This window comes from Cibotium barometz, chromosome 21 (assembly GCF_041138505.1).
Source record: "Cibotium barometz isolate CiBa-2024 chromosome 21, ASM4113850v1, whole genome shotgun sequence".
In the NCBI taxonomy this organism is placed as follows: Eukaryota; Viridiplantae; Streptophyta; class Polypodiopsida; order Cyatheales; family Cibotiaceae; genus Cibotium; species Cibotium barometz.
In genome coordinates this window covers 23,930,124-24,046,314 of record NC_141066.1, presented here as the reverse complement: position 1 = coordinate 24,046,314, position 116,191 = coordinate 23,930,124, and the positions used below count along the sequence as shown (strand labels likewise).

Below are 116,191 nucleotides of genomic sequence, written 5' to 3'. Positions count from 1 at the left end.
TTAGTCCATGACCAAGCAAGTTAAGGACATATGTAGGTACACATACATCATGTAAAGGGAAGGAAAAGTTAGATGGTGATTCTAGTGGCTCTAAGTAGAGCCTTGATGGGGAGCTATCATTCCATTAGTGGTAGTTACTCTTGGTGCAAGGAGAACCAGGGCTGTTTTGAGGACACCTCATAATGATCTAGGTGTACATAGGTCTACGAGGGTTAGATATCTTGTTGATAGGTCGATATATGATGGATATATAGCCCACCATTATGCTTACATGGTTAAAATAATATGGGAGTTGGAGACCACTTGTTTTGAGCAAGCACTTGGAAATTAAAAATGGGAAGATGCCATGAATAAGGAGATGGCAGCATTGGATATAAATGCAACATGGAAGTTAGTGCCTTTGCTTAAGGAAAAGAAGGCAATTGGATGTAAGTGGGTATATAAGGTCAAGTATAACTCAAATGGATTGGTGAGAGCACCTAGGTATAAGGCAATATTGTTCGCTAAGGGTTATGTGCAGGCCTATGACATTAACTATGAGGAGACATTTAGCTCGGTTGTGAGAATAACAACCGTGAGAGATGTCATTGGCTATGGTTGTAGCAAAGGGTTGGGCTTTACATCAGATGGATGTAAAAAATGCATTCTTGCATGGTGTCATTTGCAAGAAAAATTATATATAATACAACCACTATGTTATGAGATTGATGCATACCCAGATTTTGTGTGTAGGTTACGTAAAGCCTTGTATGGCTTGAAGCAAGCACCCAGAACATGGTCAAAAAGATAAGGGAGTATCTTGTTACCATTAGATTTCAGATGTCTAATGTAGATTTTCCACTTTATTTGAAAAAGACAGATAGAGGGATCATGCTATTAGTCATTCATGTGGATGATTTGATTATCATTAGTGATAATGAGGCTAAGATAATGATGTCAGGATGCTTTTGAAGTAGAATTTTGAGACGAAGGATTTGGGTGAGCTACGATATTTCTTGGGTATAGAGGTGGTGAGATCACCTCATGGCATTTTGTTACAAAGGCAGTATGGTTTAGACATGTTCTCTAAGTATGGTATGATAGGTTGTAATCCTATTTCAGTGACATTGAAGTAGAACGCAAAGCTTTTTGTAGATATAGGTGAGCTTTTGGAGGACCCCACTATGTACAATTGCATAGTGGGTAGCTTGATCTACATAACCATTAGTAGACCAGATTTTGAGCTATGTTGTTAGACTTGTGAGTCAGTTTATACAGGCCCCTAGGAAGCCACACTTGGATGTGGCCAGAGAGATTCTCAGGTACATAAAGTTTATAGTTGATTATGGTCTTTTCTATGAGGATGACACATAGATATAAGTACATGGGTATACAGATGTTGATTAGGCTGGTAGTGTCACATATAGGCGATCTACTAGCGCCTTTATGTTTTCTTTTGGGAGTGTTATTGTGAGCTGGAGCTGCAAGAAACAGTTACATTATCGAGTATAGAGGTAGAGTACAGGGGTATTGCTATGGCAACTTATGAGGTAGCTTAGTTTCAGAAGCTACTTGTTGGTGATATGGGTGAGCCCATATATGAGATAGGGTCTTTATCATTTATTATGACAATGTGAGTAGCATACATCTGGATAGTAGCCCAGTATATCATGCTAGGACAAGCACATTAAGGTGCATTATCACTTTGTGAGGGAGAAGGCTCTAGTAGGTGATGTAGATTTGGTATATGTCAGCATAGAGGAATAGGTGGCTAACATCATCTCATGAAGGCATTGGGCATAGAGATCTCTCTCTCTCTCTCTCTCTCTCTCTCTCCCCTTTCCCCACCCGCTGCTGATTCTCTCTCTTTGCTGCCTTCTCTCTATGTTCACCTCCCCCTTTCCCCACCCGCCCTCTATGTTCGCCCTCCCTTGCTGATTCTCTCTCTTCGCTGCCTTTCTCTCTTTGTTTGCCCCCCCTTTCCCACCCTGCTGATTCTCTCTCTTCACTGCCTTTCTCTCTTTGTTTGCCTCCCCCTTTCCCTACCCGCCCTACTGATTCTCTCTCTTCGCTACCTTTCTCTCTCTATTTGCCTCCCCCTCCCCCACCGTCCCTTGCTCGGGCCCCCAAGGCAGCAACATAATCCTATCTGCTGCCACTTGCCTCCCCACTTGCAGTAGTAGCTGGCCATCTTTGGGGGCCACCAGCTGATGACCAAAATCAGTACTAGACTAGAAGGGGGACCTCTTTAGTCCAACATGGATAGCTCGCTGTGGGGCAACAAGGACTAGAGGTGAGAAGGAGAGGAAATACAACTCGATTGGGGCGAGCACACAGAAGATCGGTGACCCCCATATCAAAACATGCTTGACCACCATGAGAGAAGTATGCAAAATGTAGGATACGGACATTGAGCATCTACAAAAGAAGCTCGGGGAGAACAAGGATAGTGATAACCTTCGACGTGAGTTACGTGCCTCCATGCAAGAAGACATGGATAGGTGGAAGGTAGATGATGCAGGTCTATTCAAGGAGACATTTAGAGGGAGAGACTTGGTCTTATACACAAAGACACATCTATGCCAGGGGAGTCGCCTTCCAGAGGTGAGAGGATATAGATGGGAGTTTGTTCACTGCCCACACCCACGCACGGTAGGGGGTACCCGGGGGACGGGTGGATTTACTATACAGGGAGGAGCTTCAACATTTGATACAGGTGGTTGGACGGGATGAGGCCGCACGGTTTTTGTGGGTGAGGATCTAGACAGAGAGGGCCCGATACATATACCTTGTAGTGTGCTACTTTGCACCTTCCAATTCTAAATATGCCACTCATGGAAAGTCCCCGTACCTACCCCTTTATGATGACATTATGACGTTTTCCAGTCTTCTCGGCTGGAGACTTCAATGCCCACACTGCAGGTGCATAGGTACCCTTCTTTGAGAGAGATAATCCCATGTACTAGGAGATTGACATGGTGGGTACGGATCTAGAGGAGCGGACATCATAGGATACAGCAACCCACACAGACTATGGAGAGCATCTCTTAGCACTCGGCGGGGCTCATAGGCTAGCCATTTATAATGGCCTAGCTAGATGGCCTAGATCCAACTCCTTCACCTCCTACCCCTTAGAACATGGAGCCAGTATAATGGACTATCTAATGGAATCCCTCTCTCTGATCCCATTCATTCCAGAGTTTACCATCTCACCTTGCCCCATCAGTGTTGTAGCCGACCATGAATACCTAGCCTTCTCCCTCACATGCGATACACCATCCAACCACCTACTTTGCCCCATCACCGTCCGAGATACCACTTCACCAGAGAGACCTCTTCCATCTATTCTGATCGCGTCTACTACATCTACACCAATAGTGACAGAGACTCTATTCTAGACAGTGACATACTGGCAAAATCTATGGGAGCTTCCACTTGATAGATACCCCCAGCTAGCCCTAGAGTCCTCGAGAGACAGTTGACACTTGAGGGAGCTACAGAGTGCTGGTATGCACAGGTAGGCACTTGGTTTGGCATGCACGCTATGCAGATGGAGACACTTCCCCCGTTCTAGTACACCATAGAGGCCCCATCATTCTCTCTCAGCCGCACAGAGCAGAGCAGGGTTATCAGGAAGGACATTGTCAGACTGGATACTCAGAGGACATGGAGTTTACCTAGTCGTCCCCACTGGGGACGAAGATGGCCTTCTACAAAGATCACCTCCTATGCCTGACAGAGGATGGGTTCATCATCTGCTCACGCTACATGGACACACACCTATCCTTTGGGGTGAGATGTGCGATCGGCCAGATCCACACCTCATCCCACCAGTTGAGAGTGGAGACTGCTAGATATGGGCCTAGGGCGGTCGCACCAGAGGACATGATATGTCAGCTCTGTCGTCACACAGAGCCCGAGATAGAGGATCATTACATATGCCAATGCCTTGTATACTATGAGATTCAGGGGAGGTTCCACTGTCTCTTTCGACCTGGGTTTGGACCACTTTCTAGGATCATGGACTTCTCGGATCAGAGATGCCTAGGGCTTTTTCTTCTAGAGCTCTGTAGAGGCAGAGGGAGTCCTTAGTGAGATCGAAATTAGCTGTACTTGCTCGAGGACCAGCACATAGAGCTCTCACCGACTTCTTCCATACGAGCACTCCGAGGGCTGATCCACCCATCCTACTCAGACCACAGGCTAGTGCAGGAGCTCGGTCGAGAGGTGTGACACTCAACAGAGCCACTGAGTTATGCAAAGCTTGACGCCCTAGACCCCATGGCCCTCGCCCCCACGGCCACGCCACCACACAGGAGGATCCGGGCCATCATCACCCATCATCGCAGGACCTTCTCCCGCCAGCTCAATTTTACCACCTTGAGCACCATGTCACAGCGGCCCATGAGGGATGTATTAGGGTGATATGAGAGCTCTCTACTCATGTACCTAGATCTTATTTTATAGTTCTAGATTTTTGTTATCTTTCTTTATTACTATTTTGTACCTAGGATGATATACCTCATGGATATGATGTAACCTTTTGGTCTCATAGGTCATTTTGGACTTTTGAAGATGTACAAATTTCTCTCTCTCTCTCTCTCTCTCTCTCTCTCTCTCTCTCTCTCTCTCTCTCTCGTAATAGAAGATATATTACCAAAATTACTTTACAAATGGCCACATGGCCACCATGTCATGTACTAGCTTTCCCTCACAAAGTTACTCTGAACCATAGGTGTAGTTCGGAGTACCCTCATCCAATATATAGCCATGTCATTCTCCACCAAATGAGCTAACTGCAAGGAAGATACTTGCCACAATAGTAGCCCTTTTATACAACCTATGTGAGCTATAATACCAACTTTTGCATCAAATATGAAGGCATTCCAAGTTAACCTGATATGCCACAAACTTGTCCACTTGAAAAAATGAAAGAAAATTGAGTGTTTTGGGTTATCTAGCCCATTCGAAATCTTGCCAAAAGTCTAGTCTTTAACCTTTATGGGTTTATTTGTCAAATGGAGTCCATATGCGAGAAAGGAAATCCCACACCTTCTTTGCCTTGGTCTCCCAATGGTAGGCCTCCAACTAGCATGTGTCATTGGAACACCTTCCCTTGATACAAAATCTTAGATCACCAACCCTATAAGATTACTTCCTTCCACCAGGCCCTACTCTTCTTGATGTTCCATACCCTATTAGCCTTCTCAATGATCCAACACTTATCTTCCACCATCATATGGTACACTTGATTTATTGTATGTTGGATAATGTCTTCAGGCTTTCTATCCCCATAAGTGTACATATCCACGTGGAACCCAAAAATATTGATGAATTTTTGAAAAGACAATAAGCGGCGTGGTCTCTACATAGCAACAAAGCATCCAAAATTCTCACTAGTCCCAATCGAGCCATTCTATTGAATTTTGGCCGCTCAACAAGTTTGTCAAGCCACTCTAGAAGTCGTGAAGTAGCCAACACCTCACTTTTTCCATAGAATTCAACTGTAACCCATTGATCTGAAGGCTTCCATTTAGTGTATTCAAACATCTCCTTCCATGAGATCATCAAATGAGAAAGGAGAGGTAAAGCCACCACTTGAACCTGTTGGGAACCATTCACTACATCCCACCATGTACCATCAATCTTGGTATTACCATGCAAAAGTGCGACCTCCTCTATGAGGGCCTTAGCCATTACCACGATACATACGTATCTTGCAATAAAGGCCATCTCCTAGCAACCATATGTAATCTGACATCTAATAGGGTTTCCCCTTCACTCCTATTTGTAGTAACACGTCTGCCGCCCTGGGTTATTTCCTACTTTTTTCCATAGCATAAATTGAATTGTTTGTTGTATCTAATGCAAATCTTTGCCCGTCCAATGTTGGGCCGACCATCTGCTCTCCGCTTGGAAGTGTAAGCCCTACAAATTCACCATCCTCTGCTAGCTTATATATTTGAGATAAGATTGGATGTGTAACAATTGCAAACAAGAGAGGGCTAAGTGGGCATCCTTGCTTGACCGGTCTCGTCAAATGAATGGGCTCAGACACCCCACCATTAATCATAAGCCTAGCCACTGCATGTTGGCTAAAAGTATAAATCAAAAAAGACATGCGAGGGCCAAATCCCATAGCTTGCATAAGCTGTGAAAGAAAAGACCAACTAACGGGATCATAAGCCTTTTCAATATCTAGTTGAATCATAACCACCTCTTTCTTCGAAGCCCTTACATAATCAATTCCAATTTATACATTCAGTATATTATGCAAAATATTTTAACCTTTAATCAATCCATATTTCCTTGGATGAATCAAAGAAGGAAGAAAGCACACTGCAACATGTTGGCCACCAAGACCTTTGCAAATATCTTATACATGACCCCCATCAATGTGATTGGTCTCCATTGACGTAGATTAACTGGGGATGGAACTTTAGGAAGTAAACATACAAGCCCAATCTTCCAACTCAGAGGCATTATAACTGTATTCCACACCTCCTAAAAAATAGAAGCAAGAGGGGCCTTCAACTCATCAACATACTTCGTGAAAAGCTCATTGGGGAGCTCATTCCATCCCGTACTTATTCCTTTAGGAAAATGCTTCAACATAGCTTCCACCTCATCCTAAGAAGCATCTCTTTCCAATTCATTTGCAGAAATATCTGATACCTAGTGTGACAAACCAAGTGAAACAAAGAGACTCTAGCTATAATGACATCAGGAGATATGACCTCCTACGGACCCAGCAAATGGCGATAAAAGTTCATACACACATCTAGAACATAAGTAGGATCAGTAATCAATGCTCCTTGCCTATCTTGTGTCCTGACAATATTCTCTCGTGCATGTGCATGATTTTACTACAAATGAGCAAATAACGTATGTGACTTCTGATAATTAGAATCCATTAGGACATCCATTCGAGCCATAAGCTTATATCTCACATATTGATTCTCATGCAATGTTGCAACCTGATGGGGAAACCAATCATAGCTATCTCAATGTCAAGGCAAGAACCGTCCTCTTGAACCACTTGGTTCTAGGTTCTGCAACTTCTCCCTAAAATATGATGTATTATGAATCCCATACTGGTGAGCAAGCTTTTGAATATTGAACATATAACACTTCCAAGCTGACACCCGAACAGAGATTACATGGCCTCGAAAGTTTTGTAACACTTGCAACATAAACTGATGGAAAACAGTATGCTCCAAGAAAGTCTGGTTAACCTAAAGAGGAGTCTTTCCCAATAATGGCCTATAAGCATCCACAGAATGGTTATGCATCTCCAATACCAAAGGAAAACGATATGACAAAATATGATTATATTCCACTTGCATGTACAATATCTCTGGCAGAAACAAATCATGTTAGCAAATATACATTTGGTCCAGATGAGCTCTTGTATACCCACGTACTGTTGAGAGGCATATGTAAATCCTCTCTCATGTGGGTGTAGCCATAACTACATATCTTGCTTAAAAACTTGATTGGCAAACACATTCCAGCTAAGCCTCTCCAGCTCATCCATAATAGAGTGAGGTGTAGAAGCATGCTCTGACAATTCACATACATTAAAATCGCCCAACACAAAGCCAGGCTTAGCATTGCACAAACACAATAAATCATCCCATAACATACGACATTGTGCAACACCATTAGGCACATATAGCCCCATAAGCAATAATGTTTCATCCATAAACTCCACTTCCGCAACAATGAACCACCCCCGGACATCCTGCATAACTAATGATGGCTTAAACTGAGATTTCATTGCAATTATGACCCCTAATTGTGTATTGGGGTGCCCACTATAAAACACACGAAATTCCTTGTAATCATATACTTGTCCAACCATGGAATGTTGTTTATGCTCCACAGCACAAAACATGTCCCATCGACCTTTAAAACTCAGTATGCCACATGCGATAGTTCTTGGATGCTGAACACGCACCTTTTACATTCCAAAGAGCAATCTTCATAATCCATCAAAATAGAAAGCCAATCAATGAGAGGTACCACTATCGGCCTCTCTTTCCTTAAAATATTTCACAGGATCCTCAATGCCTTCTCTCTCCATTTGTTCCCATACTCTTGCAGCAAAACATCCACTTGCTCCTTCTCACCTAAAGTACGGGCATCACCAGGTGATGTGTCTTGTCTCCACTTGACATCTGAATACTTCTTGTCCACTTGACATCTGAATACTTCTTGTCCCATGCTGAGACCATAGCCCCTTTTTTATCAAATAGAAGAGGAAAATTTACGTGATTTTCTTTTGTAACTCGAGGTCTTAGATTATATCGAGAGTGTGATACCTTGCGTTGGTTATCTTTCTCTCAAGTCCATCATGTGGCACCAAGATGAAATGGTGAAGAGGCACCATGATCAACACCCACATTTTGATTACCACTAGAAGTGGTTGTCTGGCAAGCACCTTTCTTCGCCATCGCAAGAAGCCAAGGTCTATCTTCTGTATCTACCAAAACTTGTTTTCCTTTATATCTGCTAAAACTCATTTACCTTTATCTACCATTTTCTCACTTTGTTTTGCTACTTGTTTTCCCTTCTCTATCTTTTGTATCCTTATGAGTCGAACCTTGGGACACATTCGGTTGTGGTGGCTGAGCATTCACCTCCTCTGGACACTCTGAAATGAAGTGACCCATCTCCCCACAATGAAAGCAATGGCATGCAAACAATCCCCACTTTAATTCAGAATACAAATGGTCAAATCCATCCACGCATAACCTTAATTGTCGTGGTTGGGGATTCCCAGTATCCCACAGCATGCAAACCCTTGTTTTTATTCTTAGACGACATTCTAGGCTCCACCAACATCTCCCCAATAGTACGCATGGCCAACAGTAATAATTCCCACATAGCTGATGGAAAGTCTACAAACACTAGCCAAATAGGGCATGCCTGCGTAACATATCTCTATACTCTGCCATAGGGCGCCAGGGTACAACATGCACCAACTGTCCATCAATAAATAACGAGACTTTCTGTGAACTAAATCTCGAATTTCTTTGGATGAGAATAGGACCTCATAGAATCCTTTAGGATCGTCAAAAATATTCTCCACAAAATTACCATCTAATAAATCATGTAACCAATGTGTAATCATGTTGAAGAATGGAATTCGTCTAGTAAAAAAGAAAATTGCAGCCTTGTTATGAAAGGATTCCACTTGTGCCACAAATTGCCATGTTTCCACTTGGGCATCTACTACCACTTCCTCAATTGGAACCTTGGTAGCCCTAACATGATTTTCCATCACATATGGCTGTAGAATCTGATTAGCTTATGCAATTTGAAAGTCAAATGCCACCTCATGGTTCTCTTCTTGAGGTGCATCAAGAAGCAAGGTATCCTGAAGCATCCGACGAGACCAGCCTTCTTCTCTCCATATTCATCTCCAATTAATTTCTGCCTTTAGCCTAATCTTTAAACTGAGGCTCTGGCCGTCCACCCTCAAACTTCTCTGCATCTTTTGTTGAGACATATCTATGATTCCCTTACTCATCTTTTGTGCCTTTACAAAATCCATATCTATGATTCCCTTACTCATTTCCACTGCTCAACACCGAAAATTAATGCTTCCACCAGAAGAAGGAGAAGAGTTATGTTTCAGCCTTGCAAACAAAGAGGAGAAGATCCACTCCCCAGATGGAAAATCTATCTGTACGAATGGCTTTGAAAGGGGGGTGAAATCCCAGCACAATTAATGGAACCGCTTCAGGCTCACCCACATAGAAATTAGGACAAACACAAAAACTATACAGTTGAAAATCTGCGTGCAACCACAATTGGGAATTCTCCACTGCCCGGATGGAAAATCTGTCTACACGAATGGCTCCAAAAGGGGGATAAAATGCTAGCACAACTAGTGGAACCGCTTCAGTCTCACCCATAGAGAAATTAGGATAAACATAAACATTATGCCAGTTGAAAATCTGCACGCGACTATGATCGCAAATTCTCCACTACCCAAATGGAAAATTTATCTACACAAATGGCTCTGAAAGAGGGGTAAAACCCCAGCTCGATTGATGGAACCGCTTCAGGATCATCTACATAGAAATTAGGGCAAACACAAACACTGTGTAGGAGGCTGAAAATCTGTGCGTGACCGCAATCACCTCTGTCTCTCTCTCTCCTAACTTCTTCTTCTTTAAATCTCTCTCTCTCTCTCTCTCTCTCTCTCTCTCTCTCTCTCTCTCTCTCTCTCTCTCTCTCTCTCTCTCTCTCTCTCGACTATGTAGACTTACTGCCTGACGGTGTCATGAAAGCCTGTGCTTAAATTGCCCAAGTAGCATCACCTTCTTTTTATATCATAAGCTATCAAGCTCCAGTGTGACTACAAAAATCAGTTCAGAGAGTGAAATGTCATGGAAGAAGACAATCACTTAATCTATAACATAATATTGAAGTATAGAGAAAATGCATGACACTTACTTTTGATGGTATGCCATTATAATGACCTACACTCGATCTAAATCTACATGTGAAAACCATGGACATACATCCATGAAAGAAGTCTCCTTTGAAACAAGAACCAAGGAGACGAGTAGATATACATGATTTTGCATGTCCCATGGGAGATTCGATACAATCAGGCTACTAATAGAAGAGATAACATTAAATTACTTAGTTGGGAAAAAAAACACCTTACAATTAAGACGAAGAAAAGGACGTAGAAAATCTGAGAGAACAACTATAATAACTCTATTATTGGCCTCCTTGAGCTCATTGGAAGACGGACATCAAATCTAGGTGACAAATACCTAAGTGCTCTAACATTGGATTCTTGAATTTCTCTTGCAACACAGCTTCATGAACCAACCTTGTCTGAATGACTGAATGCAAATCCTCATTTTGCATCCTTTTGGTGTTGAGGCGTGTGTCATGAGAATGCGAGACCTCTATGACATCTGTTATCTTAACCTTTCTCTTCAAAGGAGGCACTGCAAGTATACTTTGCATTCTTGTGTTGGTAAGCTGCACCGGCTTAAGTGTCTTGTCATATCTAAACTTGAGAAACCAAAGGGAGTTCAATGTGACTCTATGTGACTCTATGGGCATGTGCAGTAAGAACTTGACTATCTTGAAAAAATGATAAAATCTTTGCAAAACCTCTTGCAAACACCCCATGGTGGGGCAGAGGCCTACCACCGTATACTGATGTTATATCTTTAGCAAATCAATCTTACTACATATTGGAATGGCAACTTTGGAACTACACTATGCATGTGTCTTTGCACCCTTCTTCTAAGATCCTAGAGAACGCATCTATGCTGTCGATACCTCTGAGTTTTCATTGTCTACAATCTCGACATGCTTTTTCTAGAGGCCACCTTCTGGCCAATTTGAGGATCATTTGAAATTGATCTCCTTGCGGTCTTCTTTGTACGTGCCATCTGATAGAATAGCATGGCAACAAGATGCTAAGTCTTTAACTAATATTGAGAATAAGGAGAAAGATAAATTTCCATACGAGAAATCAGCACAACGTGATGAGACGCCTCCTACACAATCAAGGTACCATCCTCTCATTGTGATGATTTCTCCGAGGAAAGATCCTAAAAAGTAGCTCTAAGAAAGATCTAGATAAATTCTCATATGAGAAATCAACACAATGCGAGGAAGTGCCTCATCCAGAATGAAATGTGTAATCCTTGTATTGTGGTGATTTCTCTAAAGACAACCTTCTTTCCTCCATTTACATAGAATAATCTAATAATGAGAGGCATGAGTCACTACAACGCGATGAGATAACTCCAATGGAATCATAGCACCCTCATCGTGTTGTATTGATTCATGTCTTTACCATTAAGGCATGAATTACAAAAACACGAGGAGCCAACACTAATGGAATCAAAGCACCCCCATCTCATTATATTGATTAGTGCGTATACCATTAAGGTATGAATTAGTACAATGCAAGGAGACAACTCCAATGGATTCATAACACCCTCATCGCATTGTATTGATTTGTGCCTTTACCATTATGACATAAATTACAAAAATGCAAGGAGCCAACTCTATGGAATCAAAGCACCCTCCTCGCATTGTATTGATTGGTGCATATACCATTAAGGTATTAATCAGTACAACACGAGGAGACAAATCTAATGAAATCATAGCACCCTCATCGCGTTGTATTGATTTGTGCATATACCATTTAGGTATGAATCACTACAACGCAAGGAGGCTACACCATCGAAAACGTGAGAACCTATTTGCATTGTATTGACTTGTGAAAGGATCACAAAAATGCGAGAAGGGCCTTCACAAGAGTTTGAAAGACTCTTCTCCACATTGTAGTGATAACCTCATCAAGATAAAAGTTTCAACAATCAGATAAAACTCACCTGAGAATGACACATGCAAATAAGGGGATGTCATTGTTTTAGAGTTGAGGAGGATACAAGGAAACTTGAAAGGATAGTAAAAAAACAAACAGACTCTCGGTATAAGATCAAAGAGGGAAGGCTAATAACTGAGGACACGTGGACATTAAATAGAAAGACCCATATGATTACAGCCAATGCATGTTTGACACTTGGCATCCACACGTATATGTATTAAATAGACGTGGCATCCACACATGTGAATAAGAACATGTGATGGCCGCCAATGCATGAATGCCACGTGTCAAGGTCATTTGTTAAAGGGGTCACACATTCACTCGCACATTCTCGTGCAATTAATTTCATCATTCAATTGTCGAGTCCAATTCGTTTCGTTCTACAAATCATTACCATAACCAATTTCATTTTGAGGTATGTCATCTATGCGTTACATAAAGACCACTACAAATCAACACAATGCAATATGAGGTCTCATTTTCCAAAGCTGACTCCTTATCGCGTTGTGATAATCTTTTTTTATTTTAGGTTTATAAATGGTTCCCCTCTCATATTGAAGCATATTCTTGTGATAGATATTATTCCATTTGGAAATCATGATAACACAGTATTTGTTCTCATATCAGAAATATTCCAAACCCATATCACGATGTATTGATGTTTTTTCTTTAAATGTCTACATGTAAATCACCACAACATGTAAATGTCTACATGTAAATCACCACAACATGTATTGATGTTTTTTCTTTAAATGTCTACATGTAAATCACCACAACATGATATGTTGTCTCACAAACCAACTTCGACCCCATATTGCATTGTGATGTTTTATTTTTGTGGGTTAGGTAAACAGTGTTCCTCACATGTTTGAAGCATATTATTGTAATGGAGATGTATTTATATGGAAATCACTACAACGTGATATAAGAGCTCAGACTCTGACCAAGGCATCATATCGTGTTGTAGTGATCTATTACAGACGTGTTCCTACTCGTAGTCACAGCTCCCCTAGCTTGCAGGTGAATATGCTAGAGATTGAGATCAAGCCAGATTTCCCTATTGTGGAAATCTAAGATGAGAAATTGTTTGACGTTCTCTACACATTTCACCAGCATCACCAACATCCTGAGATTTCATAGATGTTTAATTGCAATTTCTCCATTGAAGACTTGATGATGTCTGCCCACTTGTATGTTGAAGACCAAATGTAATACGTGCATGTCAATGATATTATGTACTCTACATCCAAAAGATAATGTTTAATGCATGCATATTAATGATATTATGTACTCTATATCTAAAAGATAGAAGTTAAATAGGGATATCTTAAAGGTGCCAGGGAAGAAGAAGAAGAAATAAAGTAAGTGCACTCTTCACACAAAAGCAAATGTCGTCTAGTTAACTACCACTATGGCTTTATTTGCTACCTCCATATGCTGCTTGAGGATGACCAAGTTGCCAATAAAGAAGGTGATAGAAGACCAGAAGAAAATATAAGCAAGGAAGTGCCTACAAGAGAAGAGAATGAAGTTAAAGAGATTGCAAAGGAGATCAACTTGGCTACAGAGAGGGAGTTAAGTAGGCGATTCCTTGAGAAGAGATGACACCCAGTTGGTCATAGGTGGTGACGAGGAGGCGTCTAAGATAGAGGATCTGACACCACTCCTCCCTACATTTTAGATCGTTGATCTTGAATATGTTTTAACTGCAGATATTCAAGAGCTATTTGACACTATTGTCTTGCCCCATCATTGCACAGAATCTAGAGGAAGATGAAAATTTTGTTGATTCAAATTTAGATTAATATATGTTGCTAGATTCAAATGTCAAGGACAATGAGTTTAAATCTATATTGTCAAGACATTAGCTATGATGTACAAGGATGTAGTTTATTATCAAGCCAACCTTCCCACTAAAGAGGAATTTCAAGCTATTCAGCAAAGATTAAATATTTCTCATATGGGAAGGGAAGAGGAGTCCTCATCTGTCTAGGAGATGAATGCAACGATCAACATATGGATAGATGAATTACTTGTTAATGACAAAAATTAGAAGATATGTTTATAGTAATAATCATTAATCATGTTGTATTCCTCAATACATTTGTTTTGTTAGCTTATGTGGCACATTGTGTGTAACATCCTAGTGGTGTTTGAGGATGATTTTCTCGAGTGTGCTGCTGGCAAACGAGTGAGAGGGCTTGGAAAGACTCAAGACTGGGAGAATACGTCAACCGATTGAGATTTCCACAAGTTGTTATATTCCACAAAAAAATCTCAAATGATAATGTAGAACTCCCTCTTTTTTCCATTAAAACATTATCTAGATGAATGCAGACAAAATGATGCTTTTGGAAAAACAGTTAGTGGTGCGGATCTTTGCGAAAGGCCCCAGAGTGTATCACTTAGAAGTAAATATTACCTAGTCTATACTGCATATGGATTGAAACACGGGATTAGGGATCCCAAGATGCTTTAGTGATTATGGAAAAAGGGAGCTTCTCAGATTTAGAAGACCGAGGGTTTCTCCAATTTTACAATTGCAAGATGTTGCAGAGCCATTTGCAAAAAGGGCAAGGCTTCATGCACCGATGATGGTATTTTATAGGATCAATAGAATCCTATCTCTTGTAATCATGTAATCTTTCATGTAATCACTTCTGAAGCTAAAATGTCAATTAAGGATCTATTGGTATCCAAATCTTTCCATGTCTTTGTTTTGTGCCTCACCATTCTACATGATTAAGACTTGTATTGGATCTCCTCCATATATCTTTCTTTCTTTCTTTATTCAATAGTCTCACTACTTAACTAATTTCATATACTTTGAACTACTCCTTCTTTATGTCTTGGTGTACACTGTGTCATGTATGTCCACTAATGTAGTTCCTCTAAACTATTAGCCTCCACCATGTCTTGTATGTTTGAAATACCAGGAGCATGCTTGATTATGTGTTTTCTCCATTCCTTGGGTTGACCATATTGATAAACTACCATATTGCTTTGCAAACCAAGGATTATGATTGTAGATAATGTGCTGCAAAATGAAAAACATGTATGACTTAGCATATTGCTCGACATACATTTTAAAAACAAGTTTAGTGCATAATCAATCTGATACCATGTAGTGGGTGACGTGGTGTTGATATATCCATGCATCAATCATGGATGTCTTGAACTTGTGTAGTGTTGTTTGAAAGGTCTCATGGTCCTTCTTCATCCACACTTTCTTGTCACAAAACTTAAATATAATGTCTAAACATCTCCACACATTGGCTTTACGTGTTCTTGCTTGACCATTGTCTGCATGGTCTACTACTACATTGTGAACACACTTCCATTGTGTGTGTGTATGGTTTGCAATAATTGGTGTCTTCTTCTTCTACGCCCATGCTTTAACACCTCCAATGGAAGGTTATCCTCAGGTGTCTGTGGAGATAGAACCTTCTTGCTTTAACACCTCCAATGGAAGGTTTCTTAGGTACATCCTTCCCATCCTTATACTTTTTTTCATCTTGTTCAATCTTTACATGTCCACCATGCAAACCAATATCTTATAGAATTTTCTCTAATGGTTTGATTGATTTAACCTTTGTTGTATTGGGTTATAAAAGGTCCATGCAAAACATATGTACAAAAACAAGAGTTTTTCACTGAGTCTATAGAGAGAATACATTGTACAAATGTGGACTCTTGACAATGGAATGCCAAGAACTTGCTTGAAGTTTGGGTCTTTTAAGTGCCTTCTTCCAATACCTTTTATCTAACACTTTTGCACGACACATACAATATAGGCAGACTTTTTGAATTGGCACCCTTTGACACATTGTACATACATATAAAAGTTTTGAGATACCAATCCACCTTATATTGTCCCAGGCCTTCCACATTAAAGATTTTACCATTTCTCTGCTCGCTGATGATCTCGGCTATAGATATCTTATGAAAGAGCCAATGTAGAATATCAAAAACCTCTGAGTCCACCTGCAACATAAAAAGAAACATGAGTATGCCACATGTAGTGCTTGCATTAGCTAATTCATTTACACAAGCTAATCTCTACTAAATTTTACGTTAAAGGATCCCAAAGATAATATATTATTTTTGGATTGAACACTAAACCACTTGGTATCATCCTTCTTAATAGATGGATCAAGTGCCCTGTTCATCAATGTGATGGTAACCCTTTCTAATTTCTTCTCCTTCACTATTTGACACTCATCAAGATTTATCACAAATTTGAGGACACCCTGACACTCTTCAGGAGTAGCTTCAAATAGTTGAACATCATATGATTGTAGGGCCTCCAAGTTGTAGAAAATATTGTTATATCTATTGGTGGTGAAGACCACATCTCCTTTTAGTGTAGCATGTGTGTCTTCAATATGAAACGGGGTTCACAATGACTGCAACACCTCTTCATTTACTTGTTTATGCATCATGATTACTGAAGTAGGCTTTGGTAGTAATGATGCCTTCATATGAGAATGCTTCATCTTTTCTTACGAAGTCTTATAGATGGCTGAGTACCCTTTGTATGATATACTCGCCTCATTAAGTATTTCCTGGATGTCCTTTAGATTAAGTTGATTCTCTTCGATGAAATCTTCTATCTGCCTTTGTGACATCTTCTTATACTTCTTCTCCTTCATCATTGCTTCTGCACATTACCGATCTAAAAAAGAAGACTTAAATGTGCACTAGAAGGTTCTATCATTGATTCTTTGTCAGGATACAATAGTGATTTGACATCAAATTAAAATGCAAAAACTGATACACATGATCATTTGCAATACTAATTAAAGTTTATAAAACTATTACAGTAACAACTATCAATCAATATATAGAAAATAGCTTACTTGATTGCATGTATTTATTTTTTTATGCCACCACTTCCTAGCTTCATCTCCTGAATATCTTTGAGTTTTTTTTTGTCGCTTGCAGAGACCTAAGGAGGTCTTCTTCACTCTCCACTCTTCTATTTATTTTTCAGGCCCTAAAATGGTTTCCTTATTGAGTAACTACTGCACACATTGCTCCATGGTCTGTCTCAATTGAATGTTCTCCCTCTCAAACAAATCTCTTTCTAACTTAAAATCATTACTTGATGCTTCTAAATGATGTGCATAACCCAAGAGCCCATTATAGTCATCTCCAAGAAAGTTAAGCAGAGTTGTCATATTTCTAAATGGAGGTGTGGAGTTTGTAAAGGGGTCTTTGGGATAAAGCCTTCCATCATTCCACAAGTCTAAATTTTTATACCCTTGCATCCTTAACATATCTTTGGAAGTAGTAGACAGTGTATTGGGTTTTATTTCTCTTACTAAGGGGTTTATATTCACATTATTCGAGCTCGATGTGCAAGTTGATGTGCAAGTGGTAAGTGTCCCTCCTCTCTTTGCTCCTCCTCGCTCTTGATCTTCTCTGTGAACCTCCTTGCTCATGATCCTCTGCCATCCTCTTGAGCTTCTTTGTGCACCTCCTTGCTCTAGATCTCCTAATATAGCACAAAATGGAAAGGGAGCTTCCTCTATATCGGGCCTCATAGAAAAAAATCGAAAGGTGCCAAAACAGTAAAATGCAAAAGCATACGGGGGGTTGAACTACTTTTGAAACAAAATTAATTCATTTTTTGAGAGAATTTAAGATAGGAGCCGTCAAAAACTAATCAAATCATTAATGCCCCTCATTCTTCACATACATGAACAGAATATGGGATTGAAAACTTCAAGAGTTGTCAGTATTTTATATTTTGTATGTGTGTATAAGAATAGGAAAATGTCTTTTATATCTTAAGAAAGTGGAGAGAAAATACGTTAAAATGAATTTCACCTTAATTTTTAGAGTTTTTGGATCATCTCTCTTTAAGCTAAGTTGCCATACTCCCAGGCAGGCCAGAAATGCCGTGCGCGAGCATCTTTGGCAAGGGGCGAGGCCAACCAAGCAGCGTTAATAATTAAAAATTTTCCTGGCAATGGTTCCCATGCAAGGCAAGGTTTCAGGTTATTTTCCTACTATCGTGGCGTGACCATTTTGACATCGGCAACCCCTTTGTGAGCTTTGTTCCCACGCACCCCTCTTCTCTAGCAACACACAGGTTTATTTCAAAGGCTTGTGTGCAGTGGTGTGTCTTTTGTTTTGCAAGCATGAGTCCGCCTTGCGCCAGCAAGGATGATAAGTTGACTGGTGATAACTATGCTCATTGGAAGTTACTTATGCAGGTATGGTTCATTCACAAGGGGCTATGGGAACTCGTTAAGGGCACTGAGAAGCAGTCGGAACGTCCTCTTCTAGCCAGCACTCGTAGATGGACTCAAGCCAAAGATGATGAGTTTCAGGAGGAACTCGAGGGTTGGAATGATCGCGATGCCAAGGCGCTTTCGGCGATTGTGTTTTGTCTTTCCCTCGAGATATCTCTGGCTATGCAAACACTGTCCAACGCCCACACCGTCTGGTCTAGATTGGAGCATCTCTATGCTAGGGATTCATCAATGCGGGCCGTCACTCTTCAAGGTCAGTTATACAATCTTCAGTTTCCAACCGGTGGATCTATGCATGGTTTCTTAATGAAGGCCAAGGGTATTCATGACCAGCTACTGGCAATGAATGCTGCTTTGACCTCTTCCCAGCTTGCACCGCTGATCCTTACAAAGCTGCCTCCTGAGTATGATATGGTTGCCAGAGCCCTAAGATCCCAGATCTCCAAGGACAAGCTTGATTTTGAAAATTTGAGTTCTCTTCTTTTGGAAGAAGAGATGATTCTTATCTCGCAAGACAAGTTGCGAAATCATTCTATTCATTCCGGTGATCAGGCTCTTGCGAGTGTCAACACAAAAAGAAGAAAGCTCGATCCCGCTGTTTCTCTTGTGGGGTAAGAAAGGTCATTTGTCTAGGGACTGTCCCCAGAACAAGGACAAATCCTCGCAGGCGAAAGACAAGCTTCCTAAAAAGAACAAGGATTCAAAGAGGGATTTAGATACTGATTCTGGGATACTCATTTGGCCGCCACATGGTGGCTAAGGCAGTTCCCACCAACGAGGCTTTCTAGTCTTACTGACTCCTTCCACGTGCTCCAGCCAGAGAGGGCTTGTGGAAGGGAGGAGGGTTGATTGCAGATCTCACATTTGTTGAAATTTGGCAGGTAAGGCATGTTCTATGGTACCGGGGCTATGGATGTGCACTATCCAAAGCTTGGTTTAGCAGGAGCTATTAGCTGAGATGTGTCTCCAGCTGATTGTTCATGGTTACGAGATATGGGATAATGGACAAAGCTTCTTCTTCGACTCATAATTCTATATCTACTTTGGTGATTTCTTTGTTGATCATGGTGGTCTACAGTTTTTTGGGGACTCAGGTTGACTGATGCTCACTCTGAGGTGATTCCACTATTCGCGGGTGTTGGAGGGTCATCTTTAGCAACTCACTTCTTCATTTTTTTGTTCACTGTGAGCTGTAGAGAGGGTGTTAGAAATGTGCATCTCTCATGTGAATAGCCTCTTACAGTTGGATAAGTGTTATTTCATTTATTCTATTAGGAGTCGGCCAATTCCATTGGGAGGTATATAAGTATACCTTAATCATCTTTGTAACTCAGCTCATTTTGCTTTAATCAAAAGCCGCTTTGCCTATCAATCTCTCTCTCTCTCTCTCTCTCTCTCTCTCTCTCTCTCTCTCTCTCTCTCTCTCTCTCTCTCTCTCTCTCTCTCTCTCTCTCTCTCTCTCTCTCCTTTTCTCATGTATGCTTCCGCGTTCAAAGTCTCACACCTTGCTATCTCCATTGGCAGACCTTAAGAAATTCTTAATTCATGTGCACTTTTCTTTACATAAAATTTGACATAAAAAACCTTTTAGGCATGGATTTTGGAAAAGAGGGTTATGGCAATTCCATGATTTAAATAATAACGGGTTAAGTAATTCAACTTGGGACCCTTAACAAATAAATTATGGATATGTGGACCTAGTATGTAGGCGTTTACGTTTGTTATCCCTAATCGTTTTTGGATAAGGTGGATAAAAAAGACACGTAGGGTAATGGTCTCACTTTTGATTAAGATTACTTCTCAAGTTAAGAAACTTAGGACTCATAGATCAATGAGAAAAATATCTTAGTTTATTGAAAGAATTTGGGATTGATTCTAGTGTATACTTCTCAAGTTAAGGAACTGACTCATAGATCAAGAGAAAATTATCTTAGTTTATTGAAAGAATTTGGGATTGATTCTAGTGTATACGATCGATGACTCATTAGTCTTGGAAGAACTAGTGAGGACTTGCATGACTTGGGAAGGAACCTTGTCTAAAATCCTGAAGCGGAATTGAGAGCAATAACCATGTGAAGCATGGCTAAGATTCATCTAAAAAGACTGAGTTGCTTGATCTAGCTTGCAATAGATTACTTGCCTTTGTTTTGTTAATTGTTGGATGCATACACTTAGGCATATTTCTTGGTTTATGAATGGTTTTGTGGTGGTGAGACGTGATGTTGTGGCATAGTAGTGGCCTATGATAGCACCACACAAGTTGGATATAGTTTGCGTGGATATATCATCCATGGGGTGTTTCATACGAGGATAGACGATCTATGTCTACATATTGCATTATGTAGGCTACAAGGCCCGACTTTAAAAGAAAATGATTAACAATTATACGTTTTGTAAACATGCCCATAGTGAAACCCTACCAAGTTTCACTAAACTTTTGGTTGTACTACAGTTTCTGGACAATTTCTAAGCTAATATATATATATATATATATATATAATTATTATTGATCCAAAAAACCCTACCAATTTATTCCATTTTGAAATACGACACCATTGCAAACTTATTCAACTTGCGAAATATATATAAAAGAAATTTATAATATGTAGATGATTTGTAGCAAAATTTGCAGTATGTGCTAAAATTCTAGTCCATTTGGAAGGCTTAGATATAGTGATGTAAGTCTTGTCTTTATACAAAAAAGAACGTGCTTCACTTGTACGTTATATATACATTCCCATAATGAGAAAAGCACTTGTTTTTTTTGTGTGAGCATAATGTATGCATCCCCCATCTGGGCTCCAGGACTATCAGCGAGCGGATTGCAAGGTTTAGAGCGCCCACAGATACTTATGTTCTCACGGATGATTCATAGTAAAACCTCGACGCCACATGAGATAGTTTTGGTAGAGTTTGCGTCTTCGCCCATGCTAGCGGATGCACTCTTTCAGATGGTGACATTTATTCAGCGGGTTAGGCACATGCCCCCAGATAGATTACGGAGACACACCCTAGAGTCATTAGAGCGAGTAGCAGCATCAAGGTGACAATCATGGTATGCAGAGGTTTTACAGTGGTTTTCACATGGGATGAGTATGGATAGGCTCCCTCCGTTTCAGTATGATGAGGACCATCCGACCATGAGACTCTCCCGTGTGGAGAGGAACCGATTGATACGTCAGGATTTGATACAGCTATACACACGTCATACATGGATTGATCCTCCACAGCCTCTTCCTGTGAATAGGCAGCACTACCATGATCATACATGGATTGATCCTCCACAGCCTCTTCCTGTGAATAGGTAGCACTACCACGATCATTTCTTACATCTCACAGAGGATGGGTTTGTGCAGAGACCGGGGTACATGGATGTATATATGTCTCATGCCATGCGCACTACTATTGGGCAGCCTCTTCAGGCATCTTCACACACTCTAGAGATAGAGGCAGGGAGAGCTATAGCAGCCCCGAGGGAGACACGTATCTGCAGATTGTGCCACATAGAGGTGGAGACAGAGGAGCAGTATGTTTGCCATTGCCGAGTATACTATGAGATTCGAGGGAGATACCACTATGTCTTCAAGGAGGGATTTGGTCCACTTAGCAGAGTTATGCAGTTTCATGATCAGAGATGCTTAGGGGGATTTTTGATGGAGTTACATCATAGAGAGCGGCTACTGTAGCAGCTCCCACAGTAGAGGGATACATCATCTCAGATAGGGATCACTACCTTCTTCCAGGCAGCCACTTAGTTGTGGGACATCCTCCACAGCTCCGGTCCAAACCCGGGTCACTCAGAGACGCACTATCTCTACATCTACTAGTAGTAGAGGAGTGACATCAGCCCGAGCGAGAGAGCTACGATCCCAGGAGACACCCCCGTCCACCTGGCCCCCCCAGGTCGACACAAATTGATGAGATCTTGAGAGAAGACATAGCAGAGAGGACAAAGCCCAGATTGATCTAGCACAGATTGGGAGTTATGTTGCCCCTAACCCGATGTATGACATCCTACACCCAGTCATTGGCATCGGTTGGAGAGCTAGTTGCTTTATTGGATGTATTTACCCCTCCTCCCTCCCACCCACCCACAGTAGTTAACCAGAGCCCTGTATGTGATTTATCTGCACATTATAGAGCACTTTGTACTTTTTTTTTTCTTTTGTATCCATTTGATGTCCATTGAGACATGATGATGATGTACACAGGTTTTGTCTCATAGGCCATTTTTTGGCCTTTAGAAGACGTTAATAAAATCTCTCTCTCTCTCTCTCTCTCTCTCTCTCTCTCTCTCTCTCTCTCTCTCTCTCTCTCTCTCTCTCTCTCTCTCTCTCTCTCTCTTCAGGGTGTATGGGTTGCAAGAGGATCTATAAGGGGGGTTAATAGAGAAGGTTAGTGGTGGGAGAATGTTGAGAGGTGAAAAGAGGCTCCATCAATAAATGAGCATGCTAAAAACTTTTGCTAGCCTTCCAACAAGTAGAGTTTTATCCATTTCCTCAAGTGAGCAACACCACTTCACCTTTCATGGAATTTCTTAGTGACTTCCCTTTAGAATTTTCTAGGGGTTTCCAACAAGTATCAAGTAGAGTTCTATCCATTCCCTCAAAGTGAGCAACACCACCTCTCATGGGCAAAGTACCATCTTCATCTCACTTCTAATAAGAGTATTTGGCACATCTATAGTGTATGGATGTAGAAATTTTACGTGGGGCTCCTATGAGAACCCAGCTACATTTACTGATGGAGTCCCTTTAATGTTTTTACTCATTTTCATGGTGTGTGAACATGACCTAATTGTCAAATTTTGGGTTAAACCCCCCATCACTTGATACAATCCTTGAGCTATCAATGTGGTACACCACTTGTTAGATTTTGTTTAGACAAATCATCACAAGTGGGAGAGTGCTTAATATTCCTATATGGTTCAATTCTGCCACATTATCAGCGTTATGTACTATGTATATATACACTTATATACATAGTATGCTTTAGTAAGTACTATACAACCTTCTATACACTTATATATTACACTTCACAATTATGAATGCACACATAAGAGTATATAGCTCATCCACTTTGGAGGTGTGTTTTGAATGTGAAACTTTAAAATAATTTTTTTTGCACATATAGGTTAACCAGAATCATTGATACGATTCCTATAGAAAGTTCAAAGTAATACAAGTATTACACATTAATAATAAGTACTATGTAGCCTTCTATACACTTATATATTACACTTCAAAATTATGAATGCACACATAGAGTATATAACTCATCCGCTTTGGAGGTGTGTGTGTTTTGAATGTAAAAATTTAAAAGAAAATTTTTACACAGATAGGGTAACGATAATCATTGATATGCTTCTTATAGAAAGTTCAAAGTAATACTGATTTTAAACCTTTTATACCATTTTGAAGCTTTTTGACAATATAGTACCTACACATTGATCAAGGTGTTACATGTTGGGCATTCTTTATTATGCAAATAGTTCTTACACTAAACTACATAGCCTTACACCTTACTATGCTTATTGTGTTTCTATGAGACTAGAAGAATTATTTTGCAAATTTTGAAGTCTAGATTTTCACCCCAATATCAAATTCAAAAAGTATGATAGGATATGGATTTATAGGAAGCATGACTTATGTAGTTTTTAATTCCATATGCATGAATGTGTAGGCAACATGACCCCTCATTAAGGGGTTTTCTCTTAAATCTTTCATCCCTTTGGGTATCCACGAAGACGTGTCCTTTTGGTTGCATATGGATATGTAAGGGTCCCTAAATGGTTGTTGAGCTTTCCACACTTTTGCATGCTTGATGGACACTTTTAGGAGAACTGTCTTCTCAAAATGCTTGATGGGCACTTTTTTTTTACGAACTATTGAACTTGGCCTTGCCTTTTTAGATGATATATCATCTCTTATAAATGTGAGAGTGTGAGATAATATGGTATTTCTCTTGTGAACTACGTATGCACTTATTCATGCATGCATGTGTGTGTGTGTGTGTGTGTGTGTGTGTGTGTGTGTGTGTGTGTGTGTGTGTGTGTGAGAGAGAGAGAGAGAGAGAGAGAGAGAGAGAGAGAGAGAGAGAGAGAGAGAGATATACATTAAACTATTAATATTATCCATAAATGCAATATATCAAAGTAAAGTATCAATTGTTCAATGTAATTTGTTGACATGTGAACATACAATCAAACTTAAAGTGAATATTAACATATTTTGTTGACATATTAACATACTTACATTCAGGTTAAAAGTGAATAATCTATTTTTCAATGATTGACCTTATTACATTTGATGTTATAGTATCATTAAATGTTTGTTAATATTGTTATATTATGATCTTCTAGATAAAATAAAATTATTATTATAGATATAATATTTATTTTTAAATTATATTTTTAGTTATTACTAATTATCAATCATGCTTTCTAACAAATTACAAAGAAATTATATTATTGATCAAGATTAATAACATAATATCAATTACACATAAGAACAAAGGGCTCTCTCTCTCTCTCTCTCTCTTCTCTCTCTCTCTCTCTCTCTCTCTCTCTCTCTCTCTCTCCATAATGGTTTGAGGAGGTGGCCAATGAATCAAGGTAAGACGAGTGATGAGTGTTAGGCTTACTTAAGATGATGGTGTGTAGTTGGATCATGGGGCTTGGGATGTTGAAGAATTTTAGGTGCTCTAATTCTCACTAAGGGTGCGGTAACCATTCCATGAGAGAGCTCTCGTGTTACGACTCTCCTTTTCTAGGCTGACTACTATTGATGGCCATGATCCACACCCCTTTCAAGGTTGATGCATTCTTTCATTGTATCTATCGGTGTCACATAAAACTTGGAAGATGTAGGTTAGATCCAATGAAAAAACTTTGCTTCAAAACAATTGACAGTCGTGGATTGTCTCTCTCTATGTGCTAAACTGGGAAAATGTTATGGAAATATGCATTAAAGCTTATTACATTAAAGCTTTTATATAAAAGCTTTAAAGCTTTTCCATTAAGGTTCTAAGCTATAAAGTTGTAAAGCTTTAGAAAGCTTTACAAGCTATAAACTCAAAGCTTTTAGAAAGCTTTAAATCTCTACTTTTCTTCAGCAAACATTTGTTTAAAATAATAATAATAATAATATTTTTGATAATTAGCTTTAAAAAAAAGAGGATAGAGAAGGGCCATACCACTTAAGCACAAGCTTCAAGCGAATTCTTGGAAGACGGTATCTAGCCAACTATTGGACAATGACTTCAACAACTAGTTTTTCGTCTTCATTTATTTGCATTATTAAATTGCAATGGCTACTTTACCCACACCACCCACGGTACAAGAACAAATCTTAGCACTTTAAGAACAAATTGCTATTGAACGAGAACTCCTATGTAAATTAGAGCGTCAAGTCAAGCGTGCCAAACACAAATGTGATTCTTCCAATTCTTCTGACTCAGATAAGGAGGAAAGTGATTCTTCCAATTCTTCTGACTCAGATAAGGAGGAAAGTGATCATGTTAGACGCACTGTTGAACCTACCTTGCGTGCTAAAATTTCTAGGAAAGACTCATGAATCAGCTAAAAGGAATTCACTTTTCAAAATTATGATGGCAAGAAGGATGCTCAAGTTCTTATTGCATGGATTATCCAACTAGATGATTATTTCTCTGGCAAAAGTTCCCAGAAAAGGATAAAATGAAATGTGCTTGTAATCACTTGATCTCGAAAGTTCTGCCTTATGGTGGAATGTGATTAAACAAGGTGAACATACACCTTCAACATCCAAACACTCTTAAAGAAACATTTCCTACCCTCACAATACAAAGCTAAGACTCGACAAAGAAAATATATCAACTTATGTGGACAGGTTTTGGCAAACTTTATTACAAATGCAGGTAATCGAGAAGGTCTTGGCAAACTTTATTACAAATGCAGGTAATCGAGAAGGTTTGCACCAAGGATCAAAGAAGAAAGTTCATAGCAAGTTTGAAACCTATAATTCGATCTGAGGTGAATCCCTTGCATCTATTGGTGTTTTTGTTGATGATGATGATAAGGTGGAAGTATGTCTACGTGGTCTCGGGCCACAATACGTTTCAACCACATTTTCTTAGCTCAACTATTTCTCTAGCCTTGAATTGTGAAAAGAAAAATGATTTTCCTAAGAAAACAACAATGACTCCCCAAACCTTGGCATTAACATATTTGAACCCTAAAGCCTCTCCAAAATTATTTGACACATCTCTTAATGACCATAACATAGGTATTAACACTAAGATAGATGACTCATAAAAAGCCAATAAACATGATTCCAAGAAGTGTTAGAGGTATGAACGAAATTGGACACATCGCATCAAATTATCCACGGAAGTCAAAGTTTATTTCATTAGGACTCAATATGATCGATGAAGATGAAGAAAAAGAATACCAAGACGACTACTCAGACTCTTGAGGGTAACATATTTATTGCATTTGATTATTTAACACTTTTTTGGTAAAATCAAGGAGAGTTTTTATGCATCAAAAGTAGAACTTCTTGAAGGAACTGGCCCTTCCATCTTGAATTATACTTTATGAATTTTTAAATATATATTAGTCTTGTGGTATGGGACACGAGATTAATCCTGTGTGTGAAGGATTCCAATGCATACTTATCTCTACATCTGTGTGGGATAATTTTTGGTGGTATGGGACACTAGAATTTATTACACATAGAATTTCTTGATATAATGTATTTTATTATAAATTAGGGAACATACTTGAATTTATATAGTATATGACAATTGATCTCCTTTGCTCGCATAAGCAAACAAGCATCTGAGGTCAGTTGCTTATCCAAGCAGGAGGGACGTTACATAATGTCCACCCTTTAGTTGTACGGGGATGCCCGGACACTAGTGTGCCATCCTAGTGAATTGGTATCGTGGGTGGTGGTATTGGCATAGCTTGAGACCATGCTTGACGGGTGTATGTTGTTAAAGTGTAACAAGTAGTGCCATGCTTGACAACTATATTGGATCAAGTGAAACAAGTGGACTATGCTTGACAATTGCACACAGTTAAAGTGAAACAAGTGGACTATGCTTGACAATTGCACACGGTTAAAGTGAAACAAGTGGACTATGCTTGACAATTGCACACGGTTAAAGTGAAACAAGTGGTTTATGCAACTGATGTGCCATGCTCATTGGAGTGTAACAAGTGGTAACTCACACCATGCTAGATGAGTTACATAATGATACTCTCATCATAGTGAAACAAGTGGTGAATATATGTTGTGTTTGTGCCTATCAATGTATCATATTGGGATTAATTGTACAGATGGCAATTAATTGGAATATGTTTATGGAAATAGGTGATGAGCAATGTGTGTGTGTGTGTCACACATAAGGGATCTTGTCTATATCACATTATTTTGTATTATTTATTTGTGATCTGATGATGGTGTGAGGATCACCAATTTAGGTGTCGCACGAGATTTTGTTGTTGTAGCATTTTCTTTTACACAACTGAGGACAGTTGCTTCCTCAAATGGGAGGAGACTATTACAGGTATATATTTTATCATATTTTTAATCGAAGAAAAATATGCTTGATTTAATGTGTGCAGGAATCGGCTTAATGGAATGTGCATAAGATTATTATATGTGAAAATGTGCACAGAGTTATTTCATGTGTAAAGGCCCATTAGGGTTTTTATATGTACAAACCTTAGGGATTTTGATATGGTTAAAAATATGTAAAGAAATACCCCAAAAGTGGGAAAAGCAAGCCCAATTTGTACGCTCAACTATTGTTAGCTCCTTGGGCTATTTTTATGAATACAATTCTCTAAATACTCATGTCGTGGAAGTGAAGCTACACGACATGGGGGGGAGATTGCACCCAATCTTGTCTTGATGGTGATGTCATTCTATTTCTCTTGCCTTATGTTATATTATGTTATTTGATTTCAATTTAATTCAAGTCTTTGTTTGAATTTTTGATGTTTTTTTTAGTTTTTAATTATTACTTCAAGAAGTATAAAAATGCAATCATTCACAAAAATCCACTCCCACCCCATTAGGATTTCCCAATACCCTACTAACCTTTTTATTCACTAACTAACACTTATTATTCCTTCCGGAGGAACAAAGACCATTGAACGTCACTTAACATCTAAACCATCAACAAAGAATGCCAATTCTCTCCACACAACAGTCTGCAAACGCGATCACTCACGAGGACGTGATCGACATCAGGAAGGGGGAAATGTTAACTCATTCCTAGGGGTAACAAGGTCTACCGCCATTATCTTACATCAAGGAGTCAAGGTAGATACACCAAAAGGTCATACATTCAAGATATGAAGCAATGGTGTCCAAATCGTCAACTTGGATGGGTGCCTGTAATGGTACGGTGGAATACGTAAGGCGATTCTCGCTTCAAGAGCGTGTGGTAGCAAGTTAGGATGAAGTCCCAAGTGATGTAATTTATGGATATATTATGAGAGTAGTCATTGTAATAGCATTAGGCCTCTTATGAGCCTAAAGTGCCTAGCCGACCACAGTTTAGGTGAGTGTGAACACTTATGGCCATGTATATAAGTGAATATCTCTCAAGGATACTCTCCCATAGCACGATGTCAGAATTTGAACGCGGAAGCATACACGAGAGAGAGAGAGAGAGAGAGAGAGAGAGAGAGAATTGATAGCTAAAGCGGCTTTTGATTAAAGGAAAATGAGTTGAGTTACAAAGGAAGGTATACTTATATACCTCCCAATGGAATTGGCCGACTCCAATAGAATAAATGAAATAACACTTATCCAACTGTAAGAGGCTATTCAAGTGAGTGATGCACATTTCTAACATAAGGTGTTGAAGTCCCATGCATGAGGTGCTAGGTTCAAAACCTATTGGCTGTTGACGATGGCACAAAAAAAGCACACATGCAAATGAGCACAAAGATCCCAAAAAAAAAATTTCTTGAGGTCTTGTCTTATTACTATGGCCAGTATAATGATCTTTATATTTTCTTGGACTAACCGTTTTCCCTTCAATTTCAAGTGTTATCTTCTAAGCATTTACACTAAAGAATATATTTTTTTCTAAATCTATGAAAGTATAAACCTTGAGAAAAAAAAACCATGCCCTCTTCTTTTTCTCTCTCGAGCATTTTGGCCTAAATTCAAGAGCTATAAATTTTCCAAATATCTAATTCCTAATCCTAATTTGCCTTATAATCTAAGGGTCATTATTAAGGGTTTGTGACCACAATAAAATCTCTTCTAAAACCTTAGGCATACTGAAGTCTTCGTACTTTCGTACTCTATACCTCAAAAGTATGGGGAGTGAATGACGAGAAAAATCCTCTTTGCATAGGTGAAGGGAGGGTAGGCTGAAAATAGAAACTTGATATTAACTAGATTATGCATGGGGAAGTTTCATAAATGAACTAGATTTTCTTTGAATTCTAAAAAGCACGCACATGCATACAATCCACACCCACATTTTATCCTTTTTAACCCATTTAAATTAATATAAATTTTGAACAATTAGACCTTTACACACAACCTTCACAAAGAAATTATTAATTTTTACAAGAGCACACATGTGCACACTACTCCAAGTTAATGTCCAAGGGTTTGAGGTATCCATTAGCCATAAAATTTTGAGAGAGGATCTCTCTAAGAATTTATAATTTTTCCACCTACAAAATTTGCATTATGCCATTACTAATTAAATTTTATCCACTAAAAATATGCAAAATTTCTACTAGTCGAAGTTGTGGTCTAGATCTAAATTCCATCCTTTCCACTGTTTTTCCAAATGTTTGTTAGATGAATTTCTTAGAGATTAAATGACCCTAGTCTAATTCAAAATGCCTATTTTCTTGATTTTTGCCCAATTTTCAGCTTTGTTAATAATTCCCATCACAAATAACAATTTTAAAAATAGGGGCCTAAGATCAAATCGAAACCTGATCATATATATAAATTCATTTCTTAAAAAGAAAATTTTTCTAATTCATCACTTCATCATATATATATATACATTCATTTCTTAAAAAGAAAATTTTTCTAATTGATCACTTCATTGAAATCACACGCTCTCTCTATACATTCTCTTTTATATTTGGGGTACCCTTGGGGAGGGACCTTACCTATATCTTTTTTAATCTCTATTCAATTGCAAGAATCAAACACCCAAACATTGAACAAGCTTTACGTGTAAAAGTGGTAAAGGCAGAGGAATTTGCTTACCCTTCAAGAATTTAATTGTTTGCATAAAAGTCCTCTCTATGAGCTCTATGAGATAAACAATCATGCTCGCCATAAAGGTCTGCAATTTTCATTGAACCATGCACTAATCTAACATATCAAGATAACAATGTTCTGCAAAACCTTACAGCATATAAGGCCCGCAATAATGACCCCCAGAATGACCTATTTTCGCCATGCCAAATTCTCTTAAGTGAAGTACACAACCAGAGTGTTTTCTAGTAGGGAGCCTAGTCCCAGCGATGAAACAAAGTTAAAATGATACTGATATATGTGGGATGTTGAGACCTTTGTGCTCAAGGCCATCCATGCCAGCTTTGTAGATGATACCATTTGAATGCCATTACAAAGATAGACAAAGGTTTGACTCTTCTAGACGCTCACTCCTCTAATACCAGCTAACAAAAACGATTTGTGTCAGAGCAAGAACAATCTAATGCCCCACTCAAAATGTTGGTCATCGTTTTGAATCACAAGATCTAATGAGATCTCCATTCCATTGGCTATAAGTACTACTCATGATATCACTAGCGATGTCTCACATCCAGAATACAGCCAAGAAGTCCTGATGCTCTCAAAACTTGTATGCAGCAAACATTAGAAATTTGTCTTTATCAAAGGACCACACTTGCACCAAAGTCTGGAGGCATTGGCAGCAAGTCCAACGGCAACAGTGTTCCCACAGAGGCCAGATCATCAATGTCAAGCTCATGCTCTCTTTGAGAATGGCCTGTCACACCATGCTGTAACGCTAAAATAGGACCAAAATTCAAAGAAGTTAAATCATCTAGCAAGTAATCATCTTCACTTGGCCCCTCTCTTGGTGGGGGTATCTCAACCCAGAGTGGCATATTGAGGTTCTGAAACAAAGACACAGCTGATACATCAGATCCAATTGCTGAATGAGCTCGGTTTTCTGCAGACTCCAAATCTTCTAACTGATCCAAGGGTCCATGTGTTAAAGCTCCTGTTTCAGATGATTGTCTGGATAGAGAGTTTGATATTGCAGGTTGTTGAGGTGAATGTCCATGCACAGGCTGAGCAGTCAGGTCAATGATTGAATCTTGAGTAAGTGACTCTCCAGGTAAACATGGTTGTTGGATCTCTTCTTTCGTGTTGGCTTTGATATTGATGGGGCTTGCTTCCATATCACTGGGCATCCCAAATGAGTACCCACGAGAGGTAGCATCGAGTATAGACCTTCTTGCTTTTCTCACAGTGGGACGACCTGAGAATGACCTTGCAGACCTTAGCTTTTTGCCAGGAGTCATCTCCCTTTGATTATACTTTACTTTGTCCACTCTGCACGATTGTTGAACTTCTCACAGTGAGTCTGCGCAATGGTCTTGAAAGCTGAATGATTAAAAAGAAAAAAAGTACCTCTCTCTGATGGTTCTGAAAGCTTCTTTCGTTGCATATGGCAACCCAGTCAAGGGATCAACATACCTAATGACACAGTAGACACTGGCTCACCTACTTGGCACTTAAAGACTAGCACATAAATCAATACATATAGAGATTACAAAACTGATAAGCATATCAAATCCCCTCTAAACACTGTCATAATCATATTTAGAATAATACACAGACAACCCACCGACATCCAAAAACGCTTATGGCATATAACAAGGCTGTACTTGAATGCAAGTTACCCCAAAGCTATGCAAATGTCAAGCTTGCTTACTTGGCAGGCAACCCTGTCACTACGCACACCAGCGGTCGCTTGGAGCCTGAAAAGAGCCCATTTTTAAAATTTAAGCTGCACACAAAATAGCAGGGCAAGCGACAGACTGCGTTAAAGTGAAACAATACAGTTCTTACTAGGCTTGGCCTGCCCAAACAACTCTTCCGAGTCTGCAACAGGTCCCATGAACTCCACAAAGTTCTTGCCTACAACAAGACAATGTCAGCATGTGTCAATATTTTGGTTCCCTACATTCTTCTCAAGGTCTAAATACTGACCATCTTTTGAATAAAATCTTATCTGTGGACCGCTGTAGACTGTCTTGTGAACAATAGCCTTTTGTTTGACCTCTTCTTCGCGCGCTAGCATTCTCTCCAAATTTTGGCGATTTAATATCTCTGGAATGAAAAAGACAAACCAGCATATAAGGTATCATTTAAATTGCTCTTTTACATAAAATCAAAGACATGACAACACCTTAAAATAGTTAGCTCCAAAAATGCCATTTGGAATGTTCTGAATGAAGTTTACACCCTAACCATTATCACTGTTCACAGAACATTACAAAAAGAGTTTGCAAACCTGTGAGAGCATGGAACCATGATGCACTAAACTCCAGGTCCTCACAATATATCTCCTCATAGCACTAGGCAAACTGAAGCAATATGCACCAATATCCCTTCCACTGGCACTTCCCCTCTCCATCCCCTTCTAGATGTCCCTGTCTAAGATGGCGCTTGGACGGGTGGGTAAAAACATGTTAACCGGCGAAGTGGTTAACAAACGCTATTTTTGATGGGACACTAGTTTTAATGGCACGCTTTTATTAGGTTGGACACAGGTAAAAAGAGGACATGAGCATGCTTTGTAGCAAATTAGTAATGATTTAGCCTGTTTTTTAGCTGTTTTCGCATCTACAGTAGCCCAACAGCATATGTGCCCTGCCTGTACAGTCCATACAACATCCGTACAGCTCCGTGTAGAGTCCATGCAGCCAGTACTAGTGCCCATACAGCCCTTAAGTGCTGTTGTACACACTGTTTCAGCCCATACTGGCTGATTTTCTGTTTTTAACCAAGCACATACTTCTGTGGCACCACTAAGCAACCCCAAGGCTCAAAAAGATTGGCACACCCACACTCACCCACATGTGCACCCACACATACACACACACAGCTGAATTGCTCATATTCAAATGCAGATTGCACTTGCGAGATTTCCCATGTATTCACATACAGGAATTTGTGGGTATTCATGGAGTATTTTAGTTTTCTCAATTCTCCACTAGAGTCACCATCCAAATAAAAGTGACCTAGTGACAGATCATGCACAAAAGGTTGATCTACGTTTTCCTTCTCTTTGCATGTCCTTAATCTGCTTGATCGTAGACTAACACTAGATCCACTACTAGAGGACTCTCCAGGTCCACTAACCACCTGTGATAGCTATCCTACATATGGGACAACATCATTACTTCTTACATCTTCATCTTCAATTGCCTTCACCCGTGCATACCAGCTACTCATCTTATCAAAGACAACATCTTTGCTTACTTGCATCTCGAGTGGTAGGGTTTTGCATCTATGATCTTTCTCCTCCGAAACATAACTAGAAAAGATGCATGCGCTGATGCCACGACTTTCTAGACAATACATCACATTCCTGCAATGGTGCAACCAAGAAATTCTCATGATCAAGGTACCCCTGTATATATATGTGCAACTTCCAATGATAAAAAGGTCACTTGCACTTGCTATCCCACAAAAGCAACTGTCAAAACCCACAATCTCTCCAAGAGGGAAATCTACAAAACAGCCATGAAAAGCAAGACAAAGCAACAAACCCTAACCCTAGAAGGCAAAGCGGAAGAAACATATCTAGGTGCGGGCATACTCGCCACCCAACCAAGACAGCCGTGGGCGAGGCTCACAATCTTGGCCGTCCCCACCGAGCCACGAGCTAGAGCGTCATGCCCTCGTGAGTGCCTTGCCATCATCCTCATCTGGTGTCATCTACCACTCGGGGTTGTGCCGCAAGGACCATGGCCTCCTACGCGATGGTGCTCCCGCTCCACGCGCTCTGCACTCCTATGCTCCATCTATCAGTGTGCGCCTAACTGGTACCTCTCTCCCCAATAAATAGGGAAGGAACGCCCAAAAAGCACACGCTATCAATAGCGGACCAAAAAGCACATGTCCGTCCACAACATATCACACTCTAGCTCGCCAATCTGCTTGCCCCTAGTATGCACATGACATACTCCCCTTCCTCAAAAGAGCTCACTCTTGAGCTCAAGAAAACGAACTCAAAGAGAAGTTGTCACATTCGCAACACTAGAGAAACACCCTCTATTGGTCGAAACCAATAGTCTCAAGGATAATCCGACTAAGAGATAGACCTGCTCAAGGAACATGACATAAGCGTCAATTCCTAGTCACAAAAGACGAATCATCTGGGTAACTTAAAGCTGACAATGCTACCCGTACCAGAGGTAAGCAACCAATGTTCTAAAGAGTTATCCTGAAACCAAAGGTATAATCCATTTGACTACCATGCTTTCATCTGGTCTAGAAAAGAAAAAACACAAAACTGGAAAAACCTAGAACCTACTACTGAAGCATGAACCAAGTGGAACACAACAGTAGTCTCTTCCCAAATAAGGAAAGAACCGATCTTCTAGAAAAGATCATCAATCTGTACTTCGTCACCTCGGAAGTCTGACTTCCCAAATAGACCTCGGAAAGTCTTGAGTACCTTGGACATGAAAGGAACAACTGTTCCAACACACCTCGTTATGACACAAGCCAGCATCTATCATAGCTGTCTATATCAAAAGTAAAGTATCTATCCCTCAAAAATGTTGAGATAGCCTTGTGTTAGTAGGCGCAGAGTCTGAATGAAGTCTTGACAATCTGGCGTAGCCTCATAACATGCGATGGATCATGGCGTCCCATACCACCATGATACACCCCATACCTGTGCTACGATTACTACAAAACACCAGTTTGTGGATCTGTCGCGATCTATCAGAAACAATAAATGCCAATGACTGACCATGTGCCACAAACTGAAACAAGTTCTCGAAAGGAAGAACTCCAAACGAGACTAGTGATCATAACTCGGTCCAAGGATTAGACAACATCTATGTACACAAAGAAGAACAACCTTGACCAGCGTCCCAATCAAAGCATCTGTCTAAACCCATAAAATCTTGGAAACCAAAACTTGCTTCCAAAAACTTATGCGAATAGCGCAAATTCTTGAATAATCATGATTCAATAGTCTTGGTATAAGAATAGGCGGGTAGACCCGCATATTGGGTAAGCGGAGCACAGCAAGAAGAGATCATGAAATAGGTAACTGAATTATTGGATTGAGGTTTGGTTTAGCCAAACTCCTTGCCATACTTTTCACCTGTCTTGCTAGTGCAAAAGGAGGATGGTTCCTTCCACACGTGTGGATTGGCTTTAAACAAGCTTACTATCAAGAACCGGCTTCCAATCCCACACATAGGTGACATCCTCGATAAACTTGACGGATCTACATGTTTCAGCCGCATTGACCTTAAGTGTGAATGAAGGAGCTCAGCTGTTAGGGTTAGGGTTTGGAGGGTACTTCAGCAAGAAACGTAAGTGACAGAGAGAGAGGAACACGACTTCTCTTGTATTGAGTAGTGATAAAAGTGAAGTACAATAGCCACATAAAGAAGTAACCTAAAAGATGTGTTCACATGGTCCGGCCACCATAAAGTGTGCCAGGTGGACCAAATCACTTATAAACTATTATAAGTGAAACTAAGCTAAAACTGGGAAAAAAAAACCTCCACTAACTAAAGTAAAAAGTGCCCCAGTAATCTACTGATGATCACTAGCACTCCTCTAGGTGCATACACAGCATAAAACCCAACAAACCCCCCTGGAGTGATATGTGATCACTGTACATCATCCACCAAAAGAAAACAAATTCAAAGCAGTGCGGAATGCTTCGAATTTCGGACGTGGTAATGCCTTGGTGAAGATGTCTGCCATATTCTGATCTGTAGGACAGTAGATCAGACTGATATCACCTGCCTGGAGTCTCTCCCGAACAAAATGATAGTGAATCTCAATGTGTTTCGGGCGAGCATGAAACACAGGATTCTTGGCCACAGCAATGGCACTCTGACTATCAGTATAGATAGGTGTAGGCTCCTCCACTGAATATCCATATCAGTCATGAGACGACGCAGCCAGACACACTCGACTATAGTAGTGTAGGCTGCTCTGTACTCTGCCTCACAAGACGAAGTGGCCACTGTGGTCTGTTTCTTGCTTAGCCAAGAAATACATGAAGAGCCAAGAAAGAAACAATTGCCACTAGTGGAATGTCTGGTATCAAAATCACTAGCCCAATCTGAATCGCTGTAAGCATATAACTGCATGTCACCCCCCTCAGGATAAAGCAATCCAAGAGACAAGGTACCCTGCAAATACCGAAATACACGCTTCACAGCTTGCATATGTAGTGGCATCAAATAAAATACTATCATCTTGTAGTGACAGTTTCATCCCAGGCTACATAGGAGTGCTAATAGGCTTGCAATCCTGAGATTTAAACTTCTCCAGAAGTTTAGCAACATACCAAGATTGCAACAACCCAATGCCTCTGTTATCCTGCACAAACTGTATGCCCAAATAGTAGTGTCAAACATGTCAAATGTCTGTTGCAGTATCTCTTTAAAAGCTGCAATTTTGTCATCATTTATCCCATGAGCAAAAGATCATCTACATAAAGACTGATGACCAGCAGATCTTTCTCTTCTTTCTTTACATACAAAGTGGCTTCTGATGGACTGTTCACAAAGCCTTGAGTGAGCAGGAAAGCATCTATTTTTGCATACCAAGCTCGTGAAGCTTGTTTCAAACCATACAAGGCCTTTTTCAGCCTGCATACTTTCCCTTCATGACCATGTTCTGCAAAACCTATGGGCTGATATACATAAACTTCCTCCTCGAGGTCCCCATGTAAGAAAGCAGTCTTGATGTCCAACTGGTGAACAACCCAACCACGATGTGCAACCAATGCAATGACACACCTAAGTGTCGACATACGGGATGTAGGAGCAAATGTCTCCTCATAATCAATGCCCTTCTTCTGTGCATAGCCCTTTGCAACTAGACGGGCTTTGTACCTGTCAATGGATCCATCTGCATGTCTTTTCAACTTATAGACCCACTTAGTACCAATGGCTTTCTTGCCTTTAGGCAGATCAACCAAATCCCATGTTTGATTCCTTTTAATAGAATCAAGCTCATCCTGCATGGCTTTATTCCAATGCACATTGTCTCGTGCATCCACAAATGAATCAGGCTCATCATCATCTTGTAAACTGGCTGCCATAACCATATTCAAATCCATGATGTGTGCATGCTCATTGGTCGTGTCTCCCTACGAGTACGACCAGCAAGAGGACCCTCTAGATGGCTGTCTTGTAATGTCCTCAAATACCATCTAGGTATGTGTCTGACATGTGGAGCCTGCTGCCCCATATTTGGCTCAACTACTGGCTCAATAGCCTGCTGAATTTCTGCGCCATCTTCATGATTAGCTGGCTGTCCTATACCCTCATGGGTTGGATCACCAACTGTGGAATGAAACTCCATACGTAGTAGACCTTCAAACACATCATTTTCAGCCTGATTTACATCATAACCAGCCATGGATATTTCTGATTTTTCATCAAAAATCACATCCCGACTAGTGAATATCTTCTTGGATAGTGGGTCATATAACCGGTAGCCCTTGCTCTCACGGCTATACCCAACAAAAATACATTTTGTGGCTTTATCATCCAACTTCCTCCTCAACTCTTTGGGTATGTGTGCATATGCAAGACACCCAAAAGTACGAAAATGTGATACCGAAGGCTTGCGGCCATGCCAAGCCTCAAAAGGAGTAATGGAAACCAATGCCTTTGTGGGACATCGATTCAAAATATGACAAGCACACATAACAGCTTCCACCCAAAAGATATGTGGTAGCTTCTTTGCCTTTAACATACATCTGGCCATCTCCATGAGTGACCGATTCTTCCTTTCTACAACCCCATTCTGCTGTGGAGTATAAGGAGTAGTATACTGATGTTTGATACCTCTACTCTCAAGAAAGGAATTCAACATGTGTGACACATATTCCCCCCCTCGGTCAGAACGAAGAGTTTTCAACTTGCATCCTGACTCTATTTTAGCAAGTGCTACAAAGGCCAAAAATGCATCATATACCTGTGATTTCTGTGTCAACGGATAGACCCAGCATATACGAGAGAAGTCATCAATAAATGTAGCAAAATAGAAGCAACCTCCTAATGACTTTGTCTGCATGGGACCACAAAGATCACTGTGTATAAGCTGCAACTTTGCAATTGCTCGTAGAGCCTGATCATGTGGGAAGGAAAACCGATGCATTTTTCCCAAAATACATCCTTCACATATGTGATCTGGAGGCTTCTCCATAAGAGGTAGGTCTGTTAACATGTTATGTCGCTGCATAAGCATAAGACTACCAAAATTTACATGCCGCATGCGAGCATGCCATAACTCCGCATCAACCATAGCTGGAGTAAGAGTGAATGCATTATAAGCAGACTGATCCACTGGCTGAAATGCATCCAACTGATAAAGTCCATGACATAATGTACCAGTAAGCATCAAGGTCAAAGCATTAGCTTTGTCTCTGACCATGCATTTGTCATCATCAAAGTAGACTTGCATACCACACTGTGCTAAAGAAGAAATGGACAACAAATTCTTCTTTATCCCTGGTACATATAAGGCATCTGTAAGGCGAAGAATAGAGCCATCAATGGCTGTGAGCTGAATATCCCCAATGCCACGAACTGGATATGAAGCATTATTGGCACACTGAACCGTTTTGCCAACAGGGACAGGGCCTACATGACAAAACAAATCCCTGCGAGATGTAATATGCTTTGAAGCACCACTATCAAAATACCAAGTACATGCATGCTCTGTCACACTAAGTGCCTGTGAAGACCAAGAGGCATCATAGCTGCATGTGTAGAAACAGTAATCCCTGTCCTCAACAAAAGAAGCAGTCTCCGGAGGAGCTTTAGAGGCATCATTTAGAGACATCCCAGATTCCTTTGCCTTCTTTTTGGCAATCCTCTTCCTACACTCTGTGATGTAGTGACTTGGCTTCTTACAGTAATGGCATTTGCCCTTCTTCTTGGGCTGTCCATCACCTTTCTTGGTATCCTGAGTTGAACCACCATCACCTGAATTCTGATTTGAACTCTTTGGCTGAGATTTGCCTTTCCCTTTTTGACCTGTAGTAAATGCTTGTTCAGCACTTGTGCTCATATTCATGTTCTTCCTGATTTGCTCTTCTTGTAGCAAGAGAGCAACAAGTTCCTGATACTTAAGGGGTTCAACAGCATTCCTCATGCTGAGGTTCAAAGAGGTATGAAAAGCCAAGTAAGATCTTGGCAAAGAGTTCAAGATGGTGGACACAAGCTGTGTCTCAGGAATAATCTCATCCACATTGATGAGTTGCTCTCTCAAATCCTGTAGCTTGTTCAAGTGGCTAGACATATCATCTCCTTCATGCATTTTCTGATTTTCCAGCTCTCTTTTCAAAAACGAGATCCGAGCCTCATTACGAGCACCATACATCTGCTCCAAAGTCACCCATGCATTCCGTGAAGAGCCAGCTGAACGAATATGAGGTATAATAGACCTTTGTACTGACAATGCAATAAGTGACAAGGCTTGTGCATCTCTGGCATCCCATGTCTTCTGAGCATTTGTTCTTTGAACAGGCAATGGCTGACCTGGTGCCTGTACCTGTTGTCCTCGTCCACGAGCACCCCCTTGGGGAGGAGTCTCTGGAGCCAATGGACCTGGACGTGGTTCATCACCACTAACAAAATCCCAAAGACCTTTTGCCACGAGCACATTTCTCAGCATAAAACTCCACAAGGAGTAGTTCATGCCGTCCAACTTGTCTTCCTTAGACAAATACGTGAATACATCACTCTGCTGTTGATTTGCCATTATGCCAATGCACAATGTTGTACCTGTGTATCAAAAAACCCAATAGCAACAACCCTGAAAGCAACTCTACACAGCTAACCCAAATATGCCTGCACTCTCAATCCTCTGAATGTGCAACACAATGCACCACTGACTGAGTGGAGCAGCAAAAATGGCTTACACAGTGCCAAAATGCCCAAAGTTACTGCACCCAAAACCTTGCAAAAAACCTGTAGAGATTTCTTTGCAAGAAAATCTGCCTGTATCTGCCAGAAAATTTTCACAGAGAAAATGCCCAAATTTCAGAACTTGTAAAGCTTACCACAAACGTGATTTTGCAGGTACAGGCGGCTGTAGACTGTACGGAACTAGTGTACGGTACAGTGCAGGTACAGGTCGACTGCACAGCGGATGTACGGCGACTGTACAGTGCAGATGCACGCAGCAGGTACTGTACGGAAACAGCAGTCGGTAGGTTGGCAACAGGTACTGTACGGAGCTGGGCGAGCAGCTGACGGCGAGTGTAGGTCGCCTGCAGGTACTGTACGGGGCTGGGCGACTGTGTACGGAGCAAAGCAGGCGCCTGGTTGTATGAACAGCTGAAGGTGATAGCTGATAGCGAACCTGCACGGTGCTGTGTATGGAACAGTAGCTGGTCGACTAATGTACGGAGCAGAGTACGGAACAGGACAGGCGCCTGTACGGAGTGTACGGCTAAAGGCGACTACCGGTACGTGGCTGCATCTGAAGGCGATAATGTACGGACACTGATGGCGTGGAACAGTACGGGCAGGGCGCGTGGAGCAGTACGGGCAGGGCAGGCCAACCTGGGAGCTCTGATACCAAATGAAGGAGCTCAGCTGTTAGGGTTAGGGTTTGGAGGGTACTTCAGCAAGAAACGTGAGTGACAGAGAGAGAGGAACACGACTTCTCTTGTATTGAGTAGTGATAAAAGTGAAGTACAATAGCCACATAAAGAAGTGACCTAAAAGATGTGTTCACATGGTCCGGCCATAAAGTGTGCCAGGTGGACCAAATCACTTATAAACTATTATAAGTGAAACTAAGCTAAAACTGGGGGAAAAAACCTCCACTAACTGAAGTAAAAAGTGCCCCAGTAATCTACTGATGATCACTAGCACTCCTCTGGGTGCATACACAGCATAAAACCCAACAAGAGTGGGTATCACCAAGTACATGTGGCACCACAAGATGTACACAAGACGGCATTCAGGACATCATTTGGTTTGTATGAGTTTTTGGTTATGCCCCAGCCACGTTTAACAGAATGATGGATTGCATTTTCCGTGAGCACGGAAATTCACAGGTGTGTTTTTCGATGACATCTTGGTATTCTCCAAGAATGAGGAACACCGCCAACACTTGGCTATTGTGTTTGAAGAGCTTCGTTAGCACAAGCTCGTTGTCAATGAGAAGAAGAGTAAATTTTTCTTCTAAGAGATTCATTATTTGAGGCACATTGTCTCAAAGGATGGCGTTAGGATGTATTCTACAAAGATAGAAGCAATCCGGAATCAGCCTGCGCTATCTTCCGTAATTTTCTTTGGGCATTGAGACGGAGTTGTTGTCGTAAATTCATGCATTGACTATTTGGAAACACTACCTCTCGGAAGCATATGAGGATGGCAAACTTCTTGTCTATGTTTCGATTTCAGATTATGCACACTCCAAGAAATAAGAATGTGGTGGCAAATGCATTGTCCAGAAAGCCATGTGGCTGCAGTTTCAATTGCCTCACATGGAGACTTATCTGCCATGCATGAATTGTACCATACAAAAACTACTAATTTTGGGCATACATGGACTGATTTAGTAGTTGGGCATGCACATGCCTCTTACTTGATCAAAGGGGGTTATCTCATGAAGGATAACTCTCTATGTGTTCTGTCAAACATGAGCCAAAAAATTATGGATGAGTGCCATGCTCCTCCGCATGCAAGACATAGAGATATCATACCGACTACGCACATGATTGAGCGCTATTTCTTTTGGCCAAGTATGTGCAAGGATATTGAGGCATATGTACGTGCATGTATCATGTGTCAGAAGGTCAAGTTTGACAAGCAAAACCCTCCAGGTTTGCTTCAGCTGTTGTCTATTCCCTCATAGCCATGGGAAAGTATTGCAATGGACTTATCATGGATTTGCCTTGTACTCAGGAAGGCAATGATGCTATTTGGCCCATTGTTGGCAAGTTTAGCAAGCAAACACACTTCTTGCCGGTCAGAAAGACCATTAAGCTATCACCATTTGGCCACCCAACTGATCCACCCGTGCTTTCTCATTATGTATATACATTGGACGAGCACCCATGGCAGTTTCACCCTCAAACAGATGGACAAAGTGAGGCTGCAAATTCAACTGTGTTGGATCTCTTAAAATGTTGTGGCAGATCAAAAGTCTTCTTGGGAGAAGTACTTACCACTTGTGGAATTTGCATACAACAATACGATGCATGCATCTATGAGAAAGCCCCGTTTGAGATTGTTTATGGTAAGGTGATTTTGCCACCCATCCTTTGCACAAAGGATGACATATTTGCAGCTGATGAGTATGTAAGAGACTTGGATATTGCCTTTGCTCAGTGCGGACAGCAATTGCAAAGTCACAAGGTAAACATAAAAAGGTTGTCGACAAGCATAGAAGGCAATTTGATGTCAAAGAGAATGATTGGGTATTGCTGAAATTCAAGAAAGCAAGACTTGCAAACAGGCTTGGCAAAGAGGGTGCATATCCTAAGCTTGCAACCAGGTACTGTGGGCCTTTTTGAGTGATCGAGAAGATCAATGAAGTGGCTTTCATGTTGGCATTGCCTAGTCATTGGCATATACACAATGCTTTTCATGTGAGTCTCCTTCGCAAGTACGTAGAGCCGGAGCCCAATGAACCCAATCATTGAGGATCCACTAGAAGTGGATGAGCTTGAGGAAATTTGTAGCTAGAACACATTGTATATCAGAAGGAACGCAAGCTTGCTGCTGCTACTGCAAGCAAAGTTGTTCGGCATTACCATGTGAAGTTCAAGAACTATTTTCCCATTGATGCTAAATGAGTAGACGAAGAGTTCTTTAGAGATAGCCCCCAACTGGTTCACCCATGCTTTCTCATTATGTATATACATTGGACTGGCGTCCATGGTAACTGCATATGCCACGAATTGATGGCACTCGTGTGATACTGAGGACTTGACTTCCACTGTCATCGACTCTACTTGCAATTGGTAAGCTTTAATACTCAATTATGGAAGCAAGTAGCAAGAGGGAGGAGCAAGACTCCATGTTCACATACCCTGTGTAGTGTTCTCTTGTCCTACGTACTCTCTAGCAGATTTTCTCTACCATGTGTTAGTGGAATAATAAAGAGCAGATGGCAGGGAAAATGGACACTTGAGAAGGTGGTGTGAGTTGCAGATCTTCACCGACAACCATATTGTTTGCAATAATGTATTCATATGCATTGGTATGGAAATCTTGAAAGAGTGCACAGAGCGGAAGCAGAGTGGCACTAGAATGTGCTGAACAGAGAGTGCAAGAGAGAGAGAGAGAGATATGGAGAAAACTATGCTGAATATACTGAAGCAGAACAGTCCCAAGCAAGAGACACTACAAGTCTCATAAGTGAGGGATCAAAATATGTACAAGACTGAATGAATAATGAGAGGCCAGCACCCACTATTTATAGTAGGGGTAAGCTGGCCGACTGGAGCTGCAAAACAGGCCGACTAGAGCTACAAGAGAAGCCGACTGAAAAATGCCAGAAAAGCAGGGAAAAATCCCAAAAAAATACTAGAAAAAAGGGGTGGCCAGCCCACAAGCAAGGGCCATGCAAAAGGGACCAAATGGGCACCATAAAAGAGCAGAATCTGGGGATGAATGTGCTAACACCCCCTCTCAGTACCAGATGTTGAACAAACTCCGAGAATCCGAAGATGAGGAACCAAGGAAGCCTGAGAAACCGGCTTGGTGAACAAATCTGCAGCATTCTCTGCGGAAGGACAATACTCCAAACGCAAATCTCCAGCAAGAACCCGTTCACGAACATAGTGATACTGAATCTCAATGTGTTTCGTACGAGCATGAAACACGGGGTTCTTGGCGATGGCGATGGCGATGGCGATGCAACTCTGATTGTCACACCAAAGAAGAGTAGATCCGGTAGGAGAACAACCGAGCTCCTTCAATAATCTCCGCAACCATATCGCCTCACATGCAGCATAACAAACTGCACCTCGGTAGAGGAAAGCGCCACAGTAGGCTGCTTTTTACTGCTCCAAGAAATGGCTCCGGACCCAAGTGAAAAAACACAACTAGTAGTCGAACGCCGTCTATCTGGATCTCCAGCCCAGTCTAAGTCAGACCATCCAACAAGAGTGCGTCCTTGGCCATAAAAGATGCCAAAATCCAGAGTGCCACACAAGTACCAAAGAACTCTGAGAGCACACCGCCAATGCTGCTGACGGGGTTTGGATGAGAAGGAACTCAATAAACTAACTACAAAGCATATGTCCAATCGGGAGTAGGTCAACCATACCAAACAACCGACGAGAACTCGATACTGTCCCTGATCAGTCCCTGGAGAAGCATCAAGTGAAGAAAGCTTCTCACCAATATCCATAGGAGAAGATACTAGTTTGCACCCAGTCATCTGAAATTTGTCGAGAATCTCCCGAGTGTACTTCTGCTGAGAGAAGAAAATGCCCTTCGAGGTCTGCCAAATCTCAAAGCCAAGAAAATAATGCAAGAGGCCAAGATCCGTCATCTCAAACTCTGTCTCCAAAGCATCCATAACAGAACAGATCCGCACAGAATAAGAACCTGTAAAGATGAGGTCATCAACATAGACCACAATGATAACAATCAACCCCCTCTCAAGGAGGATATGAAGGTTCGAATCTGCGTGAGAACGGCGCAGGCCGAGCTTCTGAAAGAACTCATCAATCTGCTAGTACCAAGCCCGCGGAGCCTGCTTTAGACCATATAAAGCCTTCTTCAGCCGGTACACATGATCCTGTTTGCCCGGAACAACAAATCCTGGCGGTAGGTCAATATAAACCTACTGTGTAAGCTCTCCATTTAGGAAAGTCGACTTGACGTCCATCTCGAAAACGGGCCATCTATGATGCCCTACAAGTGCAAGAACGGTGCGAATGGTAGTCATCTGGGCCGTCGGAGAGAAGGTCTCATCGAAGTTGACTCTAGGGCGCTGAGCATAACCCTTGGCAACCAACCTCGCCTTGTGCTTGTCCAAGCTGCCATCAGCTCGGAACTTTGATTTGAAGATCCAACGCACACCAATCACCTTACGCTGTAGTGGCCGAGGCACCAAAATCCAAGTGCCATTCCGTTCGATAGCATCCAGCTCTACCTGCATAGCATGACGCCAAGGCTCATGTGAAAGAGCCTCGTCTACAGAAGTGGGATCAGAAGAACCATTAATGATAGTAGACATAAGAGCATAATTAACAAACATGTTGCCCTCATGAATTTGTTTCCCTGTAACTCTAGAAGAACGCCGAAGAGAACCAGGCGGAGGAGCAGAAGGAAGCTCACGTAACCCAAAATCACGAAGTGTCTGATAATACCAACCAGGTACAGATTTGCTCGAACTCGCCGGAGGAGGAGCAGGGTCATCATCATCTAACTCAGTATCCTCAGCTGGAGGTGTAACAGAAGCAACGGGAGCAGGAGGAGGAGGAGAAGGAGGTGGAGACGGAGGTGAAGGAAGAAGAAGCTCACCACCCCCCTCTGAAGATATAGGAGTCTCCTCAAACACCACATCACGGCTCACAACAACTTTACCGGCATGAGGATCATAAAGACGATATGCCTTGGACACAGTGCTGTATCCGAGAAAAGTCATGCGCTGAGACTTCGAGTCCAACTTGGAGCGATGCTCCTTAGGCACATGAACATACGCCGTACACCCAAATATCCGGAAATGAACAACGGAGAGCTTCTCACCATGGAAAGCCTCATATGGAGTTTTATCGGGAAGAGCAGCAGTAGGAGACCTGTTCTGAATGTAGACAGCAATGGAAACCGCCTCAACCCAAAAAACGTCAAGGTAATGAAGAATGCTCAAGCATAGCACGGGCCATCTCCATAATGGTCCTATTCTTCCTCTTGGCAACTCCATTCTGTGATGGAGTATATGATGTAGTAAGCTGTCTCCGAATGCCATGTGTCTTGCAATATTGCTTAAACTCCTGGGATGTGAACTCACCCCCTCCATCGGTCCTGAGAGCCTTGACTGAGTGACCGGTCTCTTTTTCCACCTCAGCTCTCCAATTACAGAAGTGTTGAAAAGTCTCATCCTTGGTCTTCAGAAAGAAAACCCAAGTATATCTGGTAAAATCATCCACCATCACAAGCATGTACAACCCCTTACTCAAAGACGCGGTACTCATAGGACCACATAAGTCTGCATGAATGAGAGCAAGTGATGTCGAAGATCTATGTGTCGCCTCCTTCGGAAGGCGGCTCGGTGTTGCTTCCCCTGTAAACAAGAGGAACAAGCAGTAGACGGAGCCTTGATGGTCGGTAATCCCTCAACCAACCCATTCTTCGAAGCTCACTAAAGAAGCTGATAGCTCAAATGGCCAAACCGAGCATGCCAAAGAACAGAAGAAGCACTAGAAGAAAGCAGAGCGGTCAACTTGTAGAGACCACTATCTTGGACTCCTTGAGCCAAGATGCTACCAGTCGCCTTATCACGAATGATAATCTCATAACGAGAAAAGATCACCTCCGCACCCTGAGCTGTAAGAGCACTCACTGACAAAAGGTTAAAAGCCAAATCTGGAATATACAGAACGTCAGAGAAGTACCTCTTGTCCTCGTCAGAACGGAAGATGGGGATAGTGCCATGACCATGCACTGGCACAAAAGAAGAATCACCCAGAGTGATCTCGCCTGATCTGGCAGTGAAGTCCTCGAACCAATCTCGATGGGGTGTCATATGAGCAGTAGCACCGCTATCAACAATCCAAGACCGTGATTGAGAAGTCACAAGAGCAAGTATACGCCGAGTACCTGCTACGAGAAGAATGCCATCATCCTTCTTGGGTTGAGACACCGCCATTGAGGAAGAGTTCTTTGCTCCTTCATCACGCTTCTTCTTGTGACATTGGGGTGACTTGTGACCCTTCTTGCCACAATAATGACATTCAATGTCCTTATTCTTTGAAGATTTGTTGTCTTTATCCTTGTCGGAATCCTTGGAGTTCTTTTCATTTCCCCCTGTCCTCCACAGGTACCAAAAGTGCCACCAAAGCCTGAAACACCACAAATCCCCGCTGCAAATCTGAGAGAAAACACAGAGGAGAGGGTGCTGAATCTGGGGCAGCAAGGAGGTTGCTAAACCGGGAGCGATGATACCATGAAAGAGTGCACAGAGCAGAAGCAGAGTGGCACTAGAATGTGCTGAACAGAGAGTGCAAGAGAGAGAGAGATATGGAGAAAACTATGCTGAATATACTGAAGCAAAACAATCCCAAGCAAGAGACACTACAAGTCTCATTAAGTGAGGGAGCAAAATATGTACAAGACTGAATGAATAATGAGAGGCCAGCACCCACTATTTATAGTAGGGGAAAGCTTGCCAACTAAAGCTGCAAAACTGGCCGACTAGAGCTACTGGACAAGCCGACTGGAAAATGCCAGAAAAGCTAGGAAAAATCCCAAAAAAATACTAGAAAAAGGGGTGGCCAATCTACAAGCAAGGGCCATGCAAAAGGGACCAAATGGGCACCATAAAAGAGCAGAATATGGGGATGAATGTGCTAACAAATCTGGTCAAAAATGCCCATGACACTGTGTACTCGATTCTCCCAAGATCAATAAACATTATTTGAGGGAGGGGCCAACCATTCCGGCTCACGTCTTGTATTGTGCTTGTTGTCCAATAAATCTTGGTGTATTTAAGTGTATTGATTAGCATTGTGTTTGTCATGTGTAAGACATGTGTTGGCTAATCCCTAAAGGGCAACAAATAAAGAATCAGACTAGAACTATATTTGGAGCTTGCGCTGCTAGGTGTGGGACAAAGAACCTTGTGGAAAAAGACGAGGTTGTCGGCCAGTGCTTGATGGAATATTGCTTTGTCAGGTGCAGCATGGAACTTGATTATTTATCCTAGACCTGGCCGACAACCAAACCAGTCCATGAAGGCAATCCAGCCCTATACGAGTCTCCTTTGGAGAGCTCTGTTTGACAATATCGGCACTAAACTGGACTTCTTGTCAGCTCTTCACCCCCAAAAAGATGGACAAAGTGAGAATGTAAACTTAGTTGTGTAAAGATCTCCTCAAATGCTATAATAAGGATCAGTAAACAGCTTGGGACCACAGGTAGAGTTTGCATACAACACAGTGCATACCTCCATGGGAAAGGCCCCGTTTGAGATTATATATGGCAAAGTGATATTGCCACCCATCCTCCACACTAAGGATGAGATCTTTGTAGCTAATGAGTATGTCAGAGATCTTGACGTTACCTTTGCACAAGTGTGGACAACCATTGCTCGTTCATAGGACAAGCATAAGAGGGTTGCTGACACGCACTGAAGAGAGGTGGACATCAAAGAGAATGATTGGATATTGCTGAAATTTGAGAAAGCAAGACTCCGTAAGAGGCCAGGAAAGGAGGGAGCATGCCCTAAGCTCTACCAAATATTACGGACCTTTCAAGGTGATCAAGCATATCAATGAGGTTGCTTTCTAGCCTAAATTGCCTAATCATTGGAGGATTCACAATGCCTTCCATGTGAGTCTATTGTAGAAGTATGTGGGGCCACAGAAGAGCCGCCAGAGGTTGATCTACTAGAGGAAGTTCTTCAACCTAAACAGAATGTGTTTCACAAAGAGAGAAAGCTACTTGATGGTAAGCTTTCTAGGCGATACCTTGTGAAGTTCAAAAACTACTTGCCTGTGGACGCAAAATGGGTTGATGAAGACTACTTCAAAGATTACCACAAGTTCTTCAAGCGTATTTGGAGGCTTTTCTGTTGAGGACAACTATTGAGATGTTGGGAGGGTGTCACCATTTGGCCGTCCAAGTGGCTCTCCCCTATTTCATACTAACGTACAGCATGCCAAGGAGCTTCATGTCACCCATACTACAGCCAAGATTCGTCACCTACGGGGGCCAAGCCTCGAGTTACGAGAGGCCACGCCTCATGTCACCCATGTACTGTGGCTAGGACGTGCAACCAACTATCAAGAATCCCAGTTTAGGCTTCCCACTGAGCTCGTTCCGTGCTCAGGAAGACCTGTTATCTAAAGGTTTCAAGAACGGGAGATGTATGCATTGCATAACGCATGTGTACGCATCTCTACTTACTTGAAACTGATTTTGCGTGACTTATTTTCGTGTGATTGCCTGCTTTTTCGTATGATTGCCTGCTATGATGTATCCACTTCACACCCAGCCAGGGGTCTAATGGACTCCACGACATCCAAATATTTGGAAAGAACAAGCTTTGGGAATGGGGGATTATCCTATAATACAAAGGATCACAATCCTAAAATTTAGGAGAGCTACTATTTTTAACCCGACTCCGATGGAAATTCTGTTCACGTCATTACGTCTAGAATTGAGCAAATACCAAGAGTTGCCAAAGTAGTTGGGATATTTTTAGAGATACAAATTATGGGAGAACCCATCTCTTAAATTGGGACATGTGGCAAGAACGTGGATCAAAGTGAGACAAGTGGCCTCACACTCATCATTATAGCCTTCTCTTGCCATTTTAGCTCATGCGAGGCCCAAATCTATAAATTGAAGCCCTCTCTCTTCATTTGAAGGACGCTCTCCTGCTGCACACTAGCCTCTACCACCATTACAAGTTGCCCTAATGATGGCTTCTCTCTTTCTCTTTGTCTCTGCCCGAGAAGAATACCGGCCGTTGGGAACTGTTTTGGAGGCTTCCATCGCGAAGAAATACCTGCTGCCCTAATGATGGCTGCTCTCTTTCTCTCTCTTGAAGGCTGCCCATGAAGAATACTGGCAGTTGGGGACTGTTTTGGAGGCTTCCATCGCGAAGAAATACTGAAGGCAAGGGTATTTAATCATTTTATTATGATTTCTAGCCACTGTACCTATTGTACAAGCCCTTGTACTTGTTGTACCTACTGTACCAGCTATACCAACCACTATACCTGCTGTACTTCCTGTACCAGCCACTATACTTGCTGTACCTGTCAGAATGCTAAGCGAAAATGAAGACAACTGCTGTAGAGAGCAAAACGTAGATGAAAGAGAGAGAGAGAGAAGTTGTGTAACTCTGCTATATACACACAAGAAAATCCCGGAACTACCACTAGAGAGTGTGGAGTGCAAGGGGCCATTTTATATGGCCCTAGGCTGGTGATCGGCCAGTCTAAAACAGGCCGACAGCAGCAAATGCTCAGGACCAACATCATGGATGCTTACGACCTGCTCTGAGCCAGTCGGCCAAGTGCCTGCAGTCGGCCAGGTCACCAGAAGGAGTCGGGTAGCAAAACAATCCAATCGGCCAGCATCAAAATCAGCCGACAGCCCATCCACACCTCAGGAAAAATGGAAAAAATACATGGAGAGTGAGGAAAAATGGGGAAACACCAAAACTGGGCGAGCACACCCACAACACTGGCCTTGGTGTAATATACAGACAGGAGATGACTACTAACACCCCCCCTCAGCTCCTGAATGTGGAACCGACCCCAATGAGCTGGATTGCCGCCGAAGCATAGCCTGAGGTAGAGACTTCGTGAAGAGGTCTGCCGCATTGTCCTCCGTCAAACAATAAAGAAGCAAGATGTCACGGGCCAAGATCTTCTCACGAACAAAGTGATATTGTATCTCTATGTGCTTGGTCCGGGCATGGAATATCGGGTTCCGAGCATAGCGATACAGCTCTGGTTATCGCACTAGATGACCGTGGGCTCCTTCTATGGAACCCCAATCTCGCCAAGCAACCTCCGCAGCCCCACAACCTCACAAGTAGCACCACAAGCAGCCCGGTACTCTGCCTCTGTAGACGATAAGGCAATAGTCAGTTGCCTCTTGCTACTCCATGAAACAACTCCTGACCCAGGGTAAAACTATAGCCTAATGTAGATCTCCTCGTGTCTGGATCTCCTCCCCGATCTGAGTCACTCCAGCCTCGGAGTCGGACTCGGTCCTTCGTTTCACCTCCAGTGTCGTAGAAGAGTCCAAGACCGCAATCTTGCATCCCAACGAGACTTCAAAGGCATCTGCATGAACGAGCTCAATAGCCCCACAGAAAAGCTCAAGTCCAATCTGGTGTTCAGCAACCAGATCAATGAACCAACCAACTTCCGGTACAGAGAGGCATCAACCGGCTCACAAGGATCATTCACTGTAAGCTTCATGTTCGGGTCCATCGATGATGTGATAGGCTTGCAGTTCTCCATCCCAAAGGCCTCGTCTTTGTCCCGCATGATACGAGACATTAAAGCATAGTTTACCTGTAAGAGCTCCACTGAATGACTTTTGTCACGAACTCTATGCAATCTTCGAGGTTCGTTCTCTGTGGTCCACTCGGAGGAAAGCCCCGTAACACCTAACTCCCGAAGGGTGTCTAACAACTCCTCAATTGACTGAGGCTATCCAACTCGAACAATCGACTGGGAATCATCATCAGACTCATCTGAGTCTGCAAGAAGTGGCGGCGCATCCACAATGGCAGCTCGAATATGCTCATCAAAAACATCATCTCTACTGACGACAACCTCATTCCGCTCCGGGTCATACAACTTGTATCCTTTGAAAAGAGAGTTATATCCCACAAAGACAAGCTTCTGGGACTTCGCGTCAAGCTTCCCCCTCTGCTTCTTTGGAATGTGAACACAGGCATCACTCCCAAACACACGGAAATGGGAGACTATCTGGTTTCCTGCCAAAATAAGCCTCAAAGGGAGTCATGTTTGGTATTTAAGTCGTCGGAGATCTATTGAGGATATGGACAGCCATAGCCACAACCTCTCCCCAAAGTGGATGAGGAAGATCACGATGATCCAACATCGTCCTCGCTATCTCCACCACAGTCCGGTTCTTACGCTCAACTACTCCATTCTCCAAAGGCGAACTTGTATTGGCCAGCTCCCACTTGATGCCATGTTCCGCACAAAACTACACAAACACATTGGAAGAAAACTCTCCTCCTTTGTCAGCCCGAAACGTCTTTATCTACAAGCCAGACTCTTTTTCCACCATCACTTGCCACTCCTTGAACCGAGCAAAAGCTTGGTCCTTTTGGGAAAGGAAATAAACCCAAGTGAATCTGCTACAATCATCAACAAGCAGCATAAAATACAAAGAACCTCCCAAGGATGGGGTCTGCATAGGACCACACAAGTCAGTGTGTACCAACTCCAAAGGTTTCGAAGCTTGCTTCGGAAAAGATTCCCTATGCTGCTTACCACGAATGCAAGAACTACAACGTCCCTGCCAACTGCCAACATCTGGCAAGCCAAACACCATCTAGTCCCAAAAAGCTCGCCGCATTGCATCCACATTCAAGTGGCCAAACCGAAAGTGCCACAAGTCACCGATCTGAGTGCCTGTAAGAGAGAAAAGTGCTGAGAGTTTGTAGATACCATTCTCCACTCCGCCTTCCCAAACAACATGGCCTGTCTCTCTGTCCCGTAGAGCAATAGAATGCTCCTCAAACTCCACCCGGAAGCCAGTCTTGCAAACCTCATGCACTGACAACGAATGAAAACCAAGTGCAAGGACGTAAAGAACACGAGAGGAATGCTTCCCCCCTCTACCATCGGGAATGATCTCCATCCGGCCCTCACTGTGAATCGGTATGCTGGAATTGTCACCAATGAAAATGCGACCTAACTGCTGTTTAAGATCTTGTAAGAAATCACGAGACGGAGTCATGTGCTTGGAAGCACCGCTATCAAGAATCAACTCCCGAGTATCCTTGGCGATGAAGCCAACTGCCTCCTCGCTCTCGAAGAAGATGAAGCATCTATGTCCAAAATCTCCAAGTGCACAAAGGCTGGAGTCTTTGCAGCTGAAGCTGAAGCTGAAGAATCAGCATTCTTCCCGTTATTCCACCTGGGACACTTCCTTCAATAGTGGTCTTTCTCGCCACAATCGTTATAGGTCCGCTCGGCCTTCAATTTCTCACGGTCTGAATCGGGCTTCTCCTCAGAAGACTTCTCCAATGAAGACTTCCCTTTGCCCTTGTTGTTGTTGTTACGGCCTTTCGACCGCTAGCCACTCAAGGCCTCAGAACCTCCGCCCTGTGGAGGTCTGAAGGAACAACCTCCCCATAAAAGGCACAAAGCTTGTGAAGATATGGTACATCTGAATACCGAGAAGGTCTTCGGAAGAAGCCACAAGAAGATCGAGAAGATATCGAAGACGAAACAATAGGATCAATCTGAAGAGAGAAGCCCTCAGGAGATGGAACCATAGATGGTACCTCCTCTGCATCTGCAACAAGTATCGGGACCGAAGTAGACTTCTCCTCTGAAGAAGAAGGAAATGAAACAACCATTGGAACAAACTGATCATCAGTGATAGTAGAAGTTGTCAGGTTCAAAGTAGGGACAAGCTCCAAGATAGTGGAAGATGCTTCCTCTGAAACATAAGAAGGAGAAGTAACTGCCAAAGTAGGAAGCTCGAGAATATGTGAGGATATCTCGGCAAAATCATCCACCTGCCCAGTAGAAGAACCACTATCCTCCTTTGAAAGAGACGAGAGAAAATCTGCAATAACAGCATCAGCATGAAGCAGCACAAGGGAAGGGAGATACTCATCCAAAGGAATTAGAGGAACTGATAAGGTCTCTATCAGAAACTCCTGTAAATAATCCTCTGTTGCGGATAGGGCACTGACTTCTGAATCAGAAAGTCTCCTCTGTGACCACCAAGATGGACTCATCCTGCTCCTATGAAGATGAAAGAACAAGGGGATCATAGACAGCAAGAAAAGCCATCTTAGCATGAGACTTCGTACCCTCCTCTGTCGTTGGCGAAGTATCTGAACCATCTGTCGTGGATGAAGTGTCTAAGCCATCGGAGGAGGACTCCTGTTTTGCTTTAGCTTTGCGAGAAGCAGCCTGTCTGGCAAAACATTTCGCCTCAGAATGACCAAGTCGGCCACAAAACTCACAAGATTCCTTCATCCTGGAACCCTTGTTGCTGTCAGAATCATCGTTGTCAGATGATGACTTTGTGGTGACTTTCTGCTTGTTGTTGGAGTTCCCTTTTCCGCCTTTGCCTTTGTCCTTGCCCTTGTTAGAGGGAACAAAAGCAAGCTCTGACTTGCCTTTTCCGCGAAGCATGCACTTGTCGTGGAGATAGCTCACGACTTCCTCAAAAGGGGAGAGAGGATCACGGCAATAGATGTGATCTTTGAAAAAGTCAAAGGATGATGGCAGCTTACCAAGCAGTTTATGGATCGGGTTGTTGATTGAGCTCCCATACTCCTCAAGTTGCCTCCTTCATCCTTGTGAATTCCCCAATCTTATCAATGATATTATCTGAGTCACTAATGGTAATCTTCTCAAGATCTGCCTCCAACTTAGCAATCTTCACGGAAGATACTCTCTCGAACCTCCTCTGAATCTCATTCCACATCTGACTGGCATCACTCCCGGAAGATATGAATTGTGCCTAGATAGATGGTGTCATACAATGGATGATGATGAGACGGGCCCGTGCATCCAGAACTCCACGAAACGCGGGATCCACCAAGTGAGGAGTGGTGACAGAGGGCCACACACCTGCTCCTTCAAGAAGCAATTGCGTATAAAACGACCAAGTATGGTAGTTGGTAGCAATCAGCTTCATGGAATCACTCACTTGAGGCGGTGAATAGGATGGCACATGGGAAGGGATTGGGATGAGGGTTTGTGGGAGGGGAGTAACAAGAGAAGTGGTGGTGGTGGGGAATATGGAAGGAAAAGAAGGAGGAATCTGGGAATAAGGTAGAGAAACATGAAGCTGGGAAGAAGAAGCCTGTGAAGTTGGGGCTTGGGATCGGGGAGAAGAAAAGAGAATCCCCGAGAGAGAGGAGAATGACTATGACCAGAAGCCATATCCTCCGATAACTCAGCAAAATCCTCCCCTTCAACAAAGCTGATCAGAAAATCAGCAAACTCCTCCTCGAAAGCTGAGTGCAGCCAAGAGAAAGGAAGGAGAAGAAGGGATGGGAGGGTGGGAAACCAAAAGGAGAGGTAAGAAATGAGACTCCTAGGTTAAAACCCTGTTGTAGCACCAAAATACGGGGCTGAGATCTGAAAACACGGATCTCATGCTGAAAACGCAACACCTCTGTGGAAAACGCAGGTCCTCAACAGAAAACGCAGCTCCTCAGTGGAAAACGCAGCTCCTCAATGGAAAACGCAGGTCCACAGCAGAAAACGCAGCTCCTTTGTATATGTAGATGCGGTGGATCTTTGCCTACAGCAGTAGATGTAGAAAATGCAGGTCCCTTTGTAACACTGGGCTCAGATACCATGAAAGAATGGCTGTAAATCAGAAAAACAGCAAATAGATCTAGCAAAGAAACACACGTGCAAAAGAACTGAAGTAGAAAACTTGTTATCTACATTAAGTAGAACACGAGGGCTGCCCGTAGGTGCATACAACCAACAGCAATAGCTGAATAATGATGTGCTAATGATGCAAACCCAAGCCACCTATATAAAGGTTGGACAAGAGCTGGTCGGCTAGTATAAAAACAGTGGGCTGGCCGACTATGCAAAAAATACTAGAATAATGTCTATATAATCATGTCCCATCGATTGGGCGAGACGAGAGTCTCAAAAATCCAATATAACTGAAGAATCCAAGTCCCAAAGAAATGGGCGAGACTAAATAAATCTCCATAATACCAATATCAAAATCATGTCCCAAGATAAATGGGTGAGACAAAAACAGTCCCATAAGTCCAGATATCATAATCATGTCCCAAGATAAATGGGCGAGACAAATCAGTCCCATAAGTGCAGATATCATAATCCATGTCCCAAGTAAATAGGCGAGACAAATCAGTCCCATAAGTGCAGATATCATAATCCATGTCCCAAGTAAATGGGCGAGACAAAACAGTCCCATAAGTCCAGATATCATAATCCATGTCCCAAGTAAATGGGTGAGACAAAACAGTCCCATAAGTCCAGATATCATAATCCATGTATACCATAATCCCTGTATACCATAACTCTTACCACATACTCCGTGCTAACCACACACCTTGGAGTAGAGGTGGACTTTATCCATAAAAGCATCATATCCATGAGATATCCAAAGATTTCTTCTCTATAAACTCGGACAGATTCGTCCATAGAAATTGCTTGTGAAGCCCAATATCTATATAAGTCTCGTCCAAGAAAGAAATCTCCATAGATATAATCCATCCCAATAAAGGAAGCCATGAAATGAATTCATCCCATTAAAGGGAGCCATAAACAATGTTTCCCTGAAACCATCTCAAGGCAAACAACAACACCTTTCTCCTTGCATAGCTATACAAGGGTTAGTGAACATCAAAAACACTTCATAGCAAAAGCACTAACTTTGCAAACTCAAAGTATACTTAGCTTTTCTTTGCCAGGTTGGTCATGAAGCCAAAAGAAATATCTCGTCACCATATCCTTCAGATATCCTGAGATATATCTCCATATAGCTTGCCTCTAAGCTTGATAATATAATCCACAATATTCATATGGAAAGAGTGCTAAACGTGTGCACATAAAGCCAACTTCACACTTCCAAGATAAAATTCTGTGAATTCATAAATCCTTAGATCAACAAGCTGTCTACTGCTCATGCTCTTGCTTCATAAGCTATGAAGCGGCTGGCCATGCTTAACAGCAATGATGGTAAGTGTGGTCCCCACTTGAGATCTTTTCTCTTCCTTATTGATAGAAGGAAGCCTCCGCTTCCAAGAAAGCCTATGCTCTGATACCAATGTAACTCGTAGCAGCGGTGCCCGGGGGACTAGGGCCTTTGACACACTTGTTGATACCATCAATGCATATTAAAACATTTAAACATGGCCACAGCCTTAACACATATCCATCATCACTTTGCATAAAACGTAAAGCTGGACAAAACATCCACAAATGCTGAAAATGGAGCTTGCAATGTGACACCGCATAGAGGCCGGAATGGGCCGACCCCCGCCTTGGAGTATTTTATTACCCAAGGAGAATAATATCATGTACAAGCTTTGAGGGCCTTACTCTCCCCACGGGAGATGCAGGATTATCCATATACAAATGCCATAACACAGCCCAACACGAGGCAACCAAGCCGAAACATAGGCTGTAGAAATGCCGAGCCAACAATATAATCCATATACCTCCGTGTGGGTACTGATTCTTCCCCAAAAACCACGGGTCTTCATGCAATAGAGAGGGTACAGCAAGTACAACTCTCCATTCAGCCGGTACAGTAGGTACAATGGCTGGTACAGCCGGTACAGTGGCTGGAACAGCAGGTACGATGGCTGGTACAGCAGGTACAAGAAGTACAGAAGCCGGTACAGCCGGTACAATGGGTGGTACAGCAAGTACAGAAGCTGGTACAGCCAATACAAGGGCTGGTACAGCAAGTACAAATGCTAGTACAACAAGTACAATGGCTAGAAATCATAATAAATGATTGAATACCCTTGCCTTCAGTATTTCTTCGCGATGGAAGCCTCCAAAACAGTCCCCAACAGCCGGTATTCTTCATGGGCAGCCTTCAAGAGAGAGAGAAAGAGAGTAGCCATCATTAGGGCAGCCTGTAACGGTGGTAGAGGCTAGTGTGCAGCAAGAGAGCCTCTCAGCTCTCCAATTTATAGATTTGGGCCTCCCATGAGCTAAAATGGCAAGAGAAGGCTACAATGACAAGTGGAGAGCCACACAATAGCTGAAGTGACAAGTGTGAGGCCACTTGTCTCATTTTGATCCATTTTCTAACAAGTGTCAGGCCACTTGTCTCACTTTGGTCCACTTTCTTGCCACATGTCCCAATCTAAGAGATGGGTCCTTCCATAATCTTTACCTCTAAAAATATCCCAACTGGTAGACATTCTGTCATAGGCACTTTGCCAACTCTTGGTATCTGCTCAATTCCGCATGTAATGACGCGAACAGAATTTCCATCGGAGCGGGCCAAAAATAGCAACTCTCCTAAATTTTAGGAGTGTGGTCCTTTGTATTCTAGGATAATCCCCCATTCCCAAAGCTTGTACTTTCCAAATATTTAAACATCCTGGAGTCCACCAGACCCCTTTCAGACTGGGAAATGTCCAGGCTGGTGACACTCTTGCTGCTCCATGAAACAACTCCTGAGCCGAGAGTAAAACTGTAGCCTGATCTAGATCTCCTCGTGTTCTCCTCCCCAATCTGAGTCACTCCAACCTTGGAGTCGAACTCGGTCCTTCGTTTCACCTCCAGTGTCATAGAAGAGTCCAAGATCCTTCGTGCCCTGTAGATACTGCAAGATCCGCAATCCTGCATCCCAATGAGACTTCAACGGCATATGCATAAACGAGCTCAAGAGCCCCACAGGAAAGATCAAGTCCAATCTGGTGTTCAGCAACCAGATCAATGAACCAACCAGCTTCCAGTACAAAGAGGCATCTACCGGCTCTCACAAGGCTCATTCGTTTTGTAAGTTTCATGTTCGGGTCCATCGATGACGTGATAGGCTTGCAGTTCTCCATCCCAAAGGCCTCAAGAAACTCATGGACATACCACTGCTAAGAGACAAAGAAGTTAAGAACCCCCTCTGGGTCTGCCAGATCTCCAATCCCAAGAAGATGTGGAGTGAGCCTAAATCGGTCATCTCAAACTCCTTTGACAAGGCAACCTTCGTCACTGCAATGTGCTCCTCATGATCGTCAGTGAGAATGAGGTCATCCACATAAAGGATGATCAACGTGACCATGCCACGTTCCCGAAAGAGATACAAGTTAGGATCTGCAAAACTGATCTCTGAAATCTAGTCCGAGAAAGAAGGAATCAATCTTCTGATTCCAAGCCCTGGGAGCCTGCTTTAGACCATACAAGGCCTTCCGCAACCTCTACACAGTCCCCTTTGTCCTAAAGCCTGGAGGCTGCTCAACATACACCTCCTCCTCCAAGTCACCATTCAGGATGCGGATTTCACATTCATCTGATATACGAGCCACCGCTGAGAAGAAGCAAGGGCAAGAACGGTCCGAATCATGGTCATCCTCGCTGTCGTTGCAAAGGTATCCTCATAGTCAATGCCAGGCCATTGAGCATAACCCTTAGCCACAAGTCTGGCTTTGTGTTTGTCCACCGACCCATTTGACGTATACTTGGTCTTAAAGACCCGCTTGACACCAATGACAAACCGTTTTGACGGCCTTGGAACCAACTCCCAAGTTTTATTCTTCTCTATGGCATCCAGTTCCACCTGCATGGCTTTCCTCTAAGTATCCTGTGCAAGGGCTTCCTTGATGGAAGTGGGCTCTTTGTTCCGCATGATACGAGACATCAAAGCATAGTTTACCTGTAAGAGCTCCGCTGAATGACTTTTGTCACGAACTCTATGTGATCTTCAAGGTCAGTCCTCTGTGGTCCATTCGGAGGGAAGCTCCGTATCACCTAACTCCTGAAGGGTGTCTAACAACCACTTGGGTACTCGAACAGAACGCGGAGCCTCCTCCTGCTGCGAAGGCTCGTCTCCAGTCGCGGGCTCAACCTCCTCAATTGACTGAGGTTATCCAGCTAGAACAATCGACTGGGAATCATCATCAGACTCGTCTGGGTCTCCAAGAAGTGGCGGCTCATCAAAAGTGGAAGCTGGAACATGCTCATCAAAAACCACATCTCTGCTGATGACAACCTCGTTCCGCTCCAGATCATACAACCTGTATCCTTTGGAAAGAGAGTTATATCCCACAAAAACAAGCTTTGGGACTTTGAGTCAAGCTTCCCTCTCTGCTTCTTTGGAATGTGAACATATGCATCACTCCCAAACACACGGAAATTGGAGACATCTAGTTTCTTGCCAAAATACACCTCAAAGGGAGTCATGTTCGATGCTGAAGACAACAGAGAACAGTTGAGGATATTGACAACCGTAGCCACAGCCTCTCCCCAGAGTGGACGAGGAAGATCACAATACTCCAACATCGTCCTTGCCATCTCCACCACAGTCCTGTTCTTACGCTCAATTACTCCATTCTCTGAAGGTGAACATGTATTGGCCAGCTCCCACTTGATGCCATGTTCCGCACAAAACCGCACAAATGCATTGGAAGAAAACTCTCCTCCTTTGTCAGACCGAAGAGTTTTTATCTACAAGCCAAACTCTTTCTCCACCATCACATGCCACTCCTTGAACCGAGCAAAAGCTTGGTCCTTCTGGGAAAGGAAATAAACCCAAGTGAATCTACTACAATCATCAAGCAGCAGCATAATATACAAAGAACCTCCCAAGGATGGCGTCTACATAGGTCCACACAAGTCAGTGTGTACCAACTCCGTCCCTGCCTGCTGCCAACATCTGGAAAGCCAACCACCATCTAGTCCCGAAAAGCTCGCCGCAACGCATCCACATTCAAGTGGCCAAACAAAAAGTGCCACAAGTCATCGATCTGAGTGCCTATAAGAGAGGAGAGTACTAAGAGTTTGTAGATACCGTTCTTCACTCCGCCTTCCCAAACCTGGCCTATCTCTCTGTCCCGTAGAGCAACAAAATGCTCCTCAAACTCCACCTGGAAGCTAGTCTTGCAAACCTCATGCACTGACAATAGATGAAAACCAAGTGCAAGGACGTAAAGAACGAGAGGAATGCTTCCCCCCTCTGCCATAGGGAATGATCTCCATCCGGCCCTCACTGTGAATCGGTATGGTGGAATTGTCGCCAATGAAAATGCAACCTGACTACCATTTAACATCCTGTAAGAAATCATGAGAAGGAGTCATGTGAATGGAAGCACCACTATCGAGAATCCACTCCCGAGTATCCCTAGCAGTGAAGCCAACGGCCTCCTCGCTCAAAGAAGATGAAGCATCTATGTCCAAAATCTCCAAGTGCACAAAAGATGGAGTCTTTGCAGCTGAAGCTGAAGAATCAGCACTCTTCCCGTTATTCTGCTTGGGACACTTCCTCCAATAGAAGCCTTTCTCGCCACAATCATTACAGGTCCGCTCAGCCTTCAGTTTCTCACGGTCTAAATCAAGCTTCTTATCAGAAGACTTCTCCGATGAAGACTTCCCTTTGCTCTTGTTGTTGTTGTTACGACCTTTCTACTGCTGACTAGTCAAGGCCTCAGAACCTCCGCCCTGTAGAGGGTTCGTAAATCGCTCTTCCTGGTCCAAGACCATTGGCACAAGCTCCTCCCACGTGATGGTACTAGCCTGCAACTGGTGATCAAAGAGGAGTAAAATGATGAGTACTGAGAGGGCAAATGGGACAACAACGTGATGACTATATTCTCTGACGATATCTCTTTCCCTGCCTGGAGAACCTCCTGCTAAAGAGCCTCCAACTTGTTGATGTTTTCCTGCATTGTTGACGACTTTGCAAGATTCATCACCCGCATCTGAACTTCCAAGGAGATCCTCTTCATGGGTGATACCCTATTGTACAGAGAAGCCAAATGCTAGCAAATCCCTCTAGCCAACGTCGTATGCTTTCTGTGATTGAGCACCTGTGGTGTGCAATTTAGGAAGATGAAAGAATGGACGCGGGCATTGACACGATCCCATAACCATGCCTGAGCCTCCAATTCCTTCCGTATAGAGGGTAACTCCCCATCTTCCAACTCCGGCTGTGGAACCCCAACAACAATGAAATCAGCCAAGTCATAAGACTCCAAAACGAACTCCATCATTACCTTCCATATGCCGTAGTTGTTCCCGTCCAACTATCACTCCAGCGGGAACGTGGGGAGTTTGGGATCTTCACGTAATTCTCAGCCATCTCAAGCAAGTCTGCCATCTCAAGGGTTCACAAGTTCTTGTGAAGGGAGGGTGCGTAGGGAAAAAAAAAAGAAGAGGGAGCTGCAAATAATATGCAAGGTGGCTGTCCAACGGTGATGGCCGCCTTCTACCCGATCTCCAAGTCCCGTACAACCCAAACAATCTCCAATCATCACCTCAAATCAGCAAACCCTCGACGTCCCACTGTCTCCAAGCTTCAAGCCACCTGGGGCTCTGATACCATGTCAAAATGCACAGCAGAAATGAAGACAACTGCTGTAGAGAGTAAAACACAGATGAGAGAGAGAGAGAGAGAGAGAGAGAGAGAGAGAGAGAGAGAGAGAGAAGCTATGTAACTCTGCTATATACATCAAAGAGAATCATGGAATCACAAGTAGGAAGTGTGGGGGGCAAGGGGCCATTTTATATAGCCCCAGGCTGTTGGTCGGCCAGCCTAAAATAGACCGACAACAGCACGACCAGCCCTAGACTGCCCACGACCAGCAAATGAGCCAGTCGGCCAGGTACCTACAATCGGCCAGGACACCTGACCAAGTTGAGTACCAGAACAGCAATCGGCCAGCTTCTGAGAAGAGCCGACAGCCCTCCACACCTCAGGGGAAAATGGGAAAATACATGGAGAGTGAGGAAACATGGGGAAACACTAAAAACAGGCGGGCACACCCACAACAGTGATTTATGGATTTTTAGAATCCATTTTGGAATCATGGAATTGGCTTTATTGCATGTATTCTCTTCTATATCAAATCGGCCATTTATGCCTGATTTATGGATCTTGTTATCAAGCAATCGATATGGAGAAATATCTTTTGGCTGGCATGGTCATGTCACAGGATCGAATCAAGAAAATAAAAGCCAAGTATACTTTGAGTTTACAAAGTTGGTGCTTTTGCTACTTATTATGAAGTGCTTTTGATGTTCACTAATCTTGTATGCCTGTACAAGGAGAATAGTGTGTTGTTGTTTGCCTTGAGATGGTTTCAAGGAAACATTGTTTATGGCTCCCTTTATCGAAATGAATTATGTTTTCGGCTTCCTTTTTTTGGGATGCATTGGACTTATGGAACCGATGGTTATCTCATGGATAAAGGATTTCTATTGGCGGGCCCAAATGCCTTTAGAACTATTGGTGGCCGAAATGCCTATGGAGCACCAGGATATCTATGCTTGTATGACTGATTCTTATATTATGTTACACACTTGAGCCCACCTCTCCTCCAAGGTGTGTGATCAGAGTACCAACACAGAGTGTAAGTGGCAAAGTGGACATGACGCCTCGTTGGCAAGGGACTTATGTCTACGCCAAGGGTCATGTGGACTGACACCTTGTTGGCATGGAACCTAGTGGAGAGTAGCATGCGTTTGACGTCACTGAGGATTGGGGAACGAGTAATTGCTCCTTGGAGTTGGAAATGATTTGGAGTATGGACAAAGAAACATGATTATGATCTAGACTTATGGGACTATTTTGTCTCACCCATTTATTTTGGGACATGATTTTGATATCGGTACGATGGAGACTTATTTAGTCTCGCCCATTTATTTGGGACATGGATTCTTTCAGCCATATTGGATTTTCAAGACTGTCTCGTCTTGCCCACGTGATGGGACATACTTATATCTTGGATATATGGCTTGAAGCTTAAAGTTGCGGACAACTTTCAAGAAGTTGGGGAGGATGTGTACATGGCTTTAGATAAAACCCAAGATATTTATTTGTTATACTATTTTGCTTGCGAAGTGGCTTGGGTGTATGGTTGTGAGACTGGATATTGACTTGAGAGTTCCACTCAAGCAAGGCTTGCGTGAGACAGGGTAATACTCCGAGAGACTCCAAAACCAATGTTATCCCTCAGTGATGTGATCAGTGAGTACTAATATAATCAATAACTTTGACATGTGACTTGAGCCCAGCTCTTTCTTTGCAGAGTGTGATAGATGTCCACCTGGGAGTTAATTGGTACATAGTCACTGTTTATGGCTAGATGGCCTTCATTTGAGGACTCTAGTATGTGACTAGATCCGGGCTCATCCTTTAGGATGAGAACAACCTTGCTTTCCCACAAGGGAGCTATCACAGTTGCGGTCAACTGTTTAAAAAGGCCGGGAAGATATCACCAACCTAGACATTTCCTAGTATGAAAGGGTTCTGGTGGACTCCAAGAGGTCCAAATATTCGGAAAGAACAAGCTTTGGGAATGGGGGAGGATGTCTACATGGGTTTAGATAAAACTCAAGATATTTATTTGTTATACTATTTCCCTTGCGAAGTGGCTTGGGTGTATGGTTATGAGACTGGATATTGACCTAAGAGTTCCACTCAAGCAAGGCTTGCGTGAGACTGGGTAATACTCCGAGAGGCTCCACAACCAAAGTTATCCTTCACTGATGTGATCAGTGAAGGATCAGTGAGTACTAATATGATCAGTGAGTACTGATATGATTAGTAACTTTTGAAAGAGTGCGCAGAGCGGAAGCAATAGAGCACTAGAGTGTGCTGAATAGAGAGCGCAAGAGAGAGAGAGATAAGGAGCAACTATGCTGAATATACTGAAGCAATACAATCCCAAGCAAGAGACACAAGCAGTCTCATAAGTGAGGGAGAAAAAGATAGACTAGGCAAGATACTAGACTGAGAGGCCAGCCCACCTATGTGGGGAGTGTTGGCCAATTGGAGGACTGAACTAGCCGACTGGGAAAAAACCATACGGGCTGGGAAAAATCCCAGAAAAATATGTAAAATAGGGGTGGCCAGCCCACAATCAAGGGCCATGCAAAAGAGACCAAAAGGACACCATAAATGGGCAGAAACTGGGGATGAATGTGCTAACACGCCCTCTCAGCACCAGATGCTGAACAAACTCCAAGAAGCCGAAGAAGTCCTCCTCTGTCAAAGACAAAAGAAAAGCAATCTCCACAGCAACTTAGTTACAAAAGCAACAGAACAAGCTGCCAGGTACACTGCTCCTCTAGAAGAAAACAACCATGTAGGTTGCGTCATGTTGCTCCAAATATCGATGCCAAACCCAAATGTAAACACAGTGCCATAGAAGTCCCTAGAAGCCTATAGCTCCAAGAAGATAATACCCTCAAAAGAAAGAGTCCATCTGCTCCAACTTTGTACCAAGAGTAGCCAAACGCTGTACAATAGCATCCTCCTCGAAGGTCGGCATCGCCAAATGTAAGAACTCAACTGCCCCCTCACAAAACTGATGTCAGGACTCCACAAGCCCAACCAAATCCAAATCCCAATCCTTCAAGTCCTGGAAGTACCACTATGCCCCAAGCACGGTCACGGACACACCTGACCACAATCCAGAATCCTCACACAGAGTAAGGGAAATAGGAACATTTACAGTAGTGGTAACTTTAGTAGTAGCCTCCTCAATAGCATCACAGAGCGTAGAAGCAGGCTCCTCCATAGAAGGCAAAGGAACCAGCAACACATCCTGGTCACTGGTTGTCGAAGAAAGAGTCAGAGGCGAAGCAATAGGAGACAAATCCCCTCAGAAGCTGTGAGCAAAGATAGCCCACTGTCTTCCTCAAAAACATTACCAGATATATCATCCTGGCAAGGAGAAGTATGCACAGAAACTGAAGGCAAGGCAATAGGAGAAACAAACTCCTCAGATGCAGTGAGCAAAACTAGCCCACTATCCTTCGCTGGCAGGAACATCTCCAAAAGAAGTATCCATAAGATCACTAGCTGCATAGCACCCAGAAGTAGAAACCATCTGCCGATCACTGGCATCACCATACAGGTCACAAAGCAACTGCCACACATAGAAAGTAGAAGCATCATCAAGAGCATAGATGAAGTGTCGAAGAACCGAATCCCGACAATTCACGAGGAGAAGGGAATAGATCTGTCCGTCAGTCTTCCTCCACTGACACACATCCTCCGCAGAGGCAAGGTCCGGCAAGCACCGATTCTTGTACGAGAGAAACTCCATCAAACCATACTCCCTGAGAATAGAAGTAACCTGCAACTTCCATGACTGAAAGTTACCACCATCCAAGTCTGCCTCATCTAGGAAATAACAAGAAAGTGGTATGGGAGCCAAGTCTGAAGCTGTCATCATTGATCCAACCAATAGGGACGCAAATAATGCTGATTTGATATAGAGAGAAAAAGGCAACCACACAAGGCTTGGGAATATGCTGTAAGAGGGTGCAAGAGGGAAAGGCATCTACTAGGACTGTAGCTTGGGCTCTCCTCAAGAAAAAAAACGCACAATCTCAGAAGCAGAAGTGTCCACCACAAGTACCAAGGTTGCCACCAAAGCCCGAACCACCACAATACCCCCTCTGCAAAAGGAAATGTCCACCGGAGAGGAAAACGCAGCCAAAGAGGGGCTGCTGTCCTGAAAAAACAAGCCGCCTAGATCCAAACTCCAAGTAGAAGAAAAACGCTGATGAAAATATTACCTTCTGGCTGCAAGCGATGAAGCCAAACTGAAGGGAAAGCAATCAGCAGAGGCTGTCCAGAAAACGCAGCAAGAAGAAAGCTGCAAATCTGAGAAAAATGCAGAGGTTAAGGGGCTGTAAATAGGGTTAAATCTGGGGCAGCAGATGGAATCGCTAAACCGGGAGTGATGATACCATGAAAGAGTGCACAGAGCGGAAGCAATAGAGCACTAGAGTGTGCTGAATAGAGAGTGCAAGAGAGAGAGAGAGAGAGAGAGAGAGAGAAAGAAAGATATATTAACATCTACGAGAGGCCAAAGTCAGCCTATGACACAAAAAATAATACAACTGTGTTCTTCCGGTCATCGGAAGAAAAGGACATGGACCAATTTATCTCGAACTTGCACAAGCACATCTTGCATCTCCTGAACCAACTGATCTGCCAACGCCACTTTGTGTTGTAAAACAAAGTTTGTAGGCACAAGAGGAGTATGCCCATAAGCTGCTTGAAATGGAGTTAATCCAATTGCTGAATGATGGGAATTATTATAAGCAAATTCCACGAGTGGAAAATAATCTTCCCATGATGCCAAACGGGATTGAATGTAATGTCGAATCATTTCTTCCAAAATCTGATTGACTCTTTCAGTCTGTCCATCTGTTTGAGGATGATAGGTTAAACTGAACAACAAATTCGTGCCAAGAGATTTGAACAAAGACGTCCAAAAATGTCCAGTGTGAACTTTGGATCTCTGTCAGAGATGATGGTCTTCGGCAAACCATGCAATTTGAAGACATGTTGCACGAACAATGACGCCACATCTGGGGCTGAAGCAGCTTTCTTGCAAGAAATGAAATGCGCCATTTTGGAAAATCGATCAACCACCACAAGAATCTGAGCATTGCCTTTGGATGAACAAGGCAAAGTGGTAATAAAATCCATACTGATACTTTCCCATCTCTCATTGGGAACTGGCAACGGTTGAAGTAACCCTTGAGGAAGTTGTCGAGATGCTTTCATTATCTGACATGAATGACAAGCTTTGACAAATTTGATAACATCTTGCTGCATCTGAGGCCAGAAGTATGTAGCAGACAAAAGCCGATATGTCTTGTTGATACCAGGATGAGCAACATAAGGAACTTCATGATGCTCTTGAATAAGAATCTTCCGCAATGAAGTATTGTGAGGCACACAAATGTGATCATAAAAGAACAGCAACTCATCCATGATGGTGTAGGCTGCAAACATGTTCATTTCTGCAGGACTGGGATTAGAAGATTTGAGAGCACGGAACGCATCTCCAAAATCTCTATCAGTCAAATACTCATTTTTGAAACAAGCAGGGATTTCCATTTGCACATCTGTGATGGCAAAATTAGTGGCTCGAGGCATGCGGCTTAAAGCATCTGCAACCACATTCTGAAGACCAGGAACATACTGGATAATCATGTGGAAATTAGCCAAGAATTCAACCCCATCGGCCTTGTCGAGAGTTCATAACACGTTGAGTGAAAATGTACGTCAGAGATTGATGATCTGTACGTACAACTGAATCTGCTCCAAGAAGATAATGTCTCCAAGTCCGATAAGCATGCACGATTGCCAAAAACTCCTTATCATACACAGGATACCTGCTTTGAATGGCTGAAAACTTCCTGCTGTCAAAAGCAATGACACGATCATTCTGCATCAAAAATCCACCAGAAGCACGATCTGAGGCATCTGTCATTACATCAAAGGGTTGGGTGGGATCTGCAATGGCCATGACCGGGGTTGTCGTCAAGGCATGCTTGAGATCATTGAAGGATTGCTCAGCTTCAGAAGACCAGTGAAGTTTGTCCAGCTTTGTCAATTCTGTCAAAGGGGCAGCAATCTCTGAAAACCTATGCACCTTGTTGTGATAAAAGTTAGCAAGTCCCAAGAAAGATCGAGCATCTGAAATGGTGAGAGGCAAAGGCCAATCCACAATCGCCTGAATCTTCTTAGGATCTACTGCAATGCCATTAGCAGAAATGATGTGACCAAGATATTCCACATGGTTCTTGAAAAATTTGCTCTTCTTCTTGTTGATGTACAGCATATTGGTGCGTAGTACTTCAAAGACAATCTGTAAATGCTCTTTGTGATCGACCATAGATCGGCTAAAAACCAGAATATCATCGAGATAAACGATCACAAACTTGTCCAAGTACGGCCCAAAAATTTCATTCATCAGGGTCATGAAAGTGGCCGGGGCATTGGTTAACCCAAAAGGTATGACCAAGAATTCATAATGGCCATATTTTGTCCGAAAGGCTGTCTTGTATTCATCACCATTACGGATACGAATTTGATGATAGCCGGACTTCAAATCAATCTTGGGAAAACACCTTTCCACGAAGCAGTTGGTCGAACAACTCATTGATGCGAGGCAAAGGGAATTTGTTCTTGATTGTCAGCTTGTTGAGAGCACGGTAATCAATGCAAAGCCGCATTGATCCATCCTTCTTTTTGACAAGCAAAACCAGGACTCCAAAGGGACTTTTGCTGGGACGGATGTGACCTTTGTCCAGCAACTCCTGTAATTGCTTTTGTATCTCCTGAGATTCAGAGTAAGAAACACGGTATGGAGCTCAGGTTGGAGGAGGTTGACCTAGGATAAGATCAATCGGGTGATCCACAGGACGACGAGGAGGCAATGTCGTCGGAAGATCATTCGGAAACAGATCCTGAAAAGGCCTGAAGAAGAGTTGCTCCAAGTAAGCAATTGTTGATGACGAGGCTTGAGATTGCTCACTAGTTTCTGCTTCAATCTCCCGTAACATGACTAAGGATGTTGTACAGTCACGTTTGCGGACGAGGCGTTTGACTTGTAGGGCAAAAACAACAATGATGGGTTTGGCACTGAAAAGGCCACGAAGTTCCAGCTCTCGACCATCATGGTATAACTGGATTGAATGAGAACGAAAGCTGACCACTGGATCGTATTGATACAGCCAAGATTGTCCCAGTATCATGTCATAATGTGACAACGGCATCACTGAAAAATTAAGGTGATCTTGGTAATCTTGAATCTAGAACTGAAGCTGTTGCACCTTTTTGTTACAATTAAGAAAGGAACCATCAGCAAGCTCTACTTGAAAAGCATCCACAAAATGTCGGGTCTGTAGGAAGCTTGTGAACCAAAGAAGTGCCCACAAAATTAGTGGAACAGCCACTATCCACTAGCACATTGATGGGATGGTCGCCAATGAAACCCAGAAGACTAAGGACCTGCTTGGAAAGATTTACCGGAACAGGGTTGGTACTTTGGCCATTAAGCATCAGGGTACTGACAACTTCAGAAACGCAAACAGAACAAGCTATTTGTTTGTTTTTGTCTTTCACAGGAGGCGAGTCATGATCAGCATGGTGGCAACTGTCCACCTGAGAATTGCGCCGAGTGTTGGAGGGTTTAGGGTGCTGAGGACATTCATACCACCGGTGATCGCCAGAACAAATTGTACAGAGGCCTAGACGACTAGGTTGGGATGAAGTGGCAGTCGATGAAGAGGTTTGCTGTCCTGAAGAGGTTTCTCGCTTGAAGTTGCGCCGATCATAGCTGCGATAGTCCTGTCGGCACCGATCTTGGTTTCTGTTACCAGAGGATTCGGACTGAGAGGATCCTGCGTTTGATGCGGGAGCTTGCCCGGAGAAGCGCGACCGGAAGGACTATTGTCCAGAATATGGTCGCCGAGAGTTTGGTTGTCCAGGATTGGGACGCTGGGGTTGGCTAGTCCCATTGGGTCGATTCCGCTGGTAAGAACGGGCGCCGGAGGAGAAGTTCCTGGGAGGACGCCTGTAATCACTAATGCGCTCGACATACGAGATTGCTTCATCCAGGGTGGCAGGATTGTACTTATGGACTTCGTCTTGGATCGTGGGTTCAAGCCCGTCAATGAAGCTGTGAAGCTGGTCAGAGGGGCTGAGTGTCTATCTCGAGAGCCAGTTTTTGAAACTCTGAGATGTACGCGGCCACGGAGCCAGTTTGACTCAGGCGGCGGAGAGAAGACCTGGCATGAAAGTTCGCATTGGCAGGCTCAAAAGCCTTGCGAAGAGCACGCCGGAATTTATCCCACATCGGAGTAGACTTGCCATCTGAAATCCTACGTCGCCACCAAAGGAAGGCGGTATCTTTCAAGAGGGTACTGGCCAATGCCACCTTTTTATTTTCGGGCAATTCGGTATTTGAGAAATAAACCTCCATCTTGTAGAGCCAGTGATCGATTAACCGCTTATCACAGCGGCCATTGTAGGGCTCAGGTAACTTGATATCCATCTTTCTTGTCTGTGCTGTGGTCATTAATTTATACAAAAGTTTGAGTTCAACATTGTCTACCTCGGCGGTCGGATCGGGAGGAGTTGAAGGATCGTCCTGCTGGCCCACCGAGGATGATGATGATGATGTTGAAGAACGCGAACGACGCGCTCGCTGTGACTTCCTGGATCCCTCACGCTGGTGTTGGTGCCGTTGTTGCATGTCTTCCATTTGTGATCGCATTGATGCCATACCGTCGAAAAGGGCCCGTTGCAAGTCCTCCATCTGTTGTTGAAGAGTGGTCATCTACAAGACCTCTATCTGAGGATCGGCGGGTGGCACGTTGTCGTGCAAGTCGACATCTGGAGAACTCAGAGAGAGTACTGAGGTGAAGCATGAAAGGTCCACCCGAAATGTAGGATGGAAGGAACAGCTGCTGGAGAGGCAGTAACGGGATCCTCGTACTCGAAGTCGGGGTCCTCTACTTCCTCAGGATCGTCCTCGGAGATTACTTCGTCTGCTTCCACTTCTTCGTTTGGTTCCGCCAAAGAGCTGGTCACCGAGTATAATCGGGGACGAAGATCTCGCAGTAGAATGTCACAGGAGGGTGCATGGAGGAGATATTGCGGAGGCCATCCACACTGCACTATGGAAGAAAGTGTGCCAACTGAGGGTACCGTGACAGAAAGTACTCGAAATGAGTAAGGTGCAGTGGCTCGCAAGTGAGGAAAATAGTCCAAATCGCCCAAGTGTCGGGTTCGGTTACATGCGGGCTGCTGACATGTATGCGGTATACCTATGAGGCCGGAACTACTGGGATAGCGGAGTCTGGGAGACTTGGAATCCACCCAGCATCGGCGGGAAGTGGCACTGGTTCCGGAGTGGGGGCACGAGGAGGGCTGTGTTCGGGAAGAAGAGCCTCGGGGATCTCGTCGATGTAACTCAGGTAGGAGATGTGCATGTCGGGCTCCTCCGGAAAGTTGTCCATGAAGCATGCACATAGATGGCGAGAGCGCACAAACGGTGTGGCATGGGCAGGGCCGGGAGAACCCACTGGCAACCGGGAGGAGGATGGTCGCCGAATCGCCGGGAAGAGGGGGGCGAACATGGAGTGGGCGGCATCCTGACAGCCCGGGGGGGGGGGTTGCCGAATCACCAACGGAAAGGGGGGGTTCGGTTCACACTAGCGCACGCCCGTTTTTTTTTTGTTTGATTAGAGAACCACGTGCCAATGTTTTTTTCTTTTTTTTTTAAATGGTGTAAAGGTGACGGCCCTGAAGCACGTAGCCAACCGAAGGAAGGGTGCGCCACTTCGAAAAAGGCGCCACCAGCAACTAAGCGAAGAGGTGGAGGGCGGTCGCTATTCGGCAGCGAGGGGCTCAGGGCCGGCAGCTGCACGAAGCAAACAAAGGGGCTCACGCCGACAGCGAACGAAGCAAGGAGGGGGGGGGTGCTCCATATTCAGCAGAGAGGGGGGAGTTCCTACCATGCAGCGAACGACTACCACCACCGGCAGCAGGGAGGGGGGTAATCCAGGTATGCAGCAAGGATTCCCTCTCTGAAATACACACAGTGCATGTGTATGGGTGTGGAAATTTTTTACATCACCATGGGCAAAGATTTACGCCAAGTCCACCATCGCTCCGCTGCTTCCATACAACACTGAGAAGAGGGGTGGACGAGGGAGTGCCGCGGAGAGGGTGAGGGCTTCACAACCCACGGGTAGGAAAAATTTTGCTCTGATACCACTGTGAGGGTTATGTTGTTCATATTGTGTACTAATTACTACTTAAGTACTTAACTTAGAGAACAAGAACCTTCAGGAGAACACTTGAGAGAAGATTGAATTGACTTGAATTGAATTGATTAAACTGAGTACAATAGGTCTCTTATATAGGAGATGAAGAGACACATTTGAAGAGGCATGTCCTTTGACGAAAGGACATGACCATAGACGAAAGGATACAACTTTAGGCTAAGGGATGTGTCTATTCGATGTAGAGGCACAACCATTCATCAAGGGATACAACCATTCGTCGAAGGGATATGGCTATTCGATGAAGAGGTACATCCTTTGGCGAAGAGTCGCAACCAATCGAGGGTAGGGGTTCCCTTGGCTGGTTACTCTTTGCATCTGCAACAGGAATCAGCAATGAAAAGAGTATCTGATACATACATACGTCACAATCGTGACACGATGCCTGGCCGTTGAGCATAACCTTTATCCACGAGTCTGGCTTTGTGTTTGTCCACCGACCCATCTGACACATATTTGGTCTTAAAGACCCATTTGACACCAATGACTGACCATTTTGACGGCCTCGGTACCAACTCCCATGTGTTGTTCTTCTCGATGGCATCAAGTTCCACCTGCATGGCTTTCCTCCAAGTATCCTGTAAAAGGCTTCCTTAATGGAAGTGGACTCCTTGTCCCGCATAATACAAGACATAAAAGCATAGTTTACCTAAAGAAGCTCCGCCGTATTGCTTTTGTCGCGCACTCTGTGCGATCTTCGAGGGCCGTCCTCTGTGGTCCACTCGGAGGGTAGCTCCGTGACACCTAACTCCCGAAGGGTGTCCATCCAACCACCTGGGTACTCAAACAAATCGTGGAGCCTCCTGCCGTTGCGGGGGCTCTATTCCAGCTGTGGGCTCTACTCCAGCTGTGAGCTCAACCTCCTGTAGTACTGACTGAGGTTGATCAACAAGAACAATGGTCTGGGAATCATCATCAGACTCCTCTGGATCTCCAAGAAGTGGCGGCGCCTTGACAGTGGATACTGGAACATGCTCATCAAAGACCACATCCGGACTGACAACAATCTCATTCTTCTCTGGATCATACAATCTGTATCCCTTGGAAAGAGAATTATACCCCACAAATATAAGCTTGCAGGATTTAGAGTCAAGCTTCCCCCTCTGCTTCTTTAGAATATGTACATACGCATCACTCCCAAAAACACAGAAGTGGGAGACATCAGGTTTCCTACCAAAGTATGCCTCAAACAGAGTCATATTAGGTACTGAAGTCGTCGGAGACCGGTTGAGGGTATGGACAGCCGTTGCCACAGCCTCTCCCCAAGGTGGACGAGGAAGATCACGATGCTCCAACATGGTCCTCGCCATCTCCACCACAGTCTTGTATTTGCGTTCTACAACTCCATTCTCTGAAGGCGATCCTGTATTGGCCAGTTCCTCTTGATGCCATGGTCTGCACAAAATCTGAGAAAAACATTCAAGGAGAATTCACCCCCTTTGTCAGCCTTGAGAGTCTTTACCTGCAATCCAGACTCTTTTTCCACCATCACGTGCCAATCCTTGAACCGTGCAAAAGCTTGGTCCTTCTGTGAAAGAAAGTAGACCCACGTGAATTTGGTACAGTCATCAACAAGCAGCATGAAATAGAGAGATCCTCTCAATGATGGTGTCTGTTGAGGTCCACACAAGTAAGTGTGAATCAACTCCAATGGTTTTGAAGCCCGCCTGGAAGCCTGCTTCGGAAAGGATTCCCTGTGCTGCTTACCACGTATGCAAGAACTGCAACGTCCTTGCCTGCTGCCAACATCTGGCAAGCCAACCACCATCTGGTCCCGGAAAGCTCGCCGCAGCGCATCCACATTTAAGTGGCCATAACGAAAGTGCCACAGATCTTCGACCTGAGAACCTGTCAATGAGGAGAGTGCAAAGAGCTTGTAGATACCATTCTCCACACCGCCTTCCCAAACAACTTGGCCAGTCTCACGGTCCCGTAGAGCCTGAATGCTCCTCAAATTCCACCCAAAAGCCAGTCTTGCATACTTCATGCACTGACAGAAGATGACAACCAAGAGCAAGGACGTAAAGAACACGGGAGGCATGCTTGCCCCCCTTGCCGTCGGGAATAATCTCCATCCAGCCCTCACTGTGTATCGGAATGGTGGAGTTGTCACCAATGAAAATGCGACCTGACTGTCGTTTCAGATCCAAAAAGAAGTCTCGGGAGGACGGAGTCATGTGCCCGGAAGCACCACTGTCAAGAATCCATTCCCGGGTATCCTTTGCGGTGAAGCCAACTGCCTCCTCGCTCGAAGACGATGAAGCATCTGAGTCCATCATCTCTAAGTGCACAAATGCAGGAGTCTTTGCAGCTGAGGCTGAAGAATCAGCACTCTTCCCAGTCCACTTAGGACACTTCCTTCAATAGTGGCTTTCTCGCCACAATCATTGCAGGACCTCTCGGCCTTCAATTTCTCGTTCTGTGTCAGACTTCTTCTCAGAAGACTTCTCCGGTGAAGCCTTCCCTTTGTCCTTGTTGTTATTCCGGCCTTTCGGCCGTTGGCCAGTTAAGGCCTCCGAACCTCCGCTATGAGGAGGGTTCGAGAATCATTCCTCCTGGTCCAAGACCATGGGCACAAGCTCCTCCCAGGTAATGGTGATGAGCCTGCCACTAGTGATCAAAGAGGAGTAGAAAGCGGAATACTGAGCAGGCAAGTCGGACAGCAAAGTAATGGCCATGTCTTCTGATGATATCTCCTTCGCAGCTTGGAGGACTTCCTGCTGAAGGGCCTACAGCTTACTAATGTGCTCCAGCATCGTCGACGACTTTGCAGGGTTCATAACCCGCATCTGTACTTCCAAGGAAATCCTCATGATGGGCGATACCCTGTTATGAAGAGAAGCCAAGTGCTGCCATATGCCTCTGGCCAGCGTCATATGCTTTACGTGATTGATTACTTGCGGTGTGCAGTTGAGGAAGATAAATGAACGGACCCTGGCGTTGACACGATCCCACATCTGTGCCTGTGCCTCGCGGTCCTTCCTCGTTGACAGTAACTCCCCTTCCTCTGCTTCCGGCCGTGGAACCCCGATAACGATGAAATCAGCAAGGACATATGACTCCAGCACAGACTCCATCATAACCTTCCAGATGCCGAAATTGTTCTCATCCAACTGACGGTCCACTGGGAATGTGGAGAGTGTTGGGATCTTCACATGCTTCTCAGCCATCTCTAACAAATCTGCCACCGCGGGGATGTAACTGAAAAAGGGTGGGTGGGTGGGAAAAAAAACTTTAAACTTGCAAGTGGCTGTCCAGCAACTCAGCCCGCCTTCCTCTTGCTTCTTCTCTTCCCGAACAGTCCCTAACAATCCACCGATCAGCAACGCAACAATCCCCCTCTTGCTCAGAAAACTCCCAAGATCTTTCAAGAGCCTAGGACTCTAATACCATGTCAAAATACGCAACGGAGATGATAACCAAATCTGAAACCACAAGAGCAAGTAGAGTGCAGAAAATAGACAACACAAGAGAAGGAGAGAGATAGGCGTGTAACTCTTCTCTATACACAAGATCCCGAAGATGAAAACAAGATACAATGGTGTGGGGGCCATGGGGCCATTTTATATGGCCCTATACATGCAGTCGGCCTGTTGAAAGACCAACCGACTGGGCCTACATGTCCACGACCAACCCCATCCAGCAGTCGGCCAGCTGCGCACAGTCGGCCAGCATGCATGAGAGGTCAGGGACCAGAAGGGGCAGTTGGCCAGCATCCAGAACCTCTGACCAGCAGTCGGCCAGTATCTGGATCAGCCAGGGTGGAGAAAACTGCCTCCCACACCTGGTAAAAATAGGGAAAAATGGGAGAAAACATACGAGGAGTGAGGAAAAATGAGAAAACACCTACAAAGGGCGGGCACACCCACAACAGAGGCCGTGGTGTCTAATAAAGATAGGAGATGACTTCTAACAGTTATACCATGCTATTTACGCTTTGATTTCTTTGCCAATCACCTCAACCTCTCTGACTTCCCCTACCTCTAGCGTGGCCTCTTCCACCTGTATGAGACTCATTTTCTTGTTGTCGCTATCCATGATTTCTATTTTCAAAATGGCCTGCACCTCGGCCTCTAGATGATAATCTACCTCTACCTGTATCTAAAGTAGAAGGCCTACTTATGTGAATTTCTGGAGGATGAACCTCTCCCAAAATTCATCTCCTCACTCACGAATGACAAGAGCAATCAGTTTCTGAAAATCTGGAAAGTTCTCTCAAACCAATGGAGATCTGAAACTGAGTGTATTCCTTGCCAAGACCATTCAAGGTTACCAATACCATATCATCGTCATCTACCGGTGATCCAATCGAAGTAAGGATATTTGCAAGCCCTTTAACCGTCACCAAGTAATCAATTATACTCAACTTCCCTCTGCTCACATTATGCAACTCTTGATTTAGCTACATCTTCCGAGTTTGAGTGCTTGTGCTGTACATCTTCACAAGGTGTCCCAGGCCTCCTTAGGCATTTGTGTATCCTGTATAAGCATAATCATAACGCCTGTCACAACGACAGACAACCAGTAGAGCACCTTTCTGACTATTTCATGCCATGCTTTATATGCATGCACCTATTGTGGGGTGGGATTTTCTTCAATAATCTCTGGCTCCTTTTCATTACCTTTGATGAACTCCCAATATCCTTTTCCCATAAAGAAATTGGTCATCTTGAATTTCGAAGCCTGAAAATGATTCTTGTCCAACTTCTCGCTCTCAATTTGTAACAAGATATCGGACATCTAAACCTGCATCAACTTATTAAAAAGTGCTTGCAAATACTTTTGCACGTGTGGCAAACTTGCAATCTTAAACACAGCGGTATGGTTCACCTATTATACTACAATTATATATGAAACAGTCACACAAACAGACATCCACCAACAACTTGTAAATCTCAAATTCTCTACAAAGACTGTCCTGCAACCAAATTTATGTCGCAACTTTGCACCGAACGAAAAATTAGACATACACAGTCCACATCAACACTTTCATAGTGCATGTGGAAAACTTGCAAAGCTAAAACGAGACCCGAAACGTCCCAAAGCGCCCACAATTATAGTTTACAAAATTAACTAAACACAGCAGGGTCTTCTTCCTTTACCCAAGAGAATGCCTCAATCTGAGACAATGACTTCCCTGTCTGCTTGTAGGTCTCACAACTACCCAAAGGTATAGCTCCAAAATCAAAGATGAAAAGAAATGAAATCGCTCTTATCCATGTACCGCTTCCTTGCTTACCTCTTGAGCTCTTCACACAAACCGATGCTCTAATGTCATGAACGCGGGAAAGACGGTAAGCTTGAGCTCCTTGCAAGCACTGTCACACACACACACACAAGAGTAGACAAGCACACGAGATGGATGATTGATTTTTCTTCTATTCTCTTCTCTTCTCTACTGTCACCATTTGGCCACCCGAATGGTTCACTCTTGCTTTCACACTATGTACATATTGGATTGGTGTCCATGGCTTATGGAATGTGCCTATGCATGTGATTGACACGTGTCATGGTGTATAGTTGGATATGATATTCCGCTAGGACCTGACGTTATCATGCCCGGAATATCTGGAGGACTTGGCTTTCCGCTGGGACTTGTGCCTTCGTGTACATGCCCGGAAACGCCTGGAGAATTGGCTTTCCACTGGGTCTGGTATCGCATATACTTGCCTGGAAACGCCTGGTCTTATATGGTTTCATGAACGGAAATTGCTCATGCCAATGCTGCATTGCATAGCATCTTTATGTGCTTGCCTGCAAATGAAATTGCATGCTGTTTTCATGCCTGCATGACCTATGTGTAGTTCCGGGCTAGGGGGCGCCCGCCCGTGAACCGTGCGTGTGAAACTGTCTGCTGACATGGTTGTGTGGCATGTGAACAGGTGGTAAGTATTACCCAATCTAGGCTCAAATAGCCCTTAGGACTTAGCCAATATTTATAAGTGAGTGCGTTCCCACTTCATTAAAGTTTGGGCGCCCAAAAGTCCCTTATAAATTATGACCGCTTCCAAGTTCACACTCACTGAAGTCCCGAGGCGGACAAGACTCAATGTCCAGGACCTGATCCTCCCCTTTTACTCATAAATGGGCATCTCCCCATGTCCCTTCACCTGATTGGACCCCAACTCACTTACTTATTAAGAGAAAATTCGTGTTTTCTCTTCATGAGGATTTTTGGAGGCTGAAAACTCTGTTTTTCCACCATTTCTCTTCATTTCCAAGCTCTCCATAGCCATACCCAACTTGCTAGGGTGTTTTCCAAGCTTCCAAGAGTGTTTCCAAGTGCTAATCACTCTCCTACTCACTCCCAATGACTGAAATTCAGCAAAACAGCTCTCATTTTTGCTGTAATTTCTGGTCTTTTTGCTGAAAACCCTAATTTCAGCCTTCCTTTCTCAAGTTGAACCATAGGGGAAGCTTTCCCAAGATTCCCTTCATCCTCTTGAAGACTTTTGTCGCGAAGGATTGCGGCAAATCGAAGATATCAACACTTCTAAGGCTTCCAACGCGAAGGCTTCTGCTTGCAACAACTTCTATGAAGACTGGTAAGCTAATTGGACAATGTGTTGTCATTACTTATTCAGTAGAAGGGCAGGACTCCTTGTTTAGCCGCCCTGTGTAGTATTTCTCTTGTCCTATGTGCTCTTGAAGATGTTGCTACCTTGCTTGGTAGAACATAGAGCCAATGGTAGAGAATATGGGCACTGAAGTCGGGCCGGGCATCAAGGCAGCTCCTTGGTGATCTACATCGACATACCATCGTTTTCTAAATGCTGAATTTCATATGCATTGGCATGGACGATTTGGCAATGGATGCCCGTGAAGCTATGTATTGAATTTCTCCAATAGTAGTACAATTTACTCAAGGGAGGGGTCGGCCGTTCCGGCTCATTGTGTGTCTCTTGTCAATTCAGCAATTTACTTCTTGTATATGAGCAAGTGTCCTTCAAATCTTAGTGTATTTAAGTGTATTGATTAGCATTGTGTTCAACCAAGTTACATTGGTATCAAAGCATACGGTTCTCTTTCACTTCTATCGTGAGAGACGATCACCGTGAACACTAGCTATCTCTACACTTAGAACATTATGGACAGCCATACAATGAATGTTGGAGATGCTAATACAAGAGGCCGGGACAATGAAATGCATGCCTCCAATGCTTTACAGGATGAGCAAACTCATGTGGTGCACAATAGGGAACATGAATATGTGGGACAGCCGTCCCGTGGCAAAGAGAAGATGCAAGAAGAAGAGTCCATAGTCTTGAGGGCTGAACTTACTCGTATGCAGGCTCTTCTCCATGCACAACAAGAAGAATTGAATCTCTATCGCCGCGAGGATCCATTGGTACATGATCGTTTGAAGGCCAAGAAAGCTGAATCTTATATGGATCATGCAATGGCAATGATTGCTCAAGAGTTGCACATGCAACCGAGGGCTGCAGCACGTGCATACTTGGCTCATACCGAGGATGCCTATGCAGAAAAGGCAACCATCCCACATGTCTTGGAATCCCGACAAGTGCCTGAACAAGAACTTATGTCTAAGAGGATGAATCTCCATGCGATGGGAGAGGAACAATCAGTGACTTCACACCATGCAGGAATACCTCATGTAGCCCGTGAAGGATACAATGTTTATGGCAGTGGTAAAAATGTATGTCAAATGCCATTGCCGGCTGAAAATGTACATACACAACACATGCAACATGGGCTGCAATTTTCTGTTGGTGCAGGTATTCCACGTATCTCTCATGCCACTCATGCCTTCGAGTATACTCGTGACGGAGAAGTTATGGCTGAAAATGTATCAATGCATGTTGAGAGGCCAGCCATGCCTCATGCTTACAGGGCACATGTATCTATGCCTTATGCATCACCTTTTGGTCCAAAAATGATGCCAGTCACACAGGGGCTGTCCCAATGGACAAACATGGGGGAAAACATGTTGAGATGCACACACATGCATCAAAGTCTCGTGACTTCAAAGCCGGAGACAAATCTGTGAAGTTTGACACATATCATGGGGAATATGATGCATCAAAGGCACTTGCTTTTATTGCCCAGTTTGATATTGCTTTCAGTGATGAGGATTTCACTCAGAAATCCATGATCCGGCATGTAAGCATGTTCATGAAAGGCACTGCTGTCCATTGGTGGCTCACGGAGAAGCTCTCACCGAATCCCGTTAGATCATGGGAAGAGTTCAAGGAGACGTTCTATGCTCAATTCTTGCCTCCCAATGCATTGAATGAGATAACAATGAAGTGGATAAAGCAAAATGAGGGGGAATCGGTAAATGCATATGTACAAAAGTTTTGGAAAGTGCTCTTGGAGGTGTCTCCATTTATGCATGTCACCGAGGCGGAAAGGAAGAGAAGGTTTCAATCGGGATTGCAACCCGTGTACAAAGCGAGATTACAAACGTATCCTGGTCATACCTTACACCAATTAATCGCAGCCGCCACCGCCACCGAGCAATTGGAACTCAAATTGAGTCGATCCAATAAGGCTAAACCCTCATTTCAAGGCCCAAAACCTGCAAAATGATGGACAGCCACCTAAAAGGGACCAAAACCAAGCCAAATCAGGTCCAAAAGCTGAAAATAAGTTTGCTAAAAAGCGCTCTTATAAGCCGGCAAACTTTGGTCTTAGTGCTGAGAAGAAGGAGCAATATATGCGTGAAGGCAAATGCTTTACTTGTGGCAGCATTGAGCACATGGCAAGAGCATGCCCAAATAAGAAGAACAAAGCTGAAAATGCTAATGTACCGAAGCCTAATGTGCATATGGTTCCGGATGTGCAGGGCAACACTTCACATGATAGCAAAGATAGGGTTGTATGCAAAGCTTGAGGACAACTCAAGGATCAGCCCGCTTTGTTCATGTTTGATGATTGTGCATCTGAAAATTTCATATCCACTCAGATGGCAGCTGCTTTGGGTATTGAAGTGGAGGACATGGGTCCTCAAATTGAAGCAGGGGCTGCCTTTGTTGGTAGAGAAGTGCAGGTCATACCTATTTTTGGCAAGTTGCGCATACACATTCAAGGCTATGTGGATCATGAGGATTTTCTTGTGGCGCCTTTGAATGGCTGTGATGTATTGCTTGGAAAGCCTTCACATACACGTATTGATCTGTGCAAGGCTTACAAGACTAACAGGATCACCTTCATGCATAAAGGCCGAGAACATGTAATTGATGCTGGTGAAGAGGGTGATACCATTCCCCTTGTATCTCATGTACAAATTAAGAAAGTAATGAAAAAAAGTATTTTTACGTACTTGATTTTTGTACGAGATCTTGTTGAGGAAAATAATGTACATGTAAACACTCTTTGTAATGATAGGCTGAAATTTTTGCAAGAGCACAATGATTGTTTTGTTGATGAGTTACCAAATGAGTTACCACCTGTACGACCGGAAGATCATCGCATTGATCTTGTGCCGAGTAGCTCACCACCTAATAGGCCAGCCTATCGTGTAAGTGCATCCCAAAAAGAGGAGATCATGAAGCAAGTGAATGAGCTTCTTGAGAAGGGTTTGGTTCAGCCAAGCTCTTCTCCATATTGTTCACCCATCCTCTTGGTTCAAAAGAAGGATGGATCCTTTCGTATGTGTGTGGATTATAGAGCTTTGAATAAGCTTACCATCAAGAATCGGTTTCCGATTCCACGCATAGACGACATCCTTGACAAGTTGGATGGATTGGCATGCTTTAGCCGAATTGATCTCAAGAGTGGATATCATCAAGTGCGTGTAGTGCCTCAGGATGTACACAAAACTGCTTTCAGGACAGCATTTGGGCTTTATGAGTATCTTGTTATGCCTTTTGGTCTTACAAATGCCCCGGCTACATTCAATAGAATGATGGATCGCATACCGTGGGTACAGGAAATTTATAGGTGTCTTCTTTGATGACATCCTAGTCTTCTCGAAGACAGAAGAAGAGCATAAAGCTCATTTGGCTATTGTTTTTGAAGAGCTCCATAAACATAAACTCTTCATAAATGCAAAGAAGAGTGAGTTCTTTTTGTCAGAGATACATTATCTTGGGCATATTGTGTCCAAAGATGGGGTGCGGATGGATCCTGCAAAGATTGATGCAATTCGGAATTGACCCGAATTGAGTTCGGTGAATCAGATCCGTAGTTTTCTTGGATTATGCTCTTACTACCGCAAGTTCATTCGGCACTTTGCATGGACTGCTTCTCCTTTGCATGATTTGACAAAGAAGAAGGCCGTATTCAAATGGACTAATGTAGAGAGAGATGCATTCCTCAAATTGAAAGATGCAACTACTCATGGTCCAGTGTTGATCGTTCCGGATTTGCAAAAGCCTTTTTGTGTGGAATGTGATGCATCTGGAAATTGCATAGGGGCTGTCCTTAATCAAGAGGGACATGCCGTGGCTTATGAGAGTCGTAGATTGCATGATGCAGAGCTATCTCTTGGCATTTATGAGAAAGAGCTCTTGGCTGTAATTCATGCACTTACTATATGGAAACATTACCTTCTTGGGGCTGATTTCACTGTGAAGACAGATCACCAGAGTTTGAGGTATTTTCTTACTCAAACTACGTTGTCAGAGAAGCATATGAGGATGGCCAATTTCCTCTCTATGTTTCATTTTCAGATCTTGCACACCCCGGGAAAGAAGAATGTAGTGGCCGATGCATTGTCACGAAAGCCGTATGTAGCAGCTATCTCGGTTTCCTCTCATGGGGACTTGTCTACCATGCATGATTTGTATCATACGGATGCTGATTTTGCCACTATTTGGACTGATTTGATGGCTGGTCATACACATGCCTCATATGTGATCAAAGAGGGTTATCTCATGAAAGATAATTACCTATGTGTGGTGTCTGACATGGGGCAAAAGGTTTTGGATGAGTGCCATGCTCCTCCATATGCTGGTCATAGAGGCATAATGCCTACTACGCAGATGATTGAGCGGTATTTCTTTTGGCCAGGTATGCGGAAGGACATAGAGGCACATGTACGTGCATGTATCACCTGTCAAAAGGTCAAATTTGAGAGGCAAAAGGCACCAGGTTTGCTTCAACCATTGCCTATTCCCACGCAGCCATGGGAAAGTATTACAATGGATTTCATTATGGACTTGCCACGTACCCAACAGGGTAATGATGCAATTTGGACAATTGTGGAAAGGTTTAGCAAGCAAGCTCATTTCTTGCCGGTCAAAAAGACCATCAAAGCTGAGCATATGGTTAAAATATATCTTGCACAAGTGTTCAAACATCATGCAATGCCGAAGTCCATTGTGGGGGATAGAGATCCCAGGACTACAAGTCTCTTTTCGCGGGCCTTATTTGATAATATGGGCACCAAATTGGACTTCTCATTAGCCTATCACCCTCAAACGGATGGCGGGGGGGAATGTCACCATTTGGCCATCCGAATGGTTCACTCTTGCTTTCACACTATGTACATATTGGATTGGTGTCCATGGCTTATGGAATGTGCCTATGCATGTGATTGACACGTGTCATGGTGTATAGTTAGATATGATATTCTGCTAGGACTTGACGTTATCATGCCCGGAATATCTGGAGGACTTGGCTTTCCGCTGCGACCTGTGCCTTTGTGTACATGCCCGGAAACGCCTGGAGGATTGGCTTTCCACTGGGTCTGGTATCGCATATACTTGCCTGGAAACGCCTGGTCTTATATGGTTTCATGAACGGAAATTGCTCATGCCAATGCTGCATTGCATAGCATCTTTATGTGCTTGCCTGCAAATGAAATTGCATGCTGTTTTCATGCCTGCATGACCTATGTGTAGTTCCGGGCTAGGGGACGCCCGCCCGTGAACCGTGCGTGTGAAACTGTCTGCTGACATGGTTGTGTGGCATGTGAACATGTGGTAAGTATTACCCAATCTAGGCTCAAATAGCCCTTAGGACTTAGCCAATATTTATAAGTGAGTGCGTTCCCACTTCATTAAAGTTTGGGCGCCCAAAAGTCCCTTATAAATTATGACCGCTTCCAAGTTCACACTCACTGAAGTCCCGAGGCGGACAAGACTCAATGTCCAGGACCTGATCCTCCCCTTTTACTCATAAATGGACATCTCCCCATGTCCCTTCACCTGATTGGACCCCAACTCACTTACTTATTAAGAGAAAATTCGTGTTTTCTCTTCATGAGGATTTTTGGAGGCTGAAAACTCTGTTTTTCCACCATTTCTCTTCATTTCCAAGCTCTCCATAGCCATACCCAACTTGCTAGGGTGTTTTCCAAGCTTCCAAGAGTGTTTCCAAGTGCTAATCACTCTCCTACTCACTCCCAATGACTGAAATTCAGCAAAACAGCTCTCATTTTTGCTGTAATTTCTGGTCTTTTTGCTAAAAACCCTAATTTCAGCCTTCCTTTCTCAAGTTGAACCATAGGGGAAGCTTTCCCAAGATTCCCTTCATCCTCTTGAAGACTTTTGTCGCGAAGGATTGCGGCAAATCGAAGATATCAACACTTCTAAGGCTTCCAACGCGAAGGCTTCCGCTTGCAACAACTTCTATGAAGACTGGTAAGCTAATTGGACAATGTGTTGTCATTACTTATTCAGTAGAAGGGCAGGACTCCTTGTTTAGCCGCCCTGTGTAGTATTTCTCTTGTCCTATGTGCTCTTGAAGATGTTGCTACCTTGCTTGGTAGAACATAGAGCCAATGGTAGAGAATATGGGCACTGAAGTCGGGCCGGGCATCAAGGCAGCTCCTTGGTGATCTACATCGACATACCATCGTTTTCTAAATGCTGAATTTCATATGCATTGGCATGGACGATTTGGCAATGGATGCCCGTGAAGCTATGTATTGAATTTCTCCAATAGTAGTACAATTTACTCAAGGGAGGGGTCGGCCGTTCCGGCTCATTGTGTGTCTCTTGTCAATTCAGCAATTTACTTCTTGTATATGAGCAAGTGTCCTTCAAATCTTAGTGTATTTAAGTGTATTGATTAGCATTGTGTTCAACCAAGTTACATCTACAATCACAACATAAAGAGAGAAGAGTACATATCCATACTATGAACCCGACTACATGAGCTCGGGCTATAACTATGCCATAACTCTAGTATACCTAAGTGGCTATCACACAGCCTATAAACCACTAGTGGCATATGCCCATAATAGCACCACCATGCCAATGGCGTAAGTGCAAAAGCTATCACCCAGGCAGGTCATCAATGTCCGCATCACTAGTTAAGCTCGATATCTCAACAATGCCGTACCAGACTTTGTGCAAAGGAAACCATTTGGATATGTCGTAGAGGTTATATTGGCACCGCCAATCGAAGCTAGTCTTCCAATCGAGGCCACATTGGCTTTTCCTCAACCATGATATTCCTCTAGAGTATGAGGACCAGAGGTGTATGGCCATCTACTTAAATGAGATACAAAGGGCACAGATACGAACTCATGGGACATTCTAACAGACAATGGGATCGTAGTCAAGCACTTCTCACGTATTTTTTTCACAGTGCGGGTCTACAATGAGCCAAAGAGACACATAAAGAGCACTCGACCAGAGCACTGCTAGAGCAAAAATGCATCACATGGCACTCTCGTTGTGACACCCAGATAACTAGTTCCTCTAGATGCTCACCAATGACCAACTCACTTTGCATGTAGGACATGAATTCCCCGTCAGATAGGGTCAAAACTGTAATTGATCTCCAAAAGAGATTGCAAATGACTATGTAACTCTATCAATGTGTGATGGATGATAGACCCTAGTCCTTCCCTCTCTTTGATGTTTTCTAGTAGGGTTTTGGAGATGCCCAATGCATCTTTTGTCATGGTACTACTGGTTTCATGGGCCAATTCGGTCCTGCACCATAGTTACAGCCCTTGAAAATCCATAAGCTCCCTCAAAAATAAAAACGAAAATCTGCTAAATCAAAGCTGAGATCTTCACATCTTACCTGTTTGGGCAGCCTCCAGGAGCATATCTTCTTGTGATATGCGCCTTTCACCTTCACGTTTTTTTTTAACTGGCTGAAATGGCCCAAGGACCAAAGATAATCAATAATCCATGACCCTCTACAACCAAGCAGATCAACACATGTTTGCTTACACACAAAAAAAAACACATCATTCTCTTCTTACATTTCGATTAGACTTGCCTTAATAGTAGTGGCTTGCATGGCAGCTCGCAAAGCCTCCCTTTCAGCTTGCCGGACAACAACAGCAGTCCGAGTGGACTTCCTCACGGTCTTCTCACCCTCCAGGTCCACCAAATTCTCAATGGAATCATTCGCCTCTGGGGTCTGCTTGAGGGGGACCTGAACTGGGGTAGGCTCATCAGCCATTGGTTGTATGGCTGCTGCAACTGCTGCCTCAATGACATCAAGTCCCTTGGTTTTTGGAGTGGAAATCTTTTTCTTGTCTTTTTTGAATAGCTTGGTCCCAGGGGGCAGAAGCCTTTTCTTTTTAACTCTAAACCTAAATGCCATTTACAGAGAAGATAAGACACAGGTATGTAGAATAGGTGTTCAAAATAAATAATAATATATGCAAATTTCTAGAGAGTTAAGAATACCTTTCATCATCGTCTTCTGGTGCTTCTTCTTCCACATTTGTTTCCTTACAACATAAAAGCCAGCTCAGAAGTCATAGTCCACAATTTTAACTCTTACAAAAGAAAAGGAATCTCCTAAAATGCTTACATCTTCATCAAAGTCGCTGTCGAATTCATCCACAACATCATCCTCGGCCTCGTACTCAGCATCTTCAGTAGCCTAGCATTCACATCATCATCATAATAGCATAAAAAATATGGTCGTAGGACGCCATTGAAGACACGTAGAACACAGAACTAGGTCTCACGTCGGCAGAAGGTGTATCAATCTGGCAAGCATTGATTTTGTGGAATTTTTGGTTGTGAAAGGATTTCAGAGCTTTTTCATTGTTGGTGTACACATTTCACATGGCAGAGGCTCAATTTATTTGTTATTGGCTCTATGCTGTGCACATGGTCTTTATACAGGATCTCACGGACGCTGTGATTCCTTCCCTTTGCAAGTCACATCAAGAGTTGAGCTTTCCAGACAAGCTCTTATGTGTCGGGTTCTGCACAACTCCCATGTCACATCATAACTAAACATCTCGTAGCCACCACCGCTGGGAATGGCTCTGGTCAGCCATTCCCAACAGACAATGGTGCGCTCTGGTGAGCTATTCCCAGCAGAAAATGGCTTGCCCCTATAGGCCTTTCAAAAGTCATTCTCTATTCCCTAATAATCTAAGCAAAAAGAAATCACCTCTTTAAATGCATCTTGGCCCCAAAACTCCTCATCTGCTTCTACCTCATCATCCAGCAGCTTTGTCATTCTGGCAACAAAGGACATAAAATAAGTTCCATACATTTTCTTCACTTGCATTTTGGAGAAATTTCAGAAAATACATAAAATGCAAACAAAAATTTAGAGAATTTTAATCCTATAATCAAAAAAGGGAAAAACGAAAAAAAGAAAGAAAAAAAGAAAAAAAACAAACAGAGATTGCATAATGCTACATTAAAAGATGAGAAGGGAGGGAGGGGATATGTGGAGAGAAAAATATTAGGGTTACGGTTAAGGTTACCTTTTCCCACGGGTGGCACGGCTGGTGCGCTCCAACAAGACACCTGTTGTTTCCTCCTCCATGATGAAGGCTCCGTGCAAGAAGCTTTCTCTGCAAACTGGCTGCTTCAGAAACCCTGATATTCAGTGGTAACAAGAGCTGAGAAAATCCTAATTTCTCTTCTCAGTGTGTGCCCGCCGTGTATTCACAGGTAGCGAATGAAAGGGAAGGAGAGAAACTGTTACTCTTCAAAATCGAAGGCACAAAAAATAAGCATTCCTTGATGATCCGCTAAAAAATAAATATATATAGGTTATGTGTCCACGTGTATTTATTTATAATTTTAGGGGCTTTACACATCTCATCCGCAATCTCGGAGATGGTGGTGGACATGGCCGTCCACGACTTTGGGTAGGCAGGATGCCTCAAAATTTGGGGACCCCTTTTGCTTTTTCTCGGAAATTCCAATTCCAGCTAAACAATGCCTCTAAAGCTATTCTATTGATCTACATATCATAATTAACTACAATGATTATGATTTCTCTATCTATTAATTTTTGTGACTGATTGTAGCTAAATTATTATTTATTAATCAAAACGAGAAGATTTGTATTATTCAGAAAACTCAAATACAGCCAAACTTTTTCCAAAGAAGCTTAACTCAAAGGTAATTAGTTAGAAAGAGAACCTTTAGGAATGTGGATGGAGGCGGGAAAACTATATGGACGACTGTTCTCCTCTGCGCGCTTTGGCCCTGGGGGGTTCCCCCATGGTGAAACCAAGGGGATCCAATTCGGGCACCCCCAAACCGACCTCTAAGCAGTCATCCCAAAAACCAATACAACCGACTCTTCATCTCGAGGGCTCGTCGACCCGACATTTGAAGATCCTATACTTGTCCACGCCCGAAATGTTCATCCCCATGCTAGACCCTTTTCTACGAGACTTGAACGACTCTAAATTCAAGTAGAAGCCTTTTTCTTTGCTTGAAAATACATGCAAAATAAGAAATACAAAGACAACACTCACTATACCATGTCCCCGTAATTTGATTCTACACTATAATAATGAATAATGAATTGCACCCCATTACTTTTCATTCATTTGTCAGTTAACTTACATTCCTATACATCAACTAGGTCCACATACTGAAGTCATCAAACAGGAGCTATGGGATATTGGTTTGGTTTTCCATGCAAGGGATGACCTGTAAAAGATACAGTAGGGTGGACATGTGTTTGACAGATTCATACAGGAAAATTGAGAATACATCAAGTAACTAAATGACCAATGTCATAAAATACAATACGAAAAAAATACATATAAAATGTATTAATAAAGAAAAATCGAGTGCAAATAATCCAAATCGAGCAGATGAAGATACGGGACGAGCAACCAACAAAAAGACAACAATAGACAAAGAGGATGAATTTGTAGTCTACTCCATCACGTGTTCTAGGAACAGGAGAAAATACATTGGAGTTATAAAGGACTTAAAAAAAAGTATCGCATGCTAGAAAACCATCGAGTCGAATGAAGAAAGAGGTTGAAGCCTACAAACCCTTCCATAAGAATTTCACATCCTCCATTTTGCATTCAACTACAAGCATAGTTATAGCTAACGCATTAGAGAAACAACAGATATTATTAGAAGAAACAACAACTGAGACAAAGGGTATAACAACTTGAAAGGACATCCGACACATTGCACCAAATATTATTATTTGAAGCATCATCGAAAAATATAGAATTTAAATTTCTGTATATACTCAGATATTTCTTGAACACTTAATGCATAAGTTTGTCTTTGCAACATGATTAATCAATAACAAATGGAAAGTCTGTTTACATCTTTTGTTTTACATGGTATCTTGACATCTCGGAAATTGAGAAAAGAACCCTTGGGATTGGAGTAAAGGACGGTGCTAAGATCAACCTTTTGACAAATTTCATACCCGAATTCAACATGGTTCAAGAGCTAAGTTTTTTGTTTTTATTTATTTCTTTCTTTATTTATTTGCAATGGCTGCACAACCCACCATGCAAGAGCAAATTTCTGCACTTCAAGAGAAAATTGCCCGACGCGATTAGAGCGACAAATGAAGCATTCTAAGAGTAAGTGTGACTCTTCTGACTTTGACGAGGAGGAAAGAGATCATGTTAGGTACACAATCAAGGCTATTTTGCATGCCCAAAGTCCCTGAAAAGGCTCATGGATTAGCCGAAAGGCGTTCACTTTCCAAAACTATGATGGAAAGAAAGATGCAAAGTGCTTTTTGCATGGCTCAATCAACTAGATGACTATTTTTTAGGGAAAAAAAGGATTAAATATTCTTGTAACCATTTGATTGAAAGTGCTGCTTTATGGTAGTGGAATGTGATCAAGTAGGGTAAACATCGACCTACTACATGGAAGGAGTTCTTGAGACATTTAAAAAAACATATTCTTCCTTCTTAATACAAGGCTAAAACTTGTCAATGATGGGATACTTTATGCCAGGTTGAGAAAGAGAATGTCCAAGCCTATATCGATAAATTCAAAGATATTCTATTGCAGGTTCAAGTGATCGAGAAGGTTAAAGAAAGAGAGAAAATAAGAAAATTCATTGCCAATTCCAGAATGCAAAACTTATATTCCTAGAGATTCCAAAATGTAAGAAAAGTCTTTTACGAAGCCTTCTAAACCATCTTTTCTTTCGAGCAATTTTGATAAATCCTGAATGCATAAGGGTAAAGATGTGGCCAAAGGAGATGTTTGAAAAGACAATAACACCAAACCCTCAAGTGGTCAGCTGAAGAATCATTCCATCAGGTGTTTTAAATGTCACAAGGAAGGTCACCTTTCACCAAACTGTCCACCAGAGAAGAAAAATAACTCCGCCTCTGTGGCTCATCTCAATATAGTTGAAGCGGATGACAACGATTCATTCAAGCAAGAGGGAAATTCCAGTCATAACCATTGGTATGAAGGTGAGATTCCAATTCATGCGTTGTTGAGAATTCAGGGAAAAACCAAAAAAAAAAAATTTGCATGATGATGGTAGTTCCCATGACTTCATTTCTGAAAAGACATTGAAAACACTTAATCGAGATGCATCATACTCTAGTTATAAAGTGAGAGATGCATTTCAACAAGGAACTAAGTACAATTGTACTAAAGAGAGTAAGAATCTAGAATTGGAAATGGACTCATTGAAAGAAAAGAGAACATTTCTAGTTGCTCCTTTGCAAGGTGTTGATGTCATTTTAGGAATGCCATGGAGACATGAACATAATCTTCAGATTGATTATAACACCCATACAATATGGTTAATGAAAGGTGACGAAGAAATTGTCTCCAATGTTAGACTAAGGGTGACTTAGGTCCTCTTTTAACTCACACCCAAGCTAAAAGAGCTATAAGGAATAAGGAGAAGATATTTTTGATTCTTGTCAACTAGCTTAGTGCTCAAGCTGACTCTAAACCAAACGTGTCTCATTATTCTTTCATTTCTAAGTTCTCTAATTGCTTTATAGATGACCTAACTCCTGGTTTACCTAAACCTTGTCTAGAAGATCATAAAGTTTAAATAATCCCTAGAAGCTCTCTGCCATGTAAAGCTCCTTATTGAATTAATATGCTTATGCAAAAAGAGATTCAAAGACAAGTAGAAGAATTGTTAGAGAGAAAGGACTAGTTAGACCCAATAGTTATCCATTTGGTCCTCTAGTTCTTCTCATTAAAAAGAAGAATGGGACATATCGAAATGTGTATTGATTATTAGCTTTAAACAAGATTACTGTTAAGTACCGATATCCAATACAATGAGTGGATGACTCGCTAGATAAGCTCAAGGAAGCACAAGTTTTTAGTAAAATTATCCTCAAGTTTGGTTACCATCATATTCGAATGGATGAAGGAGATATTTTCAAGATTGCTTTTATTAGTTCTGCCATTTTGTTTGGCTAATGCCCCAATTACTTTCAACAAAATGTTGAATAGAATATTCTTGAAACATCAAAGTTTTGCTGCAGTGTTTTTTGATGATATCTTAGTTTTCAATATGAATTGTCAAGGACAAGAGGATGTTGCTTAGAATAATTTTTATCTTACACTCTATAACATCATCCAAATATCATGCTACTGTGCACACTTTATTTTTTAGGCCATTTTTCCAAAGAAAAATCTTAGGTATCATTATCGTCTCTTGTTATCAAATGCTCAAAGTGGGAATCTAAATGCCCTTAGCTTCCATGGATGTGAAAGCTTAAGACTACTAATAAAGGCTAGACATTTTTTAGTTTGGCTAGCCTAGTGTGAAAACTAATCAATTATATGTACATCATTTTTAACAATAAGCAATACATAATCATTCCCTCATAATACTTGTGAGCTCTTCTCTGATTTACTCTAACTTACTTGTATGCTATTGGATTCACGCATGCTAGATGGCAGCTTGCTTGTATGCTGTTGGATTCATGCATGCTAATGGTTGCTTGCTTGAATAGGTTTGCTTGTAGGTTTCCCTCTTCCATAAGCTTCCTCTTCTTCCCTCTCCTTTTGGTCCATCTCTATTTTCCTTCATCTAGGCAAAGAGGACTCTTCATTCACCCCATTAGTAAGGAGCATTTCGGTGTGAACAAAGTGAGGACATGATGGACAAACTAGCACACCCACATAGGGGAGTTGCAATTGCACAATGAGATGATGGATGAGCTAGTGCAACCATATAGGGAAGTTGCAATTATGGGTAAGGCTCAATGACATATGATTTGGGAAGGCTAAGGGAAGCTCCTAACTTGAACATATCTGGCACCATTGCCAGGGACTAGTCTTGGGCCCATCTATTCGTAAAATAACTCACTATTGCTTGTTGATTCGGAGGCCACACAATTAAAAATATACGGTTTTGGAGTTTTAATTGTAGCTTTTAATTCTGATATAAATTTTATTGGCATTAGGGCATTCTAATTTCATCTATGAAAAGATAAAACCCTGATTTCATTGGTGATCTGCATGAAATTAGAGCCCAAGAGACTTAGATTTCACTATATTGAGCCAAGGAATCACTTAACAATTGTGATTATGAGTGGAATACACGTCAAAACACAAGCATTAAGCTCCATTAGGGTGGATTAGAGTGTGGATAGTTATTTGTGTTCATCATGTATTTCATAAATTTTTAATGTAATATTGAATTGGTAGCTTAAAATTATGCAAATCCAAGAAAGAACAATTAAAAAAACACTTAATTACTTGTATAACAACCATTCACTAGGATTAGGATCTTTAATCACACCCCATCAAGTAAAAAAAAAGCACCAAAAACCAAGCTAAATCGGCTCTCGGGTTGGGGACGTGAGCCCACAATTCCGCACAAAAAGATGTGTGTCAAAACACCTCAGTAAAAAGATGTAAGTCTAAACACGTGAGCCATGAGTCTGGACATGTGAGACACGGTCCTACACACATGAGCCATGGACACATAAGTTTGTAGACATGAGTCTCCGACGAAAGGCCCGGCAAACTCTCCTATCCAAACTTCAATCACTAATGTAGCAACTTAGATGGACACATAAGTTTGTAGACATGAGTCTCCAACGAAAGGCCCAGCAAACTCTCCTATCCAAACTTCAATCACTAATGCAGCAACTTAGATGGACCACAAGGATTGCTTGCACTGGCTCCAATGCACCCTGAAGGAAGAAAGAAAAACCAAGAATAATACTCCTCAGAAACGCTTCACCAAATATACTTAACAGTGTACCAACCAATTTATTACTGCCTTGAAGACTAATAAGGACATATCTACTCATATCGTTTGATGATTTTGCATTATATAATATATACCAGCCACAAATTCCAAAGAAAATTCTTATCCTTTGTAATTGAGAAATTAAAGTACAATTATTACCCACCAGTAAGTTCAAACCAACCATGTCATAGGCCTAATTACTAGAATTTTATACCCCAAAGTAGGTTTATTTCCTAAAAGACAAGTACATCAGCCCAATTCATACAAAAAAGATCCCTATAGATATGAGCTTGGACATGTAAGTCTATAGATGTAATTCTAGACATGTGAGCCTGGACACTTGAGCCTATAAACGTGAACCTACAAATGTGAGTTTAGAGTTACGAGCCTAGCAAAAAAAGGATGTATGAATCACTTTTCAGGCCTACTTTAGAAGCACTAAGGAACTTTGATGTGAACCTGATCTAGAAAAATTGTTGGAAACGATAATACAATTGATTGTAGTGCATTAAACCACACTTCCTTAAACCCACCAAGTCTTTGATCCCAATAAACAACTAGTACTCAGTAGAGTGATCCCCTATTATAAGAAGGCTAAACTCCTTCACATTCACCTTAAAGGAGGTGATTTGAGAAGAAATGAGCCAATAAAACATAGACGTGAGCAAAGGAATGGTGGAGCACCTGTTGGAAATAGGTGCTCTACAATGGTCCTCCAAGCTCTGGATCACCAACTATCTCTGTAAAGCCTCAGATAGACCCATAACCATTCTTAAGGGGCCGTATAAATAGAAGAAGTTCCAGAGCCTTTGCCTCTATCTTTGGAACCCAATCCAACCAAGCCTGACATTAATAGATGTAGTGAGAGGTGAAAGTTGGCCTTGCCTGGGTCACCATAGCCACCATAACATTTTCTCCGAGGTGATCGGTAACGACTTTATCTCGTCCCCTTTAGAGGAACCACCTCTTAGGGAAGGATTGGTGCACATCCCTTATACATAGGTAGCACTAGCCCACCTCAAAGTGAGTATGAACCTAGTGAGTGCGAGTATCACCTGCGAGACATAGCAAGCCTCATAGCCTTCTTGTCCTCCTCGGAAGTTTGAGTTCCGATAAGTTCTCTTTTATAAGGAAATTTCAAAACTTGGAGAGACTTATCCAGTTTGATAAGACTCTCTTGCACATTGGCAAGTCCTAGCCCACCTCAGATTGAGTATGAACCTAGTGAGTGCGAATATTGCCCATGGGACATAGCAAGCCTTATAGCATTCTTATCCTTAGAAGTATGAGTTTTAATAATTTCTTTTACAAGCTTATCTTATCCTTAGAAGTATGAGTTTTAATAATTTCTTTTACAAGCAAATTTCCAACTTCTAACTGGATGAATGGGAACTTAAGAGTCCATACACATAGCTGAAACTAAACCTCGATACATCATTAAATTTCTATTTGATTTCGTCATCGAGATCCTAAGACTTAAGAAGTTCGGAAATAATTACTTTAAACAAGATAATCGATCTTATTAAAGATCTACGACATACGTCCGAGGAAACAGATCTTATTTCTTTAAACTCGATATCTGATAGTCAAATCACTTAGATAACTAGAATTTTTTTACAAAACATTCTTTATTTACCTAAGGTTTACAATATATACATAGAGCAACATGGCTCCAGAAAATCAAAACCTCCGTGGTATAAGCATGAGACGGTGATATTGGGCTACTGACATGCTGCGATACAATTGTTCCCTTACTGCTAAAGGTGCTACAATCTTACTTCCCGAGATAAAACATCTAAGACATATCCAGACAGAAAGCACTCACATAAACTAGGAATCAAATAGACTTATACAATACATAGAGTGGAGATTCACACTAACAATCACTGTATGTCAGAGTGAAGGCTTAGCCCAAAGTACAATGCAATAGCCCATAGTTGACACTCCCTACTCCCTTCTCTCACCCGTATCCTGTATAGTTCCCCTTTTCCCTTTTACATCTGCCCTGCTATACTACCCACCATTGGCAAGATTTAGTTACAAGGTTGGTACAAGAAAGTTGTTTCTCAATGGATATACAAGGTGGCGACACTACCGAGCAAGGCTGGGCGCCGACCGATGGTTGGATGACCCCTAACATCATCGCATGTAGACCATGTAGGATGAGTATGGTTCAATCCTTAAAAATGGCACTTGATATTTGGTAGGTTTACCTTATGGTAAAATGCCATTGGTACGAAGTGGTTTTATAAGCTCAAGCATAATGCTGATGGTACCATGACTGCTCCACTAGGAAAGACTTGCAAAGGGTTATGCTAGGAAAGACTTGCAAAGGGTTAGGCTCATGAGAAGGGCATTGATTATGATGAAACATTTGCACTTGTATGACTACAATAAGGTATATTATTACATTGACACATCATGGGTGGAATTGCATGTATTATTTGAGATGGCAGATTTGAAGTTTGAAGCTTTTCACAAAGCTTTAGGCTTATTGCCATTTGGGGATTGATTGGCCACATGATCGCTATACATGTTCACATCGTCACTATAGGGGGGAATTTGTTAGCCATTTATATGGTAGTGATTTATGGGTGTAGGCTAATAATGGACCATGGTACTTTTTCCCTTTGGAGTTTTTTTTTCCCTCGAGCATGTGTACACTCTTATGAGTGTGTGTAAGTGATTTTATCATGTCACTTCACTCATTCTCATTAATTTACTTTAAGTGTTGTGCTTTTCTCCATCTCTACTTGCTTACTACATATGTGTGTTTGTTACTACCTTTGTATCCACTCCAATAGGATTTGCATACGAGATTAAGCACACCAAGTAGGTATCACCGTGATCATATCTAAAAATAATGGAAATCTTAGAGTGTGTATTAAATGTAAATCTGGCGGCAATGATCCCCCCTTGGGATAAAACAACCCAAGATGTATGGTGCCACTCAAGTAGCGAAAGATGCGTTTAACTGCCTTCCAATGCTGAGACCCTGGGCTATGCATAAACCTGCTCACCTGTGAGACTGCAAACTGAATGTCTGGCCTCGTAATGCATACATAAATGAGGCAATCAACAGCTGTCTGATAGAGTGTGACATCAAAGTGATCTCCAACATCATGAAGACTCAACTTCAAACCTGTATCCATTGGAGTAGCAATAGGGTTGTAGTCTTCAAGGCCAAATCTCCGCAACAATGTCTCAATATACTTTGTCTGACACAAAGCAATACCTCCATCACACTGCTTAAATTGTATCCCGAGATAATGATGCAAATGCCCCAAATCTGACATCTCAAAAGAGGCATTCAAGTCAGCCTTAAAATCAGCAATATGACTCTCATTTGGTCCTGTGAGCAGCATGTCATCGACATAGAGAGCAATGATTAGATGTACACCATCCACACGTTTAACATACAAAGTGCTTTCTGTTGGACTATTCTGAAACCCATGTGCAGTCAAATATGCATGTATCTTTTCATACCAAGCTCGTGGAGCTTGCTTTAAACCATATAAAGCCTTTTTTAACCTGCACACTTTGTTTTTCTGCCCTTTTTGAACAAAACCACGAGGCTGCGATACATACACCTCCTCATGCAAATCTCCATTCAAGAACGCAGTCTTTATGTCCAGCTGATGTACATTCCAACCATTATGAGCTGCCAATGCACAAATGCTACGAATGGTAGTCATACGACAAGTGGGAGCAAAGGTCTCATCAAAATCAATGCCCTTTTCTTGAGCATAACCCTTTGCAACAAGTCTAGCCTTATAGCGATCAACACTGCCATCTGGCTTTCGTTTCAATTTAAAAACCCACTTACATCCAATGGCCTTTTTACCAATAGGCAAATCACACAAAGACCATGTACCATTCTTCATTATAGCATCATATTCACTTTGCATTGCAGCCAACCAATTTTCTGAATTTTGTGCCTCATCAAATGAAAGAGGTTCTTCCTCTTCACACATACTAGACACAGCCAAAGCATAACAATCTGATGCATAAGAGACATGTTGAAAACCTGAACGAGTACAACTAGTCATAGGTGCATCAATTTTACTATCACGCAAGGTTTGCACCAGCCATTTAGGCATACCTCTAGCCTGCTCATTTTCAGCCCTATCCTCATGAATTACATCCTGTAAATCGACATCAGAAATAGGCTGATCTATGATGTCGTTTGAAATCTGCATAGGCTGAATATTTGCCTCATTAGGACTTACATTTGAATTCCCACCTGTAAAGAGAGGCAACAACGTATCAAATACATCCCGTGAGCTCACACCTGTCTCTTTGGTACATGATAACAAGGACTGCACAGCATCTTCCACAAAAACATCTCGACTAATCAAGATACGCTTTGACTGCGGATGATAGAATCTGTAACCCTTGCTTTCAGCACTGTAACCAACAAAAAGGCATTTGACAGCCTTATCATCCAATTTTCTGCGTTGTTGCACAGGCACTAAAGCATAGGTCAAGCAACCAAAGACACGCAAGTGACCAATAGAAGGCTTCCTGCCATGCCAAGCTTCGTATGGAGTAATAGACTGCAAGGCCTTAGTGGGACACCTGTTGAGTACATATGCAGCACACATGACAGCCTCAAGCCAAAACGCATGTGGCAAAGCTTGGCTCTTGACCATACATCGTGCCATCTCCATAAGTGACCTATTTTTCCTCTGAGCAATACCATTTTGCTGAGGGGTATACGGCACTGTACATTGGTGTTTTATCCCATGACTAGCCAGAAATGCATCAAACTCTTTAGACATGTACTCCCCCCCTCGATCAGAACGGAGGGTGCCCACAGTACAATTGGATACATTTTCAACCATAAGAAAAAACTGTTTGAAGCACAAAAACACTTTGGACTTTGCCTTCAGTGGATATACCCATGCATGCCTTGAGTAATCATCAATGAAAGTCGCGAAGTACAAGTGTTTACCAAATGACGGAGTTTGCATAGGCCCACATACATCACTATGTACAAGTTGCAATTTGCGAGTGGCCCGCATAGAACCATCCTTTGGAAACGCAGAATGCTGCATTTTGCCCAAAATACAGCCTTCACAAACATGTTTCAATGGTGCCTCAAGAGGGGGCGATGAAGCAACCATTTCAAATTTCTGCAAACGCAGCAAACTAGCAAAGTTCAGATGACCAAAACGAGCATGCCATAGTTTTGCATTTGAAACTGCCTTTTCATCAGAAACTGCATTTGCTGAATCTTCCACACACTTGTCATAAGAATTGAGCCTATACAGCCCTCAAAACAAGGTGCCAGATGCAATAATCGTATCACCAGAAGTTAAATCATGAACAGTACATTTGTCATCCACAAATTTGACTACAAATCCAAGTCTAGCAAGCGCAGAGACAGACAATAGATTCTTCTTTATCCCTGGCACATACAAAGCATCTGAAAGAGTGAAAGCGCTGCCATTTGCAGCAGTAAGCATAATTTTACCAATGCCCTTCACTGGGTAAGAAGCATTATTGGCACATGTGACAGTATTCCCATTAGAGACAGCCTCAAGACAAGTGAACATATCACGATGTGAGGTAATGTGCTTTGTAGCACCATTGTCAAAATACCAAACATGAGAGTCAACAGAAACTGCCAAACATGCATCATGTACAGATGGGTCATACTGGCAATACACGCTAAACGCCCATTCTGTATCCTGCACAACATTTGCAGAATCTGCATTTGTAGAAGCATCCGCTATTGTGGCTGCATTTGACTCTTTCTTCTTTGTCTCTTTAGCCTTTAGTTTAGGGCAATTCTTAATGACATGATCATTTGCCTTACAATAGTTGCACCTGGTCTTTCTTTTGCCTTTATCAAGAGCCTTCTCAGACTTATTGTTGCTACCTGTGGAAGGAGAAGAAGTTGCAGACCTACTAATAGGAGAAGAAGTTGCAGACCTACTAATAGGAGAAGAAACAGTGGAAGGGACTGCCTTACCACTTCTTCTCTGCTGCTGGGCAGCAATAAATGCTTGATCAACTGCACGTTTCCTGGCCCTGTTTTGCCTAGACTGCGCTTCTTGCAAGAGTTTGTTGACTAAAGTATCATACTTGACAGCATCAGGTTTGTCCTCATTAAGAAGTCTCCACGTGGAAGCAAAAGTCTAATATGTCTCAGGTAAAGCATCAAGAACAGTCTGCACAAGAGAATGATCAGGAATAATCTCACCTGCAGAAATCAACTGTTCTTTGAGATCTTTAATCTCAGCAAGAAAAACATTCATGTCATCATCTTCTTGCATAATCTTCAATTCTAGCTCTTTACGCAGGTAAGCGATTTTTGCCTCGTTACGACCTACATACAGACCAGCTAGAATATCCCAAGCTTGTTTTACTATTTTAGCTGAACGAATATGTGGGGTGATGTTACGTTTGACAGAAAGTGCAATCAAGGCATGAGCCTGCGCATCTTTACCATCCCAACGAGCTTGTTCAGCAGTGGGTAAAATAGCAGCAACAGTAGAGCTGCTAGAACCTGCAACATCCTCAACAGATCCTACATCCACAGAACCTGGACGTACATCCATACCCTGCACAATGTTCCACACTCCTTTTGCAACCAAAACATGCTGCATCATGTATGCCCAAAGTGGGTAGTTGCCGTCTCCATCCAGTTTGTCTTCAGCAGACAACATGCGAAATACATCATTGCTGTTATCAGCCATGGCCACTGACTGAAACTGATGCAAAAGCTGCCTGTAATAAAGCAAAGACTGAATAGAAAACAACTCGTGCTATGCAGCACGGTCCACAATATAATACGTATGCCTGTTTTGCAGAAAACTGCACTGTCGAAATTTCTGCGAAAAATGACGAAAACACCTGTGCAGAACTTGAAATGCAAAAACGAAGCCCGAAACGACCTCAGATGCAAATTCTGAGAACGCAAAGCCCTGCGGGCCTATTTCAGAGTTTAGGGACCTGCAAGCGCTCGTGAAAACTCACCTCAATCGGAGAACGTGAGTCGGATGGTGCTGGCGGCGTAGCCCTGGGAGCCGATGCCTGCTCTGATACCAATTGTTGGAATTAGGGTTGCAGGAAAGCACACAAAGCTTGGAGAAGAAGAAGCAAGAATGCACACAACACAAAGTGTATTAGATTGTGTCAATGTACAAAAGATAAGTTAGCCCTAGAATGATGGGCGTATATACAAGCCGGGGAAAAAAACCTCCTAAAGAGGGAAAAAGTGCCCCGGCGGTCCTAAGTGTGTTCACACACATCACTGCCTATATATATGGCAACAGAAGGGTATTTGCATGTCCATGTTCACCTTTCCAAAATTCCAAATGGAGAACCCCTCTAGGAGTGGTAGATGATCTTCCTGATGCTCTACTGTTTTACATTGATCACGTGTACCAAAGTGGAGTGAAGACATTGCTTCCTTCTTGGCCAATGGATTTCCTATCCCATCAAAATGGATAAATCTAGATGCCTTATTTGGAGATGCCCCCCTATCAATTGATAGTGGGAATGCTTTATAAGAAGGTTCAAGATGGCATCATGAGAAAATGTTCATGAAGATGACTTTATCATCATTCTTGAGTAAGCCCATTTTGGCATAGGTGGAGGACACTTTGCTGGGGACATGATTGCTTGCAAGGTTCTCTAGGCTAGACGTTGGGGCCCCCTACACTCTTTGGAGATGCAACTGAGTTTGTTAAAACACTGGGATAAATGCAAAAGGTTTGCCATAGTCCAAGAGAAGGACTGAATGCCCCTAACCCCTATAATCTTGGTACAACCATTTGAAAAATAGGGTTTAGACTTTGTGGGTCCTAGCTATGTTCCATCTTAGTGACCACATATTACTTCAAAAAGTGGGTTAAGACTAAAGCTACATAGAAAGCTGACACGAGATCTATCGTCAAGTTCTTCTATGAGAATGTGTTTACTTGTTTTAGTTGCCCACTAGAAATAGTGAGTGGTAGACATATTATAAACAAGGTGATGGAGTTAATATGCAAACAATTCTTTATGATGCATAGAAAGTGATGTAGTTCTTACTCAAGCAGTTTCTTGTGATGCATAGAAAGTGATGTAGTTTAGAAAGTGATGTAGTTCTTACTCAAGCAATTTCTTGTGATGCATAGAAAGTGATGGAGTTCTTACTCAAATAGTTTCTTATGATGCATAGAAAGTAAACACCTTACTACCTACAACAAGTAAATGGTAGAGGAGTGATTGGGAGCACAATTTTACTCTGCTTTATGGGCCTACCACACGACATACAAGGTGGATGTCAATAACATAGCTTTTTATTTCACATTCGGGCTTGACGTAGTCATGCCAATGGAACACTTGGTTCCAAGTCTCTGAATGGTGGTGGCAAAACATAATCTTAAGGGAAACTCTATCATGCGGAGGTTAATTGCCTTAGAAAAATTTAGTGAGTAAAGCTTATGATCCACTTACAGAGATTATTAGTTGAAAACTATGGCACAAGTAGTGGTTTGATGACCAACTTAAGGAAAGTGCAAGAGATATTGTCCAAATAATGTATAGTGTCAAGAGCACCAAAGGAAAACGTAAGTACATAGGACAAGGTCCCTACCAAGTCATAGAATTTTCTCTTTAATGATAAATTGGTCCTCAAGGTGCACTAAAGATAGAGATCCTGGATGGGTACTTCAATGGTAGCAAGCTGAAGCGTTACTATGGGCCTCTGACCCAGGCACATGCCGAAATTCATAAAATGGAAACCCTTGCCTTGGATGATACCCCATTGGAAGGGCATGACCAAAGGAAGCTAGACATACTTCTCTCATGGGCTACTATTGACCAAAGGAAGCTAGACATACTTCTCTCATGGGCTACTATTGACCTTGACCCCTTGCCCATCCAAAGCCATAAGACTAAGGATGAGGAAGACAACCTTCCTGAGTCTCAAAAAGAAACAAGGGGGGCACCAACCTTCTAGGATTGCCTAGTTGCCTAGTGGTAGAGAGACACACCAGAGGAGGATGGCACTTTGTTGATTCCAAGGACTAACTAGCCAACAACACACTAGAGGAGGTTGGCAAATTGATCCTAGGGCCCGTAGGTCACATAGGAGTCCAACTCAAGTGGTGCACACCCTATCTCTTGAGTGATTACCAAATGTTGTGGGGAATACATGGCTGCACCCAGAGAAGTCTGCATTGACCCCAAGTTCATGCCCATCATCAAAAGAAGGTGGTCTTGGTGAAAGTTCATATGAATGGAAAGAAAAGGGCCCACCTATAACTCCCCATACATTGATGGCTCCACACTCCTCACTACCATGGAGATGAGGCTCCACATGAAGAACTTCAATGACCTCTACTATGATACGAAGGTCCCCAACCCTGCTATATCATCAGTTTTTCCAACTCATCATCCTCGTCATTGAGGAGGTGCCTAAGAACCAATGTATCGATCTCAATTAATGCCCCAAATTATGCCATAGACCTTTACGGTATGGTCAAATAATTCCATGGCCAATAGATAGACCTTTATGGTATGGTGAAATACTTCCATTGCCAACATATAGACCTTATGGTATGGTCAAATTTTTCTAGCAGATAGACCTTTACGGTATGGTCAAATATACTTCCATGGCCAATAGATAGAACTTTTTGGTATGGTCAAATTTTTCTAGCAGCATAAGAAATAGACCTTTACAGTATGGTCAAATACTTTCATAAACACAAAGTGATCACTTTGAAGACATGCCAGATAATACCGGGTTTGGAAGCCCTTTGAGATCATGTGTCAATCCAGTTGATGGCTTTCCCACAAGCACACATACACATATATGCATATATACATGTATACATATCTACCTATATACATACATGTATATTTACCTTCCTACCTATATACATACATACATACCTACCTACCCAAATATATACATATGTACACATATGTATGTATGTATGTATCTCTATACATATTTAGATACATACGTATATACATACATACATACATACACATATATGTGTGTACATATATATACGTATGTAATTACATACATATATACCTATATATATACATACATACATACATGCATATGTGTGTACGCATACACACACACATACATAGATAAGTAGATAGATAGATATATCGATGTATATGTAGGTATACATATATATATGTATGTATGTATGTATGTACGCATGCATGTATGTATATATGTATGTATACATATGCATATATATATCTATATATATACATACATACATATAAATATACATATACATATACATATATACATACATACATACATATATATGTATGTATGATGTATATATATAATATATATATATATAGATATATAGATATATAGATATCTATATGTACACACACACACATTATACAACATACATACATATATATATGTATGCATGTATGTATATATAATATATATATATATATGTATGTATAGATACATACACACACACACACACACACACACACACACACACACACACACACACACACACACACATATAGCTATATTTATTTATCTATCTGTAAAAAAAATGCATGTATATCTATACCAATAGATATAGATATACATTGTTAACCACTTTGCATGTTAATATGTTTCACTCGCTCGACCTACTGTAAGATGCTTTGCAATCTTAGCTGCATGTAACAAAAGCTTAATTCTTATACAATGTTGGGCTTTATAAAGCGGCCTTACCCTAAGCTTAATACCAAATGGGAAAGTGATCAGATTTATGTATATAGTTGCTTTGGACTAGAACTAAAGGGACTATATCATAGTCTTGAGTTGGGATGATATGATTGTTTCTTTTTACACCAAGTCATGGGTTAGCTGACTTACATCCATGCCAACCTTGGGCACTAAATATAAAGACTAGTTTGGTAGGCTTTATTCATCATTGAGTTTATTGTGTTTAAGTGCTCTTATTAATAAGAAATCCTATATCTAGGGTCTATCTAGATCACCACATCAAAGCTCGTATGTTCAAGTGCTTTTGCCTTCATCTAGTGCTCTTATACGCAAGAAATCCTACATCTAGAGTCTATCTAGATCACCACATTAAAGCTCTTATGTTCTAGTGCTCTTATACGCAAGAAATCCTACATCTAGAGTCTATCTAGATCACCACATCGAAGCTCTTATGTTCAAGTTCTCTTGCCTACATCTAGTGCTCTTAAAAGCAAGAAATCCTACATCTAGAGTCTATCTAGATCACCATCAAAGCTCCTTACTTAGAGCACACAAGTGCAAACAACCATCAGGAAAAGCATTGTTCTCAATCCTCGACTTTCGTGTTGTTTACTGCAGGTGGTGATAGATGGACTCTTTTTTGTAAGGCCCCCATATACGAGGAGCTATTGTGTGGTGAGCACTCGGGCACCCAATAGTTCCTGATTTAGACACTGGTTAGAGACATCTTACATAAACTTGGCACTCTGCAAAGTAGGATGCATGCTTGTGTGTGGGCTATGTGACCATAGTTGTGCATGCTTGTATAGGCTATGTGACCATAGTTATACATGCTTGTGCAAGATATGACCACAGTTGTGAGTACTGGAGGGTTTTGGTTGGAGCTTAAAATGTCCAGGCATTCGCGGATGTTTTTGATAGCCATAGAGTGTGAAGCCCAAATGGCATAGACATCTTCATTGATGGGTTTTGATTGAAACATCCAGGCTTTTGTGTGAAACCAGTCAGACCAAAATACAATGACGAGGAGGAAAAATGCATAGGTCAATTAGCCTTCAAACTCAACCATTTTTATTTAAAAGATGCATAGGTTAATCTATTTTATAACTAAATTTTCTAAAATTTGAATCTTTAAAATCAAACTAGGCAAAATTACAACCAACTTTTCTCAATTTAAGCCGTGAAAATTACACTAAAGGATGGTTTTTTCTCACACTCATTCCATCCACTACCACTATTGTTGGCTATCACTTCAAGTTGGCAACTTCAATGTAAGACTAAACCGAACCGAATAAACCTCATGTTTAGCATTAATTACCACCTCCATGACATTACTACAAGCAAACTTAGGAAAGTGATGGCATGTGTAGCTCAAACTTGTGAGCAAGCCTCAAATTTGAAGCCTTCGGAACCCTTCTTGAGGCATTTTACTTTTAGATATGGGGACATAAGTTTTTACCCTTCAATAGATTTTGAAAAAATCCTTTAGTTTGCCCTTATTTGATATAAGGAAAGAAATCTTGAGCAATATTTTACCCTTCAAATGAAAAAATAGGGCCACCCTTCAAATTTAACGTCTACATGCGAGCTCCTAAGTAGCCTGTAACCCTTCTAATGCAAGCCTCTCGTTGTGTGCTTTGTTGTGCTAATACTATCTCAAAGCTCAAACATTTGATTGATTTGTATTAAGCTATTTGCCTACAATGTGTCAAGATTATACTAGTTGTCCAAGTAGAGCTTCGTCAAGCTCCCTGAGGATGTCCGGTTTGGTTCGTTGTCTTTTGGAGATAATTTCCACTTCTCATACTCCAACAACCAACACGACTGGTTTTCATAATTTATTTCATATTCTTTTCTTTATTGGTATATTTTCTCATCTAGGGTATGCCTAATTTTCTAACCGCTCTAAGTTTTGGTATTTGCTAGTTTCTTATTTTAAATTGCATCATTAAATCTCCGCTCTCTCCTTATTTCGCTTTCCTTCTTGTCATCAAGTTATGCATTTAACTCATTTATGTACCTTGCTTATGTATTGCCCACCCCATTGATTTTTCTTATAGAGAATATGGTTTTATATATTAATCAATGGCCAAGGTACACAAGGTCTAGTGAGGGAAAATATAGGGTATGGATGAATCGCAAGCCCCCTACTTGTCTTTAATGGGGTTACTCGGGCCAAATGTGTCAGCACGGCCCAATTTTCCCTAGATAGCTACTAAAAGTGACTTTTTCTTGGTTTTTATTATGTATTACATGCAAGACTCTGTCACCAACTTGGGTGAGGTAATGTGGTTGTTGGAAAGCTATGCTATGTATAAGGTACTATGGCACACACATCACATAAACATTATTACACCATTACACATAGCAATACTCACCAATTTTCAATTACACCATTATACGTAGCAATTCTCCACAAGTTTCCAATTCACAAAGATTATACACTTAGAAAAATACGAAGAGAAAGAGTTTAAGATGTGTGTAGGGTGTGTAAGAGTGTGTGCTAAAAAGATATGCAATGACCTTAAAGTCATGAATGTGTATAGGCCCCTCCAAGTGTTATAAAAGACAAAAAGGACAGATTGGGATCTATTAAAGTCCATGAATATACAAGGGGGGAAGGTAACCATGAATATACAAGGAGGGAAGGTAACCATGAATATACAAGGGGGGAAGGAAACTAACACTAAGCAAAGAATCCAAATAAATTACTAATCGGACCAAAAGACCAAGCAAGGTCATCATTAGAACAAAGGCCACAAGAAGAAAGACCCGGGGCGCTCACTCTTCAAAAATGTATGATATCATGTGAGTTAACCGATGAGATAGTTTTAAATCATGCCATATACAGTGTATACAAGGGGTATATTTATAAGTTTCCTTTATAGTATTTATACATAGGGGATGCAAAAAATATTGAGGGATACATGTATACATACAGTAGAACCTTTTATAAAAAGGAGTTTGTATACAGTAGGGGGTCCTAAAAAAAAAATTGTAAAAAGGAGGTACATATATAGGGGCTTAAATGCATGTGATATGGACATCTCTTGAAGAGTGACCGCCCCAAGAAGAAAGATCACTAGAAGCACTAGACAACATCATGACTAGAAAACTTGGCCAAAGAAGGCCACTAGGATTGTCACTAGTAGAAGACGAAGAGAGGGTCCTAGGCTTTACCACCAATAATTACAACACAGTTAGATACACTAGGCGCACTACCAATAGTGAGGCGTCATTTCATCAAAATCAGAAAAGGCCACCACAAAGGGAAGGTCCTATGGTATCACATAATATCCACAACTGGATTACTCACTAGACACATCAGTTGTAGTAAAATCAGAAGGGACCTCCATAGCAACACCCCCAATTTGGGTGACAAGGACTTTTCAACATGAGGAGGGCTAGCTAATGTGCTATAGTTGTTTAGATTCGAGAACTAGTAACTTTCCCCATTGCATTGAGGGAGGCTAAAAGTAGAGGGAAAGGGAGACCCAAGGTCACCAATAGTAAAGTCTCCAACCCTTTTTTACATGTAAACCCTTTTCCACACAATAATGAGGGTATATTTTTACTTAAAAATGCAAAAAGGGTTTTCTTATCTTTCTTAATGGTTGTTTTTTACATGTAAACCCTTTTGAACATAATCATGCTTCTCCTGTTTGTACTTGGATATCCATCTTTCTATATTACACACCTCAGTTCCATTATAGATGACAATATAAACTATCTTGAATCCCACACAACAATGAGGGTATATATATTAGTGCCACACAACAGTTCCATTTATATAGTTATTTCCACACAACAACGAGGGTATATTTTTATATAGTTATTTCCACACAACAGTTCCATTTTTATACAGTTATTTCCACACAACAGTTCCATTTTTATAGTTATTTCCACACAACAATTCCATTTACATGTAATCCCACACAACAGTTCCATTTATATAGTTATTTCCACACAACAACGAGGGTATATTTTTACTTACAAGTGTAAAAAAGGGTTTTCTTATCTTTCCTAATGGTTGTTTTTTACATGTAAACCCTTTTGAACATAATCATGCTTCTCTTGTTTATACTTGGATATCCATCTTTCTATATTACACATCTCAGTTCCACTATAGATGACATTATAAACTATCTTGAATCCCTAACCCTACCCACTTTGGAAAAGAAAATCCATCAAGTGTTGCCATAGGTCTAAATTAGTTAACATATTCCTTTTGCTCCTATCCTAACCCATTTATAATGTCACTATGACTCCCATTTTGAACATGGTTTTTATCACACCCTTCTTACTGAGAACTTTTCTTTGCTAAAGTACATGTAATATACTACATTGCACTACCTAGAATATACATCATATGGACCTAATAGAGAATAAGTGAGTCAGTACTCCATATAAGGGGTCAATACTTCTTTCGCTACTCATTTTAGCCTTGGCCTACTTATTCTCAGGGCTCTTACTTTGAGAACCATGAATGACTAGTAGGACTTGCTAATAGTCACTTTATAAAGTTGTGATCATGATAACAAGTGGGGGAGTGGTGGTGACACATGTCTTCCCACCACAAGATTAATACTAGCTCTAACTGATTTTTTTCTTATTGATGGCAACAAGTACAACATTTACCCCCTTTAACTTTTGAAGTTGAACTACGACAAACATTTATACTAGGGTTCAAGCCTCTCACACTCCCTAGAGTCTTCAAATATCCAAGCTATTGGTTTTTACTTTTTAAACCAAATTGTATAAACTTTTTTAGTTGAACTTGTGTATCTTACTTCTATACTCCAAATTATAATTTATATGGTTAGTTCACAAAGATTGGGTATAATTTTAATAGTGTATCTTTTAACGCATCTCCATATTTGGATGATGAGCTATGCTAATTGTGGATTATTCCAATAAGCGCATGCACACATTTAACACATCTCCATATTTGTATGACGAGCTATGCTAGTTATGGATTCTAATAAACACACACATGCATACATTTGGGCCTTATAATTTCTATGGTTAGTTCACAAAGATTGGGTATGATTTTAACTATGCATCTTCATATTAGCATTTAACACATCTCCATATTTGTATGATGAGCTATGCTAATTGCATGCGTGCATTTAACACATCTCCATATTTGTATGATGAGCTATGCTAGCTATGGATCCCAGTAAAGCGCATGCATACACACACACACACACAACATGCATACATTTGGGCCTTAGTGGGACCTTCAGTAACTATTGAGATGAAGACTTTGTGAAAAGAGAATTTCCTCATCTGGGTAGCCTTGCATCGATAATATGTAGGCTTGAAATAAGGATAGGTACCTTGGACCTTGGGGTAATTGATTTCTAAGAACTATGTAAAGATAATTATTCTATACACCAGCGCCGTATTATTTAAGAGCAGTGTCAAATATTGAACCTTGTGATCCGCCATAGTCGCTCACAGTCGTCTTCTTACCCTCTTCTGTGTGTCCAAGCCTACATTGCCGATTCTGTTGTGCCCAGCAGCCATGACTTGGCAAGCGTATGTCGATGATCACCTTCTGTACGCTCTGCCCTCCGGCCATTCGCTTACATCTGCGGCCATCATCGGAGTCGAAGGTTCCATCTGGGCTTTCAGCGAGAAGTTTCCTGAGGTACGATTCCGGGCTCTTTTCGTCTGTTTGCTCGATGTATCAGGCTCAGATCGACAGTTAGTGCTCCAACTTTGCTCGATACGGTTCTTCTGTGTAGTTAGGGTTTATGATCTACATGTTGATGCTTCATCTCGCTCGATGCAGCTCTTCTTAAGGGATTTTTAATTTACGCCTAGTTTCCCATCTCGCTTCTCCAGCGTGGTGCAGCTAGGGATTCAGAGATCTCTTGATCTAGTCAGTTCATATTAGGGATTTCAAGAAGCTTTGTGTATCTGCTTGAAAATCTAGTTGAATGTCGATGTAGCCGGACAGCAGTTCTCATCATTTTCCGTCAAAGGTTATAAACTTCAGGAAAAGCCAGTTAGGGTTTTGAAGGGTTAGGTCTCATCATGTTCAGCTAGATCAGTTCTGTGCTTTTTTTTTTCTGAAAAGCCAGTAACGTTTATGAGCCTTATGGTAGTTGATGTTATGTTCCGTTGGTTAAAATGCATCTATTTGTGTATCTTCTTGAAAAGGGCAATTAGGGCTTTTAACATTGCCGGACGTAATTGTGTAGCTGATAGGGTTAGTTCTTGTTAGACTTTATCAGTTTTGTGTACCTTTAGTTAGTTCTTGAGGGTTGCTTGATGCTTTGATCTTTGACAGTCAGTTTGGTGAGACTGTTTTTCTTGGGTTTTGTGCCTCCTTACCCACCTAGGGTTTGTTCGATCTTATGTATTTTGTGCCTTCATCCTTGAAAGCTGGTCAGCATCAAGTCTCAAACCCTAGCTAAGCTAGCTACATGTCAGTGAGGCTTCAGGCAAACCTTTCTTCCGGTTGGCTTTATTAAGAGGAAAGAAAATTATGCAAGCTTATTTCCAACCCTCACTTGCTAACCAAGATGAAGCAGACCCTAACAAATGCTCTCTTAGATGGTGTTCTAAGAGGGAAGAAAAAGATGAAAACTAATCTCCGTCTTTCACCAAAACAAAGCAAAACCTAGCAAATGCTCTTCCAAATGGTTCACTAACCTAAGCAAAGCAAACTCTAACCAATTAGAATTGCAAAGTAGATGAGTAACCATACTTTTTGGAATGGATTTCCCCCAAGGGAAGATTTGGTACAGCTGCTAATCAAGTTTAAGCAAACGTTGATGCAATCAATGTTGGCTGCACTGCCTCACAAAAGCCTTTCTTTTTTGGGGGGTTTTGGGGGGGAGCGGAGATATTGATTGACATGTCTATCTATTGAACGGGCAGATTTGATCTTATCTGTGTGTGTGCACTGTGTGTGCATTGCGCAGATCAAACCTCAGGAGATCACAGATATTGTGAATGCGTTCACGGATCCTAGCACGCTGGCTCAACGGGGCCTGTTTTTAGGAGGAACCAAGTACTTGGTGATCCAGGGTGAGCAAGGAGTTGTGATTCGTGGGAAGAAGGTACCCCTTTACCCAGCTCTTTCTTGATAAAATAACAGCCATTGCTTTTTCAAGGACCTCTGGCCTCCGGAATCCGGATTAAGTGTAGTAAGCCTTGTAAACTGTAAAGCTAGAGCTGTGCCTTCGCTAGAAAGTCTATGCATCTTCTACGGTGGGCTGTTATCTAGAGATTGCACTATTTTGTGTTGCAGGGTGCAGGTGGGGTAACAATCAAGAAGACCAACCTGGCTCTGGTGGTAGGAATCTACGATGAACCTGTCACTCCCGGTGAATGCAATACCATTGTCGAGAAGCTTGGAGATTATCTCGTCGATCAGGGCTACTAGTCACCTAGGATTGCTGTGTGGACGGTTGTGTGTGTGAGGCTCTTGGTCTTGCGTTAATGGTATTTGAGGGAAGTGAGATTTGTGTTGTTTGAGTCTTGGTTTTGGCAGAAGGACATCCTTGGCAGGTGGCTTATATCAGCATCAGCAGCTGGTGATTATATCAACTGTCTTGGATCTTGTGATTGTTGCTTGCAGTTGAAAATACTTATCTATTAGGATTTGTTGGCCTGTCTATCCTATGCAGTTGCCATGCACAGCGAAGGAGTGCGGTATCTCTCTTTTTTTTTGTTTTTTTCCCCAATTAGAGGGGAAGTAGGGCTGGGGCTATCAATCATGTCAGTGGAGGAGGGCTGGTAGTGGAGGGCTTAAACTCATGTTTACACATTGCGAGTTAAAGTATGGGAGCTTGATAATTTTGGCACTGTTTTTGCTCATGTCTCTGTTTTTCCTTATTTTTCCTTTTTCCCTCTATGATCTTTATCATTCTCATGCCTTTGCTCCTCTTTTTCTTTTTGGGTAAGGCCTATCCACAAGGAAAGCTCCAATTCACAATAGCCACTGGGAGAATAAGTCTTTGAAGTTGATATTTGGCCAAATTGGTTTGCTCTACGGAGCTGGAAAACACTCTTGGGTTTTAAAAAAATGTAATTTTGATCAGAAGGCAAAACCTTTTATAAAATTACATGTAAAGATCGTTACCAAAACTGATGAGAGTTCTCTAGTCGTGAAGTTTGGACACTTTTGCACTAAAAACATGTATTTGATGTTGAATCAAATTACATCCTTACTAGAAGACGGAGAGAAAATCCTGAGGGAGGCTAATGATAGCCCATTTGCAGTAGAAATTTGCATTGTCGTTGATGCCTTGGAAATTTTTCTACGAGGGGTTGGCATTTTCGTTGTATAAACCTTATCCTTTGGTGAGATTGGTCGAAGAAACTTTCTCGGACTAGAGGCTTCATCATGGGGAATTGTCAAGATAGAGGGTAGGTTTTGTTTGGCAGTGGCAGCATGGGGAATTGTCAAGATAGAGGGTAGGTTTTATTTGGCAGTGGCAGTTGTTAAAGAGGTTGTGTCCTTCGGAAGAGGGTTTATGTATGTCAAGGGTTGCATGGGGTTAACCATTCTTGCCAGAGTAAGATTCGACCTTTGTTGAATCTTTGTTGCTGGTGTTGATAGGATTGGTCGGACGTCGGACATGTTTAGAAATGGCTATGGATGTGAGGTTATTCAGTTGGACATGGAAGCATGTTTCTTTGATGATGAAGTTGGAGTTGAAGGAATAGTGGATTTTCTAGAGGGCTAGAAGGCATGTTGATGGATTGCAGGCTTTTTATCTTTTGCTCGCATTTTGGCTTTTGCAAGTGGGTAAGCACATTTGGTAGGACCATGGACAACTATCCATTCTACATGCTTAAGATATTGGGTGTCGAGTACTGTGAGGCTGATTGCAATGAATAGCTTGCCTCGGGCAATCTATGAAAACATGATGGATGGCACATTGTTCGCATGCAAGTTATAAGGTGTTAGGAGTTGCATGTGGAGAGGTATTCTAGATAGTGATATCTACCATCTTTTGTGGTCCACGACAATAGAAGCACTGTAGGGTTTGTCTAACTACTTTCTTAGAGGCTTTTTTGCCCTTGCATTGTTTTTGTTTGGGGAAAAGAAACTTATGTGTGCATGGGGTTCCTTGGATTTGAGGTAGTATTTGGTACGTTTATTGTTGCACACGAATGAAGGCACTATGATTTGTGATGACCATGAATTTTACAATGATCTTAGTATAGATATATTGGTTTAGGGTATGGATATTGTAGGTTGGGGTGGTATTGTTGGCAATGTACATAACACATTTGGTCCACAAGTTAAAGGGTTTTTAATGGTGGTGTTCGATTTTGTGTCCATTTAAGTTCATTCCATTTTTGGTATTGCTTTCCAAAGGCTTAAAGCAAGGTTGTGTAGGATTGTGTGATTGACATTTTAGAGATCAATTTCTCTCTTTAGATCTTGTCTCCATTAGCTTAGAACGAGAAATATTCTATTTCACCATTATCCTCCGTTGGATTGTTTCTTTGTAACATCAATGAAAAGAGTATGTATTTGAGATTATTATTAGGTCGTTCTCTTCAATCCCATGAGGAAACATTCTTTTATTCATTTACGCATCATTAGTCCTCACATCATGAGTTAAAGGTTTTTATATACAAGATGTAATCTCTTATAGGTTCCTTAGGTTTTTTCTCTATCATGTAGAGTTTAATTATTGCCTTGTACCTAGGGCCTTGCCTAAAGAATCCAAAGATGAAGAGTTCTTAATCAAAGATATCGAAGTGATGAACCATCGATTGGCCTTTCTCACTAAAAGCATAGATTCAACGCATGTACCTTGGTGAGAAATTTGGATGTCCAAAAGTTTTACATTGTTGCTTAAACAATTACATGAATTGAACATGATCGATAGATCCATTATAATTGTTTATTAGCTTGGAGATCTGTATGTCCATGGTTTTTTAATGACTCACATAGGTTGTGTGTAACTCCTTTCGAGTTTAGAGCACTATTTATTCCTTGTGCAATCCCATAGTCCTCACATCATGCTTTCATAATTTTTATGCAATATGTAATCCCTTATAGTTTCCATGTGCAATCCCATAGTTTCTACATCGTGCTTTCACGGTTTTTATGCACAAGATATAATCCCTTATAGTTTCCTTGGGTTTTTGCTCTATCTTGTAGAGTTCTATTACCTCACTCCATATAGGATCTTGCCTAAAGAATCCATAGATTAAGCTACCTTTAGAGTTTTGAAATTTGTCTTGATTGTAAGTAATAAAATAATAAACGATCGACTTACCTTTCTTACCAATAACATAGATTCAATTTAAGTATTAAAATAATGAACCATTGACTTATCTTTTCCACTAAGCATAGATTCAATGTGTGTACCTTAGTAGGGTAATTCAGATTTCTAAAAGCTTCACTTTACTACTCAAATAATTATATGAATTGAATAAGATCGATATCTCCATCATATTTGTCCATGAGCTTGTAGAACTCTATCTTGATGACTTGTTTGTACCATGTGCCATCTCTTCTTGATTTTAGAGAATTTTGTGTAAAAACCTCTCTTCCAAGATTGTTCAATGTTTGGGCATCTAAGGGCTACAAAGGTTGTTAAATGTTGAGTTCGAGAATTTGTAAAAGATTGGAACTCATTATAAGTTGGCAAAGGACTAGTGATTAATGGGGGAATAGGAGTCACCAAGGGTATGAAATGCAGTGGCATCATGCTTAGAGACATATGATGGATCCAATGTATGGTAGATGTGATTAGAAGTTGTTCTTGAGGCATCAACCTCAAGAGTACGGTTGTAGATTTCAACTATTGGATTCACATCCGCAAAGAGTGTCTTATCTCTCTAAGTTAGCCTACATTGTGCTGAATGATCCTTGATAAGCTGTGCACAATTCTCAAGTAGATGCTATTAAAATTTTTAATTTGTTTAAATTGTTAGAATCTTATAATTTTGTTTGGATGTTTTTTTAGGTTTATTAATTTGTTTGAAATTTTTGAGATTTTATATGTTTTTTTGTTGTTGTCTTGGTAGGACAAGATAGACTATTTTGCAAGTGTAAATTTAGGTCTCAAAGATGGCCAAAAGTAATCACAAGTGCTTAAGAATGCACACAGTTTATGATTTAAGTCAATTTGTCTT

At 42.1% G+C, this 116,191-nt stretch overlaps 2 protein-coding genes across 2 annotated transcripts; one reads left to right on the top strand and one right to left on the bottom strand.

Moving 5' to 3' along the window:
- Nucleotides 1-30,810: 30,810 nt before the first annotated feature.
- On the bottom strand, nucleotides 30,811-88,921 carry SWC2 (DNA binding protein SWC2). Its single transcript, XM_086815551.1, has 11 exons — nucleotides 88,661-88,921; nucleotides 88,339-88,408; nucleotides 87,745-87,816; nucleotides 87,618-87,661; nucleotides 87,198-87,520; nucleotides 87,001-87,069; nucleotides 32,841-32,960; nucleotides 32,700-32,768; nucleotides 32,563-32,608; nucleotides 32,259-32,324; nucleotides 30,811-32,180 (listed from the first exon to the last, which is right to left on the bottom strand). The coding sequence occupies exons 1-11, from the start codon at nucleotides 88,720-88,722 to the stop codon at nucleotides 31,493-31,495; spliced, it is 1,629 nt and encodes a 542-aa protein (XP_086671677.1). The 5' UTR covers nucleotides 88,723-88,921; the 3' UTR covers nucleotides 30,811-31,492.
- Nucleotides 88,922-110,472: 21,551 nt separating this feature from the next.
- LOC147626980 (profilin-like) lies at nucleotides 110,473-113,176 on the top strand. Its single transcript, XM_086815550.1, has 3 exons — nucleotides 110,473-110,726; nucleotides 112,009-112,146; nucleotides 112,338-113,176. Exons 1-3 carry the CDS (start codon nucleotides 110,601-110,603, stop codon nucleotides 112,470-112,472), a joined length of 399 nt encoding a protein of 132 aa, XP_086671676.1. The 5' UTR covers nucleotides 110,473-110,600; the 3' UTR covers nucleotides 112,473-113,176.
- The last annotated feature ends 3,015 nt before the right edge of the window (nucleotides 113,177-116,191 follow it).

Excerpts from the sequence above, each read along its gene's own strand:
- SWC2 (XM_086815551.1), bottom strand. The coding sequence starts at position 88,722 with ATGGAGGAGGAAACAACAGGTGTCTTGTTGGAGCGCACCAGCCGTGCC. Across the intron at positions 32,609-32,699 it reads GTTTGGGCAGGCCAAGCCTA|GCTCCAAGCGACCGCTGGTG; the intron begins GTAAGAACTGTA and ends GGCTCTTTTCAG. Across the intron at positions 32,181-32,258 it reads TTCAGAACCATCAGAGAGAG|AGTGGACAAAGTAAAGTATA; the intron begins GTACTTTTTTTC and ends ACAATCGTGCAG.
- LOC147626980 (XM_086815550.1), top strand. The coding sequence starts at position 110,601 with ATGACTTGGCAAGCGTATGTCGATGATCACCTTCTGTACGCTCTGCCC. Across the intron at positions 110,727-112,008 it reads TCAGCGAGAAGTTTCCTGAG|ATCAAACCTCAGGAGATCAC; the intron begins GTACGATTCCGG and ends TGCATTGCGCAG. Across the intron at positions 112,147-112,337 it reads TTGTGATTCGTGGGAAGAAG|GGTGCAGGTGGGGTAACAAT; the intron begins GTACCCCTTTAC and ends TTTGTGTTGCAG.